The sequence below is a fragment of the Tamandua tetradactyla genome, chromosome 2 (assembly GCF_023851605.1).
Source record: "Tamandua tetradactyla isolate mTamTet1 chromosome 2, mTamTet1.pri, whole genome shotgun sequence".
Lineage (NCBI taxonomy): Eukaryota > Metazoa > Chordata > Mammalia > Pilosa > Myrmecophagidae > Tamandua > Tamandua tetradactyla.
In genome coordinates, this window is record NC_135328.1 from 198,655,750 (window position 1) to 198,797,013 (window position 141,264).

General features: G+C 51.8%; 3 protein-coding genes and 1 long non-coding RNA gene across 12 annotated transcripts in view; 3 read left to right on the forward strand and 1 right to left on the reverse strand.

Annotated features, from left to right (window-relative positions):
* The window catches only part of FGR (FGR proto-oncogene, Src family tyrosine kinase), a 19,784-nt gene extending 2,478 nt beyond the window's left edge, over window positions 1-17,306 (forward strand). For 2 of the 3 annotated variants that reach the window (XM_077150650.1, XM_077150651.1), the window contains exons 2-13: window positions 6,644-6,706; window positions 7,706-7,938; window positions 8,219-8,321; window positions 9,103-9,201; window positions 12,419-12,522; window positions 12,751-12,900; window positions 14,194-14,349; window positions 14,437-14,616; window positions 15,133-15,209; window positions 15,484-15,637; window positions 16,327-16,458; window positions 16,561-17,306. In XM_077150650.1, the coding sequence (XP_077006765.1) occupies window positions 7,719-7,938; window positions 8,219-8,321; window positions 9,103-9,201; window positions 12,419-12,522; window positions 12,751-12,900; window positions 14,194-14,349; window positions 14,437-14,616; window positions 15,133-15,209; window positions 15,484-15,637; window positions 16,327-16,458; window positions 16,561-16,769 (1,584 nt within the window). In that variant the 5' untranslated portion in view covers window positions 6,644-6,706; window positions 7,706-7,718 and the 3' untranslated portion in view covers window positions 16,770-17,306. The remainder of the gene's footprint in view (window positions 1-6,643; window positions 6,707-7,705; window positions 7,939-8,218; window positions 8,322-9,102; window positions 9,202-12,418; window positions 12,523-12,750; window positions 12,901-14,193; window positions 14,350-14,436; window positions 14,617-15,132; window positions 15,210-15,483; window positions 15,638-16,326; window positions 16,459-16,560) is intronic. The other variant, XM_077150652.1, reaches the window with a different exon arrangement.
* A 7,322-nt stretch (window positions 17,307-24,628) lies between these two features.
* AHDC1 (AT-hook DNA binding motif containing 1) lies at window positions 24,629-87,581 on the forward strand. Of its 6 annotated transcripts, XM_077150657.1 has the most exons (8): window positions 24,659-24,700; window positions 24,943-25,088; window positions 25,329-25,423; window positions 66,197-66,376; window positions 71,719-71,830; window positions 71,983-72,020; window positions 72,377-77,296; window positions 87,159-87,581. In XM_077150657.1, the coding sequence occupies exon 7, from the start codon at window positions 72,451-72,453 to the stop codon at window positions 77,251-77,253; it is 4,803 nt and encodes a 1,600-aa protein (XP_077006772.1). In that variant the 5' UTR covers window positions 24,659-24,700; window positions 24,943-25,088; window positions 25,329-25,423; window positions 66,197-66,376; window positions 71,719-71,830; window positions 71,983-72,020; window positions 72,377-72,450; the 3' UTR covers window positions 77,254-77,296; window positions 87,159-87,581. The 6 variants fall into 6 exon arrangements, with proteins under 6 accessions (XP_077006773.1, XP_077006769.1, XP_077006768.1 ...); XM_077150658.1 differs by lacking the exons at window positions 24,659-24,700; window positions 24,943-25,088 and adding an exon at window positions 24,629-24,646 and having other exon boundaries at window positions 25,326-25,423; XM_077150654.1 differs by having other exon boundaries at window positions 24,638-25,088; window positions 25,326-25,423.
* An 11,085-nt stretch (window positions 87,582-98,666) lies between these two features.
* LOC143674647 (uncharacterized) lies at window positions 98,667-102,419 on the reverse strand. Its single transcript, XR_013171143.1, has 3 exons — window positions 102,096-102,419; window positions 99,903-99,991; window positions 98,667-99,115 (listed from the first exon to the last, which is right to left on the reverse strand). It is a non-coding gene; the product is annotated as an uncharacterized LOC143674647 (long non-coding RNA).
* A 15,861-nt stretch (window positions 102,420-118,280) lies between these two features.
* The window catches only part of WASF2 (WASP family member 2), a 100,712-nt gene continuing 77,728 nt past the window's right edge, over window positions 118,281-141,264 (forward strand). For both annotated transcript variants that reach the window (XM_077150661.1, XM_077150660.1), the window contains exon 1: window positions 118,281-118,449. The gene's annotated coding sequence lies outside the window, so the exon portion shown is untranslated. The remainder of the gene's footprint in view (window positions 118,450-141,264) is intronic.

Below are 141,264 nucleotides of genomic sequence, written 5' to 3' on the forward strand. Positions count from 1 at the left end.
GCCCCACTAGGGTAGTAAAGTCAGAGTAGGGCCTTTCTGCTAGGGCCCGTGAGTGTTTGGGGTGGGGTGCCGGTGGGGGTGGGTGCTGTGAGGCCTCCAGAAAAGATAGTGTTCAATAAGAGGGATGGAGGTTCAGTGAGAGGTGGCGACCTTAATAAGAGGGATAAGGGCTCAGAAAGGGCCTGGGGTTCAGTGAGGAGTGGTGAGAGAACCCTTCCTTCATCAGGTCAGGTCTTAGTGAGGGGTGGGGCACAGAGGGGCTGGGGGTGGCCTGCAGATCTTAGAATTGCTTCCTGCCCCTCCAACCCTGGCCTGCCTCCTGCCCAGCCCAGAACCCTGAGGAGAAGCCGGAACTCTTGCAGGATGGTGGTTTCCTGCCACTGCCCCAAGTCCCAGTTCCCTTTTGGTGAAATCCCCCAGGCAGCTAAGCCAACTCAGCCCTCCCCACTGCACCCTGGGAACTTCTCTTTCTTCTCAGCCCGGCCCCACAGGCCATCCCCTCCACCCTGCCTTGGAGGGGTCTTGTTTAGGGAAAGGAAGGGAAGTAAAAGTTCATTGAGCACCTATGTGGGGCCTGGTACTTTCAGAGGCTTGGCTGCACTTCATGCTCAGAAGCAACCCCATGAGGCAAAGATTCATATTCCTATTTTACAGGCAAAGAAACTGCATCTCCGAACGGTGAAGTGCCTTGCCCGAGATCTCAAGCTAGTTGGCAGGCAGAGTAGAATTTGAGCCCAAATCTGTCTTCAGATGCATTAAAGCCCCCACATGGCTTTGGAAAATATGGACCTCGAAAAAGATGGGTGGGCCTGAGGTCCTATTTGCAGGGGTAGGGTCAGGCCCCACGCTTGGGTGGTGGGAAGCAGGCTCCCTGCTGGGTGGCCAACTGCCATATGGCAGGAATGGCATGTTCACTTGGCCAGAGGCTGGGCAGCAAGTGTGACGTTCGCCAGTCAGGGAGAACACAGGCTTTGGAGAACACAGCCATGGTGCTGGGAATAACTCTGGACCTGAGTTAATTGTCCTGGCTTTGAATCCCCTGTCTGGCTGCCTAACCTTGGGCAACTCGCTTTCCCCGACACACACAGACACACGCTAGGGGGGCGGACTGATGGATGGGCTCAGGGGGCCATTCTATCTGTGCTGCTCGTGATGCTCAGCCTTGCTTGGCCACTGCACACTGGGCAAGAGCCACATCTCATCAAACCCTCCCATCAGCTCTGCACAGAAGGTACAGATGCAGAAAGTGAGGCTCGGAGGGCTTATGTCATTCATCCAAGTTCACTGAGCTAATAAAGAGCAGAGCTGGAGCAGGGCTGTGCGGGGGGAGACACTGAAGGCAGTAGCACCATGGTCCAGGGCTGGGCTTCAGCTGTGTACACCCACAATCTGCTTTTGACCCTGAAGGGGCCCTGGGAGCAGACTCCTGTCAACCACACACTCAAGAAACATGTTCATAAATCAGACCCAAGTCTCTGCAGTGCTCAGAACTCTTCTGATCACTCTGAGCTGCTCCCTTTCTGGTGTTAGCAGGCAGCCTGGTTCAGCTTTGAGGAAAGAGACACCTGGGTTCAGATTCTAGGACTATAAAAATCAGTGATTGCCTGTGAGACCCTGGGCAGAGCACTTCCCTCTCTGGAATGCACTGAGGATTTAGGGAATTTGTGTACACAGAGCATGTAACACAGAACTTGGCACATAGCAGGTGTCATTAAGGAATAAAGGAACAGACGTTATTGCTTCTTACTAGGATTATGAAGTAGAACAGTGCTTGAGGTGGGTTTTAGAGCCAAATTAATTGGGATTGCATTTTAGTTTTCCCTCACTCACTATCTGACCTTGGACAGGTCACTTAATTTCCCCTACCTCAGTTCCCTTCTCTGAAAATAGGGGTAATAATAAATCCGCTTCCTAGGGTTATTAATTGAAACCAAACGTGGGAGTTGCTTGGCACAATGCCAGGCACTGAGTAGGTTTTTAATACATTGGCATTTTTTTTTTTGTATGCTGTATGGTAGGGGGCACATTTCCATTCTTTTTCCATGTGAGTATCCCCTTATTGCAGCACCATTTGTTGATTTTTTTTTTTGGCTTTTTTATTGTATAGTATAACATATGTACAAAGCAAATAAATAAAAAACAATAGTTTTCAAAGCACTCTTCAACAAGTGGTTACAGGTCAGATCCCAGAGTTTGTCATGGGCTGCCATATGATCCTCTTATATTTTTCCTTCTAGCTGCTCCAGAACATAGGAGGCTAGAGGGCTTAAAATTTTTTTATCACGACAATCAACTTTTTTTCCTTCTTTTTTTTGTGAAAAATAACATATATACAAAAAAGCTATAAATTTCAAAGCACAGCACCCAATTAGTTGTAGAACATATTTCAGACTTTGACATGGGTTACAACTTCACAATTTTAGGTTTTTACTTCTAGCTGCTCTAAAATACTGGAGACTAAAAGATATCATTTTAATGATTCAGCATTCATATTCATTTGTTAAATCCTATCTTCCATGCATAACTCCACCATCACCTTTGATCTTTCCATCCCTCTCTTTAGGGGTGTTTGGGCTATGGCCATTCTAAATTTTTCATATTGGAAGGGTCTGTCACTAATATGGGGTAGGAAGATGGAACTATGTGATGTTCTGGAGAGGCTGGGCTAGGTTTCAGGACTTCTCTGGACCAGGGACCCATCTGGAGGTTGTAGGTTTCTGGAAAGTTACTCTAGTGCCTGGAACCCTTGTGGAGTTTATATATTGCCCTAGGTGTTCTTTAGGATTGGCTGGAATGGTCCTGGTTGGGGGTTGGCAGGTTATGATAGGTAGCAAGGTCTACCTGAAGCTCGCATAAGAGCAACCCCCAGAGTAGCCTCTCGACATCTGTTGAATTTTTGTTTGGTTTTGTTTGTTTGTTTGGAAAGGGCATGGGCCCGGGTCTCCCGCATGTCATGTGAGAATTCTACCACTGAACTACCCTTGCACCACCCCCATTGGTATGTTTTTATTGCAAAAATTATAGGTTTACAGAAGCATCATACAGAAAATACAGAGCTCCCATATATACCCTCCCCCCATTAACACCTTGTATTAGTGTGGTACATTTGTTACAACTGGTGGAAGAATATTAATATAATTGTACTTTTAACCATAGTCTATGGTTTACATTAGGGTTCTGTGTGTGTGTTGCACAGTCGTATGGTTTTATTTTTAAGTTTTCATTCTACTAACATATATTCAACCTAAAATTTCCCCCTTTTAACTGCTTCAAATACATAATTCAGTGCTCTTTGTCACTAGCTGTTAATTATACTCACAATGTTGTGCTACCATCACCACCATCCATTACCACAACTTTTCCATCAACTTCAAACAGAAATGCTGTACAATTTAACCATTACCTCCCCACCTCCATCGTGGCCCCTGGTGACCTGTAATCTAGTTTCTGAATCTGTGCATTTGCTTATTCTAATAAATTCTAAAAATAAATTATTAGATTATTAATTTAATTAATAATTATTTTATTATCTCACTTATTAATATGAGTGAGATAAAACATTTGTCCTTTGTGTCTCACTTCTTTCACTCAGCATATTTTTACTAATAGATATTGCCACCCAGATTCCTAAGAAATCAAATTTCACCATTTCACTCCAAAGAACTGATAATGACTGTTGGGGATCGAGCAATGAGAGGAGGACGAAGCCTGGGGGCTGTTTTCATGCAGGTGGTTGCGCAAAGAGGACCTGACCTGCGCGCGCGCTCTCTCTCTCTTTTGTCTCTTTAGTTCTGTCTCCAACTCTTTCTCCCTGTCTCTGCCTTTCTCGCGACCTCTCATGTCTGTCTTTCTGCTGCTTTCTTTCTCTTTGTCTTTGTTTCTTTCTGGCAGATGTGCTGGCACCGAGTTGGCCAGCACTGGCTCAGGGGAGCTGATTCTGCTTGTCTCCTCCCAGACCCGCATTCAGTGAAGAAGTAATTTCAGTAGCTCAGAATCAGCCATGGTGGGAATAGTTGCACCACAACAATCAGCAAATGTTACAAAGCAGGGCTTTTTTTTTTTTTTTGAGAGCCAATTTACCAGCAGTCCATACTGTCTCTCTACCTCTGTCTCTTCCTTCTGGCTCTCTCAATCTCTTTCTCTTTGTCACTAGCGTTCGATTTCTGTCTGTTTCTCTCTCTGCCTCTTCTTTTTCTGTCTGCATTTCTCTCTCCTGACAGAGCCACATGAGCGTGGACACTTTGTGTGGCCCCCTCAATGCCCCAGGCCCTGCTGATGCCAGATCCTGCATCCCACACCATCACCCCACATCCCCTGACCCCCTCGGCACAGCCAGTTCCCAGAGACCCAGGCCCTGCCCAGGGCTTTGGCTTCCATCAGGCCCGGGATGCTGCAGCTCTGAGAGCTGCCCCTCTGCCCGCTGGCAGTGGGCTCTTGATTGGCTGCCAGCCCTGCGGGGGCTCTCCCTCAGCCCGCAGAGCTCCCTGCCTCCTCTTCAGAGGCTACAGTCTCTTACCCCACCTCCACCACTACCCCCACCTCCAGCTCCAGGCAGGCAAAAGTCACCTGATGGAGAGGCTGTACTTAGATATTGTTGGAACAGCATTGTAGCTATGTGTGTGGAGAGGTTGTATAAGTTTGCATCCAATGGAGAGGAACTCTGGGTGGGCCTGCGTCAGGGGGAAGGGCAATCCATACGGGTGTGCCTGTCCCCTGTGGGGACACTGCATCCATGCATCCTTACAGGAGAGGTTAGATCTGTCCCTGTCTGTGTCAGGCAGTGGGGAGAAGTGGTTGAGAGCTCAGACTTGGAGCCAGATGCCAGGATACACCATCCGTGTGACTTTGGGCAAGTTTCTAAACCTCTCTGTACCTTAGTTTCCTTTTTGATACTACGCCTCCTTACTTCATAGGGTTGTTGTGAGGATAAAATGAGGTAGTATATGTCATATATGCCCAGCGCAGTGACTGCCAGATAGTATGTGCTATAAATTCTTTATCTGCCATTCTTTTGGAGAGGCTGTGTGTGTGTGTATCGATGTGCAAAAGGGTGGGGGGCGGAGGTGTGTGCACGGCGGGGCGTGTATTGAAGATGTGTCTGTGATTCTATGCAGAGGAACTAGGAGTCAGCTGTGTATAGTGAGGTAACGTGTGTGTTTGAGAACATCTGGGGAGAGCTGTAAGGATCTGGGTACAGGCATGTGTGCAGTTTGGAGACGTGTGTGTCTCCCTGTGGGAAGACCTCCATTCTCACCCTGGAACTCTTGCGACCTTAACCACATCACTCCTCTCACCAGCCCCTGAATTCCCTTCAGCTGGGCCCTCAGTGCACCTCCCCCCTCTACCTCTTCCCCATGCCCTTATCTGCTCTCCCCTATTGCCTTCAGACATAGTGGTTTCGCCCCAAGGAGAGGGATGAATCTCGGGGTAGAGATCTCAGCAGTGGCCTGGTAAGCAGGGGCTGCTTTAGGCAGGCCTCACCTCAGAGTTAAGTATACCGCATGGGTGGTACTCCGCCCCCAACACACACACAGATACATGGGAGAACAGTTACAGGGAGGGGTAGGAGGTGAGCAGAGCTGGTGGGGCTAGGGTGGGGTCAGGGCACTGATATGACAGGCCATCGGCCAGGCAACTGGACCTAGTGGATCCAGGAAGGCTTCCTGGAAGAGGGGACTGGTGCTGGCTAAGAGGGGCAGGAACCCAGGAAGAGGAGGAGGATATCCATACGGGGAACCAGACTTGGGAGTCCAGAGAGAGACCAGAAGAGGGCCCCTGGCCCCAGGGCTTTCAGGCCCTTCCGGGGGAATGCAGGGTTCACTGGGTTGGTTCCACCCTACAACTCTCCATTCCTCTGGCCTCTTAGGAAACTGAGCCCTCTCGCCAGCCAGTTCCTCTCTGAGTGTTGCAATGGCAGTTTCAAGCAGGGGGCAGGGAACCCTTGCTCAATGACCAGCCTGCCCTGTCGCTCAAAGAACACAGCTGCCAGGAAAGGCTTGTTTTGAGAGCACACCCATGTGAGGGCAGGAGTGGAGCTCTGGGGGTAGGGGGCTCCCTGAGGCTGCCAGGGGTTGCCCAGCCTAGGCTGTGAGCTGAGGCAGGGTCCAGGAGAGGGGCTGGGTTTTAGGAGACAGTACTGGGGGAGGGGGGGTTCTGTGAACTAGCTGAGCATGGCCTGATTTGAATCCAATCAGACAGCTGCATCTAACACACAAAAACATGAGTGAGCTTGCGGGTCTGTGAGCCTAAGAGGCAGCCAGTGTGCATGTGTGTATATGTGTGTGTGCCACTGTGCATTAGAGCTTGAGCCGGTGTGAGAGCTGGTTCGTGGTGGTGAGTAGTGGTGGTGGCGAGCACACTCACATGAGGGATTGCTGTGAGTGTTGGTGTGTGGCTGTGTGCTGGTGTGAATTTGTGTTACTGTATGTCGTTGTGTGATGGTGTGTCAAGTGGATGTGAGTGTGAGGTTGGTGTGGCTGGTGTGGCGTATATGAGGGTGAATGTGTAAGGCTGCCAGGGCTGGTGGGCGGGAGAGTGAAGGCAGGAGTCCTGTGGAGGCAGGGCCCAGACCCCCTGGCTTCCTACGGAGGGCAGGGATGTCAGCAGGTCCGTTGTCTTCCATGTCCTTCTGTCTCCCCCTCAGGTTTCCGGCCCCTCCCGAGGACCATGCAGCAGCCCCTCTGACCCAGGAGTAGGGGCCTGAGGGGTGAGTCCGGGGAGTGGGGGCTGAGGGCTGTCGGGGTCAGGAAATGGGGTGGGGGTGGCCTTCCCGGGCCCCACAGCTCCTTACAGCCCCCTCCTCCCACACAGACCCCGTTGCTAGGTAACGGATGGGGGGAGCCGGAATGAGGCAGCTTGAGAGGCCGGAGGCTGGGCCCGCGACGGGAAATGGCCTTGATCCCCCTCTGCAGGGACTCTCCAGGTGCAGGCACACAGGCTTCTCACTCACTCACACGCAAGCACACACACATAAACGTAGGCATACAAATACACAGAGACACACACATATGCACAGACAGGCAATGTAACTCACGTGGATCTGCCCACATCAGTACGCACAGATACACATACAGAGACAGGCACCTACCCCCCACCCCCCACACACACAGCAGTGCACACAGACACAGAGACACCTACTCACAAGGAGGTGCACACACAGAGCTATGTGCAGACTCACACACTCACAGGCATGCACATACACAGAGCCACGCGCATGCCCAGAGGCCTGTATACGTGCATATAGACACAGACACAGACATTCACAAGACCTGTACATACACTCACACGAGGCACACACCCACAAGCACTCACCCATACTTAAAGATACACAAAAGACACAAATGCCTGAGCCCACAGAAGGAGTCACAGGAACATAGCAGATCAAAGCATAGGAGGCAGAATATATAAACTCAGCAACATCCTAATGTAGAAAACCAGCCACAGAGATGTAGTCCCAAGCAGATGGGAAGAGAAGTACTGAGGATGCACGTAGCCTCTCCCTCGTAAGCACAGCAAGGTCCTGCCCTACCTTCATTCCTCAGTAGGAGGACCCCAGGCCCGCGAGGAGATGCTGTACTCGGTGTGTGTGTGTGTGTGTGTGTGTGCACATGTGTGTGTGTGTGTACATACAGGCATAAGTGGGAACGTGTGTGAATGGTGGTGCACCCAGCAGGGCCGCCGAATGAGGCCTGCCTCTGTTCTGTAGTAGGGCACCTGGAATGGGCTGTGTGTTCTGCAAGAAGGTGGAGCCGGGGCCCAAGGAGAATGATGGCCTGGAAGAGGGCTCCCGGGGCTACGGGGCTGCAGATCGCTATGGCCCTGACCCCACCCAGGCCCGGTCTGTGTCCTCCTTTGCCCACATCCCCAACTACAACAACTTCTCGCCTCATCCCATCAGCCCTGCCTTCCTTGATGGGGGCACCAACAGGGGCATCTCAGGTGAGTCCAGAACCCTCTGCTCTTTTGAGTGCCATCTCCCAGATGGAAAGCCTTCCCAGGGTGGGAAGGATGGGCTTAGAGGTGTATGTCTTAATTCCATGGAGGGGGCCCAACTGTGAAGCCCAGATTAGAAATCCATCAGACTTTGGGAGTAGGAGTACTAAAGCAGTGGGTGTGGGAGGACCCTACGCCTGGCTGGGGAAAAGGACTCTACGGGTACAGCCCCCTTGGTGCCCCCCGTCCCATGCTCTACCCTGCTGAGTAGCCCTGACTCTGACAGGCCCAGGGGTGACCCTGTTCATCGCCTTGTATGACTATGAGGCCCGGACAGAGGATGACCTCACCTTCACCAAGGGCGAGAAGTTCCACATCCTGAACAATACGTAAGTGGCCAGGCCACCCAGCTCAGGACCTGAGGAGGAATCCTACCTGGTCCCTGTCCTCAGAAAGCTCCCAGCCTAGTGGGAAGCTGGACACACGACAATAACAATTCTGTGTAATTGCTAGTACGGGGGGTGGGGTGGCATGAGGAACTGTGGGTAGAGAGAGTCCCCAGACATGGTCTCCAGAGTGGTGGTGATCCAGGGCAGGCTTCCTGGAGAAGGTGATATCTAAACTGAGACTGGAAAGATGACTAGGCGTTGAAGGAAGAGGTGAGAACAAGAGAGAAAAAGAATGAGAATGAATGATGACTCCTAGAAGCCACCAAGTGGTTCAGTCTAGGTAGATCATAGAGTGAGGTACAGGATGGAGAGAGCAGAGGCTGGAGAGGTGGGTGGCAGCAGATCCTGCAGGGCTTTTGAAGCCATGTTGAGGAATCTGGGTTTTATTCAGAAGGAAATGTGTAGCCATGGGGGGCTTTCAGTGGAGAATGACCTAGCTGGCTGTCCACCACATCTCTAAACCCCAACCCAGCCGAGAAACCAGAGAAGGAATCCAGGAGGCTGAGATGTCCCCAGACATCTCCCTTATGCAGGGAAAAGCCCTCCTAGGGCAGCTGCAGTGGTTGTGGCAGAACAGACAAAAGTCTCTGGTGTGTGTCTGTGTGTGTGTCACCGTCCATTCAAGGTGAGGAGTTGGCAAAGGCCAATCTCCATCCAATCCTCTGCGTGACCCTGCTTGGCCCAGGGTGCCATTGACCAGCTCCCTGCTCTGTGCTTGCAGGGAAGGTGACTGGTGGGAGGCTCGGTCCCTCAGCTCTGGACACACTGGCTACATTCCCAGCAACTATGTGGCCCCTGTAGACTCCATCCAGGCTGAAGAGTGAGTAGGGGCTGGGGGGGGGGGGGGCGAAAGGCCAGCCCCACGGATAGGATCCTGGAGTCCAGACTCCAAGGCCACCTCTTGGGCAAGTCCCTGCTCTTCTCTGAGCCTCAGTCTCATCTATATATTTTATAAGGTCATTGTGAGAATAAAAGAAGAAGATGGTGATGATGATGGATTGATAGACAATACTTCTCTAACATGTGTTAAGTTCCAGGCACTGTTCAACGTGCTTTCATGTATTAATTCATTTAATGAGTTAGAAACTATTATCCCATTTTGCAACTGAGGAAACTGAGGCACAGAGAGATTAAATAGCCTGCCCCAGTTCATATGGCTTTCAAGTAGGTGGAACTAGCATTAACCCCTATAGTTTGACTGTATTTGCTAACCATCATGCATATTACCTGTCAGTGATAATAATGTACGAGCTTTAAAAGTAGTAGAGTGCTAAACAAATGCAAGGGGGGCCTCCTTAGAATGAATTTTATTAAGGGAGCAGGGAATTACCCTTCGTAGAACACCTTTCTATACATGAGATACTACTACAAGTATTTTACCTACCTTGATTCATTTAATTCTTACAATGTTATTGATTTTACTATATTTCCCCATTTTACAGACGAGGAAACTGAGGCTCATCAAAGCTTTCTTAACTTTCCTCGCATAGACATACATGGTGGTAAACAGAAAGGATCAGAGAGACTTTGCTGAGTGGGACTCACCAGGACCTGGCAACTGATTTGTTATGGGGCTATGGACAGTGGGAGGAATCAAGGATAACTCAGGCTCCTTGGGCAACTGAATGGTCTTGGCACTGTTTGCTAAGATGGAGAACACAGGAGCAGGTACAGGTTTGAAGTTCTGGGAGGAACCTCAGGTTGAGGTTCATAGGGAAGGGCACCCAGGTGGAGAGGCTGCCAGCAATAAGATATATGACCCAAAGTTCAGAGGGTAGGGCTGTCCAGGGGTTTGGGCGGGTTGTGCTTGGTATGAGGGTGCCAAACCATGCCCTGAATTAGCCCAAAGGAAGGGGCACCTTTTCCTAATTGGCTCTGAGTCTCCTTATGTGTTTGCTGTGACCCTGGTAGAGGGCACATCTGGGCTGGATGGAAATTTGGAACCTATCAGAGTGGAGATGATAATTGAAACTGTACAGTAAGGTGAAGGATGAGGGGGAAGAGTGAGAAAGTTGGCCCTAGGACCCAACTTTGGGGAAAGCTGTCTTTCCTTGAAGGAGGAAGAGTCACTGGAGGAGGAGGAGGAGAAAAACCAGGTGAGGCCCAATCAGACAAGAGCATAAGAGGGGAAGTTTCAGGAAATGAGAGGGAGTGTCAGAAGCTGCAAGCCACTGTACTTGACACTGAGGGTGATCCTAGTGAGAGAGACCTCAGAGCATATCAGTGTGGGTGGAGGCCAGACAGCTGAGCCAGGGAGGGAGTGGGAGGTGAGGAAGTAAAGACTCAAGTATGAAGTGCTTACTTTTTCAAGTGAAGAGAAGGTGAGAGATACTGCAGAATGTTGATGACCAGATAGGGCTCATAACTGTTCCCCTTGGGGAACGTAGAAATGTGGTCATGTTTGGAGGTTGGCAGAGAGAAGGTGCAGATGGGAGCTGTTGGGTAGGAGTTGGGTAGGAGCCAGAGCTTCAGCTGGGTGAGACCTTAGCCACAGAAATATGGCAGGAGACATAGAGGAGAAAAGAGCTGATAATGCTTTGGGTGGGGCGGGGCGGGGGTGGGCCTTGGGAAGGGTTCATGCTTGTGTCCACATCATGGGGGCAGTGTCACAAGGCTCTGAGAGGTTCCCAGTGCAGCATCATGGTTAATAACATAGGCCCTAGCGCAGACAGCTTGGGTTCCTATTCTGGCAACAGCTCAAGAGCCACGAGGCCTTGGGCAAGTTGCTTAACCACTAGGGATCTCAATTTCCTCATCTGTTTAATGGGGGCGGGTGGGAAATAATAGTATCTACCTCAGAGCATTGTTTCGAGAATTAAATGAATAAATATCTATTAGCACAAAGCCTGGTATTATTATATTATTAAGGAAGTAGCTAATGGGTGGGGGTGGGGGCAGGGCCCTTGGCTTTGAAAAACTGTGGGAATAGGTCCTAGCTACACAGTCCTCCAACAGTTCTGTCTTCCCCATCCTGCCTGCCCACCTGGACACCCCACTTGCCATTGCCTCCCCCTGCGCCCCAAACTGTACCTGGTGCTCCAGGTGCGGACTAACCATCTGAGTTCACTGAGACTGCCACCTCTGCTGATTTGGAAACTGTGCCCCTTTTCATTCTGTCCAGGATGATCACAGGCCAGTTTAGTGATCAAATGACATCTGAGGCTTCTGTGTGCCCGTGGTCACTTCAACTTGCCTAAAGTACTCGCACAGTTAGTTTAGGACTGCAATACAGTCCTGGAAAGAATCCCCAGGAGAAAGCAGGAGTGGTGAAGCCTGAAGTTGAAGTTGAGCCTTAGGACGACACCTAGAATTTAGAGAGCCAAGGAAAAGCAGCAGTCAGAGCTGGGAAGGAGCAGACAGTGAGGAAGGAGGAGAAGAGGAAGAAGGTGTCATTAAGGATGACAGAGGAGGAAGAGGTTGGGAGGTGGGTGTGAGGGGAGGGGTCTGAACGATTGCCTGGAGTCGTGGGAAAAGTACTAGAGTGGGCTGCAAAGGATTTTAGCTAGACCTCGTTAGCTTGCCTAGTGGACAGGCACGTATCCTCTCAGTGCCTCCGGTTCCTCATCTATAAAATGAGTGCATGGAGGGTGGCGCAATGGTGGCTCAGGGACAGAATTCTCACCTGCCATGCTGGAGACCCAGGTTCGATTCTCGGTGCCTGTCCATGCAAAAAAAAAAAAAAAAAGGTGGGGAAAAAAGAACATGTGCATGGAGAGGTGAAATGAAATGGACTAAGGGATCCATGGCAACTCAATGAGATCACTGGACTGGGTTTCTGCTCTAGCAGTTTCAATACAAGAGAAACCCAGAGTACTAGTAGAGAGGAGAAGCCTAATTTTTATCGGGCACCTACTACGCACCAGGCATTTTACAGTCCCCTTCTCTGTGACGTTCCCGACTAGGCAGCCAGGCAGGTGTGTGAGCCCCATTTTACAGGAGAGAAAACTGAGGCTTGGCTTCTGAGGGTGACTTTTTCCAGGAGGCTGAGTTGAAATTTGAATCTTGTGTACCTGATTCTTGTCGGTCCTTCCCTACAGGTGGTACTTTGGAAAGATCAGCCGGAAGGATGCAGAGAGGCAGCTGCTGTCCCCAGGCAATCCCCGGGGGGCCTTTCTCCTTCGAGAGAGTGAGACCACCAAAGGTGGGGGCAGCACCCACTCAAAGTCCCAGGGGGAGGCCTAGACAAGAAGGAAGCTGGGCTTGGGGTGGAGCCAAAACTGGGACAGGGTTTGAGGGGCGGAGCTAAGGCTGGGACTGGGTCCCCAGGAAGGGCCTTCAGACTTCAGAGGCCCCAGAATTTTGGGCCTCTCCCAGCTCATTGATTGGGGGAAGGGAGGGAAGCAGGCCCTAGGGTGCCCTTTCCCCACAGGTGCCTATTCCTTGTCCATCCGGGATTGGGACCCGACCAAAGGTGATCACGTGAAGCATTACAAGATCCGCAAGCTGGACACAGGCGGCTACTACATCACCACGCGGGCCCAGTTTGACTCCGTGCAGGAGCTGGTCCAGCACTATGTCGGTGAGGGCAGGCCCTTGGGTTGGCAGGGCCACAGATACCTGAACCAACAGATGATGTGTTGTGCAGATGGGGAGACTGAGGCCCAGAGAAAGGAAGGGCCTCCCAAAGCTGTAGTGACCGGGTCAAGACTCGAACTTCCCAGTCCAGGTCCCAGCCTAGAACCCTGCTCTGTGGGATTCACAGGAAACTGCAGCATGAGAACATCTCTAGCCCAGAAGCGCCCCCTAATGTCTGGGCAAGGAATAGGCCAGTTTTCCACCTCAAGCCTGAATCTCTTGAAACTTGTTGAGCATTTGTGCTGTGGGGATTTGGGGAAACAGCTCCCTCCCTCAAGGAACTCAGACTGGTCTGGGTGACAGACAACATAAATGGCAATAATAGGAGTAAAAATTCACACTGGGTCTTTAGTACATGTTAGGCACTGTTCTAAGCACATTAAATGTTGCATTATTGCAACTTCATCTAAGACACAGGGAAGCTAAGTAACTTATTCAAGACACACAGATTTTGAGCCAGAGACTGTCATTAATGTTGTGCTAAAGCACAGAGGTGGGGCCCTAACCCCAGGTGGAAAGAGCTACACAGGGGCAAGGAAAGAGGACCTGCAGGGCAGTGCTGCAAACCAGGTGGGACCGCATAATGCCTGGTCTCGAATGCTCCACCAAGGCACCAGGACTCGGCCCTGCAGACCATCACAGGGCTCTGAGCATGGGGTGACAGAGACTGGGCTGCACTGTGGCAAGACACTCTGGCTTCTAGGCGGAGCTTAGATACCAGGGGCAAGGCAGGATGAGGGGCCCTTTAGGAGACTGTGACCAGTGTCCAGGCAAAAGGTGATGGTGGCTAGGTAAAAGCAGGGACAGTCAAGTCGAGGAGAAGCAAAGGATTTTGAAGCTGGGTAGGAGGCAGAGTAGGTCTGACTTGATGGAGGGTTGACTGTCAGGCAGAGAGGGCTGTGGGAGGCCAGGTCCGGATTTCTGCCTTGATTGGGTAGGCCAAGCATGAGGTTCAGGCAGGGGTGAGAGTCTTTTGTCTACTTTTGCCTAGAATGCCCAACCTTATTTCCACCTGTCATGATCCCATCTTATCCTTCAAGGGCCAGCTGGGCCATCTAATGTGGGAGGGGCTCCCAACCCTGACAGAGATCCTGCCTCCCTCTTGGTGCCTCCCCCTTCCCTGGACAACAATCATCAGGTCGGCAGACTTAGGATCTGGAACACAGGATGGGGTATGATGAGGCTTGGGGGAGAGGGGCGTCCTGGCCCGCCTGTGACCAGGATCTCCTCGCCCTAGAAGTGAATGATGGGTTGTGCCACCTGCTCACGGCCGCCTGCACCACCCTGAGGCCGCAGACGCTGGGCCTGGCCAAGGACGCCTGGGAGATCAGCCGCAGCTCCATCGCGCTGGAGCGCCGGCTCGGCACGGGCTGCTTCGGGGACGTGTGGCTGGGTACGGGGGTCCCCGGCGCCTGGTGCGGGGGCCGGGGCCAGGGCTCCTCGCGCGGAGCGGGTCCCCTGACACGCCGCCGCCCGGCAGGCACGTGGAACGGCTGCACCAAGGTGGCGGTGAAGACGCTGAAGCCGGGCACCATGTCCCCGAAAGCCTTCCTGGAGGAGGCGCAGATCATGAAGATGCTGCGGCACGACAAGCTGGTGCAGCTGTACGCCGTGGTGTCGGAGGAGCCCATCTACATCGTAACCGAGTACATGTGCCACGGTGAGGGGCGGGGTCACGGGGCGGGGTCTGGGCGGGGCGGGGCTCGGGGCGAAGTCGCGCTGGGTGTCTCCGGAGCTGCGACGCGGGTGGTGAGGGGAGAGGGTCAACCCGTGGAGTCGGTGGGACCACGCGGGCGCTGGCAGCGGGGGCGGGGCCACGCTGGGTGGGGACGGGGTCGCAGCTGTGGGGGTGGTGACCATGGTGGGCGGGGCTTGGTGGGTGAAGGGAGGCTCTGTGATGACCGGGGATCTGGGCGGAGTCTGGGTGGGGCGTGGCCCGGGGCCCGGAAGCGAAGAAACAAGAAGTGAAGCCTAGTGAAGGTGTCTGTTTGAGGAGCCGCGGGTGAGGCATCCGCGCGGATGCCTGAGTGCCGGGCGGAGCTAGGTGAGAGGGCGGGAGCAGGGGGCGGGGCCACGTTAGGATGGATTCTGGCTAGGGGCAAGGCCGAGACAGGAGGCGGGGCCTGGAGCTGGGGGCGGGATCTTGCTGCTGATTTTCTGGGTTCCTCTCCCCCAGGCAGCTTGCTGGAGTTCCTCAGCGGCAAGGAGGGCCAGGATTTGAGGCTGCCCCAGTTGGTGGACATGGCAGCCCAGGTAAACCAGGAGAGCAGCCTTTATCTCTTAGATCCCCCCCTCCTATTAATCTACAAATCTCTATGTCCAGACACCCAACCTTCCTCTGGAAATGCAGGATCCCCCCGCCCCGTACCAGCTGTGGGACCAGAGACAGGGTGCTGCCCCACTCTGAACTTCAGTCTCCCATCTAGAAAATGAGTTTCAAACGGTTCCTGAAGCCTCTTGTAGCGCACACAGGCCATGGTGCCGTGAGTCCCCAACCACTTCCACTTCTCCACACCTTGGTCCCCAGGTAGCCGCGGGCATGGCCTACATGGAGCGCATGAACTACATCCACCGCGACCTGCGGGCCGCCAACATCCTGGTTGGCGAGCGGCTGGTGTGCAAGATCGCGGATTTCGGGCTGGCCCGCCTCATCGAGGATGATGAGTACAACCCCCGGCAAGGTGCCTCAACGCACCCCCCCCCCCAGAGCTCCCCAAAGCACCAAGGGGCTTATTTGAGGCCCCATATTCTCAGGAACCCTCCCCCCACTCAGGCCGTCTGAGACAGGGCAGCCCCTCCTGGTGCTGTTAGTGGCAGAGGCAATTCTGGGTTCAAATCCTAGCTAACCCCTGTGAGCTGCCTGCCTTTTCTCATCTGCGCAATGAAAGTTATCAGACAACAATAAGTCGACAGGTATTTATGTACCCACAATGTGACAGGCACTGCTGTAATGTGTGAGAGACAGTTAATTCCGTGCCTCCTTTTCCTCATCTGTAAAATGGGGGTAATAGTAGTATCTACCGCATGTATTTTTTTTTGTGAGAGTGAAATGAGTCGATGCACATAAAGCTCTTACAACAGTGCCTGGCACATGGCAAAGGCTATGCAAGTGTTGGCTGTTATTATTATAAGTATGGCGTCCTCAGACACCACGGCAGACAGCGGCACCAGCTTGTTTGCAAAGTGCCCAGCACTATGCTAGATACTGCCCAGACACTAGGTCCTTTCTGCTATTTCCAGAGACCCTGTGCTCAGGGTCCCCAATTCTAAAGACCCATTATCTTAATCCAGTTTTTCCAGGGGCCCCCTCACCACTGCCACCACCACCCCCCCCCATCCCTCACTTACTCCCCGCCTCCATCCTCTCCAGGAGCCAAGTTCCCCATCAAGTGGACAGCCCCAGAGGCTGCTCTCTTTGGCAGATTCACCATTAAGTCAGATGTGTGGTCTTTTGGGATCCTGCTCACTGAACTCATCAGCAAGGGCCGAATCCCTTATCCAGGTTTGCCAGGGGTGGGAGGGTGGGTGGGCATGGGGAAGGACTTCCTCCTGCAGCCCTTTTGGGAGGGACCAGGTGCCCTGACTGACGGAGCCCCCCCTCTAGGCATGAATAAACGGGAAGTGTTGGAGTCGGTGGAGCGCGGCTACCACATGCCATGCCTCCCAGGCTGCCCAGCATCCCTGTATGAGGCTATGGAGCAGACCTGGCGCCTGGACCCAGAGGAGAGGCCGACCTTCGAATTCCTGCAGTCCTTCCTAGAGGACTACTTTACCTCCACAGAACCCCAGTATCAGCCTGGGGATCAGACGTAGCCTACTTGGACACCAGCCACCTCTCTGGGGCGTCTACCAGCCCCAGTCAATGCCCAGGGCTCTACAGAGTCCTGGCATATCTGAGCAGACAGGACAATCTGACACCATCTAGGACAACTCACTTTTCTTTACAGATGGAACAAACAGTGGCCCAGAGCTCCTCCCTTGCCCACTTTGGCTGCAAGTACTGTTTCTCCCCTTTCCACTTAGGCCCCTACAGACCTCTAAGTCCCCACCCCCCAGCCCCAAATACTCAGATCTTGTCTGGTTATTTATGAAACTATGTATCCCTTCCTTTCCTTACCGCTTATCCCTGCTTTTCTACCTTCCTGTTGCTCTGCCCTGGTTCAAGCCCACAGAATTTGTCTCCTACTCTCAAATTCTGGTCTGGGTGGATGCTGTGTTTCTGAACTAGGGTCCAAGTCCAGGACTGAGGGAAAGGGCCACTGAGAGCTCACCCCCTTCTGAATCATATGTGTGTTTTTATTGATTTTGTAAATAAGGAAAATAACAGTATGAATCCATGAGCCACGAAAATCCTCTGAACGAGAATGTTGGTCAGCGGGAGGTGAGAGGGATGGTCTGGCTGTTGGGAGCAGGAGGGACAGGTGAGAGAGTGTCCCAGGGGCTCCCAAGCACAGGATGGGCACCCAAGGTCTGGAGCTTAGGAGATGCACTTGGGGACAAGCAGTGATCCTGAAGTCCCGCTGCTTGTCCCCAAGTGTGTCTAGAACCAACTGAGAGATGGATGTAGAAGGGCAACTGGAGATCAAAACGCGCCCTTCATTACTGATAGGCTTTTTACCTGTGCACAAAGGATTTACTAGCTCTTTACCTGATTTAGGTAGATTTACCACTCAGCACAGGTATAGCAGGACAATCGTAGATCTCCCCACCCAGAGGCAGGGGAGAGGACCTGTCAATCCCCAGGGCTCTACAGAGATACTGGGCAGCTGGCAGATCCTCCAAAAGAGGACAGAAGGAAGGCCTGAGAGTTAGTCTAACTCAGTGGATCTCACTTTGGGCTGCTTTGCCCAGAAGTATAGGGGCAGGGTTGTTTGTCACAAGGATTGGGGGCTGCTATTGTCATTTACTGGCCAGGGACCAGGGAGTGCCACTGCATCCTATCTCATTACACCCACTTTGGGAAGCTCTGGCAGCTGAGGTTCCCCCATGTGGAAACAGGAGGAGCAGGGAATGAGGATTCCCACCTCTCCCATGGGTACTGAGGAAATGTGTGTTGACTGACTGGCTGATTAAGGGAATGGATAGAGGAAGGAGTCTGGGACCTGGGAACCACTGCTGCAGTCAGCAGTTAATAAGCTTCCACACAGACATGAACAAGAATTTTCCATGTCCTGGTGGAGGTCACAGTCAGGCTGGGGAGAAATAATGGTAACTTATTGTTTGCTGAATGCTAAATGTGTTTACATCCATCTTTTCATTTAATCCAGCCCTGAGCCTGTTCTATGATTAGCCCTATTTTACAGATGAGGACATTGAGAATCAAGGGCTGGATGATATAACCAGTATGACACAGACATTTGTGGCAGAGCTGGGATTTGAACCCAGGTCTCACACCATGCTCGTGCTCCCCCACCAGACCTCCCTGCCTTTAGGCTTTGGAAGGAGATCATCCACGCACAGAGGAAGTGTCCTTTCCACTCTTCTCCTCTAGCTATTGGGAGAAAAATTTCTTGCACACATGTCACCCTGGGTGAGTGACCTAAAGGAAAGGGTGATAAGGTAGTCAATGCAGATTGAGAGTTCCCTCTCCCCAGCTCTCTACCCAGCCCTGGGCTGGAGGTTGCTGAATGGGAGCAATAAAATGAAGAAAGGCCAAGTGGCTGTTGAGAGAGGCTGTCCCAGGGGTAGGAGCCTCATTTCTAAGGACTCAAACTCTCAGGGACTAAGGATCTCCAAGGGGCACTCTCTGGCTCACCAAACTCATGAGAGCTAGATGTACATGGCAGAGACCAGTTTTTCCACTTATCATGGAGTAAGTGGATGAGAGCACAGTTCTGAGCTGAACTGGCTGGTATGAGTTCTGCCTCCATCACTCCAAAGCTGGGTGATTTTGTGCAAGTTCTTAAACTTTTCAAGCTTCAATTTCCTCATTTGTAAAATGGCACTAAAATGCTCAGTAAAATGTTAGCTCTATCATTACCATTTACCAGTTGTTTACTCTGTGCCAGGCACCTGCTTGGTGCATGTCTGCTGCTGTCAGATCCTCAAGGAACCCAATGGGGAGAACACTAGTGCATCCCCATTTTACTAATGAGGAAACTGAGGCAAAGATAAGCAAATTAGCTTTTCCAAGGTTACAGGATGTAAGTGGCAGAGCAGGGACTTGAACCAAGTTTGGTTCCAAAACCAGGGCTCTTAGCCTCTTTGCCCTTTTCCTGGGAATAGAATATTTTCTTCTGCCCTATGGGCACTTGGACTCCTATTTGGTTTAACCAAAGACCCAGCAGGCAGTGAGCCATGGTCTCTTCCTGCTCCTCAGCAGAGACTGGCCCTTTCTTGGCCTGGAATTCCTGTCTACAGGTTCCCCATCTCTCCCTCAGGTGCAGCTGGAAGAATTCCCCCTTGCGCTCTTTTTTCTGTGCATTCTTCTGTTCCCTTCAGATAGAGCACAATGTAATTGATTAGGCCTCTGCTTTCTCAATTTCAATCACATCCTCACCCTGCCTCCCTGAGATTACAGGCGGGTCACCTTGATTGTGATTTGCACCGTTCACAAAACTCTTCAGTTGCTCATTTACAAAACCATCTCTCGCCTCATTCACTCCCCCACCTGGCTGTTCTCCATGATGCGTGGATTTTACTGGCTTAACACTCAGAGGGCAATTTTATTTCCAAGTCCATGGTGGGGGAGGAGGACGCCTAATTGTCTAATGCTGGATGTTTCACATGCATCGTCTAATTTGGTCCTTGAAACGAGGCTTTGCATAAGCGTGATCAACCCTGTTTTACAGAAGAGAAAATAAAGACTCTGAGAAGCAACAGACTCAACCAAGGTCATACAGCTGGATGGCAGAGTCAGGAGTTGAGTCTAGTGGGTCACATTTGACGTATGCATCCCACTGCTCCATGGAGCAGCGTGGCAGAGCATGATACTGACCCTGTGTCAGGTCCAGGGAGGACACCATGCAGATAAGGGTCTAGAGTGGCCTCATACATGCCAAGGATTGTACTTGTAAAAGAACATTTATGAATTCCACACTTAACTGATACTGCCTGTAGGCCAGTCCTGTCCAGGAGGCAGAACAGCTAACAATTATAACTCTCAGGGGCAAGGTCAGTTTGGGGGCCAAGGGAGGCTTCTTCGAGGATGTGAAAGAAAAGTCTGCCTAATGAAGCAGTCAGTGGATGGAGGCATCTTCTGGTGCGGGAACAGCATGTGCAAAGGTATAGAGGAGCAAGGGCCATTCAGACAAGTTCAGGAAATTACGTATGTGAAGGCCAAGGGTGAAGATAAGCCTGGAAGAAGGTTGGAGGGTCAGAAGGAAGGGGGCAAGGTAAAAGGTAGGAGGGGAATAACAAAGGGGCAGACCCCCATGTTGCAGGAAAAGTCAGAAATCCAGAAGTCCAGGACCCATTTCACAAGAGTCTGTCCTGGATCTCACTGTTCCAGTAGAATGCTGGTTGGATCTTCTATCCATTCCAGTAATTCCCTCCTGTGTATAGGGTCCAAGATTTCACCCCTTCCCCTGGCCCATCCACAACCCCAAGCCTGGACCATCCTGCAGTGATGTTCACTCTCCCTCTAGTGTCCACTCTGGGTACTACACCACAAACTGCAGGAAACTCCCCAGGGATGGTACGTCCCTTCAAAACTTTCCCACCGCAGCATAGTTTCTGCCCTCAACACACTGGTGGTGGTGGTAGGGGAGTGTGGCATGAGAAGCAAACACAGGTAGAAAATGGTAGTGCAGGGTGTGTTGTGAGAGCAGGGGAGGGTCCTAACTCAGTTGGATAGGGTCCAGTGATGCTTCAGAGGAGGTGATGCTCCACTCAAGACTTAAAAAAAGAGTAGGAGTTTACTTGGTAAGGAGGGAGAGAAAGACATTCCAGACTTGATGGGGAATTAAGTGAGCAAAGCTCAGAGGCAGGATGTAGGGCTGCCCAGAGTTACAATCAGACAGGTGTGACTGGAGTATAAAATCTGATGGGGTTAAGGGTTGAAGATGAAGAAGGAGAGGTAGGCATGGGCCTTGCCTGCCATGCATGGGGGATGTGACTCCAAATCTTGGGCAATGGGAAGCCACCGAAGTGTTATGAGCAGGGGAGTACAAGGTCAAATTCTTTCAGAAGGAACTCTCTGGCGACCAAAGAAGGAGGAAGAATGAGAGGGAAAGAGGCAGGAGAGGGACATTTCTCTTAGGTACAAAGACCCATACCATATCACACTTAGGACGACACATAGCTTTGGCCAGGCCTGTGAACCAGATATGTCAATACACGCAATAACACAGACTGAGCACCCACAGACAAACATGGATGTTTTCATATACACTCATCCACATAACTCAGGTCCATGAATGGAAACTGAGAACACACAAATTTCTCCCTGGATAGCAGGAGCCATCACACACACCCTGATGGACACAGGAATTCTCACATGCGGTGTAGCTGTCAAGGGCCCTACCCTGCCCCCCTCTGTCTCCTCTGGGTCCCTCATCACCTCCGGCAGGAACAAAGCTGACCTTTGCCCTCTGGCCTCTGGCCTCTCCTCCCACACCCCCTGCCCAGAGGGAGGAGCTGTTTGAAGTCTGGGCTGCAGCTGGGGTTTCCTGTTGCCTGGAGGAATGTGGGAGGACTTGCAGGGGGAAGGGAGAAGGGCCTGCCAGGAAGGAGGGATAATGAGGGCCTGAGCCCCCACTTTCCCACAATGAAGGGGGCTTTCTGCTTTCATGGTTTCTGGACCCCAGCTCTGAGCTGCTCCCATTCAGAGGTGGGGAAGCTGGGGCCACAATGGCTTCAGTCCAAGGTGCTTCTTGTTCTTTGATCTGCAGCTCAGTGACTCGGGGCGGGCCCTCAACCTCTCTAGGCCTCAGTCTCCCTTTCTGTGAACTGGGCTGACTCACTCTCTAGCAATGCACATCTCCCCTGAGGCAGCCCCAATAAGGAGACTAGTCCCAGCATTTCCTGTAGTTGGGGACTCCCGGGTGGGGTGGGGGTGGGGTGGCAGGGGAGTGCAGCGCCTGTTGCTACCAAAAGCCCATTTCACTCTGCCCCAGCCTCTCGGTGACTGTCATTATTATCATGATGCAATAATCCCTCACTGTGCCCTTGTCAGTTTTCAAAGTGTTTTCACACCCATGTGCCCAGTTAATTTTCCCAATTGCCCTATCTGTAGACAGTAAAGGGACCACTACCTCTATTTTGCATGTGGAAACTGAGACTCAGGTGAAAACACACCCAGCAAGTAAAATTATCAGAACCAGGTCTGTCTCCCTCCAAACCCTGAGGCGTACACCTTTATAATCTAAACTCTCACCCATATTCCCTGAAGTACAGCTATGCCACCTTCTGCTCACATATCAAAAGCGGTTGGAGTGAGCTGGGCCTGAAAGGGATGATGAAGGCATTCTAGAACCTGGGTCCCCTTAAGTCTCCTTTCTCCTGGAGTTTACAATTGTCCTGCCCAACTGTGGTGACCTGGAACCCTGTTTTAAAGAACTGGGTTAAAGAACTGGGAACCCTTTTAGCCTACACTTTCAGAGCAGACACAGAGTTAGGTCACTAGGTGGCAGCAGCAGCCCACAGGAAGACTATGAGCTTGCAGATCCCTCCACCACCACCCCCCAACACAATTTAGAGAGGCTCCAAGAGAAAGACGAGCCCCCCAAACGACAGGGAAAACCTGTAATGCTTGGGTTCCAGGATATCCAACATTTTGGAGGCTAAAAGAACCCACTTTTTCTTGGGAGGGGACAACTGAAGCAGCCCGGGACAGGAAGGTTGTGCTTGGAAAATCCCATCTAACTTCATGCATCCAGTTTTGGGTCCTACTACCTCTCCCTCTGCACCTCATCACTTAAGCCTCTGATGGTTTTAACTAGTGCTTCCTGACCATATAATTCTCATGTTCAATGAATAAATCTTTGAACCCAAGGTCCGTCTTGTCTGCAAAGGGAAGCTGCTTGCATGCCAGCCCCAAGATACTAAATCAATAGTGGTACAGCTTAGAACCTTAGACCTCTTCTGCTGCAGTCCCACCCCCCTCCTTAGGAAGGACCAATAGTAAGTGCTCCCCAGACTCCCTCTTTTGTCCTCTGGGGAGACTAGGTTGTCTTAGAGGAGGGTAAGACTACAAGGCTTGGGAGAGGTGGAAGTGTGGGGAAGGTGGTACTAGGGAGCTGCAGTTAGCAAAATGTCAAGACATGTCTTTGTCACACGTTGGTCTTCACTTTGCAGGACCAAAGGAGGAGTCAGAAACAGGTGGACTCAGGACAAAGGTGCTGCCAGAGTAACTTCAGACACAGAGCAAGACAGACAAAGCCAGCAGACAGGGAGCAAAGGAATGTCAAGCACACGGACGAGGTGGGGCAAGCATAGGACCAGTCAGGGCACGGTTGGTAGACATTGAGGATAGGACAGCGACCATGCATTATTCATTTCCGTGTCCGCTGCAAGCCCTGCATACCTCAGTTAACATTTGTTGAATTGAAGTGCCAAGAGAGGACACACAGACGCAGAAGAGAAGGTCAGGCAGAGAGTAACAACTCCCTGCCTCGTGTATTTAGCCCAGGAGTCAAGCACATGGGCTTTGGAATCAGCTGGGTTCCACCTTTTCCTAATTGTCATCACTTCCTTAATGCCCTCATCTCTAAAATGGAAATGATAATAACAGTACCATTTCAGCCGGTTGTTGCAAGACTCAAGAGCCCTGCGGTGCCCAGTAAATGGCAGCCGCGGCAATTCTCCTTCCCGGGCTGTCCTGCCGCCTCCCCATGGTAACCAGGCCCTCAGCAGCAGCAGTGCACATTCCCATCGGCGGGGTAGGCCAGGCGGGGGGCCCTGAGGCAGGGGCTGGATAACAGATGTGACCTGAAGAAGACGTAGGTGAAAGTGCTGAGCCCAGCCCCCAGCCGCAGCAGGGGCTCCGAACTGTTGAATCTGAATCCTGTTTCCAGATACATTGTAAACGCTCAGTCGAATTCTGCAAGGTGGGGGCAGGGGCAGGGGCAGGGGGAAGTGTGGGGGGGTGGTTATCTGTGGATGAATCAGGTTTTTTGCGCACTCCCCGCCCTTGGGCTTTTAGAAAAACTAGGCTTTGGAGGGCCTAAAGCGGCAGCTCAGAGCTTGAAATGGGGCGGGGGCGGAGGGTGGTCACTAGGTGGAAAGGGGGAGCTGACTGGGGCTTTGAGGTTTCCTCAGCGGCCCTCCCGCCATAAGCCCTGGCGCTTTACTCAATAGGTAACCTATTCAGAAAAGGAGCTCGTCCCCAAATTCAGAGAGCCGGTCCTTCCCTCTCTCTTCTTCTCCTCCAATTTAATTTCGGTGCCTCAGAAAGCCGCAGCCCCTTTGGTTGCGCCCCCTATTCTCTATTCGAGTCCCATTCCGTCCCCAGACCCCGCCCCTTCGCCACCACCCGCAACTCCGCTCCAGCCAGAGCACCCCGGCGGAGACACGGGACGTGGAGAACATTCCCAATCTTTGGGGAGGGTCGGCGCCCCTCAGTAAGCCCGAACGCGCTCCCACTGGAGGCGCCGGGGCGCTAGGGTTCGCCGCCAGCTCCGGACCGCGCCGTCGGAGCTGCCCGCTAGGCCCCGCCCGCCCCGAGCGCCGCGCGGCCGGGGCGAGGACTACAAGTCCCGGCGTGCCGTGCGCGCGCTCCCCCCTGGGGTTCCGGATGGTGAGCGGTGAAGGTAAGGCGAGCTCGCAGAGGCAGCGGCGGCGGCAGCGGAGACGGAGAGAAGCAGGCAGGCAGGGCGAGGGCGAGAGACGGAGGGAGGGAGCGAGCGAGGCAGACCAGACAGACAGACAGGCGGGCGGGCGGGCAGAGCGAGCCACCCGCCAGGCTGCGCTCAGCCCCGCTCGCAGCCGAGAGAGCAGAAGGCAGGAGGAGGGAGGGGAGGAGGCGGAGGGAGGGAGAGAGGGAATCCAGCTACCACCACCCAAAGCCAGCGTCTGCTTTCTGTCCTCATTTCCTTTTCCCACCCAGCTCGGAGAGCAGAGAAAGGCAGAGAGAGCGAGAGATAGAGATAGTCAGAGAGAGACAGACAGACAGCCAGAGAGAGCGGGAGGGAGGAGGGCGGAGGAGGAGGAGCAGAGAAGCAGGAGGACTACGCGGGGCGCGTTCCCTCCCAGGTTTGCAATTGGGGAGGTGGGGGCGGGGGTGTCCAGGGCTGTGAGAGTGTGTGCGCGGTGGGGGGGAACGAGGGGGGGCGCAGAGAGAGCGAAGGAGTGATCGAGGTGGGGGGGGGCGCCGCGGGAGCGGGGGGCCGTGTCCAGCGGAGTTAGCGGCGGAGAATGTGAACCCAGGCGCGAGCCATGCTGTCAGCGACGGCGGGCGGCTCAGGGCTCCTCCACGACTCCTCTCCCCAGCAGCCGGGCGCCCGCGTCGCTGCCGCCGCCGGAAGACGGACGCCCCCCAAAGCCCTCCGCCTGGCTCGGACCCACGGAGCCGGCAGCCCAGCACTCCGGTGAGTGGCGCCTCTTCCCCAACCCCAGTCCCTCACTGGGGACCCGCCGGTTGGGCTCTTTTGTACAGCGCACCAGGGGGGACCCCGCGCCCCCTCCGCGCCCCTCGGTCGGGTCAGCCGGACCCGGTGGCTGCGGTGCCCGCGGTGCGATCGGTCTTTGTTTCCGCCGGGGCCCGCGGCTCGGCTGGGCTCGGCTCGAAGCCTGGCAGGCAGCGCCGGGAAGGGGGAGGGGGAGGCGGACGGGGAGGGGGGGTTGGGAGGGGGGGTTCTCGGGTTTCCTGGCCGCCCCACGGCTCCCCAGGCTCGGGGGCGAGGTGCGCGCCCAGCGCTGCCGCGCGCCCCCTCCTCCTTCCCCCTCCCTCCGCCTTTGGATTTAAAACTGCAATTTGCTCTCCAGCTTGCTGGGAATGGGGGGGGATGAAGGGGGGACCGTGGGAGCGGAGAACAAGGCTGGATTTTAGGATCGGCGTTGGAGAGACGGGAGACTGCGGAGAGAGGAGCCCCTCCCCTTCAATCCCTAAATCCCAAGGTTCCGCTGGTGCTTTGGGAGTTGAGGGGCGGGGACCTAATGACCCGGAGGGGTTGTGGGGCGGAGGAGGCTTTTGGGGGCGGCCAAAGCCGGAGGGTTTGGGCCGCGTGCCCGGTTACCTGGCGAACAAAGTCGGCTCACTTTTGCATAAATAAATAAATAATCGCCTATCAATGCGTTTCCTCTGGGGCCCTGATTGAATCGGTCCCCTCTTCCCCAGGGGGTGGGGTGCTGAGTGACAGCTGTCAGCCCCCTGGGCCCGAGCTGGGGGTAAATTGCTGAATCCCTCTGCTTTCTGGCTGAAGGCGCCTTCCCATGCTGGGTCTGGGTCCCCCGGCAGAGCCAGAGGGGCAGGGGGCTGGCTCTGAGTCTAGGAAATAACCTTGTTTCCTGTTCTACAGGAAAAGGGACAGCAACCCAGAGTTTGGGGGCTGGATATGAGGTCTGATGGGAGTTGGGGGGGTGCCCCAGCAGCCTGACCCCCCCCCAGCCTCCTGCCAGGCATAGGGGTCAGCTGAGGGAGGAAGGATGTGGGCCTTGCTGGCCGGAGGCGGGAGCTGGGGCTGTCCCTGAGGCAGGCAGCGGGCACCGAGAGGGAGGAGGGAGAGAGAAGCGGGGGCGGGAATTCTCTACCGCAGACCCTGGGGGCCAGGGCCAGATGTGGAGGGGTGGGGAGTCCCCCTCCCGCCCAGCTTGGGGGCCCTGGGGCTGGGCTGGGAGGGGCTGAGCCTAGTGCCCTCAGTTCTGCACCAGTGCCTGACTGGCAGGGCCAGCTGAATTCGAGCCCAGGCGTCACCCTGGGAGGCAGGGCAGTGCTGCACCAGCGTGGGTCCCTGAACACGAGGAGGGACCTTTGGGGGGCCTGTGCCCGTCTGGCTGGGCAGGCGTTTCCCGCCGGACCAGTTGGTGTCAGGCGGGACTTGGCCCCAGCTCCCTGGGCAGAGCTCAGGGTATGAGGACAAGCTTTGCCTCCGGGTCAGGGTGGCCACATTTTGTCCGCTGCTGCTGCCGCTGCTGGCGGGGCGGGGGCATGTGCCCAGGCCTGGGCAGAATCCTGCCAGGAGCATTTGGGGTGTTTCTATTGTTGGCTTGTTCCAGTTCTATGTGGCCCGTGCGTCTGCGGCTGGGTGAGCTGGGCTGGGAGTGAAAGATCACCAGTCCGTCCACCCCTCCCATGGCTCCTGGCTTGGAGGTGCCAGGCTGGGTTGTGGTGGTGAGCTGTTGTAGGGGGAACCCCCCAGGTGGCATATACATGCCTCTTGCCATCTCCCTCCTTTGAACAGATGTATATTTATTTTTATAGTAATGGAAAATCAAACTGGATAGTAAGTCAAATTTATTTTTTTATCCTGCTATGTCAATAGTTGGAGTAACCCCCAGGGACTGGTGAACTTCTCACCCGAGTTTCCCACCCTTCAGAGGATGCAAAGACCCAGGAGGGGATGGGCTTTGGGGGACCAGTGGGCATGAGTCCAAACCAGTGACCCTTTTCTTCCTTGTAGTCAGACATTGCCCCTCCCTGGGTACTCCCCCCACACACACACACCCCAGGGTCTAGTCTGGACTCTCGGCCACCTCCCTGGTCGGTGCCTAAGCTGTGCCCAAGCCCTCAAGGGACATTCCCTGGTGGGCTCTTTCCCCCCGCCTGGGCTCCCAGCCCACGTGCTGATATTTATTTTCTGTAATAAAATCCATTTTTAATGCTGTTACTTTTGAAATAATATAGAGAGAAACAAATGTGATGTGTTTAAGTTGCCCTCTGTGAGTTTTTAATGTGATCTATGGCTGAGGTAGTGATGGAAGGAGCTGTTGGCTTGGAGAAATTTGGTGTCATAAAGAAAAAGTGCTTGCTGTTTATTATGGTTGCTGGGCTGGGGGGTCTGGAGCCGGGTCGTGGGGGCAGAGAGCCCCCAACACCTCCAGGTGTTGTGGATGGGTGGCTTAGCCTTGCGGTTTTAGTGTGTGAGGGTCCCAGGACTATTTTTATTGCCCCCAGCCCTTGATGGAACCTTTTGGTGAAGAGGTTTGGGAGCTGGGGGGGAGCCCCACCCCCACCCCCCACGTGCTTCGATCTTGGCTGGGAGGATTCTGGAAGGCCCTGCTGAGAGCTAATTGGAGGTGTACTTGGTCTTGGATTCTAAAGGAAATTAAAGGATGGGGTCTCTACCTGATTATTGTGTCTGTGCTGGAGGCTTGAGGGGCAGACTGTCCTGGCAGAAGACTTTGGGGAGGGGGGTGTTGCTGGTCTGGGTTGGCAAGAGTCCCAGAGGGACATTGCTTACTCTCCAGTCAGCCTGGAGCACTGCCTTTGAACCGTTTCTCTCCTCTGTGCCTCTGTTCCCCCTTTGGACAGGGGCTTCCTCCAGGCAAACCTGAACTCTCCCATTCCGCACCCAATCCCCTCTGCCCCACTCCCTCAGGTCAACTTCATCTGTGTTTGTGTGTGTGTGTGCGCGTGTGCGTGTGCGCGTGCATGCGTGCAAACAGAGCTGTGTGTCTCATGCCAGCCACCCAAGACCAAGGAGATGCCATGCCTGCATAACAGATGCCCAGGCCCTTCTGGTCTGGCTGGGCGAGGTCAAGCAGACTCACTATTATGGGATGGAGCCCAGTTCTGTCTCTGGGTTCCCTGGGCCTCTTGGGACAGAGGGGAGAGCTGGAAGCCATGATGGGGTGGAGCTGAGGGATGTAAGGGCAACATTGTTGCTAATGCCAGCAGATGGGCCCCCCCAGGGAGAGAGCAGGGGGTGGGGGTGGGGAGGAGAGAGACCCAGACAGCCACATGAGAGGTGGAGAGCCGGGAAGATGGAGACAGAGGCCATCTCTGATGAGAGGGGTGAGAGAGAAACAAGCTAGGAGGAGAACCAGGGTGACAAGCCTATATATAGGTGGGGTCCCAGGGACCAGGAATGCCCAGGCCTGTACCACCCCTCACCCCTGTGACCAGAAATGAGCGGGCACTGAGGGCCTTTCACCGAAGATCAAGTGCTGGGGTAGTTTTTGGAGAAAAGACAAGCAGATGTCTCCGGGAAGAGGGAGGAGGACAGGTGGGGAGACAGAGAGGGAAAGACTCCTGCAGAAGGAGGGAGAAGAAGGAGACAGGGCCATTCCAGTGGTCATTTGACTTCTGCTCCTGCCCGGGAGGGAGTGTCTCGCCTCTGCCTACTCCGACTGGCTGGGGACAGAGCTGAATTCTTTTTGGGACCTGGGAGTGGAGCCTGAGGCAGCCACAGCGCCCCACAGGTTGCACCAGGAGGCAGCTGGGTTAGAAAAGTGGGGGACATTCGGGTTGCCGGAGACACCAGGGGCATCCTCCGGTTGGATTGCCCCCAACTTTGACCAAAGAGGAAACTCAGTCTAGAGGGGGAGCACCTTGCTTGGGGGGGGAGGGGGGTCACAGAGACACTTAGCAGGGCCAGGCCTGGGGACTACGCTCTCTGCGCTCCACCTCCCTGTAGTTAGAGAAATGGAACAGCTGCAGGGGGCCTCCTGGGTGCCGGGTAGGGGGGGCCGGGGCCTGGGGAGGGTAGCAGACTGGCACCCTTGTGGCCAGAGCCCCCCAGGGGAAGGGGAGGCACTGCTGCCGAGAGAGAGGGAGGGGGGAAAGAGAGGGAGGGAGGGGAGAGAGGAGGGGAAACAGTGAGTCAGGCTTCCAAGAGCTGAGGATGAGAGAGCCAGAGCCGGAGGGAGAGGGCAGGGAGGGCTGCTCAGAAGGGGGGGAAGAGGGTGGGGGCCCAGCCAGGGGCAAGGAGAACTGGAGAGGGAGGGAGCCAGCCCCTGGCCGTGGCCCAGGTAGTACTGTGCAGAGGGTGCAGCCACTGTGGACTTTGCTCATGGCAGGTCAGGAAGAAGCCAGGTTCTGCCCCGCAGCGCCCCTTTCTTTCCCCATTCCTTGTTTATGATCCCACTCCAGGGTGTCAGGAGGGATGACTATGTCCTCCCATCCCTTCCTCTTGCACCTCAGTTTCTCCATCCATTGTGGGATTTGGATTGTGAGCTATGCTCAGAGAGGGAGGAGGGGACAGAATGGCCCGCGAGGGGGTTGAGAGAGGGGGTTGAGAGACGGGTGGCTTCAAGCTGCTGCCTCTCTTTGGGGGGCAGGGGGGGCTGTTACTGTTGGAATCTGCCACCGGTGCGAGGCGAGGCGGGGTCCCGGTCTGTGGGGGAGGGCTCCCCATTGGACTCTCTTGAGTTGCATGTCACGACAGTGGGGTCATGGTGAGTGCTGGGATTCACTGCGTGCGTCCGGGGATGGGAGCTGGGCTGCCTGGGTCTCTCAGGATGGCCACATGCCCACAGTCAGTCTCCACTGTTGGGAGGTGGCACTGGTGGGATCCCTGCTAGGCTCTGGGGCAGCGGGAGGTGGAAAAGGCCCCTGTGGAAGCTGGCAGGAACTTCCTGTGTCACCCCTCAGGCCTGGAACTGGGACCAGAGCAGGAGGGATCCCCTGGGATTGCCTGGAAGGGAGAGGGAAGGCACCCCCCCACCCCAGGCCCAGCTGACAGGAAGCTGTGTCTCCAGCCCCTCCTTCCCTCAAGGCCTGGCCTCCCCACCCCCCCCCCCCTGGCCCCTTCCTCCTGGTTCTGGGATGAGGAAGGTGAGCCCTGAAGACCCCTCCTGCAGGGCCTGGCCTTGGGGGGAGCGGTAAAGGGAACTATGCCCCCACCCCCACCCCCGTGCACAAACTCAGCTGCAGCGAGGCCCTGCTTTCTCTCCTCTTTCTGCTCTGGGGTCCTTGGCCTTGGCGCCCAGGGGAGGGGCGGCTTCTGCAGCTGGCTGGCCCCGAACTCCCAGCTCAGCCCAGCTGCTACTGAAGCTTCCAGAAGCTGCAGTTCTGCACCCCCTTTCCCATCCCCTCAGCCAGAAGAGGGCTTTGCTGACCTGGGGGTGGGGGTGGGGGCCTTGGGGAGTGAGTGGGTATCGTACCCTTAGAAGGACGAACACAGACAGCCAGATGGGTGGTGGAACAGATGGACAGAGACACCCACTCACAGGCGGATAGAGACGGACAGATGGACTGGGACAGGGAGGGATGGACAGACAGAGGTGCTGGTAAAGAGTGGAGGAGTCAGAAAATGAAAGGGCTTGGAGAGAGACAGACTTGGAGACAGGGAAGTCTAAGGAAAGAGACCGGGTGACCGAGAGATACGGGGTAGAAACTGAGAGACAGGGAGAAAGAAAGAAAAGGGGAAACCCAGACAGAGAGAGAAAAGACTTGAGGCTGCAAACCACAAACAGGGATTTGATGAGAATCTGGAAGGTGTTTTCTCCCACTTCCCTCCCCAAACCCCCAGGCCAGCCAAGTCTCCATTCCTTCCACCCCCAGCTCAGTTTCCAGCTGCTAAAGAGGTCAGGGAGAGAGAGAGAGGGAAGTGTCCCAGAGACCCCTCCTGCCTGTTCTTCTTTTTCTGGGGGGAGGGGGAGGGAATTGCTGAGAGCTGCTCGCCCTGACCCCTGTGTGCAACAGCCATATCTCCTCTCTCAGAAGATTTCCCGTCACACTCAGCAGGTATATGGCTCCTTGGGTAGATGTTCTCTCCCTTCTCACACCCATCGACCGATGCTGTACACACACACACACACACACACATACACACACCTTACTGACATGCACATCTCCATCCTCACACACACCCTGCATCTCACAAACACAAGTGGTGAGCGCGTACCTCGGCTTCCTTACTCACACAGACGTTGGTAGTCACACCAGGGCAGAGACAGGACTCGCTCTCTCTGGGGGCAAAGAACAGGCTACCCAGGGAGCCGTGGTGTCTGGGGTAGGGGGTGGGCAGGCTGCTGTACCCCCCTCCTTCTGGCCCCGCTCTCAGGGTGGGGAGGCAGGAGGCCCTCAGCAGGTGGGAAACTTCCTGGCCTGGGCTGGACAGAGAGATGTTGGGTGGTGTGAAAGAGTTGGTGAGGGGTTGTGTGTGTGTGAGCGTGTACTGGTAGAAGGAAGCTGAGTGTCTATGGTGTGTGAGAGACTGGGCCTCGTGTGGAATGGGGTATGGGGATGACAGGGAGACCTAAACGTGTGGAGTGTGGGGATGTATGAAATGGCATGTGTGGTGGCCATTTGTTGGGTGTATACCTGTAGATGCGTGTGTATGTGACAGGTGTGCATATAAGGTGGGCGTGTGTGACTGTGCATGGGTTTTGCAGTGTGTGGGGGGTGTATGGTAGGAGCGTGTGTCATGGGATGTATATGTGTGAAGCTGTGTGTGTATGGGATGGTGGTGTATGTGTGTGAGGGTGTATGGGGCTTGTGGTTGAGTGGAGGGGGCGTGTGCCTATCTGAAGGTGTAGCTGCATGTGTGAGGCTGCGAGCTTGGTGCCTGGGTTGGAGGTGTGTTTTCCAAGGCCAGGGTGCTGCTTGAACAGGAGGCTGCTTGAACAAACACGTGGGCAGGGACTGCAGGACTCGCAGTTGGGCACTGACCCACACAGATGCACAAGGACAGACAAACCCATCCTGTCTTCCTGCTTCCTCCCCTGGCGTCAGTGGTTTTCAGAGGAGTCTCTATGAGAACTGTTTGCCTTGCAGCGCCCCTCTCCCAGCCTTGCCTCTTCAAACACAGTGAGCCCCTCCAGGCAGCTTTGCTGAGGCTCCTGCCTCGACCATCTGAAGGCAGATGGGTGGGCTGGGATCCACTGCTGTCCCCCAGGGAGCGAGGAGGCGGCTCTGCTCCTCGGGCCTGGGCTCCAGCTCAGACAGATGGACTGGCTGTCTCACCGCCCCTTCACAGGGCCAGAGGCGGGGGCAGGCACCCCACATCAGAGGCATCCCAGCGGACAGTCCCCAGGTGGGCCCTTGAGCAAAGGCCAGGGCACTGCCCTTCATCTCCCTGAAGAGGCAGCCACTCCCACCCTGCACTGCCACACTTCTCTGGCATAGGGAACCCAATTACAGCCTCCAGCACCTCCCTACATATATAACCTCCCCACGGACACCCTCATAGCTCCAGTATCTCCCTAAACATACAACTCCTCCATGCATAAACACTCAGCCCCAACACCTCCACAAACACAACCACCTTACCCATAGAGCCTCAGCACCTCCCCAGATACATACCTGTTCCACCTCCCCACCTCCCTAGATCCCACTTCCCCTCTCCACACAGCCCCACACACCCCAATCATACCCCACATGCCTCTCCATGTAGCTGCAACATTTCCCCAAACTCCAAGAACCCAGTCCCAGCTCTACTCCCTTCCCACACGTAAATGTGCCAGCCCCCAGCATGTCTCTACCAGCAGGGGCTCACTCTGGCCTTCCCCAGTACAGAGGGACTTAAGGCCTCTAAATACCTCCCCAAAGGCATACCCCCCACCTCACCCCCACACACGTGCTCAGCTCCTCCTAGACTCTCAAATCCACAGCCCTTCTTTAGCCCCAACGCCTCCCCCAGACCCTTGCAGGTGTACAGCTATTGAAGCCTCAATAACCTTTCCAGAAGCACTTGAAGTCCCAACTCTTCCCCCAGCACATCATGCAGCACCAATAGCTTTCCAAACACATCGGTTATAGGCCTCATACTTTACCCAAACCCAGTACTTTATGCCCCCCACCACATCCCCCAACACCCCAACACATGCACACACACACACACACAGAACTGGCACATCCTCAGATGTGTCGATTCCCACCACAACCCCAGCTTCTCCCGGGGTACATCTGGGACGCAGCTATGGCAGTAATACTCTCTCACATACTCAGGCACGGGGAGCCCCCAGCACCTCCCCAGACACACACACATGCTCCCTGCGGCCCAGCGTCTCCCCCAGCTCCAGCCCAGCACCTCTCCAAACACGCCAGCACTGCTCCCTCACACCTTCCCAGACACACAACTGCCTCCCCCCCCCCACACACACACGGCTTCAGCGCCCTTTCAAACACAAACACGCCCTGTAGCCACAACATTTTACCTCAAACGCACAGGCATGGGTTCAGGTCTAGTGTGTCTCCAAACAGATAATGTCTCTGGCAGTATCTGCCATCCTCTTAAGCACACACATTCTCTCTCTCTCCCGTTGGTCAGATCCCAGCACCGCCTCAGACAGGCAGTCCTCCAGAGTTCCCAAGCCCTCTCCCAACATAGTCTCCAGCACGACTTCCAAGACTTTCCTCAGCCATCTGGGGACCCCAGGGGTAGCTCCAGACTTCTCCAGACACAGACACCGCACTCATGCATGAACACATGCACCCCCCCGGGACCCCCCGCCACCCCTTCACATGCCCAGCTCCGTTCTTCTGTAGCCCCCCCCCACCACGTTCCTGTACCCCCCTCCATGGCATTCTCCATCCAGCTCTTCCCTTCAGTCCCCTCCTCCAGACACCCGCCCCATAGCCTCAGCCTTCCACACGCTCGTTCCTGTGAGCTCTCTCAGTTCTCCCCCCACCCTCCCCACCCCTCTTCCAAGAGGCTCTGTCGCCTTCCCAGGCGTCTCCACCCCCCTCACTGCCTCAGGCCTTTCATTCCTGGACAGTGAAGCTGTACATCTGGTTCAAAGTTGCCCCACCCAAGACCCTGTGCTCTGGGCATCTGGGGCTGGACCTGAGGTTCTGGGTCTCTTTGGGAGCAAGGCAGATTCCCCTCTGTACCCTGTCACCCCTGCAGTCTGCAGCCAAGAACGGTGAGCTCACAGCTCTGCCCTGGCTCTGGCATCTGTGCTGAGGGGTAGGTAGGGGGCCTTAGCCCACTCCTTGGCTCACTTGAGAGGGTCATTGGGCCTGGGGCTTCAGGGAGAAGGATGGGGAAGGTGCTGGTTTGAGATGCACACCCCCCCCCCCCCCCCAATCTGGCTGCGGGTTGGTCTCCCAGGGAGTCAGTTCCGACAGTGAAGGTTACTTTACTAGATGCATGATTTTAAACGGAATCTCCGCCATCTGTTCCACCCCCTAATTACAGATGCACAGAATCCGCCTCAGAGGGCAGCATGAGGGGAGTGATTTAGAGACTGAGCTGCTTCTGCCTGCACTAGGACTGGGGGAATTGTGGGGGGATGCGGGGAGTCACTGAGTATCACTCACAGGCCCCGAACCCCATCTCTCTCCCAGGGGTCCCTTGCACCTCTCCTTTTGCCAGGGGAAGGGTCATGGAGGGCTTCTCCTGACCCTCAAGACCTGGGCAAGTGGTCCCCACAGCATCGCCTCCATCCCAGTCCAGCACGTCCTGGGATGCAGGCTCCATTAGCACCTTAAAAAATTCAGTGGATTAATCTCCCGCCTGCCTTTTGTAACTTGGGGAGCCCCAGGTGCTGGCCTGGCCCAGCTGTCTGCCCATCCCAGAAGGGAAGCAGGGATTGATGGTGCGGGATGGGGTGGGGGTCAGGGCAGAGGTGGGGGCAGCCAGGTTCTGGCAGCAGAGGCCCCGGGCACGGATGCCAAGACCCACCAGGTAGGTTTATTCCCATGTATGTGCCCATCTGCCTTCGGACAAATGGCACATCTGACCCCGGCTTTAGCCAAGGTCTGTGGAGTTAGACCAGCACCAGGGTCCAGAGAGGATGGATCGGGGGGCCTGGGTATCCAGGGGTTCTGAAGGATACTGGGCTACATCCAAGGACGGGTCTGTCTTTACCCACAGGTGCCAGGGACCTGGGCCCCAGCCCATTTGGGGTACGTGCTAGTGGTGCGGCAGCGGTGGCAGCGGACACACTGCGGTAGACTCTAGAGCATTCACTGTGGGAGAAAGGGAGCGAGGTTGGGCTGGAGGAATTTTAAAGATTGCTGCAGGCAGGAGGGTCTCTGGAACCCCGTGGAGCGGGCAGTCATGCAGAAGTAATCCTATAGCTGCCTGCCTGGAGGAGAGGAGAAGAGAGGGGGCAGGGAGCGAGGGAGCTGCTGCCCCTTTGCCACCTCAGCCCCTGCCTCAGCCAGCCCTGGACGGAGCCAGGGACCCCAGAGGCCTTCCCCGAGGAGGCACATCTTCTCCATTCCATCGTGGCTTCTGCCCTCTGGAGGGGCAGCCCTACAGCTGTTGCTCTGCTCTGAGTCCTGGGTTTTATAAATAATGCAGTTCCAAGGTGGGGGCCAACTCATTCCCCGGTCACCTTGGGTCACCCAGTGTGCTGTCTCCAGCTGGCAGTCCTGCTGCAGAGTCCCTCTCCCTTCCATCTTTTTCTTCTCCTTCTGCTGTGTGGGCTTGGACTAGAGGCCCAGCCTCTCTGGGCCAAGCAGGAGGCAAAGGGCTGTGGAAGAACCCAGAAACCCCTGTCCTTTTGTCCCACCCCTTAACCCTCATAGGTTAATTGGTAGCTGGCTCGGCCAATCCAGGCTGGGGCGGGATGACTTGCTTTACAGGGGGCCTCGCCCATTCCAGCCCCTCCATTTTGCAGATGGGGTAACCAAGTCCAGAGAGGCCGGCCAGCCGGTGAACCCCTCCTTCCTGCCCCATTCTGCTGTCACTCAGGCTCGTCTCAGCTTCAGCTCAGCTAAGAGCAAGGCCTGGGGGGTTGGGGGGAGGATGTTTGGGAAAGTGGTTGCGGCTGAGAGGTTGCCATGGCGATGCCGCAGGATGCCGAGCTGAAGTGGGGGTCCCACAGGGTCTCTGGGGCCCCCAGCTCCACACCCCTGTGGTCTCCTCCCTCCTATCGCTTATCCCCACTCAGATGCCTGTCAGGCGGCCCCAGTGACAGGCCGGGTGGGTGACAGGTGGTGCAGGTGATGGGCTGGGTGGGTGACGAGCTGGGTGGGTGACAGGTGGCGCGGGTACGAGGCAGGCAGGTGACAAGCTGGGTGGTGACGGGCCCTGTGGATGACAGGCAGGGGGTGTGGTTGGCAGGGATGCTGTCTCCTGGCTGGTGGCCTGTTGCAGCCCCCACCCCACCCCCCACCTTCACCCTCCTGTGCATGCACACGCATCGACTCTGGGCTCAGAGCTTGGGGCTAAGATACTAATGAGCCTTATTAGTTTGGAGGGGCAGGTGCCCAGGCTCATTAATGAGAAGCCTCTAACGACTGGTGGAGACAGCTGGGGGGACTCTGAGGAATCTGGCTGGCCCTCCTGGGCTGAGGTCCTGGGGGTCCTGACCTGGCTGAGGATGAGACCGGCCTGGATGCCTTGTCCCCTTTCCTGCTAGCCACTTGGGTTTATGTTAATACTAACCACAGACATGAAGCTACCTGTGTGTCAGCGCTTACTGTGTCTCGGGCTCTGTGCCAAGCCCTCTGCATATGTTTTCTCATTTCCACTCAACAGACCTGCAAGGGAGGTACTGTTAGCCCACTTTACAGATGAGGAATGAGAGGCTGAGAGAGGGCAGGGGACTAGAGGACAAGTTGGTGCAGCTGGGATTTTGATCCACGTCTTTCTGTCCCCAGCGCCTATGTTCTTAACCACTCCACCAGGAGAACTTGGTCCTCATGCAACTCCAGACCCTCTCTCTGGGCCTCAGTTTCACTCTTCTGCAAAATGGATGCATGGTGGAAGGTAATCACCATAGACTCCTCGGCTCCCGCTTGTGGAGGTTCCAGGGCCTGCTCTGGGTGGCTCCCGCGACTCATCCTAGAGAAGGGACAGAGCTTCCTGCTGAGGGGGCTGAGCTGAAGGGGGAGACATCTGGGATACCTGAGCCACTCCCTGCATTGTGCAGTGGAGAGGCTGAGGCCCAAAGGGGAGCAGCAGCCGCTCAAGGTCACACACCCTGTACGCTCTGGTGCCCCATGGGATCCCAGGTCTCCTGGCCTGCTGAAAGGGCGGGGCTGAGTGTGGTGCCAGGGCAGGGAGGCTACCTCCTTCTGGGTCCCACCCACTAGCCTCGTTTCTTCCCTGTGGCTGTGAGCTCCCAGCTCTGGGGAGGATGCTGGGGGCCTTTGGCTCCCTCTTTAGGGCCATGCCCCCTCCCCATCAATCTGAGCTTCGAGTGTCAGTTGAGCCCCCTCCCTTTGAAACCCACTGGGGTGGAAACTCCCTGGCAACAGCTGATGGATGGGCCAGGGCTTTGACATTGGCCTGGGGCCACGGAATGGCCCTGAAGGGGCCAGGCTGGAGCTGGGGGGCTTGGAGGTGAATTTAAGGGAGAAGAATTAGGTTCATAAATCTTTGAGCATCTCACTTCTCCTTTTCCTCGACCTTAATTTCTTACCAAACCTGCTCTCCAGCTGCTCATTCAAGGTGCTGGGAGTTGAAGGGCTGCACCTGCCCATTCCCCTCTCCCTTCAACTCATCCCCCACCCACCACCACCGCCCATGGGGAAGAAAGAGTTACAGCCACTGCTTTGGAGGAGATTAAAACAGTATGTCCAGACTACTGGATTTTGCCTCTGATTCATAATGGTAGGTAGAGCAGAGGGCTTTCCTGCCTCAGTTTCCTCAATTTAGGATTTGAAATCCTCTGCTGGTGGTTCTCAACTCAGGGAGGAGAGCTAAGGCCAAGAGGGATTTAGCACCAAGAGGGATTTAGCAGATGCAGGACATACGGCCTTGTCCTCAGAAGCCCCTGGTCTGAGGAGGAGAATCCCAGCCCTACCCTTGGAAGCCCTCAGACTCGGAGGGAAGGTCTAGCACCTGGGCTGGCTGTGTGCTGAGGTTCAGGCCAGAGTGGTTGGTGCTGGGTGGCCGGCCTGGGAAGGATTTTTGAAGCAAGAGCTGAGGCTTGGGGGAGGCCAGAGGAAGGGTGGTGGTTTGCCTGGGAGGGGGGAGGCCGGGGAGCCCTCTTTGGTTGGGGGGCAGGGGTCTGGAAGGGTCTGGCTTTCCCACAGGCCGAGGCAGCAGTAGTCTGGAGTTCTGGGGCCCTCCCAGCTCCCCAGGGAACCCGTTGCTGCCTGGCCCCAGGGACCTGGGCGTCCTGGCGGGTGAGGGCGGGTCTCCAGCAGGCGCCCTGCCAAACCCCGCAGCCTGCTCACCAGGAATCTTGTTGCTGAGAGATGGAAAATCCCGGCAGGGCCTGCAACTCATCCCTCCCCTCCGGGTGGAGGAAGGGCCCAAAGATTCCTTCCTGCACCCCCCCCCCCACCTCTCATCTCAGGGCAGGGCCCTCCTCGGCAGTGGGTGGGGCTGGGGGGCCCAGGACAGGCCTCCAAGGCTCAGTCACGTGTCCTGGAGCCCGGCCCAGCTGCCGGTGGGTACCAGGGCCCTCTGGAGGCAGAATGGGCCTAGGGAGGCAGAGGAGGGGGTGCGGGGTTTGCTGAGGCCAGAAGGGAGCCCCGGTGGGGGGCCGGTGCCTGGCCTTGGCCTCTCTGGCTCCCCTAGGGCGGAGGGTGAAGAGTTGGTTCTCTCCTTGGACAGGAAGACGAATGATCCCATTATGGGAGCGTGATTTTATTCCATGTGTCACGGACTCTGAGATTAACTTGCTCACCAGTCTGTGACAGACCCCTCACACCCTCACACACACACACTGACACACATATCCTTGGTCTCACAAACACACATTGCACAGACACAGACAAGTACTCCCATACCCCAATCCACAGCATAGCATCACATCCGGAGACACAGACACACACCCGCACTTAGATACACCAAGATTTAGAGTCACAGCCTCAAAAGTGTAACAGTTCCTTGCTCACCCAGAGGCCACGTGGACCCACGGGCAGGCTGAGAGGTGCTTGTACCCACTGCTTAGACACATACAGGGTCCAGGACACACGGCCATCCAGAGACACAGGTACACTTAGACACCCGCAAAACCAGACACAGTCATGAGGACAGGCGGAGACCAACAGGCACACACACCGAGACAAAGGCTCAGGTACACACAGAGACAAAGACAGGCGCAGACACACAGCCAGCAGCGCTAACACAAGCACAGGCATGCACACCCGGACACAGACAAAGACAAATAAATGCCCGGAGGTTTTGCTGTGGACAGATGTAGAGGCGCACGCACATCTGGGCCTCCTTCTCGACCTCCTTGCCTGGGGACATGGTAATTTGGTGCCTGTGGCGCCAGGGAGGACTCTGAGGAATCTTCTACTCTTGTCTGACCCCCCCCCCCGGGCCTGGGGCCAGCCCCCACCTCTGGCATCCAGCCTGTGGCCGGGGCCGGGGCCACCACACCCTCGGCAGAGCCCCGACATCTGCTACCTTTCCTTCCCCATTGGACACACTCACAGGCACACCATCTCCCCCCCTCACATGCTCACGACACCCCGCACACGCCCACACACTCACAGTCTCTCACTCACAGCCCCTCATGCCTCCTGTGCCCCCCTCCTCTTGCTTGTCTTTCTCAATCACTCCTCCCCCCCTCGCCAGCTGCATGTACAACCTCCGTCACATGCACACACTTAAGGCACACGCCCTTCTCACCTGCACATTAACACACACCCACCGCCCTCTCTCATCCAGACCCCCCCGACTATAACACACACACATGCACACACACACACTCCCTCACAGAAGTCCTCACCTCCTCACGCGCATCCGCATGCACACACACACACACTTTCAGAGCCTCCCTCACACCATCACTTTCCTTCCTCTGTCTCTCACAAACACTCACTCTGCCAAGAGTCAGCTCTGCTGCAGAGCAGCCCCTGCCAGGATCTGCCACTGTCTCCACCGCCTCCTTGGCCTCTTGGCCTTGGTCTTTTCCCTCTACCCCAGCCCTGCATACTGCGGCCTTATATTCTTTCTTTCTTTTTTTTCTCTTTTTTGCGCATGGGCTGGGAATCGAACCCAGGTCTCCTGCATGGCAGGCAAGCATTCTACCACTGAACCTTGTATTATTTTGTTGTTTCTCTGTTTATAGACAACAGTTGTATATGGAGCATTCACTATTCATTCAGCAAATATTGATTGAACCTCAATGATGAGTACACACCGGGGCTCCTGTGGTGACCATGATAGACATGGGCCTTTCCCTCACAGAGTTCTCAGTTTTGCAACAACCCTGTTTGTTTGTTGTCTGTCTCTTCTAACTAGATCGTAAGGTAACCCTTGATCTTGGATATTGAGGGATGCGTAGGAGTTCACAAGAGGAAAAATGGGTCAGGGGCCATGCAAGCAGAAGGAACATGTGCAGAGCTTGGGAATGAATAAAAGTATGGTATGCTGGGCAAACGAGGTGATGCTCAGAGACCAGACGAGAAGCTACAAAGAGGACAGAAGACTGATGTCTCAGAGTTCAGATGCCATGCTCAAGGGTTTACATTTTGTTCATTGGTTCACAAGGAGTCATGGGAGGTCTTTAATGACAGGGCTAGGATAGGGAGAAACTGGAGGCAGGGAAGCTAGTCAAGAGGCTCCAGTGGTACAGGTAGGAGGTGATGGTGGGCTGACCTAGAGAGGTGAGCAGGAAGGAGAAGAGATTCATTTAGGGGTAGTGACCAGAGGGGTTCCAGTTCCAGAGTTGCATGGCCTCGGGAAAGTCATATAGCCTCTCTGAGCCAGATCGGTCATGTGAGAACAGACAGCGCAGGTGCCAAGCTTATAGTAAGTGCTCAACAAATACAGCCATTATTGTCAGTTCTCAGTTGGACCTAGCAAGTTAAGACAAGATTTACTGAACACCTACTGAGCCAGGGGCTGGGGCCCAGAGGCGAGGTGGTCTGCAACCTCCGAAAGCTCATATGGATAGCAGAGAAGGCTGGGGGTGGGATTGGGAGGCACAGCACCCTTCAAGGGCCCTAAATGGCTTATAGGGGAACTGGCATTAGGCTGGACCTTAAAGGGGCAGGCGGAGGCTGGGGAAGACACTTCAGGTGGAGGGAGTTGTGTGAACAACAGCCAGAGGGCAGGAAACTCGGAGGTTGGTTGAGAAGTACAGTCTGGTTGGCCTGTGGGACCCCAGAATGGGGTCTGGAGACCCATTCTGGAGACGAGCCTTTGATGGCCAGGGTCAGTATGGATGTGAGCTGCCGTCTAGAAATCTGATGTTTTGGTGGTTGTAGCATGGAACACGCTCATTAGAGATTCTGTTCCAGGCTCTACCATTAAGTCCTTAGGTGACTGTAAACAAATGCTTTGCCCTCCCTTGCCTCAGTTTCCCCATCTGTGATAGGAAGTGTTAGTCTTGTGTAGAAGGGAATTCTGGCATCATGTCATAGGGATTGGTTCAGTCAACTTTGTCAGGCATCTTTTGGCTTGGGATTTACGGGCCTCAGCTGCGCTTTCTTCTTGAACATTCTGAGCAAAAGAAAGGCACAAAGTGAGGGATCCCCAAGGCAGATCTTGAGCACTTCAAATGAGGGGCCAGGAACTTATCACAGAGGGGTTGGAGTCTTTGCCAGAATCTGACTTCAAGCTCCAGAGGGGACCCAGAAGATAGGTCCAAGGTCCCTGTTCCCTCCTGCCCTGACCTGGGGTGGAGGGTTGGGGTGTTAAATGTGGGTCATGTGCCCAGGGGGGCATGGTGCCCAAGCCCTGGCCCCAGGGGTGTTAGGACCCTCCTTGCCGACTGACCAGAGCAGGGCTTGGGTTCAGGAATATGACCCAGAGAATTCCCTTGGGGTAACTGATTGTGGGGGCAGAACCAGGGGAGTACCCATGGGTAGCCAGGTTCTGCCACTGATACTTGGGGTTGCCAGGAGTTGTGGTATCAGGTGGGTACCAGTGACCTCCCTCCAAGCTGCCCTGGATCCTGGCTGCGAGGGGCCCTTTAAGCAACTTACCTGTGAGGTGGGGCCGGTAGAGAATTAATTTCCTGTACTATTTTAATTTTGCTGTACTTAATTTGCTGTTTATTTTAATTAACGGCAGGCAATCACCTATCATAACTTACTGCCACTAGATCCCCTTTCCTTTTCAGAAGGGTGGAAGGCCAGGCCAGGAGATTATTGAGTTAGCTCTGGGGACAGACTTAGGTTCACTGACTTGCCCAAGATCACACAGTCACCAAGTGACGGAGCGAGCCTTTGAACTTGGAACCTAGAGACCCAGGGTCTCTGTTTGTACCACCACCGTGCTGTCCTGTCCCCTTCATGCTCCAAGTAGGGGTCATGAGTGCTGAATTCCCAAAGAGATGGCATCTTTGGGGAGCTTCCAGTCTAGACTGATGGGCAGGCCCAGCCCTGTGCTCACCAGCGCCACGTCCAGCGAGGCAGAAATAGCCCACAAATTGGGCTGTGGGGGAAACAGGCACAGCATCAGGGCATGCCAGGCAAGGAGGGTAGACCAGTGTGCCCTCTGGGACCATGGCCCATGTCACTACAGTGCTGACCACAAGGAGGGGGACAGGGAAGGGGGGGCTTTAGACTGTGTCCTCAGGGAGGTTAGGTTGATGTGTAAATGATAAAGCAGGGGATGTATGTAAACAATCATCCACAATTGTATAAGATGATGGGAGAAAACATGAAAAACATGATGCAGTTGAAAGCATTTGGATTTTGAATCCTGACTCTACCACACGTTAGCTGTGTGACATAGTTACTTGATTCCACTCTGTGCCTCAGTTTCCTCATCTGTCAAGTAGTAATAATAATGGCACTGATTTTGTAGGATTCTATAAGGTTCGAAAGAGATCAACTATAATATCTTTGAGCTTCGGTGTAGGGCTCAGTGAGCATCCAGAAAAGGAGGTCCAGCTGCTCCTGAGGTCCGTAGCAAAGCAATTTCTTAAAGGACCAAGAGCTTGAAGGCCGGGAAGAGTGAGGATAGGGAGAGAAATGAAAGTCCTGGCTTGGGAGTCTCTGGGCCTTGATTCCTGTCTGTGAAATGAGTATAGTAATTGTACCCCCACCCCCAGGGTGGGAGGGAGGACTATATTAGTTCATTCATTCATTCGAAAGTATTATCAAGCACCTGCTGAGATGTTTCTAGTAACTGCATATAGTAAGGAGTCAGTGTGTTTGCAGTCTTATCATGATTATCATATTCTTCAGAGAGAGGGGTCTGTTCCAGGAGGAGGAAGGGAGGAGACTATGCTTTTAGAACGGGACTGAGTGATACAATAAAATGCTCTAGAAATAATAATAGCTGATATTTATTGAGTGCTTACTATGTGCCAGGTACATTAACTCACGAGGCAGCTGTTCTTAAGATCCCCATTTTGCAGATAGGAAACAGATTCAAGGAGGTGTAGTGACAGGTTCAGTAGAGGGGGGAGATGGTGTTTAAGAGACTCAAAAGCCCTAAGCCTAAGGGGGCACAGGAAGGAGGTGGATATCTGGCCAAGCGAGGGACAGAGGAAGTAGAAAGGGGCAGAGGTGAACCAGGCCTCCAAATTCAGGAAATGGAGAACAGACCAAATCAGCATTTACTCCCCAGGTGGGTTTTCTCAGCAATAAACCAGACAGGGAAGGGAGTGAGCAGTGAAGGCTGGACGGAAGGCTTCCTGGAAGAGGCAAATCTTGAGAAAAGGGCAGCGATGAAAGCGATGAGGAGGCAGAGCAATCCCAGATAGGCAAAGGGCATCAGCAAAGGCCCTGAGGCAGGAATGAGCAACAAAGCTTGAAGGGCTGAGAAGTGGGAGCAAATGGCTGAGAGGCATGAGAACAAAGATTGGACAGCTGGTGGCTTCAGAGGCTTAGGGAGGGTGACCGTCCCACGGGAGACAGGGAGGTGGCACCCCAAGAAGCTTGGCTAATATAGAAATAACCCACCACCACCCCTCACTTGTACAGGAAGTAGAGCAGAGTGATCCACACCACAGGCTCTGGGGTTAAATCCTAGCCAGGCTGCTTCCCACCACATGATCCAGGTAGTCACTCGACATCTCATTTTCAAAATGAGGGGTCACGAGGATACCCATCTCCTAAGACAAGAAGATCTGTGAAAAGTGCTTAGCACAGTGCCTGGCAAATAGTAAGCACTTAATTCATTCATCATGCATTCATTCCTCAGATATCAAGTGCATACTTTGTGCCTGGTACTTTTCTATGGGATACAGAAAAAAAAAAAAAAGATAAAAATCCCTGCCCTCAAGGAGCTTCCATTTAGGGGGTGAGACAGCTAACACAAAAATAAGTAAAATATATGATTTGTTAGATAGTCATAAGTGCCAGGGAGAAAAATGAAGCAGGGAGAGGGCATAGGAAATGCCAGGGTTTGTGGGGTTGTTGCAATTTTAAATAAACTTATAAATGGAGGCTATTATTAGTATTTATTTGTGTGGCAGGTTTTAGTAGAAAAAGCACCTTCCAACCTGTCAGTTCACAAGGCATTTATACTTCACGAGACTCAGGAGGTATAGGTATTGCTGCCCTCATTTTATAGATGAGAACACTGAGTTTTAAAGAGGAGAATCTGACCGAAGAGTCATGACTGTGAGGATAGTGCTATGCTGGCTGCCACCCTGTGTGACTCCCTGGGTCAGAGGGGAGGGTGTGGGCAGTGGTTAAGATAGTCCAGTGTCCAGAGGTGGAGCTGATCTGGTTGCCAGAGCCAGAGCTGCAGTCAGCATCCCTTGGCCTGGCCTGGCCAGGGTGAGTTCAGGTTGCAGCTGAAACCAGGGGCAACCCTGAGGGCAGAGCGGGGGCAGCAGACACAGATTGAGCAAAGGGGCAGAATCTGTCCAGAACTGGGTGAGTATGTGGGTGGTTTTGAGACTGTGGGGAGGGGAAGGGAGGAGAGGGAGAAGTCAGACCCATTGACCAGATGAGTGGGAACAGCAAGGAGGTTGGCAGGGGCCACGGTCAGCTGTGAAGGCCCTTGGATGACTGGCTGAAGACCTAGGCCTTGATGTTGTCATTAGCTGTAAGGAGCTGTTAGAGGTTTTGGAGCAGGGACACAGTATCACAAGAATGGGATTTGGCACCAGGTAGAGGAGATTCAGTGGAGGCCACAGGAGGTAGGGAGCCCACTGGGAGGTGGTCACAGCTGAGCAGGCAAGAGACAATGAGGCTAGATTGGAAAGACAGCTTGGACTAGTGGAAGGTGTGGGGCCTGGGAGAAGGAGCTCCTGGGTTTTAGACTTGGGTCTAGACTTGGCTTGTCTCATCCCCTCTGTGTACCTCTGTTTCCCCATTGGGGTTGAACCAAAGGTCATTTTTAAAACATTTTGATTATTATTATCTTTTTTACCATTTGGTCCAAGGATCCAGGTGAGAAGATGGTGAGTCCTATGGGTCTTCTCTCCAGAGAAGTATAAAAACAAATTTTGGCTAAAATGTTGAGGTTTACTAACCTGCCTAAGTCCGTCCATGGAACCAAGCTAGACGATCAATAGTAATAAAATAGCAGCTAGCATTAAATGCATATTATGGGCCAGGCACTGGGCAAAGTGATGATATACATCATGATCTTTTTATCTTGTTAATCCTCACAACTCTATGAAGTGGGTGTTGATATTTTTCCATTTTTCAGATGGAGAGACTGAGGAGGCTTAGAGAGGTGAAGTGATATGCCCATTGTTAAGAGGTGGAATTTAAACCTGGGTTTCTCTTAACTACCAAGCTTAGCTTTGGATTCTAGGATGGAGGAAAAGGAGGGCAGATGTGGGAAGGTAGAAGGCCATGGAGAAGGCAAGGCTGGAGATAAATTGTGGGAGAGAGCTCAACCCTGAGGTAATGAGCACTAGGTGGTTGGAGGTGACGCATTAGAGATGAAAATTCTGTTTAGAGCTCCCTGGCTTGGCTTTCAGAAGGGTTGGTATCTGCTCCCACATGACCACCAGCTAAGTGACCTGCCCTAGAGCCTGCTGGGAGGGGGTGGAGCATGGCACCACTCTTATCTTCTTGTCCTGATTATGTTCTGCCCCCTTGGCAGGGAAGGGCTTACCCCTGACCCCTTGACTCAGCCTCCAGTGCTGTCTCTGGAATCCACCCTTCCTCCCCCATCCCATCTCAAGGCCACTGAGAAGGGCAAATGGGCCTTGATCTCTCTAATGGAGTTTCAAAGTGGAGACACCCTTTCCATCCCAGAGAGGAGTTCTGGAACCCATCTTGAGGTCAGAGTAGAATCCTGAACTGAAGTAGTATGGGACCTGTGTTAGGGTCTGAGCCAGATCCTCATCTACAGTACACTCTAGAACTACAGCAGATATCTAGATTAGACTAGGCCAAAGTCTTAGGCTGGAATCAAAATTTATGGTGGGTTGAACTTGTTGGTCATCTAGAGCAGAGGTTGACACACTTTTTCTGTAAAGTGTGAAGCAGTAAATATTTTAGGCTTTGTGGGCTATTTGGTCTCAGTCATGAGTACTCAACTCTGCCACTGTACCTCGAAAGCAGCCATAGACAATACATAAATGCATGAGGCTGGCTGTGTTCCAATCAAACTTGATTTATGGCAACAGGCAGCAGGCCGGATTTGGCCCACGGGCCATAGCTTGACAATCCCCGATCTAGAACCTCATCCCTCCAAAATGCCATCTAGATCTTAAATCTTACCAGACAATGATCTAAGCAAACAAGGCTGGGATCTCAGGCTGGAGTCTAGATCTATGGCAGATGATCTAGAGCCATACTATTGCTGGGATCTAGATATTGGAAATTAGTAAATAAGAACTAGATAGTGGTATAAAGCAGTCCAAGCCATGATCTCTGGTTGGGCCTAGATCACAGAAAGCTGGGGTGGGGGTGAGATCTAGACCCACATAAGGCTGTGGTCTGACTGTGGGGAACTGGGTGAGCTACAGTCATGCAGGTATTAACCTAAAACAGATAAAGTCTTGGTCCTAAGTCAGAGCACCAAATGATCTAGCATAGCACTATCCAATAGAAATGTAATGGGAGCCACATGAAAATAGTTAAAAGTTTATATAGTCACATTAAAGCAAAAAAAGTGAAATTAAGTTTAATAATATACCTTACTTAACCCATATGTCCAAAATATTATCATTTCAACATATAATATAAAACTTGTTGAGATATTTTACATTCCTCTTCTTCTTTTTCTTAATACTAAGACTTCAGAATCTGGTGTATATTTTATACTTGCAGCCCATTGCAATTCGGACTAACATGTTCCCAGTGCTCAGTAGCCATATGTGGCTAGTGGCTACCATGTTGTAGAGCACAGGTTTAGAAGCAGGATTTTCTTTGGGACCAGGATTCTAAAGAGTCATGAGCCACAGTGTTCTAGAATAGCTAGAATTGGATAGACCAGAGGTTACACCCTTAGCAGACTTGAACTGGGTGTAGACTGGTTTTGCCTAGGAGAGCATCTGGGCTTTGAGTTGGGGGTAGGGAGTTCCCTCCCTTGAAGTGCTGATTTATTGACCTCTGGTGGAGTCTGCTGGGGCTCTGGGCCTCCCAGGGAGTTCCTGCATCACTTCTGAGCACTGGCCCCAGTTCCTCTGTCCCTCATCCCAATTTTACTTCTGACTCTGGAGTCTGGCCTGGTTGGGGGTGGTGGTGGTGGTGGTGGTATGGTAGTAGCTGGACCCTTGAGGGAGCAGGAGCTCCACCCTCCAAACCAGCTGCTGCCAGTCTTCCTGTAGGGACTGGGTGGAAACAGGGGGCCCAAAGACAGAAATAAACTGCCAGGTTTCCTGGGCAGAATGAGGGGGTGGTCTGCCAACCTTTGTGATTCCTTACAGGAGTGGGATGGGGTGTGGGGTGCAGGAAGTACTGCAGGCTCTGTCCCAGGCAGTCCCCCCTGCATTTCATGGCTCCGGTGGCTGGGCTGGGTCTGGAATTTGATGAATCCATGAACCCTGGGGGCCCTGGAGTCTGGGACAGACATTTGTGAAGAGAGGGTGGTCCCCAGGACCCTAGACACAGCTTGGTGCCCTTGGCGGCAGAGCCTGTGTGCCCATTTCTAGGACCCTATCCCTAGGAGCAGGGGTGGGGTGGGGTGATTCGTGCTGCCCAGATTCAAAGTGCCATAGCTAAACTAACTAAATGCTAGACTAGGAGTTGGAAGATCTGCCATGAACTGGCCAGCAACTTCTGGCAAATCACACTTTGAGCCTCAGTTTCCTCCTCAGTAAAAAAGGGGCAGTTCATCTTGCTTGTCTCCGGGCCATAAAGTTCAGTGGTTACCTGAGGCCCTGGAACTAGAGTTCATCTGACCCTGGGTTCAACCTTGTGTAACTTTGCAGGTCATGGAACTTTCCAGATTCTCAGTTTCCTCATCAGAAAAAGGGAACAATATTACCTACTTTATGGGGACCTTATAATCAAGTGAGTTCATGCATGTTAATCATGCAGGGCAAAGAGTGTTGTTTGTTATCCCTGGGGATCGCTAGGCTCCAATGGGTTGTAAGTGAAAACATCTTTTAAATGTTAAGAGCCCTCGGAGACCTCCTTATTTTATAAGTGGAGACACTGAGGCCCAAAGAAGGGAAGGGGCTTGTCCAAGGACAGGCATACAGCAAGCAAAACTTTTATACGGTGCGTGCCCCACCTCAGGCCGGGTTATCATCCCCAATTTACAGGTAAAGAAATCGAGACCGGTGATTGGCCACCGATGCACAGTGGCCCTATCCAGTGAGGCTAGAGTCCGACGCTGGGGAGGGAGTGCGCTGGCTGCCTGCGCTCACCGGAGGAGGGGCGTGCAGGTAGCGGGCGCGCTGGAGCCACAACCCGAGCCAGGCACACTATTAATAATCCCGCCGCTTGGTCGGGGCTGAGAGCGCAGGTCCGGGCTGCCGCCCGGCGCCTCCCGAACCGGTGCCGAAGCCGGATCGAGATCGCGGCGGCCCGCCCCTGCTCGCACCACGTGACACACACCCCCCCCTCCGCGGGCAGCCGAGGGCTCGGGCTGGCGGGCCCGGGGCCAGGAAAAAGCCGAAAACACCGAGACTGGGCCGCTCCTCTCCCGCTCAAAATAGCCCCCAGCCGGGGCTGCCACGCATTCCGCCCCGGACGGGGCGCGGGAAGGGGCGGCCGGCCTGGCCCCCGCCCGCCCCGACGTGGCCCGGGTTGGATGGGGGCCGGGGTTCGGGTGGGGGGGCGAGGGCGGGCCGCGCGGCCGGCCGGCATGTGGCTCTCCTTCGGGGAGCCTTGGCAGCCCCGGCTGCGCGCTGCTCCGGGATGATGGAGAGCTTCTGGAATTTCCTGCAGCTGGAGAGCGCGGCCGGCCGGGGGAGCGAGCTGAGCGCGCGGCTTCCGAAGGGGCACCTCGCAGCCCGAACCTAGGGGGCGCCCCCGCCGCGGCCGCGTTTGGGAAAGACCTCCCCGCCCGCCCTCAGCCCGGGTGAGGAGAGAGGCACACCTCCCCTCCCCCCGCCGCTCTCTTCTTGTCTGGCGGGGGTCCAGTCCCGCTTCTCCCGGCCTGGGCCGCGGAGAGAGGCCAGGTGCAGTCAACGCCCCTCCCCCAGCCTCCTGGTTTCCCTCTCCGCCCGTCACCTCTTCCAGGAGTCAGATGCTCCCCTCCGCGGCCTCTTCTGGGAGGGGGCGGGGGGGGGGGGTGGCCTGCCAGGTAGGCCGAGAGGCGGCAGCGGGAAAGCTGGGAGGCAAATTATTGGGACCAGAGAACTGCTGAGCCTGCGAACCAGAGCTTCTCAAATGCTCGGGCTGGGAGGTCACTCCAGCAAGGGACATCTGAGGGATTTGGGGAGGGAGCCGCCGGGGGTTGGGGGTAGGCGTCCGGGAAAAATCCTGGACAACTTCCCTCGGCGGCTACAGCGCTCTCTTTGAGGGCAGGTCGGCGTCTTACAGGTCAGCAGTCCAAATAAAGGCCCCGGGAGGGAGGGACGGGCTTCCTTTTACCTGAGCGTGGAGATGCCCTTGGGTTGGGGGAGGGAAGGAGGTCTGCTCTGCCTTTTGTGGGGGAGGGGGAGAGGGTGCTTTCCCCTAACTGCCTTCTTTGCAGCACCTTTTGGCTGTCTGCAAACTGATGGACCGTTTGGCAACTCAGCAGGGACCTCCCCCACCTGTGGCGCCTGTTCAACTCCATTCCCTGCCCCCACGCAGCACATCCACCATGTTAAACAAAAGCAGTGGAGACAGGCCCCAGTTCAAATCCCTTTTCTGCCACTCATTGGCTCTGTGACCTTGAGCAAGTCCCTTTACTCTCGAGTTGTCCTGGCCTCATCTGAAAAACTACATAATAGTAGGTAGGCATGGCCTTGTGAGGTTTAAAAGTTGCACAACATTTAAAGTAATTAGCATAGTGTATGGCACATAGGTAGAGCTGGAAATAAGCAGCACCTGTGTAATCCGCTGCTTATCCAGAGGGGTTGAGGCAGCCCGGAAAGTACCCCCTTCCCTCCAAGAACCCGGTGTAATTTTGCTTTCCAAAGTTAAGTAGTGCCTCTCAGTGGGGCTGGGGAGGTGAAAGAGACATTGGTTTTGTTGAGTCTTCTTTTATTCATTAAACACATATTTACAGTGGTTACTCTCAGGTAGCTCCAGACTGGAGAACAGACTTCTAAATTTGTGCTGGGCGCTGAGAGCTAAGTGATCATAGTATGGTAATGCCGAAAGTCCCCTTAGAAGCTCATTCTGCTAGGTCAACTCCTAGTACAATTGGGGAAAACTGAGCCCAGGAGGAGAGCTGGGTCTCTATGTCCCACTGGGGGAGGGTGGAAGAAGGTAGAGAGAGGCCCAAATGTAGGTGGGGAATGGAAGAGAGCTCTGGGCTGGGTGAAGTTGGGGCAGTCCCTGGCCTGGCTCCCAGCACTTGGCCTTAGGCAGGCTGAGAGCCTGATAGGGTTCGGCTTTTCTCTTCTTCCTTCCCAACTCTATGCTGACCCTTCACTCCACCACTGCCAGAGTAAGAAGGGCTGGAACCCGGATTCAAATTCAGATTCCTGTAGACTCCCCCTTTCCACCCAGGATGCTGACCTAACCTTGTGCAACCTCCTCTTCACCCCCCCCAACCCCCTGCCAGTTCTGTTTCCTGTTGGATTGGCCTTCCTACTGGGAAAGACATTGGTGTACTGGAAGAAACTTAAGGCTTCATTTATTATTCCTGTGAAATTGGGCAAATTACCTCACCTCTGTGAGCCTCAGTTTGCTTGTCTTGCAAAAGGGAGTTAAATAAAAACTACCTAGCAAAACACCTTTGCCACCCCCTCATCGCAGAGGCTTCCAGGCAGAGATCTATTTAAATAATAAAAGGCTGGGATGCCCTGGAACAACTGGGAACTTGCATTCAAGGCCATGTATAGATAGGGAACACAGCAACCTTCTCTTCCCTTTAGTTTGGGTAAGAAGCTGTATGGGATCCTGGGGCTCCCAGGACGAGTGTCTATCAGCCTATTTTGGCAAAAGTTCAGATTTGACCAAATTTAAGTGGCCCAGATCCCAGAGCTTTCTGGTGTTCATGTCTTTGAACACAGTGCTGAGCAGGTTTCATAAACTCTCAAGACCTACAGACTTCCCCTTCCCTACTGGCCAAGTCCCACTTCCTTCTGTCTCTGGAAAGCCTTAAGCCTTCCTGGGTCGACTGGACCCTGACCCCAACTCCAAGTTTCTCTCCAACCCATAGAGGGCGCCCAGTGAGCCCATAGAAAAGAAAAAGGCCAGAGCCAGCTGTTGAGCTGTGTGACCTTGGGCAGGCTGCTTCCCCTCTCTGGGCCTTATTTTTCTTCTGCGTAGCAGAGGAGGCTGGATTAGTGGCTCCCTAAGGCACCTTCCAGCTCTGACAGGCTCAGAGCCCGTGTTGACTGATGTATCCTAGGAGATAAGAGCATACAGAGAACCGAGTCAACCGGGAGATTCCTGACAAGGCACCCCCCTTCCCCCCCAAGAAGGTTGAGTGCCTCGCTGTCCAAAGCACACCCTTCAGGGATGCTGGCGGAGACCAGTGGGTGGAGGGGCATATCACCCAAGCTGGTGGTGCTACTGGTTCCCGGGGTTCCTGTAGTTTGTAGAGAGGCTTGAGTCTAAGAACCAGAGCTTGTGTCAGGCAGGGCTGTGAGACTGCATGCTCTTAGGAGAAGGGAATGTGTGTGTCAGTGACAAGTCAGCCTCTAGGGAGAGGGGGTGCGGTGCACAAGGCAGCTAGCTTCTAGGATGGTATGTCCAGAAGAGCAGTCGCAGGGGCAGTATGTTGGGGTGTGTGCAAGACAAGGAGGCTGATGATGGGAGGGAAAAAATAGCAGTGAACTAGAGAATTGGGCTTTGGGTCAGGGCAGGCTGTTGGGAGGCTCCAGCCTTACAGGGAAGTGATAGGAGATTCAGTCTGACACACTGTAGTTTTGCCTGTGCCTAGGTCTGTCAGCTTGTTTATGGGTGTTGAGCTGAACTGCACTGTTCTGAATTGTGGTTGCCATGTTCTGTTGGGGCCACGTTCTGTTGTATTTGTGTAAAGGTGTTATCAAGGTTTTCTGACAGTGTCTGGCTGTTTCAGGTGTGTGGGGCTGTACAGGAAGATGTAAAACAATCAAGCAGCACCTGGCCCGTTAGGATGCTCTCAGATTTGTACCAGGGCCATCTATTCTGGCTGTTAGGAAGCATTAGGTCATATAGGGGGCGGGGTGCCGGGCTGTACTGGGAGGATGTTGTTAGACTGTGAGGGAGTCCTGACCATGATTTGGGTGCCTTTACCACCCCCATCATTTATACAGGGACACAAGGAGGGAGGTGTATCATAATCATTCCCTCCACAGGTAGGCAGGCGGCCAGGAGCCCGCTCACACTCGCAGTAATTTTACCACGGTGCCTAAGTCTGGAACGGGCGTGAATTGACCTTTTAACCCCTTCCCTGCCGCAGGATTACTCTGTTTCCTGTTCAATCTCCTCCACAACCAGTTCCATCCCTCCTCATGGTCGGGGGTGGTTGGGTACAGAGTGTATAAGCAACCCCCCCCCCCCGCCCCCCAATCTTCTCCCCCACCCCCATCCCCTGTTGGGTTTTGGGATGGAGGGTGCTAAGGGCCAGGCTGGCGCAGGGGCTGTTAGGAGCTGAGGGCCCAGGTGGGAGTGATAAATATTGAAGAGGAGGGATTTCGGTGTGGGCTGGAGCAGCTGCAGTGGTTCGAGTGTCACACTATCTCTCCCCAGGTTTACTGACCCATTTCCATTCACGCGGCTGCCGGTTTCCTAGCAACGGCAACAGTCCCCCCAGAACAGGCGGAGTGTGTGTCTGCCATTAGCGACTGCCGCAACTGTGTCAAGGTTACCCCGCTCCCTGCAAACCCACCCCGGCGGGTTTGTTTTCCGCCAGCGCCTGGCACACACCGTGCCAGCCAAGGAGGGGGAGGGGAGGAGAGGGGATGGGGGCCAGCCCAGGCACTTGGGTGGGTGGGTGGGTGGGTGGGGCCCAGGGAGGAGCTGCAGTTCCCCGGTCCAGTGGGAGCCAACTTGGACTGAGGCCTAAGCAGCCGGAGCACCCCCCCCTCGCCTGGTGGAATTCCTGAGCCTGAGGGGAGCAGGGGGCGGGGCTGTCCCTCAGCTCTGACCCCCGAGATTCCAGAGCCTGGGGGAAGGGGTGTGGGCCAAGGGGCCTCCGGGAAGCCTGCCTGGTCTGACCCCACCTGGCCTGCTGTGCTCCTGCCCTGGCTTCCTCCCACTTCTGCTGGAGCTCTAAGCTCTTCTCTGCTCTCAGCTCTTTGTCCTAGCCTCTGGGCCTCGTCTTCCCCATCAGACTCCCCAGGGCGGGGTTGTGTTTCCTCCATCAGACTAGGGGCTCCTGAGGTTGGGGTTGATGATACCTCCTTTCTTTCTCTTCCCTTAGCAGCAGCTCATGACTGTTTTTCCAAATGTCACGGGAGATGAGGTTAAACACTTTGGATGGCAACAAATGATTTTTCTTAACTGGGGAGTAGCTGGCCAGATAGCCCCATTCCTCCTGCTTGGTGAAAGAGATTCTGCCCATGCTCCTCCCACCTGGCAGCCTTTTTATGGGAGTGGCCATAGGAAGTTGAGTAGCCCACCTTTCCGGCCTGAAGCCAGGGTGCAAAGGGTTAAAGCAAAACACACACACACACACACACACACACACACACACACACACACACACACACACACACACACACACACACACACACACACACACACACACACACACACACACACACACGAGGATGGGGGTCTGTTGCCTTATACGCACTCATATGGTCAGCCCAGACTTGACCAGTCACATTCCTGCCTAGAAAGGCTGAGACCTGGGGTAGAGGGGCAGGGGCAGGGACCTGGAGGGGGTTGTGTTTGTCGGAATGGAAGGGGGGTGACTGAGAGGCTGGGGCAAGGGGCTTCTGGGAACATGGAAGTATTGAGCAACATAAAGCTTCAGAAAGCCAGAATCCCGCTCCCAGTCTCTTTGACCTTAGTCTCCCTGTCTTACCTCCCAGCACACACACACCCCAAAAACAAAATAAAATTAAAAAAAACCTTTCTTGTGGTTCACATGTCTGCGACACAGGTACAGTCCTGGTTCCAGTTCTAAACAAAGAAAAGAGTGTGGCAGAATCGGTTCCTGACGTGCAGGGCAACACAGGGACTTGTGGGTAGCCTCCAGTGTGACTTTGGTGCTTGCGAAAGGTTGGCTGGGTTATGAGTTCGGTCAGAAGCTCTGAGATCTAGGGTCCAGAGCAGCCTGTGCTAGACAGTAGAGAGAGACCTGGGCAGGACCCAGGAAGTCTGTTCTCTGCCCCACCCTGTGCCTGACCCCTCATAGCCTCATTCTCCCCATCTGAGGAGTTTTAGGTGAGTGGTCTCTAAAAGCCCTCCTGTCCTGCTAGTCAATGACAAGGGGTGAGGGGTGGGGGGCAACGGTCTGAGGGGTATGGGAAGTTGCCAGCTCAAGGGGGAGTTTGCAACGTGATCCCAGAGCGAAAATAGCCCAGGTCATTTTCAGCTGCTTGGGCGGAGGTATCTGATCCTGGCAGGGCAGGGCAGCTTGGGCAGGGGGCAGGGAGAAGCATTCTGTAAAGCTCTCTGGGAAACCAGACCCCAGGATGGGAGGATGGGGAACGGCTGGCAGGCCTGGTTGGGCTTCCTGGGACCCTCTGGGCCATGGCGGGGACCCAGGAATGGAAAGATGAGGAATGCAGAGGGTTAATCGGAGGTGAGTGCTGGACTCCTGCCCCCTTTGGGTCCTGGCCTGGATGAGGTGAAAGGTCAGCCCCAAGGAGTCCAGGCACAGCTGGGGAAAGGGTAACCTGATCCTTGCCCCCAGCCAGGCTCAGGGGATCACAGAGCCACCTCCCCAGCAAAGGTGCTTTGACATCCCCAGGAAGGAGTTGTTTCAACTTGTTCTCAGCGGGATTTGGGGGCTGGGGGAGGGTCCAGACCCTTGGGGTCAGGGAGCCCTGCAGGCCAGGCGCCAGGACGAGTATGGCAGTGCTTTGTCATCCTGGGGTCAGGAGAGGTGGATGTGAGCCCACTGGGAAGGTTAGAGGTAGCCTGTTCTGGCCCTGCCTTCGCTCTCTGGCCCATCTTTAATGACTGATGGCCAACATCAGGGATGAAGGAAGCTTAGAGATAGGAGGCTTACCCTTGCCAAAACACATGGTGATCAGTGAAAGAAACCATCCGATACTGGAGTGTGACAATAAGATGTGCCCAGGGTGGAGAATTACACCTTGACTATGAGATGATTTTGCCAGCTGGTTGTGTGTGTGTGGGGGGGGGGTGTTAGGGTGTAAGGTGGTGTGATGAGAGGCAGAGATAGTAATTACTTGGAAGAACATGGGCTCTGAAGTTAAGTTTGCCCTGGATTCTAATCCTGGCCTCTGCCTTAGGCAAGCTATTTCAGCTAAGCCTCAGTTTCTCTAGCTACAAAATGGGAACAGTACTTCTCCTGATATAGTGTAATTGTGAGGTGTGGTTCAGAGTTAGTATTCAGTGATAAGTGAACCTAATTATGTGCCCAGCACTATGTGGAATAACTAGCCCAAGGACACCCGCGGTGTGGGCATGGATATCTGATTCCAGAGCAGGAGCTGGTAAGCTATAGACGGTTCGAGGGAACGGGTAGCTTTGAGAATCCCCAGGGCTGCGATGGAGGCTGTGGCGGCCTCCAGGTGACTGAGAGTGGGATGGTGTGAGATGAATCGTCTTGAGGTTGTGGCAAGGGTAAGTATGTGGTTCGGGGTAATGTTCTTAGTACCGCCTTCTTCTGGGGCAGGCCACAGCCCCCCACTCCTCACGCTCGCGGATCTTGTGAGGCTGCGTGTGGGTGTAGTTGTCCCCGGAGTGCGGCTGTAGGTATGTTTGAGAAGGCGCAGGCATCCCGAGAAAGAACAAGTCGCCTTTTGTACGCGTCCAGCCCCGGGCTGGGCTGGGCCCTCTCTGGGGGATCCCCTGTTTCCGCGCCCAGCTCCCCGCCCACGGACAGCGCCCCGGCCCGGCCCGCGGCGGACCCCCACCTGAGGGGCGCGGCGAGACCGGCTGGGCGCCCCCTCCCGGGCACCGGCTCTGTGTGCCCGAAGCCCTGACTCCGCCCCTCGTGACATCACCCCAGGTGCTACCAATCCCCCGCAGCCCTGCCCGCGGACGGCCCGCCCCCTCCGAGGCGCCGCTCCCCGGTGTCCCGGACGCGCGGTGGGTGGAGTCGGCGGAAGGTGGAGGAGCAGGCGGGGTCCGCCCATGGGGCGTGAAGAGCGGTGAAGGCCTCGCCCTTCCTGCTTTGGGAGAGGCTGAACCCGCGACCCTGGGCTGGCGACCATATAGCCCAGCTCCCTTCGAAGAACCCTCACGAGACCGCCTGTCTTCTGGAGCGCTCTACCTGCTTGCCCACCTGCCCGTATCTGCCAAGTACCACCTTCTGCAGGGAAGCTTTCCCAGAACCGACCCCCCACAAATCTTTCTGATTACCTGCACTCTTAGTGGCCCTCTGTAATCACTGCAAAGCCAGTACCGTTAATAACACCAGCTGCCGTTCACCGAGCAATTTATCGTGTACCAGACACTGCTTTGTGTTTTTCATGGACTGTCTCACCTGATGGATCTCTGATTGCTTTCTACCTTGTATTATTGAGCCTTCCCCCCCCCCCCCCCCAGTGGATTGGGAGTTCCTCTGGGCAGGGCTTATAGACACGGCCTGACTCAGAATAGGTACTGCTGAGTGATTAGGATGGATGATAGATGAGGAGACAGAGGCCTGTGGATGGAAAGTACCTTGCCCAAAGTCACACTCAGTGGGTGGAACAGTCAGAGCTAGAAACCAGATCTCCTGGCTCCCTTCACCTCTTTGACTCTTGGTTCACTAAGAGTAGGGAGTTGAACAGAGAGATGTTGTAAGCCTTCCTGCTCCCCATTGGGGGATAGGGCTGGAGCTGTATCCTGCAAATATCAGAAGAACCCTCAGTCTGTCTTCCCCTCTCAGTTCACACCTTATGAAACCCCTCGCTTCTAAGAGGCCCAGGAAGAAGGGGTGTTGGGGGAGCTGGGAGAGCTTTTGCAAGCCAAAGGGGACAGTTCTGGGTTACAAGTTCTGGGCCCAGTAATTGGGAGGTACTTGTTCTGGGGACATAAGTGTTGGGAGCCACAGTATGTGGGGGTTCAGTGCAAGGAGGCAGGTATTATGCAGACCCAGCACTTCCCCCACCAACGAGTTTGGGGCCTGGTGGAATGCTGGGAGGCCCAGGGAATGGGGCCAGGCAGCCAAGGTGTCTCTGGTGGCACGGAAGCAGTTAAGAGCTGCCTCAGCCCGTTCCTTCAGACAATTAGTGACATCTCGCTTGACAACACCACACTGAGCTGATGCAGACCTCAGCCCCCCTCCTGGCCCCCCCACGGCCGCTTCAGCTGTTTATTCTTGGGCTTTAACAATTGGGATTCTGACTTGGAGGAGCGGGCGCCCCGCGCTGCCCTCTGACCCGCCGTCGCCTTGGCAACTGGAGCCCGGTAGGCCTGGGCTCTGCGTTAGGATTACAGATCCTGAATTCACAATCTTGCCGCTCCCCTGCCAGCAGAAGCTGCTGCAACAGCAGCATGTAGGATCTTCAGCTAGACTGGAGGAGACAGAGAAGGAGGTCTCCAGGGGCCAACTTGAGGCATAGGTGGGAACCCAGAGGCCCCACAGGCGCCCACCCCGCCCTCTACCCCCAGCCCCAGCTGCCTCCGTGAGATGGAGCAGAGCCTTCCTCGGCTCCCAGCATCTCCCATCCGTTCTCTGGAAACTTTCTTCCTGGTAGAACCCCGAGGGCAGGGGCGAGGCCTCCTCATCACATACCACCCACCCCACCCCTGCCCCTTCCCCCTCAGTCAGCCCCCTACCATGCCCAAAGCTCCAAGTGCCAGCAGACTGTGCCCCTGCCGTGCCCGCCGCCATGGCAACAGGCCCCCTCCCTCAGCAGCTCTGCTCCTTCCTCCCCCCCCACCCCAACAGCCAACTGCCCCAGCTGAAACCGGAGCCGATGCATCTGTGAGCCTCATGCCTAGACCCACATTCCATTTCTGTCCTCTGTCGTTCCCCCTGCCCGCCCCCCAGCTCTGGCGACGACATCTCCCCCTCCTCCTGCTTCTCCTCCTCACGCCCCCACCCTCCTCGCTTCTGCCTACTCCTGCTGTTCCCCCCACACTGTATCACTTAGTGTCTCCCCTTCTTTCCCTCTCCCATTCTCTTCGAGTGTGTCTCATCCTCTCTGATGTCTCTGGTCTCTGGGTACGTTCCCCCTCTGTCTGCCTCCAGCTCCTTGGGTCTCTGGTTCTGGGTACCTTGCCCTGTCTGTTGCAGCCTCTTCCTCCATCTCTTCCCCACTGTATCTTGTTCTTTCTCTCTGTGTGTCTCTGCCTCATCCTGCCTGTCTCTCCATCTCTTTGTCTTTTTCTTCTTCCTCTGTCCTTCTCTTTCTGAGTCCCTTTCTCACTGTTTTCCTTCCTCTAGCCCGTGTTCTCTGTCTGTCTAGCTTTCTCTTTCTCTCTCTCTTTCACTCCCTCCCTCCTCGTTTCTCTCTTCCTCAGCCTCGTTCTGCCCTGTTGCTTCATCCCATATTCTTCTTTCTTTTCCTTGGATCTGATTCTCTGCTTGGTTTCGCCTTCCCTCTCTTTCACTTCTTCTTCCCAACTCTCTGCCCCCACCTACATAGATTTCCTTCAGGGCTTGGCCCTCAAGTCTCCTTCCTCTCTCCCACTTGGTCGTTCCCCTCACAGATCCTGCTTGAGGAGTTGGGGGTGGGGGTGGCATCAGAATTACCCCAAAGGAGCCCCCTTTTGAGTAGGGGCCAGGTGCCCGGCAGCTGTACCGGGCATGTATAGTTGAACCTGAGATGGGGTGGGGTGAGGGTCTAAGGTTAAAGAGCCTACAGGGAGCCGGGCACCAGGAAGCAAGAGGGGCAGGCCTGCCTTCCCAGGGTTTCAGCAGATGGTTCCATCTATCAAGCCTGCCTGCCACCAGCCCAGGTGGGTGCGATAGTCCCAGGGGCTGAGCCAGCCCAGGAAGTCCCCTGGCTATAAGAACTCAGAGAATTGTTCTAGACCTCACTTGTTCCTTGGAATTTGTTCCCTCCCCTGCTATAATGTCTGTCTCAGACTTGTGCCAGTCCTCCACTGGCACAAGGGACACTGCCCTTATTCTATCTCTAATTTCTATAAAATGCTTTGAGATTCCTAAGCAAAGTCGAAGTTTTCAGGAACAAGGAAAGGGTAGGGTAACTATCTCCTCTGCTCACCAGCACAAGCAGGGATCCAACACAAAAGAACTGGTTTATTTTAGGACAGGGGTAGGAACGGGGTCCTGTCTCCTTAAATGTTGGGTGGAGGACAGTGCCCCGCCTCCCCCCAAAGACTGGCAGTCCCTGCTGTCCGGCCCTCCCTCCTAGTCTGGGCAGCGGCCTCTGGCCCTCCTCCCCCTCAAGGAGTGAGCTTGGAGTCATGGGGAAGCAGGCCTTGGGGTGGGGGAACCAGGCCTCCAAGGCTCAGCCCTTGCCTCTGGGTGTGGTGGGTCCTGGTCAGACACACAGTTCTAGGGCCCTGGGGTCTGGGCAGTACTCACCAAGGGGCCAGGTGGGGAGCAGGGGCGCCTGGGGGAGGCGGGTTGCACGCAAGGCATGCTGGGCCCCCTTAGCGGGGCGGGTGGGGGGAACAAAGCTGGCATCGAGGCCTCAGCTAAAATTAGCCGCTTCCCTGCGCGGGAGCGAGCATGCCTGCCAGCCGCCCAGATCGCCGCTGCCTCGGCAGGCCATCTGTCGCCACGTTTTGCTCAGTCCCCCAGGGCCCCCCAGCTCCAGCCACCCCCAGAGGCTGGAGGGACTCTGCTTTAAAGCTTGTCCCTGTCCAGGGCTCAAGGCCCTGCTGCTGTCATGCTGTGTGACCTCAGGCTAGGCCTGTCCCTCTCTGGTCTCCCGTAAAAACCTTGGGCACTCTTACACCTAGAATCCCCTAGTTCTCCCAAGCATTGGTGCTCATGCTAGTCATGGGGCTGGGATGTGAACATGTGGGCACCTCCCTCCTTCAGAACTGCTCTTCCAGTCCAGCATTTGAAGGCAGGGCTGAGTGGGATATAGGGTAAAGGTGGGGTTTTGTAGACTCCTTGACAGACAACTATCCAATTCCTTAGTGTTCACTGGGTAGTGGCAGCTCTGTATCCAGTAAACCCCCAACAGTTCCCCTCATTGAATCTCCAAGTAAGCTCAAAAAATAGTTTCAAGTGGGAAACCAGGAGGCCGAAGCCCAGTTCAGATATTAACTTGCTCTGTAGCCTTGGACAAGTCTCTTTTTCTCTCTTAGTCTATTTCCCCCTCTGTTCAATAAATAAGAAGCTTCCATTTCTTGGGATACCTGCCCACTTTCTGCCGCCTTGTCTTGTGAGGCTGGCGTATTGTTGCCACTCTGCAGATGAGGAAACTGAGGTCCAGACAGGTGAGTTTCCTTGTGAGGGAGTGGTGGAGCCAAGAGTTGGGCCGACTGTCCTCCTTCCCGTGCCCCCGCAGCATGCTGCTTGCTGGTCTCCAGTTCAGCTAAGCGGCTGCTCCGAGGGCCCCCAGCTCGGCCAGGGAGGAGCGCAGACTTGAACCCGGGCCTCTTGGCTCTTGGCCTCCCTTACTACCCTCTGGCCATCAGGCTAGGCCTGTTCCCTGGGTGAGTCATGCCCCTGGACTTTGGCCTCCTTGTCCCAGCTCTGTGGCCTGAAGTTTGGAGAGGGGGCCGATGTAAGGAAGGGGGGCTCCTGGGTAGCAGTGGGGGCCTCCACCCCAGGGTTACAGCAACCTCCTCCCCCCACCCCCACGTCGTTCTCCAAGCAGCCTTATAGCCACAGCTCCTCAGGCCTCTGGCAGCCCCCTTTCTAGAGGCCTGAGGAGCTGTGACCCAGCTGAGAACCACTCATTCTGCCCCCTTTCTAGAACCACCAGCTACGTTAAATAAGAAACAGAGGTGCAGCAGGGGGCTTGAGGAGGTGGCATTTCCACGTTGTCTGCGTGCCCAGGCAGCTTCCTTTTTAGCTCCTCTGCCCCAGCACCAGCCACTGGGTTACCCAGGAGGGAGGCTGCAGCACCTCACCTCCTGGTGTCCAGGGACCAAGGTCAGGCCCAGAGCCCTGTGCGCCTCCACCTCCTCCTGGGGCCAGTGGTGTTTGTCACTGGGGCAACGTGCAGCTCTGCCCAGCTCTGGCAGTGCTGGGTGACATTCATGCCCTGTGAGCTGTGACGCCTCTGCAGGAGAGGACAGCACCACCCAGGCAGCAGTAGCCATGGGGGAGGGGGTAGGAGGGTGGGCTGTCACCTGTCCCAAACAGTCAGGGAGGTGACGTGCCAGTACCCATCCTGCAGTCAGGAGGGAGGGCTCATGGGTCCCAGCTTCTTCCCGTGGGGTGGGACAGTGGGATCTGTCATTACTCACACTCGGGAGATGAGGCTTGTCTCATATATTGTGTGTGTGTGTGTGTGTGTGTGTGTCTTATCTGTCTGCTGTCACTGTTTTAGTGAGGTGTATGTGTACCTGTCTCCTACCGTCTGGGGGTGTCAGAGGTGCCCATCTGATGCTTTTGGGTGAGTGATGGGTCATGTGCTTGGCTCATTCTGCTGGGAGGGTTGTCACCGGCTTGTACGCCTGTCTCTGACTGTCAGGGGTGTGTGTGAGAGATGCCACCATGTGCCCATCTCATACTGTTGTGCTGAGTGACATGTGTGATCATCTCATGCTGTTGGGAGGTTGACAGTAACTTGGGAGCTTGTCTCTTACCCTGAGGTATGATACAGGCTAACAATGGTGAGGACTTCCCATGCAGACCCCTGGGCTCCAGAGGGCCGGCCCGAGAAAGTGCCAGAGGCCCTGGGCACAGGAAAAAGTGTGAATTGGGGACAGTCTCTGTCCCCCATGATCTACCTTCCAACCCAGGTGCCAGCCTTGGGGACTGTTCCCAGGAGAAAGGACCCTGTGTTTTTCAGACAGTGTGGAAAGGGGCCTGCAGGCCTGGGCCAGGTGTGTGACGTGGGAGGGGCGCTGTGTCCCCGCAGGCCTGGGGGACCCTATTCCCTGCCTCTTCTGCCCCTGAAACTGTTAAACTAATTAAGGCTGAGGAGCCGCAGGATTAATCGGGGCAGCTCAGCGCGGGCCGGGAGCTCAGGTAGTCGATTAGTGCGCCGTGGAGGATATTGGATTTCTGAACCGCAAGTCAGCACTATTCGGGCCTGTTATCTCTCCGAGGCTGGAGGGTCAGGAGGCGGGCGGCTCGGGGCGCGCTGGCCACCCCCGCCCAGGAGCCGTATCCATCCCCCTGCCCACCCGCCACTGTCCCCGGGCCCTGTCTGTGCCCGGGGTGCCCTCCCACGCCTCACCTGCCCTCCTGGCCCTGTCCTCTGCCCACATGGGCACCCACCCCTCAGCCCTGGCCCACCAGCCACTGGCCATCTCTTTTTCAGTCTATCTCAGTCAGGGTCTTCCTCTGGCACCATCTCGTCCCCTGGTTCTCTGTTCCTTTTTCCATCTCTGTCCCACTCTCCCCAGGTCTCTCCCTCCTTCCTGGCCTGGAACTTGCATTTCTGCTCCCTAAATCCTGCTCCATCCCTCCTCCTCAGTCTCTGAGTGTTCCCCTGTCTGTCCCTGTCTCTGTCCCCACTCTCTCTGTTAGCCTTTCCCATCGCTTGTCCCTGACTTGGTTTTTTTGTTTGCATGTGCCCAGTCTCTCACACTTTCTGGCTCTCTGTCTCTGTGTCTCTACCTCTTTGTATCTCTGTGTCCCCCTGTATCTTTCTCGCGCCCCCTCTCTTTGGCTTTTCCTCTCTTTCCCTCTCCCTGGCTTTTCCTCTCTCTCTTGTGTGGTCTCCGCTGGTGTCTGCAACCAGAACAAATCTCCCCCAGCCAACACCCCCTGAACAAGGAGGCCAGAGCAGCTAATGGGAAACATGTGATTCTGCCTTACGCCTGGAGCACCGTGAAGGGAGCCTTAGTCCCAGCTCAGCCCTAGCTCCCCCTCTTCGCCCTGGTTGCATCCCCCCCACTGTCCCCGACCTCTGCATTTCCCCCCCCACACACACACACACAGTGGCAAGTTCCCCGGTCTTGTACATTTTCAGAGGGTGGGGGAAGCTGACAGTATCAGGTTGGGGAGAGGCTGGGGACAGCTTTTGCTCCTTAAATCCCCTTAGCCCCTGGGGCCAGGCAGATCTCATGCAGATGCCCCCACTAGCACCATATGTAGGAGAACAGGGCCAAGATGAGCTGAGCTGGGGGGGGTTTGAATGGGGGTCATCAGTCCACCCCCATTAGAGAGTTCTGGGGCCACCCACTTTTCTGCCGTCTTGGGCCTCTGGGGAACTGCAGCAGTGGGGGCTCCCTGAGGGCTTAGGAGCTGCCGGGCTGCATTTCTGTGCCCACCCAACTACGGGGAAAGGGGGAATGGATCAGAGGAGGGAGGCTCTGGCAGGTTGGAATTCTCCTTCTCTGCCTGTGGATAAATTGTCCCTAATCCAGGCTTGGGGAGTTGTCTGGCTCCTACAGAGAGAGAGAGAGAGAGAGAGAGAGAGAGAGAGAAAGAGCAGGAGATAACGAGGGAGGGGGAGGGAAGCAGACACATGCAAACAGTGACACAGACACACACCTCTCACAAAGGGTCTCTCTCACATGCGTGCACACACATACACATGTACTGACCAGTTACACAAAGATACTGCACAAAAATGGAGGCACACAATCCCTCTCACACATGTTGACACTGACACACAGCTAAACTGGTGCAGACATACAGTGACATAAGCACTGGGACTCACAGACAAACACATGGTGGTGCACAGACATACAGGGATGAGGTCACACACATGTAGATACATGCACATGCTGACCCACAGTGAGACAGATATCCAGGGACACCGTGACCGGTTGCATTGTCATACCCACAGCTCTGAACACCCAGAGAAAGGCAGAGGGAGAAGGCAGGCAACGCTGATCCACAGTGACACCAGTGCCCACGGTTGCGGACCCCGAGATTGGAAACCTGCAGGGACAGCTGAGAGACTCAGCCATGTGCCCCCAGCCCCTGCCTACCACATCCATGGAGCCCTGAGACAGACCAGAGCCTGTGTAGCTCCTGACACAGCAAGATGCAGAGAGCAGGCAGAGTGTGTACATGCACAGGCACAGCCACACCCTGACTGCAGCCGGGCACACCTCTTCCCGCATGGCACACACATCACACCTGTGTGTTCTCACAGGTATACCGACAGGCTCAGCAGGACACGCACACCAAGCAGAATGGAGCCAGCTGCACATACCTACACACATAACTGAAGACACTGAACCCAGGTACACACTCAGCCTGGCATACACACACACACAGATGCCACAACTGAGCAAACTCACCATCCCACATATACACACTCGTAAAGTGAATGGAGATTTCCATGAGGGGGATGTCTACAGCTGGCATTTACCCTTCTCCAGCAACTGGTTACATCTCTTGTGTTCTTTAACAACCATGGCCCTCCTCACGCCCCACCCCACTTCCTGCCCATTTGTCTGCCTCCTTGAGGTCTGTACTGGAGCCCAGAGGGGGTCTGGGAACAAGACCTCATGGACTGCCTGTAGGTTCTGGTTGCCTAGGAGTTTGTGTGTGTGATAGAAAGTCTGTCTAATGTATATGCCTGTGACTGTTCAGCTGTGAGCATAGAGACACCTGTATGTGGCTGCCTGGGCCTCTAGCCTGCTGCCTGTGTTTTTGAGTATCTGCATTCACTACCCCTCGGTGAACAGCAATTCTCACACCTGCCTTGTAAATACACTCTTAGCAGTTTCAGCTTCCACAGAGCGCTCCCCCCACGCACAAGTGCTTATTCTCCCTATTTTATGGATGAGAAAACTGAGGCTCATCTATAAAATGACGGGATTGACTGACTTGTCCAAGGTCATGCAGTTGGTGAGGATTGGGCCAAGAACTGTCTGATTCCCAATGCCAGGTTCCTCCCACCATAGCCTGTTGCACATGTACGCAGGTACAGGCATGCTTGTACCTATGTGTAAAGATAGTGCTTCCCAGTAGGAGCCTGGGGTCCCAAGAGACAGGCTCACATCTCCCTGATGGGATGAGGTTGGAGCTGGATTGAACCCAACTGAGGACAGCCTCCTGGTTCTGTGTGCCTCATGTCCTGCTGCTTGGTCCAGCTCATCCTGTGTTCGTGCTTATGCCCAGGTGCTGTGTTTGCTTCCACAGATGGGAGCTTGCCTGCCTGCCTACCCATCGGCCTGGACCCCGGAGCCCACCCAGCTGAGTGCGTGTAGAGGGCCCCGGGTGCGGGGTGACACTCGGGCCACAGCAGAGAAAACCACGCTGGAGACACTGGTGGAGACTGGCCCTTCCTGCTGAGCCAGGCTGTCCACACGGCCTGCTCAGGTAATGGGATGGGGAGGAAGTAGGGGTCAGAGGGACTTGCTTCCCAGTCCCAGGAAGAATCCCCTCCCAGCTTAGGCTGAGGGTCTCTGGAGAATCAAAAGATGTTAACCCGGTATACGCCAACACCCCACTATCCTGAAAGGAGAACTGAGGCCCATGGACAGACAGTGTCCCTGAATGGAGTCCTGCCTCCTAGCCTGAGAACCCCTACCTGTGCCCTGATGACCTGAGAGAACTAGGACTAGAAGGTAGAAACTGGAGTGCCTGGTGTGTGCAGCTGCTCCCAGACCCCCTCTCTTGGAGTCTAGGGAAACCGAGGCAGGCAGACCAAGGTCAGGTTCAGGGAGGGCCTGGGAAGTCCAGGTGTGCTAGCTGCACTCATAGGACAGGGCAGGGGCCAGGACAGGCCCCACCTCCCTCTTGCAGCTCAGGTTAGCCCACCCAGGCTCAGGACCCGCAGAGGCCAGGTGGGGCTGCCCTGCTCTGCCGAGGCAACTCCCTAAATTGACACATGAAGCCTTTAGGCTCCAGGAAGCTCCCCAGAGCCCAGGGACCCCACCCAGCTTCCACAGGAGCATTCCTGGGGCCTGAGGTCTGGGGGTGGGGCCTCCTGAGGTAGTGAGGGTGGGGAGGTTCCTCTGTGGGAGGCTGCCAGGCTGTATGTACCTAACTGTAAACGTACAGGGTATCTTGTATGCAAGCATTCAGGCTTGGGTGTAGGCAAGTGTGTGCAGGGTTCTGTCCTTAGGGGCATAGAGATCTGTATACAAGAGTTATATGTGAGGTCAGGGCTAGAGGGATGTTCAAGGGCTCTGTGTGGTACGTTGGGAGGTGAGTGTGCAGGATTCAAGGTGTTTACTGGTTAGGTGCTGTGTGTGCCACACTGGGCTGGTATATGTGTATAGGGAGTATTGTATACCAGAGAATTAAGGGTAGGCCAGAATCTATGAATACATTGGGGTGGTATGTGGGTATACTGGGATGGGATGGTGTGTATACACAGGTTTCTGTGTGCACACTGGGGGTGGCGTGTGCCTGGGGCTTCATTTGTGCGTTGAGGGTGGGCTGGGTGAGCCTCCAACCAAGCAGGGCTCAGCAGTGCCCAGCCTTGTGGCCAAATCGCTGAAGTCACTTCCTTTCCAGCAGCAACTTTCCAGGAGGAGGAGTTCTTCAGACCTGGGCTGGGAGAGGGGGGCGGAACAAGGAACTCTCAGGGGAAGGAGGCGGGTGGTGTGTGTGTGTGTGTGTGTGTGTGTGTGTGTGTGTGTGTCTGGGAGGAGAGCCTGGTGGGGCTGGAGGAGGGGAGTCCTGGGGAGACAGAAGGAAAGACAAGGACAGGAGTCTGGAAGGGCCAAGGGCAGGAGGGAATGGGGGGCGGAGCAGGGCGGGAAACACAGTCCCTGAGTGACCTCAGAGGGAGGAAGGGGGGCCGCCCTGCACGGTGACCCTCTGTCCAGCCGAGCTGAAGGCCCCCGGGTACCTGGCACCCAGGACAGGGGGCTGGCAGGGGGCAGGGCTGGGGCAGACCTGCTTGCCAGGTGCCCCGCTCCGGGCAGGAAGGGGGTGGGCTAGGACTGCACAAAGGAGCTCTCTGTGTGGCTGGGGGTAGGGTGGGGTGGGGTGTACCGTGCTGGGGGGGCAGAGGGGGTGATGGCTCCAGGGGGTGGGGCAGGGCTTGCTCCCCACGGGGGCATCGATGGCACCAAGGGGACACCTAGTGGCAAGGGAGGGTAGTGCATCTGGATGATTGAGGTGGGAGGGGTGACTAGAAACTGGGAAGAGGGTAGATTAGAAGTCAAAAATTAAAGCTGGTGGTGGGGACTAGCACAGTTGGAGGAGGCTGCATGGGAAGCTGTTGGCTCTCTGGCCAGAGGCAGTTTGGGTTAGAGGAGCCCCAACAAACCTAAAGTCAGACTCCTGTTCCTCCAGGTCCTGGCTGTTTGTCCTTAAGGGTATAATTTAACCTCTCTGCCTCCAGTTAAATTCCAGCGAGACGAGTGACAGCTGCCATTATTATTTGCATCATTATTATTTTCTCTTCTGACATTGGGCTGGAGTCAAGTTGGAAGATCTTAAGGTGCCATTGGAAGGGAAGGAGACCTGGAATGGTGCTGAGCAGTACCTGAGGGAGCAGACCCCGGAAAATGAGGCCCCAAGAGGCGAGGGGAGGTGATAGGGAAGGTTTCCCAGCTGCAGTAACAGCTCCTTTGATGCAGTGTTTTCCATTTGAGAACATCCCTGGGCCTGTACTCCAGGCAGGGAGGGAAATGGCGTGGGGGGAGGAGTGTGCATGCTGGAGAGAGGGTCATGAGGCCGGAAGTGAGAGCTGGGGCTGGCAGCTCAGCTCCCCTGGGGAGGCTGTGGGTGGGGGAGGGGTGAGGCAGGCTGGGGAAGGGGTGGGGTGGTCACAGCCGCAGTGGGGAGGGTGGGGCTGGGGACTCAAGGATGTGGGCTGGTGCTTCCCGGCACTGTGCACTGCAGGTTGGGGCCCCCAGCCCCCTCCCAGCCAGCTGGTGTCCCTGTGGGCGGGCCCAGACACACTGACCCAGAAGCAGACAGACAGAAGGACCCTTTTGACTTCGTTCACAGGCCAGGGCTGGGCGGTACCCTTGGGAGGGGACCAAGAGAATGGCCGCTGGGTGTGGTGGGGAGGGGAGCCAGCTGCTTTCCTCAGATCCTGGAGTCTGTAAGAGAGAGGAGTGGACAGAATCAGGAGATCTGGTGGGAGGACATACCCAAAGGTCTTCACGGATGGGTGGAGCAGAAGCACCCAGCGTGGAGGAGGTTTTTCTCTTCTGCCAAGATCACACCCTTAGGATCCCAGTGGGAAGTCTCAGTGAGCCCCAGTCTCAGTAGGAGAGAGATGGTAGCTTCTGAGGGGCCTCTCAAAGTGGGCATTGAGAGCCATGGATCGGCCATACTGTGAGAAATCAGGCTTGGAGATTCCAGAGTCCGAGCCGCCCCTTCCCTCTTCTGTGAGGGCATTCGTGCATAATCCTTTCCGCTAAGGCAGTGGTGAAGTACTCAGAGCAGAGATTGCCCGGCCTGGGCAGGGAACAGTGCATGGCCCATAGCCAGGCAGAGGGCAAAACCCTGAGTGAGCGAGTAGGTGGGACAGCGAGGAACAGAAAAGGATGCTCCGCCTGGATGGGCAGCAGAAGGGCCCTCCTGTCGCATTTAGTAGCCTTGGCCTAAGACTCTTTCCCTCTTCTCATCTCAGTTTCCTCATCTATAAAATGGGAGAGCTATGAGTTGCTCTAGCACTGTGTCCCTGCTGGGAGAGCTGATTATAAATACAGATTCCCAGATGTCCCTTCAGATCTATGAGTCAGACTCCCCTGGCCTAGGGCCTGGGTATCTGGAATGTTGCACAGCTCCCCCAGGCCCAGGGTTTGGAAGCCAATGGGTTAGACGATATTAAGGTTGCTCCCAGCCTCAAATTAGACCACAGCTCTAGAAGGAATGCTTCCAGGGGTGGCTGAAGGAGAGTTGCAGGACCAGGGATTGGAGGGAGGCTTTGGACTTAGGGCAAATTTAGGAATCCTGCCACTTAGCAGCTTAATGACCTCGGGCAAGTTACACAACCGCCCTGAGCCTGCCTCCCCTGTAACATCAGAATGAGAAGCCATGCTGCTCCTGGGTTGCAGTGAAGATTCAGTGGGTCCTACAGGTGAAGGTGCTGTGTAGATTGCAAATTGCTGTCCCCTTCCATGTCATCCTATCCCCAAGTCAGCCCTGTAATCATCTTGTGGCGAGAGTCTGCATGTGTCTGTGGGAAGCGGGCCATGGAGGTCAGGTCAGTGCCACACACCGGGCACTGGCTGGGGTCAGCCTTTAAGACCCTCACAGTGGTCAGCATCTATTCAACTCCCTGTCCCCTGAGATCCCAGCCAAGGCATAGGTTTGCCAGGTTCCCTTGGGCATCGGACAGGCCCAGGTCTAAATCCCAGCTGTCCTAACCATCCAGGGAGTTTGTCAGTAAATATATATGGAGCCCACAAAACCCAGGCCCCGTGTTGGATCAGGGATACAGTGGCAGAAAAGGCAGACTTGATCCCTGACCCCAAAGACCCCATGCTTGGTGGTAGGGGCAAAATGGGAACGGGGATGGAGGGAATGGGGACAGATACACTATGAACAGCCAGTCACACAGGTAATTGATAAGTACCATGAAGGTGAAATGAAGAGGGCTCAAAGGGTACATTGCAGGGCCAGGACCGAGGCTGGGGGTTGCATGGGGGACGGGTCAGAGAATGTCCCTTTCCACATCCTTGTGGGACAAGGCAGGGCTAATTGCTCTGTGTTCCTCATTCATTCTTTCATTCAGTCATTCACCCGACAAATATGTTTTGAAGCACTCCTGTGGGCCAAGAACTGGTCTTGGTGTTTGGAGACACAGTGGTGAGTAAGACAGAAATCCTGGCCTTCAGAAGTACCTGAAACTGTTGAACTGTGTTCCAGTAACCTTGATTCTTGAAGGCGATTGTATAACTATATAGCTTTTACAATGTGACCATGTGATTCTGAAAACCTTGTGGCTAATGCTCCTTTTTATCCAGGGTATAGACAGATGAATTTAAAAAAAAAAGATAAATAAATAATGGGACTGGGATAAAAGTGAAAAATTGGATAGATTAAAATACTAGTGGTCAGTCAATGAGAGTGAGGGGGAAGGGGTATGGAATGTACGAGTTTTTTCTTTTTTCTTTTTCTTTCTTTTTCTGGAGTGATGCAAATGTTCTAAAAATGATCATGGTGTGAATACACAAGGGTGTGATGATATTGTGAGCCACTGATTGTATACTATGGATGGACTGTGTGTGTGTGTGAAGATTTCTCAGTAAAAATATTTTTAAAAGAAAGAAAGCCTGGCCTTCAAGGCTATCACTACCTTCCAGAGGATGGTTTCCTCATCTCAGCTTTGCAGGGGGCTTGAATGAGAGAATCCATACAAAGTGCTTAGTACAGGTCATCGCCACAAAGAAATACGCCGAAAGTTGGAGCTTGCTTTTATTGTGGTTGACTCCTCCAGTATGACCATTAAACTTCTGACCTCGTCTGCTCTTCATTGTTTCTTTGCAGCTCTTATCCCATAAAAATTACGTATTTATGATGACCTGACCAATATCTGTCTACCCAGTCCTTGTGCAAAGTAGGCACTCCATAAATAGTGTGTGAATGAATGATGTTACTTCGTTGCATTCCTGAGCCTCCATTTCTTCATCTACAAAGTGAAGGATTGGTTTGAAGAATGAAATGAAGTAATGCCTGGATAGCTTCCAGCCCATTGCCCGGCACACAGTAGATGCTCACTAAACCTGAGCTGCCATGGTCCTTTGCAGGTGCCGTCCACGCCCTGAGGCCTGGGCTCAGGCCGAAGTTGCTCCCCAGCATCCCCAGCTGACAGCCAGCGACTGGCAGAGTCCCCAGGCCCGGGGGCCCCTTCCCTCCCAGGTCAGCCGGGCGTGTGCACTGGAAGGAGCATGTGGGTGCTGTGGGAGACACCTAGAATGAGGCCGCACTAGTGGGCAGAGGGACAGGGGTTGAGTTGTGGCCCCCAGACCATTTGGGGGATTCCGATCTACTGCCTGTGTTGTTGTCCACAGAGATCAACAGTGTGACAGCCCAGGCGGCAGAGCCGAGGGTAAGTGGCCGGGGCTCTCCTGGACCCATGGGGATGGTGGCCAGGAAGAGGGAGGCCAGACCCTCCGAGGACTCCCTGCCCTAAGTTTGATCAGCAGTAGTTACTTGGTCCCTCTCAAAAGTGGGGGCCCTTTACTCCCAGGGCCTAGAAGAGGGTGGAACTGGGGCTGGTGAGGGTTCATTGAGCCCTTGGGCAGTTTGGGGAAGGCAGGGGTCAACAAGGGGGTTGAGCTTGGGGGGCAGGAACTAGAGCTAGGTCAGGGGTCTGAGGCCCAGAAGAGGAGAGGTGGGGGCTGCCGGGGGATCTGGGAGTCTGACGAGGACTTGGGGTTCAGTGAGGGACGTCCTGCCCAGCAGGTCCTGGTCCCGGCTTCTCTCACCCTCATGTCAGCCCCGGCCCCGCCCGGTGGCCCGCGGAGGACAAGGTCAGGATGCGTGTGAAGCCCCAGGGCCTGGTGGTGACTTCCAGTGCCGTGTGCAGCTCTCCTGACTACCTCCGGGAGCCCAAGTACTACCCCAGCGGCCCCCCCACCCCCCGGCCCTTGCTTCCCACCCGGCCCCCCGCTAGCCCACCTGACAAGACCTTCGCCCACACTTTCTCTGAGAACCCACGCCCACCCCCACGCCGGGACCCCAGCTCCCGGCGCCCACCAGTTCTTGCCAAGGGGGACGACTCGCTGACCCCGCGGGCCATCCGGCCCGTCTCACAGGCCCATTGCCCCACGCCCGCCGGGGACGGCAGCAGCTCCCAACGCCACTGGGACAACGGGCTGGTGAACCTGCGTCCGGTGGTGCAGCTGATTGACATCATGAAGGACCTGACGCGGCTCTCCCAGGACCTACAGCACAGCGGCGTGCACCTGGACTGCGGTGGTCTCCGGCTCAGCCGCCCGCCCGCCCCGCCGCCCGGCGACCTCCAGTACAGCTTCTTCTCCTCTCCCAGCCTGGCCAACAGCATCCGCAGCCCCGAGGAGCGGGCCACCCCCCACACCAAGTCCGAGCGGCCCAGCCACCCCCTCTATGAGCCTGAGCCTGAGCCTAGGGACAGCCCCCAGCCTGGCCAAGGCCATAGTCCCGGAGCTGCAGCTGCAGCCACTGGTCTGCCTCCGGAGCCCGAGCCGGATGGCCCTGATTACTCAGAACTCGCGGATGCCGACATCCTTAGTGAGCTGGCCTCGCTTACCTGCCCCGAGGCCCAGCTACTGGAGGCCCAGGCACTCGAGCCACCATCGCCTGAGCCAGAGCCTCAGCTCCTGGACTCCCAGCCCCGCTTCCTGGACCCACAGGCACTAGAGCCGCTCGGGGAAGCTTTGGAGCTGCCACCCCTGCAGCCTCTTGCTGACCCTCTGGGCCTGCCAGGTCTGGCTCTGCAGGCTCTAGATACCTTGCCCGACTCCCTAGAGTCACAGCTGCTTGACCCCCAGGCACTTGACCCCCTGCCCAAGTTGCTCGACGTCCCCAGTCGCCGTCTGGAGCCCCAGCAGCCCCTGGGACCCTGCCCGCTGGCTGAGCCCTTGCGCCTGGACTTGTGCTCACCCCACGGCCCCCCTGGACCAGAGGGCCACCCCAAGTATGCCTTGCGGCGCTCTGATAGGCCAAAGATCCTGTGTCGCCGGCGAAAGGCTGGACGGGGACGCAAGGCAGACGCTGGACCTGAGGGCCGCTTGCTGCCCCTGCCTATGCCTACAGGGCTGGTGGCTGCCCTGGCCGAGCCCCCGCCGCCGCCGCCTCCACCATCTCTTGCCCTGCCGGGCCCAGGCCCCCTCCCAGAGCTGGATCCCGAATCGTCCCAGCCCCCAGTGGTCTCCGCCCGCAAAAGCAAGTGCCGGGGCGTGCGGCGAATGGTGGTGAAGATGGCCAAGATCCCTGTATCGCTGGGGCGGCGTAACAAGACCACATACAAGGTATCGTCCTTGAGCAGCAGCCTGAGCGTGGAGGGCAAGGAGCTGGGGCTGCGCGTGTCCGCAGAGCCCACCCCGCTGCTGAAGATGAAGAACAACGGGCGGAACGTGGTGGTGGTCTTCCCGCCCGGGGAGATGCCCATCATCCTCAAGCGTAAGCGCGGCCGCCCTCCCAAGAACCTGCTGCTGGGGCCCGGCAAGCCCAAAGAGCCAGTGGTGGTGACGGCCGAGGCGGCCACGGTGGCGGCAGCCACCCTGGCCATGCCCGAGGTGAAGAAGCGGCGGCGGCGGAAGCAGAAGCTGGCATCTCCCCAGCCATCCTACGCGGCAGACGCTAATGACAGCAAAGCGGAGTACTCCGATGTCCTCGCCAAGCTGGCGTTCCTGAACCGCCAGAGCCAGTGCGCTGGGCGGTGCTCGCCGCCCCGCTGCTGGACGCCCAGCGAACCCGAGTCGGTGCACCAGGCACCTGACACCCAGAGCATCTCCCACTTCCTGCACCGCGTGCAGGGCTTCCGGCGGCGGGGTGGCAAAGCCGGCGGCTTCGGAGGCCGGGGCGGGGGCCACGCAGCCAAGGCAGCTCGATGCTCCTTCAGCGACTTCTTTGAGGGCATCGGCAAGAAAAAGAAAGTGGTGGCAGTGGCGGCAGCTGGGATGGGGGGCGCCGGCCTCACCGAATTGGGGCACCCACGCAAACGGGGCCGGGGGGAGGTGGACGCCGCCACTGGGAAGCCCAAACGCAAGAGACGGTCCCGGAAGAACGGAACTTTGTTCCCAGAGCAGGTGCCCAGCGGCCCAGGTTTTGGGGAGGTGGGTGCTGAGTGGGCCGGAGACAAGGCGGGTGGCTGGGCCCCTCATCATGGGCACCCAGGTGGGCAGGCTGGCCGAAACTGCGGGTTCCAGGGGACAGAGGCCCGGGCCTTTGCCTCCGCTGGGCTGGAGAGTGGGGCTTCAGGCCGCGGCAGCTACTACAGCACGGGCGCACCCTCGGGCCAGACGGAACTCAGCCAGGAGCGCCAGAACCTCTTCACGGGCTACTTTCGCTCGCTGCTCGATTCTGATGATTCCTCCGACCTCTTGGACTTTGCCCTCTCGGCCTCACGCCCCGAGTCCCGGAAGGCATCGGGCACCTACACGGGGCCCCCCACCAGCGCCCTAACTGCCCAACGTGGCCTGGCCACCTTCCCCAGCCGTGGAGCCAAGGCTAGCCCAGTGGCAGTGGGCAGCAGTGGGGCGGGGGCAGACCCCTCCTTCCAGCCTGTCCTGCCCACTCGCCAGACCTTCCCTCCAGGCCGGGCAGCGAGCTATGGACTGACCCCGGCCACTTCAGACTGCCGGGCTGCCGAGACCTTTCCGAAGCTGGCTCCCCCGCCTTCAGCCGTGGCCCGTTCACCTACTACCCACCCGCCCGCCAGCACCTACCCCCCTCAGTATGGTGGCTATGGGGCTGGACAAAGCGTCTTCGCTCCGGCTAAGCCCTTCACGGGCCAGGACTGTGCTAATAGCAAGGACTGCAGCTTCGCCTATGGCAGTGGTAACAGCCTGCCAGCCTCGCCCAGCAGCGCACACAGCGCCGGCTATGCCCCCCCGCCCGCCGGTGGCCCCTGCCTGCCACCCAGCAAGGCCTCCTTCTTCAACAGCTCTGAGGGGGCCCCCTTCTCGGGTTCAGCCCCGACACCCCTGCGCTGCGACAGCCGGGCCAGCACTGTCTCGCCCGGCGGCTACATGGTGCCCAAGGGCACCACAGCCTCCGCCACCTCCGCTGCCTCCGCCGCCTCCTCCTCCTCCTCCTCCTTCCAGCCCTCGCCCGAGAACTGTCGGCAGTTTGCGGGGGCTTCTCAGTGGCCTTTCCGGCAGGGCTACGGAGGCCTGGACTGGGCCTCGGAGGCTTTCAGTCAGCTCTACAATCCCGGTTTCGACTGCCACGTTAGCGAGCCCAACGTGATCCTGGACATCTCCAACTACACACCCCAGAAGGTGAAGCAGCAGACAGCCGTGTCCGAGACCTTCTCAGAGTCGTCCTCCGACAGCACCCAGTTCAATCAGCCCGTCGGGGGCGGCGGTTTCCGGCGTGCCAACAGCGAGGCCTCGAGCAGTGAGGGCCAGTCGAGCCTGTCCAGCCTGGAGAAACTGATGATGGACTGGAATGAGGCTTCATCTGCCCCCGGCTACAACTGGAACCAGAGTGTCCTCTTCCAGAGCAGCTCCAAGCCAGGCCGTGGACGGCGGAAGAAGGTGGACCTGTTTGAGGCCTCACACCTGGGCTTCCCGTCATCCGCCTCAGCCGCTGCTTCGGGCTACCCGTCCAAACGGAACACCGGGCCCCGGCAGCCAAGGGGTGGACGTGGTGGCGGGGCCTGCTCCGCCAAGAAGGAGCGGGGTGGGGCAGCTGCCAAAGCCAAGTTCATCCCGAAGCCACAGCCCGTCAACCCGTTGTTCCAGGACAGCCCAGATCTCGGCCTGGACTACTACAGTGGGGACAGCAGCATGTCACCACTGCCCTCACAGTCGAGGGCCTTTGGCGTGGGTGAGCGAGACCCCTGTGACTTCATGGGACCCTACTCTATGAACCCGTCCACACCTTCTGACGGCACCTTCGGCCAAGGCTTCCACTGCGACTCGCCCAGCCTGGGTGCCCCTGAGCTGGACAGCAAGCATTTCCCGCCACTGGCCCACCCACCCACGGTGTTTGATGCTGGCCTGCAGAAGGCTTACTCACCCACCTGCTCACCCACCCTGGGCTTCAAGGAGGAGCTGCGGCCGCCGCCCACAAAGCTGGCTGCCTGCGAGCCCCTCAAGCATGGGCTCCAGGGGGCCAGCCTGGGCCACGCAGCTGCAGCCCAGGCCCACCTGAGCTGCCGGGACCTGCCGCTGGGCCAGCCCCACTACGACTCCCCCAGCTGCAAGGGCACGGCGTATTGGTACCCGCCGGGCTCAGCTGCCCGCAGCCCACCCTATGAGGGCAAGGCGGGTACAGGGCTGCTGGCTGACTTCCTGGGCAGGACGGAGGCTGCGTGCCTCAGTGCCCCACACCTGGCCAGCCCACCGTCCACGCCTAAGGCCGACAAGGAGCCACTGGAGATGGCCCGGGCGCCCGGCCCACCCCGTGGCCCGGCTGCAGCCGCTGCTGGCTATGGCTGCCCACTCCTTAGTGACTTGACCCTGTCCCCCGTGCCGAGGGACTCGCTGCTGCCCCTGCAGGACACCGCTTACAGGTATCCAGGCTTTATGCCGCAGGCGCATCCTGGCCTGGGTGGGGGCCCCAAGAGCGGCTTCCTGGGGCCCATGGCGGAACCGCACCCCGAGGACACATTCACCGTCACCTCCCTGTAGTGCCAACTGAAGTGCCGACTGGACCGTGAGGTTTTGTTCCTGGGTGAGTCTGGGGATGCGGGCACACTGGGCAGAGGCTGGGGATAGAGGTAGGGGCCGGGGTGGGGTGGGGACAGCAGAGCTTGAGCAACGGCAGGAGGTGTAGAGATGAGCGGGAGGAGTAGATAGGATTTAAGGATAAGATTGGAGATCCAGGAACGGGTCTGGGTTAAGATATGGGGAGGAAGATGGGGTACCTGGGTAGGGAAACTGCAGGGGGCTTGGACATTCAAGGGGTCCTATTATTGAAATGGCCAGAGGGCCACAGACTGAATGGGACCACCTAGTTTAGTTCAGCAAGGATTTATTTCCCTTGTCTGTGCTAGGTCCTGGCCAGGGACCTCCTGGGTCCCAGGAAAACTCACTTACCACTTGACCTCTTGCGAAGGGAGGGCATTTGCATCCTCGTATGTGAGACCTGTGAAGGGAGAGGCACGTTGAACAAGATGATGCCAATCCCACCCCATCAAGGTGTGGCCCACATGTTTTCCTGACCCTGCCAGGCATCCCCATTTCCCTAGGAGTTTCATTTATACCAAGATGCGTTCTGTGCCAAGGATCAGGCTGAAGTGTGACCAGTAGGGCTTGGTCAGCCCTTGTACAGGGGGATTTACAAAATGGCAGAAGTGTCCTTTCCTGTTCTCCCAGGGTACCCCTGAAAGCTGTTTTTCAAAATACTTGGTCTGAGGCAGGCTCGGTATGGATAGGAACATGCAGGTGGGATTCCAGAAGGAGAGATGGGGTGCTGAGATCCTGCTGTCCCTGGGAGCCTGCAGGCAGTAGGTCTGTCCCCAGGCAGGATTTTATGACCATAGAAAAAGAATCCAGACCTACTGTTTTTATCAGGCACCATGATCTCATTAGTTGGGGTCACTGTTTTAGTATCCTTAGGATTCGGTATTTTAAAAAAGGAAAATAAAAGAGGGATAATGTCCCCAAAACAGTAAAAAGGGGTAGGAGACAAGGTTTGAGGAATAATTCTCTTGAACAACTTGCCCCCGAAATAGAGCCATAACTGGCCCATCAGATCCCAGATGTGTAGGTGGTAGGGTGTGGGCTGGGGGGAAGTTTCTCTTCCCTGAGAAACCCAAGGCAGTAACAGGACTTCTGATAAGCCCCAACCCTGCTCTGGGGAGGCCATTGGAAGCCAGGGTGACTCAGGGTCCTAAAGTCATCAGCAGTGGAAATTTATTAGCCCTCTCTGCCTGGCCCCCTCTCCCTGGGTGCCTGAAGGTGGCAAGGGGCAGCCTGTGGGAGTCTGGAGGTCTGGGAAATGTCCATTCCCCAATCACCCACCAACTTGCTACATGTCCTTGGCCAAACCTTGGCCCCTTAGTTGACCTCAGTTTTCTCATCTGTTCAAGGAAATTGACTTAGATAACCTCTTAGGTCCTTGCAACTCTGCATGACAGAGACAATGGACCCAACATTTTTTTTTTTTTTTTTTTTGGCGGCATATTTTCGCTCCTAATGAAGCCAGGCCAAGAGATTAAAATGGCCTTCCATTCCCCATGCGTCTCATTGCAAGCAACAGAGCTGAGATCTGAAACAGGCCAGGGAGAAGCTGCTTATGGTTTAAAATGTCAAACCCTTGATCCTTCTCACTGGAGGGGAGATATCTCATGGATAATCCAGAAATGTGAAATAATCCAAAAAAAAAAAAAAAAAGCCATTCCTCCCGAGCTCTGGGTGGGAAAATGGAACAGGCGTGGGGGCTGGGTGTTCGGGCAGGTCACAGCTCAGTGAAACACATAATGGAACCACCCAGTGAGGCCTGAACGCAGGCGGAACTGGGATGCCATCCAGCCCCACATTCTGGCCCTGCTCCCCACACAGAGTTTAGGAGTTGACAGCACTGTCCTCAAACCGATGCATTCAGTTATTCCAGAGACCTTTGTCCAGCACCCCATTGCATGCCAGGCATTGGGAGCACTGTAATGAGCAATAATAGGAGTCCTGGTCCTCGGGGAGCTTCCAGTCTAGAGGGCGAGACAGTAAACAGAATGGCACAAATAATTTGTTAATGACAGTTGTGGAAAGGACTGTGCAAGAGATGAAAAGACAAGAGGCCAAGAGAGCCTACAACCGGAGGGCCAGGCCTTAGAGCTGAGGCCTGAAGGCTGAGTGGAAGTCAGCTAGAAAGGAAGTGGGAAGGGCATTCTGGGCAGAGGGATCAGCAGCATGTAAAGCCCTGAGGAAGGAAGGAGCTCAGCTTTGAGGAACTGTGGGGAAGACAGTAATACTGAGTGATGGGGCCAGGTAGGCAGGGCCTTAGAAGAAATTTGAATAAATGGGAAACCTCAAGGAGTTTTCAGCAGGAATGACGGGGGTCCCATTGGACGGGGGCAGGTGTTGAAGGAGGGAGGCCAGCTGCAGTTGTCCGGGCAACGACGGTGGCTTGGACCAAGATGTGGGTAGTGCTGTCTCCCTAAGTTATCTGAGATGGCACCCAAGTGCCAGGGATTGATTGAAATCAATGTGAGAGTGAGGAAGAGTTAGGAATCTAGGGAAGAGGGAGAGTGGCAAGGAGGAAGAGTTAATAGAGGGAGCCACACTGTCAACAGAGGGCTTACACGGAGAGGGTGATGACGCGCTCGTTCGCCAAGAGGCAGTGAGCGCTTTTGACGCTGCTCACATCTCGAGCCCCTCCCTGCCCGTCCCAATGCCAGACACTGGGGTGACAAAGCAGACACAGCCGCTGTCCTCAGGGAGTTCAGCATCCACTTCGGGAAGCTAAAACAAGTACACAAAGAACTCGAGAACACCTGGTAGAAAGTGGCAGGTGCCCAGAGGCAGGGAGAAACAGAATGTGAATCAGGGAGGTGGGTGTTAGGGCAGAAATCACCCCCCCTCCCCCACCACTTTGGTGATTAAAAGGAACCCTAATTTGGTCCAGGCCCTTTATATAACATAGACTGCACAATAGCCTGGGGGCTGGGTCTGCCCCCACTGCCACCCATCAGAGCATGGAGGAGACAGGTGCAGCTTTGGAGCTTGCCCACTTTCAGTTAAGAGTGGAAGCCTGGTACTGCCCCCCCACCCCACAGCCTCCTAGCCTGGGTGCTCTTGCATACTGCTGCCTCACTCCCCCAGTTCCCCATCTGCAGAAGGAGGGGTCAGCTTGGATGATCCCTAAAATTCTTTCTGGGTATGACATTTTAAATAGATTTTGCAATTAGGGGGAGGGAGGGTGGCAGGAGGGAGCTCAACCTTGAAGAATAGGCAAGATTTGGACACCTAGAGACTAGGGGAAGGATTTTCCAGGTGGAGGGAACAGTGGACAAAGGCAGATTACCTCCCAATGTGAATTAAGAGGTGGAAACTCAGAGGAGCAGGGGAACAGGAGCCAACTGGTCTGGAAAGCTGTGGCTGATAGGCCAGAAAGGGGAGGGGGTAGGGGGTGGGCCTTGGACCCGTGCAGACATCTTCCCTGGCTCCCTAGATGGAAAGCAGAGCCAGACAGACTGGCTCTGCATTGTGCCCTTGTGGGCTGAAAATGGACCCTACTAGACCCTGAGGACAGGGGTGGGAGGGTGGGAAGAGCCCTCCAAGGTGTTCCAGAATTTCGAGTCCCCTTCCCTCCCCATTCCCTCTCAGGCCTGGATCTGAGGCCAGGAGAAATGTCACAGGTCGTCCAAGGTTATACCAGCTGGGGCCTGCACAGGGCAGAAAGCAGTTTCCAAGGCCACCATCCAGCCGGGGTCAGCAGGCATGCCCAGACCTGAGCCGGGCTCTGGCTGCTCAGGGCTTTGTCTGTCCATGTCTTGAAACCTCAAGAGGTCACTCAATCCTGCCCCTGGCTCTGAGCAAGAGGCCCTCATGTCAGGGGTCAGCCACTCTTGCCCTGCCTCTTCCCCACTCTGTACAAGCTTGTCCTCCCTCAGATCCTATCTCTTGCCTCTCCTGCACCATATCCAGGCCAGACCTTCTTGTTCTGAGCCCTCATTTCCTGGAAAGGTCATATCTTCGGAAACATGCCCTCTCACGTCCTGCTCTCCCAGCTCCCGGCATCCCCGTGGACCTGGGAGAACCCGAGGCAGCGGGGTGCTGAACTGGAGGGCGGTGGCTCCACAATGGGCCTCTGTGCAAAACCTGGTTCCATCCCTGCCCAGGTGTGTGGCCTGGTGAGTCACTGCACCTTTCTCTATCTCTTGTGAGAATGAAGTGAGATTACGCCTGAAGCACTTAGCCTCGTCCCTAGGACATAGTTCTGGGAACATGGTAAGCTCCTAGTTGATGGTTGGTAGGTGAATAGGCAGGTAGATAAGTACCTCCCCACAGCCTGAATCCTGGGGCCTCTGACTGTGTCTGAGTCACACACCTGACCTTTTCCTCCTTGCCTGGGACTGCCATGGCCAGCTCTCCTTCATATGCCTCCCAGCTTCCCTCCTAGTGTGTATTCTAGTGTGGCCTTGGGAGGGAAGCTTTGAAGTACCACTTGGTTCTTTGTCTTAGCAACTAGGCTGAGTCCCTCCCTAGAGGGAACCCAAGGACAAGGTGAGTCATGGGCCCCGCCCTTAGCGTAATGGGCAACAGGACCCAGACTCAAAAATGCCTTGTATCAGCTGGAAACCCTGTCCACATAGTTATCCACACCAGTCCTCACTTCTGGGGCAGATAATCTGGAAAGCATTTCCTTGTGACTTTGTAATACGTCATGATTTTTCTCCCGGCAGATTTATTGTCTTTGTCATCATAACCTTCGCTGCCATGGTGCCCTCTGTTTATGCTGGAGGGCAGGGAAAAGTAAGTTAACTCTGTGTTCAACACACACGCAGTGCTCTGGGCCAGACACTGCATTCGGGCCGGGGGGGACCATTAAATCAGAGAGCCCTGCCCTCCTGGAACTGGCATCCTATAAACAGGTGTTCATTAGAGACCTCCTTGTGAACGTCCCTCTCCAGGTGAGGGACTGAAACGTCCCCACAAGAAATATCAGTGACCACCCTCTTGAAGTATTTGAGCAGAGCAGGCAGTCAGAGCTTCCTGGAGGCAGGAGATGGGTCCTGAGCAAATTTGAGGCTCCAGAGGCTGTAGCCCTAGCTCAGCCTCCTGGGTCAGTGCAACTGTTACCTACTAGGTCACTGCCCCTACCGCCCCTACCGCCCCCCACCCTGGTCCGTTCTTCCCACCGTGGCTGCTTAGTTCCTTTTCCTTCACTATCTTTGTGTGCACGGTGTCAAAACCCCCAAATATTTATTGAATGAATTAATTAAAACACAAGTCATCCTGTGCCTCAATTGCTTTACACCTTTCGATTCTGTCCCTCTCTCACCAGCCTCCTTGCTTATAAAATAAAGGCCCAACTTCCTAGCATGGTATTCGAGATATTCAAGGCTTCAGCATGGCACCTTTATCAGCCTGACCTTCACGCACGCACTCCTCACAGGGGCAGCTCCTTACCCACCCTAGAGAATGTGTTGAATTAGGAGGGGCTCTTTCCTGAATGTACCCCGTGCCTTTGCTCTCATTGTTCACTGGCCTGGGCTGCCCTTTCCTATCCACCATCCACCTCCCACCTGTCAGTTCCTATCTTTCACTCAGATGTCGCCTCCTCCAAGAAGCATTCCAGGATCCTTCCCAGGCCAAATTAATCTCTAGCCTGTTATGCACCCATGACAGCCCTTTCTGGGAATGTCCTCCTCACCACGCCATCAACGCCTTTACCAGTTACTCATCTCAGCACTGCCCCCCTCCCCTCCCCAGTGCCTCATCATACCAGGTTCATTTCAGAGGTCAGGACTGTGTGTGTGTGTGTGTGTGTGTGTGTGTGTGTGTGTGTGTGTGTGTGTGTGTGTTGATAACGATTCAAAGAAGAGCTTGTAGAATAGAATTGTGAGAGAAAATTAGGGCAATGAAGGGGTGTGTAAATAATTCAAACTTACAGGGCTAGCTGGGCCTTTGGAATTCTCTAAGTATAGACTCTCCTAGTTTACAGAGGGAAAGGGACTCACCAGGGGACTGCCAGCCATAGTCAGTGAACTGTGGAAGGGTCTGGAATCACCCAGTTCCACTGTTCTTGCCCTTTTCTCAGCCTCCACTTCCTTCATGTGTCCAGCACATACCCAGCAGCACCCATCTTTACATGCAGCACCTCCCACCTGGGGCGGGGCACGCATTGCTTCCTCCCAGGATAGGCAACAAATGTGGGGCTCTGAGCGGTGAGAGGCACACGCAGGGTCACACAAGGTTATTAGGTGGCCATTAATGTGAACCCTTTTGAGTCCCACTGTCAAGTACTTTAGGCCCCCTCTGTGCCCAGCAGTGCAGGAGGTGGGGAGGGGGGCTCCTCTTGAAAAAAGAAAGCTTGACAGAGCTGGAGTTTCCTAGTGACATAGATTTTGAAAACGTCTCCAAACTAGGGGGAAAGCCCCACACACCCACACTCCACAGCCTCTCCATTCCCAATTGGGAGTCTGATCCCACAGTAAATTCCAAGTCCACCCTACTTGGGGTTTCTCTGCCTGTCAGTATAGTCTGACCCCCAAGGAGGCAGTTTCCCCTCCACATTTAAGGGACCTGTGGACCTGGCTTGGCCTGAAAATGTCAGAGGTGGCAGACGAGTTTTTGGGCAGCTGTGGTTTGCCTCTAGCCCCTTGTCTTTGGGGCACCACCTCAGTGCCTGAAGGTGTCTTACCTCACCTGGTGGACCGCCTTTTGCAAACATAGAAACTGAAGTCCAGAGAGGGAAGGGGCTTGCTCTGGGTTGCACAGCAAACCAGTCTTTCAAATTCAAATGCCCTCTCTTTGCCTTCTGCTCAGTGGATGTTGCTTCAGGTTGAGACTCCCTTCTGGAGAGCAGAGGCTATGTCTATTTACCGCTGTCTTCCAGTTCTCAGCTCATGGCCAGGCGGTTAGTGGATATGAATACGTGTTTGCTGGTTGCTTAAGTGAGTGCACAAATACATGCTCCTCTTTTGGGGAGAACAACTCCTTCTGTGGACAGCCTGATTTATATCTGATCTGCAACACTTTTAACCCCAGCTCAGCTATCCCTCTGTGTCCCCAGAGCCAGCCCCCACCGACAGGCAAAGACCACTTAATGCCTTGGCACCTCAGACTGTAAAACTGCTGGGGCATGAGGACTCAGTGGAATGTGGCTCTGTGGTGGTTCATTATGGAAGCACTAAAAGGTTAAGCCTTATGAACAGTGGCTGGTGTCCTGGGAGGCCAGGTGCATGCTGGCATTGGGGATCGAGAGGTACCGCACAAAGGTCTCTGCCCTGGAGGAGCAGGGTAGGGAATGACAAGTGCACCAGTAGCTATGGTAACAGGGTGTCTAAGGAGGCGTCCTGGAGGTGTGCAAGACCTGAGCTGGACTTTAACACACTGCACAGACTTAGATCAGTCATCACTCATCATTCAGTCAACACATATTCTTGACCCCTCCATGTCCTGGGCGCTGTGCTAGCAGTGAGTTGAAGAGGCACAGCCCTTCCCTGCCAAGGCTGAGTTAGATGCACCCTCTGTGTGCCCTGAACCCCTCAGGGCCTCCCTGGGGCTATTCCCCATCTCCCTGCATGCCAGTGACGTGGCATGGGGCCTGCCTTCCCTCTGCTCTGTGAGCCCCTCAACGGCAGGGACCAGATCTGTTTGTTCTCCACTTTGTCTCCAGTGCCAAGCACTGGGCTGCCTGGCCTTTTGGCATCAGTTCTGTTTTGCAGAGAGTTGAACCTAGTGAGGCCAGAGTTCTACACAGCCGCAGCAGTCCCCTTCCCCCACCTGCCAAGAACTCCTGGATTTTGATCCCTTCCCCACCCCACTCTCCTGACCATCCTCCAGATTGTGCCAGAGTCTCAGGCTGGCCAAGTCATGAAAGCTGGGGAGGGCGGTAGGAGGAGGAAGGTGAGACAGCGATGGGCGGCTTAGTAGAGGGTGAGAAAGCCTCCCTGCTGCCTGGCCGCCGGGCACCGTGCAATAGTTCTGGCAGGAGCCGCCTGCTGGGCTGAGATCACCATGGAGACCTGGCTTGGAGAGGGTCACTGGCAGTGGCTAAGGGCTGGAAGGGGCGGGGGCGGTAGGGATTTGTGCACAGGCTTCCAGCCTGCCCCAGGGCCCTTGGGGCGAGCAGTGGAGGAGGCTGGGGTTCTGGGGTTCAGCACAATGAACTTGCCAAGTGGTTTGGAGCAGCCTGTCCTAAAACTCTCCCTCTTGTCACCCAGCACATTGCATCTGTCACCCCAACAGAGGTCCCTCCTTAGCTTGGCAGGTGTTCTTCAACTGCAGGAAAATCGCCCTGCAGATGGATGCCCCTTACCCCTACAGCCAGACCTGTCACTCCAGATATTATAGACCTGCCCCCCAATGAATAGAACTGTCTCTACAGTTGTTCCTATTTGTCACCCAACTGGGGAGAGCTGACATCCATCCCAACAGAATACTCCCTGCCTCACAGCTGCTTTTCTACTGATCACCCCGATGGTAATACATCTGTCACCCTAACAGGCACCCTAACAGGCACACCTACTATTCCATCCTCTCAACTGCAGGAGACCTGACAGCTCAACAAAGGCACAGGGCTCACCCTCCCTCTCACGCCTCTGCTTGCCGCCTTGTCCAATACACCGGGCAGGGTGCTGCTCCTGCCGCTGTGGGAACCCACCTGGTTCCCTGGCCCCTGGGGGAGTCCTGGCAAGTCCAGCCTCAGGACAAAAGTCGTCCCCAAGGCTAACTACGCAGCAGACAGTAGCCAAAGCTGAACAGAATTTAAATGTGGTCCTGTTGGGAAGGGAAGCCAAGAAGGAGTACAAGGAACGGAGGCTTTCTGTCACCACCTGGTCTGCGTGGGCATGGGGGAGGCTGATGGGATCACTAGGAGCCTCGGGGGTGGCTTTTCCGCCCCCACCACCCCTTAATTCTGGTGCGCTTGGAGAAGAGGACCAAACCCCAAAAGCTGAAGGTTCGTGGCTTGGGCATCTTTGGCTACGTTCTTACTCACCCCTGCAGAGCTGCAAATCCAGAGGGTCTAGCCAAGCTTAGGGGGCTGGGTAGGGAAGTCAGATTCCCAGAACCCCACAAATGTAATTAGGGCCATCCAGGAAATGGGGATACTTTGGGCCTCGAGCATCCGGTGATTGTGAGATTGGGGTTTCTGAGCTTCAGGAAGGTTCAGCCACACATAGGTGACATTGTGCTGGACAATTTTTTTATTCCTTTGTTCAGACAGACTTCCTCATCACCTCAGCTCTCAGAGGAACAGAATGGCATTGGTGCGGGCTGTGGAGAAGGTTGGATTTAGAAGAAATTAAAGCAGCAGCTCACACCTGTGCTGTGCTAAAGCCATGTCTTCCTCATTATGTCACTCCAACGGCCTTGGGAGAGTCACTAAGCTCATTGTTCCACGAGGCAGCTAAGGCTTGCAGAGTGGGATTGGCCAAGCCTGGGGACAATAATAACAAATAGTAATTAGTATAATTTGTTATGCATCTAAGTGCCAGGCTTTACCTGCATCAGACCATTGACTTCCCAGGGCACTTCCAGAGGCTCCCAGAGGTTCAGGGACTTGCCCAAGGTCATAGCCCTTCGTTGGTGGTGCTGGCACTTGAACTCAGCTGAATCTCACTCCAGAGCCCAAGTTCTCAACAAATTCCACCGCCTGGGACATCTCACCCAGCACACCCTTATCTTCCCAGGGGTGTCGAGCTTGTGCACACACCTGTCTTACAGGTGGGAAAACTGAGTTCAGGGAGCACTAGATAGAGGCTGTCGCCCCATTGCATGGGGACGGTTTTGAAGCTTAGGAAGCAGAATCCTGGTCAGAACTGGCTGGGGACACATGGGGAGTCCCACCCTTCGCCTCTCTTTTCTCAAGCTCAGTGTTTGTACCTGCCACTGACCTCTGCCTCTTCTCTTGTGTTTCTTTGCAGCTTTCAGAAAACCAACGCCAAGACCCCTCCCAGCGTCCGCCTCGTCCTCTGGCAGGAGCGCCTGCCCCTCTGCCTCCCGTCCCACCCTGCCCCATTTGCACCCCCTGCAGCCCCATCTTCCCCCGCCCCTCCCTGCCCATCTCCTTCACGCAGAAGCCGAAGGTGAGCCCTTTCTGCACAAAACCAGCAATTGTAAATACTTTTTAAAAATGTACAAAACTTAAAAACAAAACACAGTTTTAGAAAAAGACAAAAAAAAAGAGAGCGAGAGAGCGAGAGTGTGCAAGAGGTTGCAAGCGGGGTCCCGAGGTGTCCAGAGCCCCTGCAAGTATGCACTGAGAAATTTATCTACAGGTCGTGTGACAAAAATGAACAATATCCTATTTATTGTATATACTGTTTTATTATAAATCGTGGATTGTATATTGCATTCTGTAAACCTGCTGTGGTCCCGTGGTGTGCAAATTCGCATGGTTGGGGGGAGGGAGAAGAACCTCTTGCGGGAGCTTTTTTTTTTTTTTTTCCTTATTTTTCACTCTTTTGGGTTTTCTCTTCTGTTGTTGTTGTTGTTTTCTGTTGGCAGGACACACCCAAAGATCCAAGTTTGTATTAAAAAAGAAATGAAAAAAAGAAAAAAACAAAAAAAAAACAAAAAAACAACAACTTGTGTCTTGTGAAAGGGAGTGAATGGGGGTGGGTGGGGTGGAGTGGGGGATGGAAGGGACATGGCTGGGATTTGTCACCAGCCACCAGTTCCCCAGTGGAGCTGACATACCTCTATGTGCTCCTTCGCCTGAGTTCTACCTTCTGCCTGAGATCTAAGTCACCTTTGCATCTGGGTCCCCCACCCCATTCCACCCCAAGTTCTGAGTCTCCCCTGCCTCTAGGTCCCCCAGTCTGATTTCCTTGGTCCCTGAGCTACCCATTCTACCTCTTATACCCCACCCCACCCCGATTCCACTCTAGGCCTTGGGTCTCCCCTCACTCTGAGCTCCATGTTCTTCCTAGGGCCCCCTGGCTCCTGGTCCATGTATTCTGTCCCAGGTCTAGAGCTTCTATTCTGCCTCTTGGACTTTGGTTTTGCTCTACATCCTAGGTCTCCCCTGCCTCTGGGTTCCCCATTCTCTCCCAAAGCCAGGACTCCCTTTCTCTGGACCCTTTTTTTAGGTCTCCTCTGTCTCTCTCCAAAGTTTAGAGTTTCCTGCTGCTAGGACCCTATTCTCGTCTCTCTGAAAATCCTCCATTATGAGCCAGGACTGGGTCTCTCCAGCTTCTAGACTCTTTCATTCATCCTAGGTCCCAGGTCCTCTGCCTCTGGTCCCTTCAGGTGTCCCAAGTCTCTCCAGCCTTTGGACCCCACAGTTCTATCCTGATTTGGGGACAGTCACCCCAAATTTTCTTTTTCTGCCCTCCACTTTTTTTTCCACACTAAACCCCAAATGCTGGATGTGTGTTCCCTCCCAGTGTTTGTGCCTATTTCTGGTGGGCTGGGAGGGCTGTACTGTTTCCCATCATCTGACCTTGATGAAGTCTTGGCTGGTGGCCCCCTCAAAGTACCCACCTTGGGCTTCCTGGTCTCTAGGAAGCAGTTTCTCTGGGTCGATTTTATGTTAAAGCTCTACCGAATGTGGCTTCTCCATGGCCCTCCTCACCCAAACTCAGACACCAAGGGACGTCCAGGCTGGGGAAAGCCTGAGGAACCCTTGGTCCAAGGGAAAGACAACCCCTACCTTCTGCCACCCCTGTCTGAGAGAAGAGGCAAAAGGACTCAGACAAGAGGGTCCCCTAAAACCGCAGCTTCTGTTGGATATAAAGGCTGGTTCACCCATCAAGTCTCCATGCTTCTCCAACACTCAGAGATGAGACGCCATCACTGCCCTCCCTGTCTGCTGAGGGAGGCGCCATCAACACTACACTCAAGCTTGTGACTCAGTATGGGGCTAGGAGTGGGGCAAAGAGCAGTGGGACCCGAATGGGCTGGGCAGGGGAGCTTCCCAGAGGAGGATAAGTTAAAGAGCCAAGGCAACTGTCCTGGGCAGAAACATGGGAGTTCCCAGAGGAGAAAGGAGCCTGTGTGAAGACTGGAGGTGTGAGAGGGTGGCAGGGGGTGGAAGCCACACAGTTAAGTCTATTTGGCGTCGACACTGTGTGTTTGGGGAACGGAGAGGACTTTGGCAAGGTCACTATGGGGCAGGGTGGAGGCTGGTTGGAGGGACCAGACCGGAAGGCCAGGTTGGGCAAACCCAAGAGCTTCCTTCAGGGAGAAAATCCATGTGTTCCGAGGTGGGAAGCTGTCCAGGTGGGATGGGCAGAGGTGGAGGCTATGAGAGGATTAGGGTTCTTGGAGGGGTGGGGAGGTGGCTGGGAGGGGATTATTCACCGAGAAGGGATTGGGGTTCAACAAGATGAGTCTTGAGAGAGGCAGGAAGGACAGTGAAGGGTCGTGGGTCCTGGGGCCTAGGAATGGGGAGGAAAGACCAGGAAGGAAATGGAAATTTAGGGAAGTCATTGTGGCACTGCAAGGGGATTGGGGGCTCCTGAACTTGTGCTGGAAAGAATGGGGACTCCCTGCGGAGAGGGGTTTAGGGGAGGGAACTCTGAGATGATTTCCAGGATGGGAGGGAGGTCTAGTGAGGAGGGTGGGGGTGGGGGTTCAATGAGAGGTGAAGGGAGAGGTCATTGAGAAAATGGGAGCTCTGAGAGGGAAGGGGTCTCAACCAGGGGGTCTGTGGCTTAAGGGTGTGTGGGGAGAGGTGTCTTTTGGAGACTAGGCTCGGGGACATCTGCCAGGGCCCATCCTTTGGACTAGAAGGTGCTCCGTGCACTTAGGCTCTGGGACTTCTTGGGAAAGGTCAACAGAGACCCTGCCCAGGTGAGTGGGGCAGGGCTGGGCGTCCCCTGTCCTGGTCGGTTCTTTTCACAGTTTGGGGTCCTGCCAATCGACAGTCCCTCACCCTATCCCAGAATCCATCAATGCAACGTGATTCCGGGATATTTGTGTTATTTCTCAAAACAGTCCTTGAGGTAGAGAAAGATATTGACCTCACTGCGGATGAGAAGCCGGGTTCAGAGACATGGAGTAAGTAACTTGTCCAAGATCACATGAGAAGCAGCAGAAGAGAGCTGGCCCAGGGTCTGACTCTAAACCCTTGCTCTTTCATAACAATTTAAAGGGAAAATAGTCTGCTTGTAAAAGTCATCCAAAAATCAATCCACTCTATAACAACATTTTTAAATGACAGAAATAATACCAAATAATTATATGGCACTTACTATGTACCAGGCACTGCTCTAAACACTACGTGCTTTAGCTCATTTGATCTCCACAATGATCCTTATGAGATTTTATTATAACTATTATTATTATCCCATTTTACAGAAATTGAAATGCAGACAGGTCATTTGCAAAGACCATTCAGCAAATAGTGGCACTGAAATTCAAACCAAGCTGGTTCTCCAGGCTGCTATTCACTGTAGGTAAAAGTGAAAGCTGGGTGCACTGGTGATTGATTGGTAGAATGCTTACCTGTCGTGTGGCCCAGGTTCAATTCCTGGCCCATGCACCAATTAAAAAAAAAAGTGAAAGCCCATCCACATCCTTGGTTAAACCCACGTGTCAACAAATCAGTGGTCCCCAACCTGGTTGAAGATAAGAATCACCTGGAGAGCTTCAAAAAATGCTGATGCTCAAGTCTATACCTAAAGACTGATTTTATTGGTCATGGGACCTGGGCAATTGGGATTTTTCAAAGCTCCCCAGGTGGTTATATTGTGCAGCCAAAGTTGAATACCTCTAATGTAGCTGGGGTGCTGTGTGTTTGCACCCAAGCAGCCACATGTGCACACTTACCTGTTAAGTGTTGTCCTGAGTGTGGGGACACTTGAGTGTCCCTGAGTGTATGAAACTGCTTGTGTGTACACCATGGTGTTTTTCCATTAGTGTTTTTCACTCTGAATGGTTGTGAATTATGATGGGTGTTTGGGATGTGACTGGGTTCTCCCAGGGACCACCAGGCTCCGGGCACTGACTCAAGCACTTGGGGATACAATAGTGAACAAGACAGGCGGGGTTCCTGCCTTCGAGTGTGTAGTGTGATAAAGGTGACCAATTTGAGTGACTTCCTCTGAATGGCAGGGGTTTGGAGACTGTTGGCAAAGGAGAAAATGGCTGGTTGGGAGAGTTTTTAGCAAGGTGAGAGACTTGCTGTGTAACTGTGCAGATACATTTGAGAAACGTAGACAGGATGTGTTTCTGGGATTGAACAAGTGTGGCCGATTGTGTGGTATGTGTGTAAAGTTGTGCATGATCTGAGCCTGTGAAAATGTGGGCAACAGTGTGTGTGTGGAGGTGATGGGGGAGGGCTATGGGCAAGGTAGATAGTAGTCTAGAACACACACACACACACACACACACACACACACAACCAATTGTGGGGAGGAAGCTGGGTTTCAGCCCAAGGCCCTGGTTCCAGGGCCAGGCAAACTCTGCTTTGGGTATGTGGGGGAGGTACAGCTGGGGCTAGAAACTCAAGAGTGGGAAGGAGGGAGACAGGGAGGTAGGAAGGGGACCACATCCTTGATCTCCAGTCTACCTCAGCAGTTTCCAACTGGGTGCTCGGGGTGTCCTCGTGTGTCTGAGTCTCCAGGTCCCTGCTTCTCCAGGTCTCCCTGTCTCTGATGTACAGATCTTGGCATCTATGTTTTTCACCTCTGGGGCACTGAGGCTGATCACATGACTCTGGGTCACCGCCCCTCCAGCCTCCTTGGCTCTCTCTCTGTCTCCTTCCATGTCTCCCTGTCTCTGCCTCCATGTCGGCGTCTGTCTCTATGTCCTTCCCTGTCCTTGCAGGTTGGGGGAAGGGACTCAGTGCTCAGGGAGCAGGTGTCCGCTCACTCAGGCAGCAGGGAGTGAAGCCGAGGAGGGCATCGAGCCAGCAGTCCCTGGACACACAGCCACACTCCAGGACACATACTCAGGGCACTCACAGGAACACACAGTGCCATCCGTGGAGAGGCGGGCTTCTGAGGACATTCACAGAGACATACACGGAGGTACACAATTCAACACAGAACCACACCCAGAAATGCACAAAGATGGCGATGGCCTGTAAGACACACAGGGTCATGTGCAAATACCAACACCAAGGAATCACATACACACACAGACATATGCTCAGCTACAAAGGCACATGCACAAGTACCCATCCTGATCTGGGCACAGACACATTCAAGGCACTCATCCAGAGCAAAAACCAGGGCTGAGGGCACACACGCTAGGGAACACAGACAGACACGCACCTTTAGGTGCGCACGCACAAAGAAAGCAGACTCCAGTACACACTCGAACACAGATATCCCAAGGCACTCAGTTACACCGAGGCAATCACACTCAGAGGCACCCACGTTCAGGGATACCAAGGCAAATGAGCCCAGACTGGCACATACCCTCAAGGACAATCAGAGCCAGACAGAAAGACGCACAACAGGCACACTGAGGGACACGCCCTGACACAGGGAGAACATCCTCAAGTACACACACTCCTCTCGGGAACACCTGGGGACACGCCTACAGGCGGCCGGGGAGGAGAGGCAGGGGCAGGATGGCCCCAGGGCACCTGGCGCCCACGGCGCGCCCCTGGGCGCCCCCGCGGCCCGAGTGAGCGTGCGTGCCCGCCCGCGCGCGCCGCCACCTGTGGGAGGAGAGGTGCGCACTGCGCCCGGGGCTGCCCGGCTGGCGCGGCGCGGGGGGAGCGGTTGCCATGGCGCGCGGAGCGCGGCCGCATACTAATGGCGCGGCCACGGGCGCTGCCCCCCACCGCTGCCCCCCTGCTAGCCGGGCACCCTGCTCCCATTCCTCCCTCCAGCTCCTCTGAAGTCAGTCCGGCCCGCGGTCTCGCTCCGCGCGCCCCCCTCAGAGCCTCTTTCGTGGGGCCTGGGGAGCGGCCCGGGAGGCGGGGCGGGGTTGCAGGACCCTCGCCTCCCCCCTCGCCCCAGAGGAGGCCCAAGCCGGGAAGAAGGCGGCTCTGGGTCCGGGGCGGAGAGGACCGCCCGGGGCGCGGCGGGGGCTGCCTGGCCTGGGCGCGGGCACCCAGCGGGTACGGCAGCTGGGAGCGCAGGTGCTGCCTTGGAAATGGGGGTGGCTATCCTGTGAGGGCGCGGGAGGGGAGAAAGAAAAGGGGAACTTAACCCTTTGATTACCAGAGGGCCCTTCAGGCTCTTTTTCTTTGCGGGGGGGGGGGGGCGGACTTGATAAATTGCCAATATCATCTGCCCCCCTCCAGTTCCGGCTTGACCTAGCTGGAGGAGGGGGTACAGTTACCATCATCGCAGCCGGCTCCCCTCTCCCTCAGGACCTCAGCCTCCTCACTCCAGTCCTGCCCTAGTCTGACTAGTGAGGTGGGAGGGGTAGAGAAGTGTACTGAGCACTGGGGGAAGGGGGAGTGGCACCTGAAGAGTTAACACCTCTCCACACCTTGAGCCCAGTCCCAGAGACCCCCCCTTTCAGGGTGCCCTGACCCGCACACCCTCTCAACCTGCTGCGTTAATTGGCATGGAGGGGTGTGGCAGTACCCTGGGGTGGAGGAAGCCATTAGAGGATTTGCAGGTAGAGGATGTGGGAGGGGGGCCTAATGGGGGGGGGGGTGCCAGGCGGTTGCCTAGCAACCCCACAGCTGTCTGTTGACCTAGAAGAAGCTGCGCCGTCTTGACACAGCTGGTGTTTACATGTAACCGAGGCTCTGGCTTAGCGCTTGCTTGGAGGAAGGCTGAGGCAAGGCCCTGGTGGCAGCCTGGTCCGGGCCTCCGCTGTCGTGGGCTTCGTGCCTGCCTGCCCTCTTTGCTTCAGCTCCCACCTCAAGTCCAAAAGAGAGAGAGTGGGAGGGCAGATCTTAGGGCTGGAGGCGTTGGGACTGCGGGAAGTGGACACACACACACACACACACACACACACAGTCTGAGGCTTTCAACACAGTAATGTGGGAGGCTAAGAAAAGGTGCCAGAGGGGTAAGAGAGGTGGGGGTAAGGACAGGGAGGGGAGTGTCCAGTCTGCACACAGATTCCAACCCACACTCAAACTTCCAGCATATACAGGGACAAATGGACACACACAGAGTCACAAAATCAAACTGTCAGGCACACACGCGGCACAGAGATGTCCACAGACATAATGACATCTAGACAGACAGACATACACACAGTAACCCAGTGACTGAAACACTGACACACAGATATCTCGATATAGAGGACACATAAGCCATGACTACCTGTCAGGTAAACACACACACAGCACATGGACACACAAAAGGAAAGCCCCACACATTAATACCAGCAACTGGTAAACCTGGTATAAACATAGCTAGTGTTTGTGGGCCTGTGTTGTGAGAGGCAGTGACTCAAACCCACATCCAGAGTCACCCATTTGGACACACATGAACACAGAGAAATACACAATGCCAATGCACCAAATTTTATTTGATTGCCTGCAATGCACAAGGCAGGCCAGCTGTTGCTGACACAGACAGAGACATACCCTAGAGCCCACTGTCTGAAGAGGCACAGCTCCCTAATGGACCGAGACCCTAACATATCCCACCCGCACCCACAGAAGTGCCCTAGTGCAAACACGTGCTGGCCATGCTGGCCCAGGGTGCGGACAGAGCCAAGATTCCTCCCTGCCTTGGGATCAAAGGGCCCTAGTGGTCCCAGGACCAGGGCCAGACGAACCCTATGGCCTGGGCTGCACCGCTAACCCACAGCACTAGGGAGGAGACAGCGCCAGCTCTGTCCCTGGGAGCCCCCAGACTAAAGGGGAAAATACAGCCCAAGACATAACCCACCCTTAGGAGCCCCCTTTCTAAAGAAGGAGAGAATGGCTCTGTCCTCTGGAGTCCCTGGACTGACAGAGGAGGCACAGTCCTGCCCAGGTGAGCCTCAGTCTGATGAAGCCATGTCTCCTCTTAGGTAGCTCTGGACACCACAGGTGCACAGACACATGTCCACACACTAGCATGGGGCAGCTCCTGGTGTGTTCCTGAGGGTTCCTGAAAGAGGTGAGCAGGGCGCCTCCCTTTAGAGCCCAAGAAAAGAGGAGTGTGCCCTAAGGAGGGCCTCCTTTTCTTCCCCCATACCCCGCCCCCTCACCCAGCAGTTCCTCCTCCGCCAGGGCCCAAGGGGCCGGCTGGGGCCCCACAGTCCCATCAGCCCAAGCAGTGAGCAGAAGGAGGAGAGCGGATATTTTTAGCTTCTCTGCCACTGACATTTCGCAGCAGGCGACCTGGGGTGAAGCTGAGTGAGTGCTGAAGGCTGGGAGAAGCCGACAGCGCCTTCCTGCCCCCATGCACATGCACATATAACTGTGCACGCACACAGCCACATCCCCTAACACATGAGTGGCACAATCTCAGGTACACAGTCGCACACCTAGACACAGGCACCTGTGCACACACTTGCTGTACATACCAGTTATGCCTGAAACCTCACACACCTGGACAAGTAAAATATTCATCTATTCTCACCCACTCACCAGCATTCACAATTCAAACATATACCACACTCCACACTACCAGGCAAGCGTGCACACATTCATTCATCATCATTCAAGAAATATATATTCAGCCCCTACTATGTGTTGGGCACTGTTCTGGTTACTAGGGAGACTGAGAGCAAAATAGACAAAAATCCCAGCCCTCAAGGAACTTCCATTCAAGTAGGGGGAGTTAGACAATAAGCACAAAATAAAGAAAGTTTCAAGAATCAAATACAACATAGTCACATGAGTGAACTCTCTCTAACATTCACTGGCCCACAGATACACACAGCTGCACACACAACTCAGTCAAGTCTCAGGCAACTCCGCACATGTACCTCAAAACAATCACAGACATAAGTGCACACAGCTGCACACACATGAGCAATTACACATTTCACATAAAGATACGCATGTAATTCAAACACGTGATGACGCATGTACACATGAATCCAGCTCCCCTCCACCTTAGTACACCTCTGCAATTTACCTTTCTGCTTCGAGAGAACTCAGCCTCCCCAAGAGTATGTAAGTACAGGTTTACACAACCCCACCCTACACGGACACACACAATCATCCCCTCAGGGTGAAGTTTCTCTCCACCTATCACAGACACATACACACATTCCCACAGCCTCCCTTGGTGCAGTGTCACACACATCCCCCAGCCTGTTTGCCACATGTTCATAGGTGTACACACACAACCCTAGCACCTTACAAGTTCTCGTACACACCCAAATTCCATGCCCCAAAGAGGCCACACACCCTAAGTCAGCACATATCCAGGTTCACACGCACCTCCCCAGCCCACAGGCCCCTCCCTCCTCCTCACCTGGGGTCAGTGTGTTCACTTCACCCCACACGTGCACCCAGAATCCTGCCCCAAGATTCCAACCCTGCCCCTGGGTTTGGTGGCTAGGCCCAGGCCCTAGAAAAGTCTTGGGGCACCCCAAGGGGTAAGGCCACTTCTGAGCTCAGAGTTAGAGGTGAAGGAGGGCCCTTGCTTGTTAACTCTGCACCTGCTCCCTCCCTTTCCTCTCCTCCCCTCCTTCCTCTCCTTTTGGGTCCTTTTCCTCGATATCTCCATCTCCCCATTCCACCCCCCACTCCCACCTCCCTAGCATCCCTTGGCCCAAAACAAAGCCCTTCTCTTCTCTTCTGGGTTCTGCTGCCCCAGAGAATATTGGAGCCCTGTGACAGACAGACCAACAGGCAACTACTTGAGACCAAGTTAAAAAAAAAAAAAAAAAGTCAAGAAGTTATTTTCATATCCTGAAGACCTGGGAGAGAGAAAGAGCTTAATCGGTCAAGGGAAGGATAGAACTGACCGACCCACGGACCCCCTGTGTACAACGAACAGAGCTGGGAGAAGGACCCTTGGCTCTGCTGGGTGACATTGAGTCAGCTGCTGCCCCTCTCTGGGCCTCTTCTGCCTCTGTACAACGAGGGAGTTGCTGCGGGTGATTTCTAAGCAAAGGGATTCTCAGCGACACTGCGGCAGTTGTACCAACAGGGAGAGTTGCTGAGAGCTTTGGGAGCATGGTTAGAGCAATCGAGGCCCCCTCCCAGATAGCTTTCCCCTCCCTGAGCCTCCCCCCACTTCCCAAGCCCAGGCTCTAGTCTAGGTTGAAGCACCAGAGGCCAACAGCACCCCTTGTCCCCCAACACAAATAAACGGATGTGTACCCCCAGCCTCAGGACCTCGGCTTTCCTGCTTGTGCATTTAGGAGCTCACTTTCAGGCTCTGTGCCGATGAGCCAGTCTACGTGTGCACTGTCTGTCTGTCTGTCTCTGTCTGCCAGCAGCTTCCAGGCGCCAGGAGGGGAGGCAGCAGTGGGGGAGGTGGGGGCAGGGAAGAAGGCAGCGTTGACAAGTTCCAATGTCTGGCTTTCCCTCCTGGAAACCCCGAGCTGGGGCTGCTCCCCCCTTCCCTTCCTGTCTCTCTCGCTCAAGCACGTCCCTTCTAAGAGCCCCTCTCCACAGACACCCCCAGTGGAACCAAGCCCAGATCTGCTGCCAAGAAGGCCGACATTTCTTAGACTTGCCACGTTAAAGGGGCCTGCACAGGCACGCACTCAAATCCCCCTCCACGTCCTCCTCCTATGCACAAGCAGACGACCCGAACGCACAAAGACGCAGTTGGACATAGCGGCCACCTGTGCACACAGGAGGTAGCACATGGAGCGCATCTGACCCCTGGCTCACAGACAAGTACAAACACAGCCGTGTGTACCCTCCCCCCTCCCACACTCAGCTTACCACAGCCCTAGAAGCAGGCACAGTCTCCAGCATGCAGTGTTCACAGACACACACAAACATAGTCACACGCGGGGCCTTGCCGTACAGAGAAGCAAGTGCAAACCCGTTGCATAGTTTCTCCTTGCACAGCACAACCACCACCACCATCAGCATTGTGACCAATACGCACACACCCCACCCCATAGAAATGCAACATGGGAACACAGTGTCCCACCTGTCCCCTAGCACGCACACTCAAGCATATGCAGTCACACCCAGTGTTTCCCTGCATTACCACAGCTAACCACACTCACAAAGTCCCTGGGCACAGCCACACAGTGCGCTACCCTCTAGACATTTGGACTAGCTTTCATGGTTACACAATGTCTTCTCAGCCACACGCAGCACTCCCTCATGCCCATGCCATCATTGTCCCTTGTGTGTACAGACAGCTCAAGCTCACAGTTAGATCAGTGTCCTCCGGTACACAATAACAAATTCACAGGGGCCCCTGACACACACAGACGTCCACACGCTGCCTCTTTTGTGCACACACGGGTTCCACATCACTGCCAGTCTGTGTCCATGTGCACACACTGCTAAACACAGTGCCACTCTGTACAAAGGCACATGTTCAAACACAGGTCACACACAGCTTTCCCTTGTGCTTACACAAACACACAGTGCCCCTGTCTATCCACGAGCCTGCACAAACTCACACACACACAGCATCACCTGTGCACACTGAAGCAAATTCACACTCACAAGTCACTCGCAGCATGCTCCCCCATGCACACCCTCGTGTGTGCACGCTCCCACAGACAGACCCAGCTATCCGAACAACACATAAGGACAGCCGATCTCCTGACCCCCAGCCCCAGCCTCCAGCCTCCCTCCCCTGGCAGGTGAGGGTGTGAGGAAGGACTGAGAGGCTGGGGGCTGGCTCAGCCCTTGTTCCCTCCCTCCACCGGCTGGCTCTCTCCCTCCTGTCTGGCAGAGTCAGCCAACCCAGTCCCGGCTCCGGCAGCCCTGGCTGCTCTGGGCAAACTCTCGGCGGGTTGGTCTCAGCTGATGCCGCAGCAGCAGCAGCAGCAGCAACAGCAGCAGGGGCGAGAAGGCTGCAGGCGGCTGCCAACGTGGCAGACGGCGGGCAGGGCGGCAGGAAGGAAGCTGGGCCCATTCTGCGCCCACTCACTGGGGGAGACAAAACCAAGGGGGGCTGGATGAGCAAGAGAGGCAGCTGGGCATGGGGACCTCATGCCCAGCCTGGGCTCTGGGCCCATCTTGGCCGCAGGCTCGCTGGGTGATTTTGGGCAACTTGCTCCCCTTCTCTGGTCCTTTTTTCTCCTTCAGCAAATGAGCAGTCTAGACTAGTCGCTTCTTCCAGCCCCCAAACCTTATATCCAAGTCAGTGCAGGGAACTAATAGGAAGGAGAGCTGGGTTCACGCTGTGGCCTTGGGCTAGTCCCTCTCAGAGTCTCAATCTTTCAGCCCAGCAATAAAAATTCCTCACATCTGTACAGCTGCTACCATTGACAAAACGCTTTCACTGTACAAGGGTAGCGCCATTTTACAACTAAGAAAGCAAGGTTTAGAGAGGTCGAATGATGCACTCAAGCTTACCCTGCCTTGAGTGGTAGAACTAGGATAGGAGCTCAGTGCTTCTGATTTAGTCTCTAAAACCAGTGCTGCCTCCCTCTTCTTCTAGTCATCCCAAGTTCCCACTGGTGCACACACTGCCCCTCAGAGACACACTGCCCCACCCCCGGCCCAGGGCCCCACTAGAGCCACCTGGTTCCGCCCTGGGGAGTCAGGGTGCAAAGGCCAGACAGGCCTCCCACCAGCATTCCAGCTGCCACTGGGAACACAGCTGTCAGCAGGGCAGGCAGAGCCAAAAGCCAACTTCCAAGCAGGCCCACATAATTGGTACATTGTCAGCTCAAAAACGGAGCTGCTGTGGGATCCTAGGCAAGCCGCAGACCTCTCTGGGCCTCAGTTTCTTCATCTGGCTGTAGAATCACTGGATTGGACCAGATGAATTCCAAGGGCCCTTGCAGCTTGGACTGTTGCCTGGAGAATGACAAAGAAAAACACTGTGGGGAGAGACAGCTGAACCGAGGTCCCCAGCCAGCCATGGGTGTGTCTCGGGTGGCTGGGACCAGGGAATCTGACCTCTCCCTCACCTGTAAGCTGGAGTCACATTCGGGTCCCCTCTGGGGCTCTGCATGGGAGAGGGGCTTGAGGAGTGTCAGCAGAATGGATGAATGGACAGACACATGGACAAAGGTATGAAGGGGCTTAGCACCCCCAGAGGAGTCAAGAGGACAAGAGGACAAAAGGCAGAGAGATCCCTGACAAACCTTTGTTTATTTGACAATTCCTGACTCTGCCCAGTCCTGAGCTGTGCACAAGGAATCCACCCCTGCCCTGTAGTCTGTAGGGAGGACAAATGTGGGACTGACAGTTCAGGAGACAATAAATGCCATGGGGTCAGTCCTGGGGGACTGTGGAAAAGACGCTCAGCTGGTCTGTGGGGGTGAAGGAAGGCTTCTTGGAGGAGGTGCCACAGGCATTGAGTTCCATCTTCTAGAAGGAATCAGAGTTATCTTGGTGATATGTGTATGCCCATGTGTGCGTTTGTGTGCAATTATTAACCCCATTTTACAGATGAGGAAATCAATACTCAGAGGCAGAGAGACAGAGCCAGGCCTTGCACCCAGGGCTGCCTAACTTCAAAGCCAGTGCTTTTTGTGCTAAGCCACGCTGCCTCCCAGAGGAGTGAATTGCTAATGGTGGCATTTCAGATGTAGTGACGGTGAACTGGAGACGAGGTTCTGGACAGATGGTTCCCAATCGGGCCCCAGCCTTGGGCTAGCAGAGCAGAGGGTGTCAGGACAGGCGAAGCGCCCCCCCCCCCACCCCCATTCTGCCCACACATTCTGTGCGGGAGGCAGGCTGGTCCCCTCCTCAACTCCTCTCCCCCTCCCCCTCCAGCCCTTTGGCCCTGCCTGAGCGACCTGCATGAGCTCAGCTTCCCAGCAGTCCTGCGGAGGAGTGAGCCCAGGCAGAGGCTGCCTCTGCCCTCTCACCGCTTGGCAGTGCCAAGGGAGGCGGGGCCCCGGAGGGGTGGGGGAACCTCCCAGTCTCCAGGCCTCCCTCCTGTCCCCCAACTTGGGTGCCCCTGGGGTTTGCTGCAGAGGCCCAGGCTGGCACGGGGTGGTGTGGGGCTGGGGCACGCTGGTCAGGCCCGTCCCCCTTGCCGCAGCCTTGTTGAGCTGCCATTAACAAGTGGCCGGAGGTTGCCGTGTCTCCATGGAGACCAGACAGTCAGTGCGGCTCCGGGGTGAGGGCCGTGATTAGTGAGTGTCAGCTTTGCCAGCCCTGCTCTTCCCACCGCCCGCCCGCCGCTGGGCTCGGAGACAGCAGGCCTGGTGGGGGAAGCATGGACTGGGGAGGGGGCAGCGCGGACACCCAGGCCCAGACCCGGGTGACAGGGTCTTTATCTTCCCCAGTGACTCTTCAATCCCCACTCCTCTAGTCACCCCCACTCCCCTAGATCCTGCCTTCCCTCCCCAATCCATCTTCCATGTGGCCACCAGGGTGAGATTTCTAAAGCACAAGCTGAATCCCAACACTGCCTCCCTTAATAACTTTCCATGGCTCCCTAACCCCACAAGACTAAGTGTCGGGATTCCTTGGCAAGACATTCAAGGCCTTCATTCATTCATTCATTCACTCATTCGTACAACAAATCTCTTTGAGCACCTACTATGTGCCAGGGAGCCTACCAGGGCTACGTGGTCAATAAAGCAAGTAAGATCCCTGCCTTCATGGAACTTCCAATCTAGTGAGAAATATGCGCTGGAAATAAATATAGGGTCAACAGGTACGTGATTACAATCATGAGGAGGGCGGGGAAGGAATGAAGAGGGTAGACTGGTAGAGAATAATTCTGTGGGTTGGGGGGTGCAATTCTGTGGGTTGTCAGAGGAAGAGTAGAGCATTTCAGATGTGGGGACAGCCGGTGCCAGGGCCCCAATCTCACGCCATGGAGAGGCTCTGCCTTCTCACTACCCAGCCCCTCCATCCCCTTTCCCCCGATGCCCACCCCTGGATTTCCTTTTGGTTAAAAGCACCAGGGCTTATGCAAGTGAGAAACCTCTGAGTCACTGACCTCTCTGTTCCCTTTATGCTCAGCTCTCTTCGATCCTGAGTCCCTTCAGTTGTACCACTATCTCTGTCCTCACTGCCACCTCAGACCCTCTTTTTCACTCAGGTTCTGGCACCAGCCCCTGAACTGACCTATCCATTCGTTCACTAGTGCATTCAGTCACTTGATCCTGGGTTGAGCTTCCCCGACGTGCCAGGCGCTATGCACGGCCTTGTCGAGACAGCGGTGAGCAGGATCACGCAGTCCCTGCCCAGAGTCGAGTTGGGAAGACAGACCGGGACAGAGGAGGACAAGGGAACCTCATCTGACCTGGAGGGTTTAGGAGGGCTTCCAGGAGGAAGTGCTAGCTAAACAGAGACCTGAAGGAGGACAAGAAGTTGGCCAGGCCAACGGAGGGGGAAGGTATTCCAAGCAGAGGAAAGAGCACGTGGGAGAGCTGGAGGTAAGAGAGGTCACAGCCTAATCCAGAGGCCAGGAGAGGCCACTAGGGTCTGTTAACCCACTGGGGAGCACGATCAATCTGTAACTTGACATCCGGTCTCTCCCCTTCCTGTTCAGTCCAGCTAGAACCGTCTTTCTAAAATAGGCATAATTATGTCCCCTCCCAGCTCTTAAAATCCTGCTCTGTCTCCCCAGGCATTTAAAATCCAAACTCGATAGCAAGGCACTCAAGGCCCTTAAAACAGCCTTTCCAGCCTCATTTCCTAGCAGTCCTCCCAGCCGACCCTGTATTCAGCTGCACCCAGACAGATTGCATCCTTCCAGTCTCTGGACCGTTGCCCACATTGTGCATTCCTCCTGGAATGCCCTCCCCCCGCTCTCCAGGTGAGTCTTCATCCTTCAGGCCTCAACACAGATGTCCCCTCTTCCAAGAAGCCTTTCCTGACCCCTGCTCCCCAGCAAAAAATGAGTTTCTTCTCTGCACCCATTTCACTTAAAGCACAGATAAGCTGAGGCTTATCTAACTAATGCTTCTTTCTCCGTATAGGATTTTATAGAAGCATTTCATATTCATGATCTTATTTAATCCTCCTGACTATCATGTAAGAAAATATCTTATCATCGTCCCCATTTTATCATGTGAAACTGAGGCCCAAGGAAGATTAAGTGACTGGCCCAGGTCCCAAAAGAAATAAATGATAGAGCTGGGATTTGAACCCACACAGTCCATTGTCATAGCTCATGTGTCATCCCTGCTCTGCACTGCCCCCTAGTAAGATTTCCCAGCTGTGTATCTGCCTCCCCCAGCAGGCTAGCAATACTTGGAGGGCAGGATCCAAGTTCAATTTACCCAGTGTCCCCAGGGCACAGCACATGACTTGACACGCAGGAGAGGTGTGCAGATGTGTATGGGATGAACAAATAAATTTAGCTAGAATGCTGCTGCAGGGTTGAGAGATGGACATGCAGACAGGTTTCTGAGAGTGAATTAAACCTTCCTATGCGGGTGGGTCTGGTCACCATCCTGGGATGGACACCGAGCCCAGTCCAGCACCTGGCTCCCAGCCCAACCCCCACCAGGATCTGCTGGTGTCCTTGGAATTCCCTCCCCTTGGCAAGAACCACCCCTTCAGAATCGGTCAGATGCAACTTTGAATCTCAACTCTGCCCTTCGGTCTGGCTGAGTGACCCAGAGCAGGTGATTTTGCCCGTTCTGTCTCACTTTCTTCATTGCAAAATGGTTTCAATAGTCCCTGCCCTTTGGGGATGGCAGCCATTCATTATCCCAGGTGTGTACTGTGTGCTGTGCCAGGCTTTGCCATTTATTCTTACGTAGCACCACTCTGTGACGAGGACCCTGCCCGCGGGCCCCCGTGACACAGAGGGGTCACTCTCGCCCTCCTCCATGGTACCTCCTCGGAGAGTCAACGGGACATGCCTACCTGGAGCCTGGCCCCAACCCCTTCCAGACTCCCTCTGATTAGCCAGAATTCCCTGGACCAGCTTCCAGGGCCTGGGTGGGCCTCTTGCTTAGTCCAAACCATGTTGCCAGACTAGATTCATAGGTCTGAGGGTGACCAAGGGACAACTGTTTGCTGGGGGTGGGTGAACAGAGCTTGAACAGGCATGCAGTGGGGGACGGAGGGGATCTGGGAAGAGATGGGTCTTCTGAGATACTCTTATTAGGCACCAGCATACCCTTACTCATCTTCACAAATGCCTGAATGGCAGGAATTATTAGCCCCATTTTAGAGATAAAGAAACTGAGGCTCAGATGAAAGGCGTGGACTTCAAAGCCTATTCATTTTACTGCCTCTTGAGGTGGTGGTGCTTAACATCTGTCATCCAATTTGATCCTCACCAAAACCCTACAATGGATATCATATTATTATCCCACTTTAGAGATAAGAAAACTGAGGCACAGAACAGTCAAGGGACTTTGCATAACATCACACAGCTCCTATGTGGCAGAGCTGGGAGATGAACCCTTGGTAGTCAAACTCTTAACCCTGGGCTCTGCTGCTTGTGGTCATTACCATATTTATAATTCAGTTCCTTAACCCCTTTCTCTGCCTCAGAGTAAAGTGCTGTGGGTGCAGCCTGATTGTAAGGCCAGAAGGAGACAGAAATGGGATCCAAGCTGAAGGCGGCGTCTGGGCGTGCCAAGAGGAAGAAGCCAGGGACCTGGGGCCTCCTTCTGCTCCTCCTGCAGCCCGAAGATAGCTGGGCAGGGTCCTGGGAGATACTCAGAGAGAGGCCTCTGCGGCTTGAGCTTACAACAAAGCCCTCCTTCCCAACCTGTGGCCTGAGAAGATGGCTTCTCCCTAGGGCTACAAACCACCCCCACCCCCCCTTCCCCTCCGAGGCCCAGCTGTGGGGCGGCTGCCCCAGCTCCCGCCAGCCCCGCCCCTCCTACGCCACAGCCAAGCTGCTGCTCTGTGGTCACCTGGACCCAATTTCCTCCTTCCTGCCTCCTCCCATCTCTGGGAAGCGCCCTCAGCTGCCCTGCCAATTTCCAAAGACTTCTCCCCCAGGAAGCCATTCCTATTTGCCCCCCACCCTCACTCCCGGGTCTCCTGCCCCCACTCTGGCCCCCTCCCTTCAGCCCCACACGTGGAGAATCACTTCGACCATCAGCCCATTTTCCATTTGGTTCCTGGCTGAACATTGGGTCCCCCTGGCCAGACTGCGCATTCCCTTCCCCAGGGTGATTATCACATCCTCCGTTTCCCTCTCCCCCCACAGTGCCTGGCAGGGAAGAGCCCAGAGCCAGAGCGGCCCATGCTCCAGGAACAGAGCCCTGGAGCCAGCATGGCTCTTCTTCAAGTTCTGGAGGTCACCCTACCTCTCACTTGATAACTAAAGAAACCCTGGAGACTCAGGGATGGGAAGAGACTTGCCCAAGGTCACCCAGAGGCCAGGCCAGGACTCAAACCCAGGCCTTCTGACTGGCTCAGGCTTCTGATGCTACATGTGGAACAAGTTTCTAAATCCTCCCAGGTCCTCGTTTTCAGGCAGGAGACCAAAATAGTTCCCGACAATGTCTTGCCAGAATGCTGGGGGTTAGTTCTGCCCCAAAAGGAAAAGCCACAAAGAGATTATTAGTCCAACCTCCCTCCATTCATTTCCATTTCACAGATAGGCAAACTGAGACCCAGAAAGGTCACACAGTGATGGGACTAAAGCCAAGATAGGATTCCAAGTTGAGTTATTTGGGGAAGGATTAAGCATCCTTGTTCATTCATTCACAAAGTTGTGGGGTTTTTTGTTTGTTTGTTTTTTAAGAGCCTAATTTTTAAGAGCCTAATTCCTAACTCTGTGCTGGATGCTGGGAGTATGAGGGACAAAAAGACAGTCATCGCTGGAAGGGACACAAAGGGGATTCTGGGTGCAGTGAATGTTCTGCATCTTGATCTGAGTCCTGCTTAGGTGGATTTGGTTTGTGAAAATCCTTCAAGTTCTGCATTTTGATATATGCACGCTTTTGCATATATATTTCAGTAAAAAAAAAGGCCTTTTAAAAAATCATAAGCATTGAGCTCATGGAGTTATAGGATAGTAGGGGAGACAAGACCCTAAACAACTAATTAAACAAACAATTATTTTATTACAATGTGACAAATGGGAGGATAAAGTAGAGGGTGCTATGGGAGGACCTGAGCTAGTGCGGGAGTAGTCAAGGAAGGCTTCTCAAAGGAGGTGAGGTTTAAGCTGAACTGTAAAGAATGAGTAGGAATTAACAGAGTGGGAATGATTCTTACCCCCACCTCACAGTACACACAAGATGAATCAAGGACTTAAATGTAAAAGCTCACACTATAAAGCTTCTAGAAGAAAACAGATGGGAATATCTTTATGATCTTGGGATAGGCAAAGATTTCTTAAAAAGCACTAACTATAAATCAAAATTAATAAGGGGTGGGGAAAAGCATTCAAGACAAAGTAAAAAGTACACGCGAAGGCACAGAGGAAGAGGCAAGGTGTTTTAGAACTGAGGCGAGGCCAAGGGGAGCCAAGGTGGAGGGAGAACCAAGTGAGAAGTCCAACGAGTAGGTGGGGCCAGACCATCTAGGGCTTTGTGGGTTGTATTAGGAGTTGGGACTTTATCCTGACGGTATTAGGCTGCCAGAGAAGGGTTTTAAGTAGGGGGGGTGGCAGGAGCAGTGACGGAAGTGATGGTGGGGGCTAATGTGACCTTAATCGGGGTTTGCAAAATCGATGTTATCTCTGATGTACCCAGGATTGCAAGATGTTGCCTACACAGAAAGGAGAATAAAAGGAACCCCCCACCCCCACCTCCTCCTCCCTGCTGAGCAACAAGACAAGGCCAGGCTTGGATTCTGCTTCCTTGCAAATCAAGACATAGTTTTACAACTTGAAAAGTCACTTAATCCAGGTGCCAGGGGTGAGGCGGGGCATTGCAGGTGGGGACTCGGGCTGTGAGGCCCTGTCCTGCCTGGCCCAGCCCTGGTCTTAGAGGACCTGGAATCTGCCAGCAACCGCCCACACCTGCAGTAGCTCACCTCGCCCCTGCACAGCACCTGGGCTCCCTCATCTCCTCTTTCCTCTCCACTTTCCCTGGAGGGGCACGAGAGTCCTGCAGGGAAGAAAGAGGCCACAGGTCAGGAGTTTCCTCCACCCCTCCCACACACATGTCACTATACCCTGCACTCTGGTGGGACCTAGGTGGGACCTAGGTCCCAGCAGACTCCAGCAGTCTCCTCACTCAGCCAGGCCCTCTCCCTGCCACGTTCTTAGGAAAGGGCAATGAAAGTAGTGAGTCCATTTGATTCAACTAGCATTTATTATGCATCTGCTGCATGCCACTATGCTAGAATTGAAGAGGGTGTTGTCCCTGCTGCTCAGGAACTCTTGGGATAGTAGGGAAAGTAGAGCGCGCACATAAACAGAGTTGTAAGTGATTCATACAGGACAAAGTGCAATTGATTACAGAAATTAAGACTGATTTCACTTGGGGAAGGGAAGTGTGGATATCAAGGAAAACTTCCTCTAAGAGGTGATGTTTGAGTTGGGCCATAAAGAATAGGTAAGATCAACAGTAAGGAATGTTCTTTGTGACAGAGGAAAAGTATAAGAGTAACAGTGATTATTAAGAGTGTCAGTTACCATGCCTAGCACTTAAGGTATTCATTTAATCCTCATGATGACTCTCTGAAGTAGGCATTATAATTATGCCCATTACCCAGATGTGAACATTGAGGCTTAAGGAAAGGAACTGCTTTGCTTTCAAACCCTCACAGCTGGTAAGTGGCAGAGCCAGGATTTGAACCTAGGTCTATCTGCTTCCAAGTTCTTAATTTCTACTCTATAGAGTGGTTCAGGCAAAGGCCAACTGGAAAAGAGGTCCAGGAGGTGAGGCTGCAGGGATGGGAGGGCAGGGGTTGATGAGGAGTTACTGAATGTCTAATTTATCCATAAACCTTTATCCATAGAACAGTGGGGAACCATGAAAGGTTCATTGCAGGGGATAGGGGTGGGGGTGAAGAGAGGTAGCACCGACAGTTAGCTTTCTGTTTTCAAAGGCCCACTTTGAAGGAGAACAAATTAGAGATAGAAACCTGTGCTCCCCCCCCCCCCCCAAAAAAAAACTCCAAGAGAAAGATAGGGGTCAAGGTATGGAGAGGAAGGGGTGTATTGGGGAGACACTGATCAGAATCTGGGACCTGATTTGTTCTGGCAGGTGAAATGGAAGGAGGAAGCAAAAATGATGCCCCGGGTTTTGGGCCTATGTGCTCCAGAAGGAAACCGAACAGTCGGTTTTTACAATGCTGGTCTTTAACTCCTCTCCCAGCGCCAGAGGCTTAGCTCCACACATGGACATGGACTTTGCAAAACCCACTCCTGGAAGGTGCTTTATTCTTCTCATATGTGTATTCATACACCTATTCATATGTTCATTCATCCAACATATAGAGAGTGCCTACTGCATGCCAGATGCCATGCTGGGAGCCAGAGATACATCAAGGAACAAGTAGAACCTGCTTCAGTAATGGTGTAATGGTCAGAGCTTGGGGTCTGGATTTGAATTCTGATTCTGCAACTTATGGTGACTCCTGGCTCAGCCTCCAACTTGCTATGACTTCAGGCAAGTCAATGAACTTTTCATTGTCTCATTTCCCTCTTCTGTAAGATGGGGATAATGGTACCTACCACATAAAATAAATGGGAGAATACATGTAAAGTCTCCAGTGCCAGGCCAGCGTTTGGTATTAGCTGTTATTACAGAGTTCACATTTTAATGGGGAGACAGATTCCAATGGCACAGTTACTTATTTAATTACAACAGTGACAAATGCTCTGAAAGAGCAAGGCAGTGTGGAGGGCGAGGGAGGCTTCCCAGAGCCAGTGACAGTGCTGCTGATCTAAGCTGGTGAGTTGGGGCTGGTGGGCTGGGGTATGAGGGACAGAGGGGCACTTAAGGTACAGGCAATGGAGGGCAGGCAAACCCACAAGTGGAAAGAGGTGCAGAGAGGGCTGTGTTTCTGTAGCTTCACCTCTTTGGAGCCTCAAGCCAGCACCGATAGGTAGGTCAGGCAGATTCTGCCTCCATTTTATAGAAAGGACACTAAGGACCAGAGAGGAACATCCACTTGGCTGGTCGGTGTCCAAGCCTCCTGGTCATTGCCCTGTTCACTGATCTAAGGGGTAGGAAGGAACAGGCCTGAGAAGACGCCTTTGTCCCTTTGCCTGCTGGGGCGGGAACGGTGGGAGCTGAGACCGCAGCTGGCCACAGGCAGCTGTGGTGGCCAGAGCTGCATTCCTTCCCCTGCCAGCAGAGCAAGTCCAGGCCCATGGCAGGAGCAGGGAACTTTCCTTTTGTCTAAAAAAAAAGGTGTATTTTAATCAACATTAAGCTGTGACTTGTAAAAGACATAGCTCCCAACTGTCTTCCCCAGCCCTGGGTCTCTCTAGCTCCCAACGGTAAGCCCTCAGCCAGCCAAGTTTCTGGGAAAGGCAGTGAAGCCTGAACTTGGAGTCCAAAGATTTTGTGGCGAGTCCTGGATCCACTTCCAACTTGCTGTGTGATCTCAGGTGGGTCACCAGCCCTCTCTGGGCCTGAATGCCCTCTGCAAAACAGGGAAGGGAGAGTTGGATGACATAAGGTGGGGTGAGGAACTCAGCAACCAGTTCCAGCCAGCTGCAGCAGCTTTGCTGCCCTCCAAGTTTGAGGCACCAGGGCCTTGGGGGTCCGGAAGCTGGGGACAGGCAGCCTTTCATCTCTGTTGGCCCAGGGTCGCTGCAGGTTGGCAAGCTCCACATCCTGAGATCGCGTTTCAGGCTGGAAGGGGCCTTCCTGTGACCTCAGCCGGCCAGCCTGGCCCCTGACTCCCTCCTCCCTATTCTCACCAGAGGGAAGCAGGCAGCATCCTGCCCAAGGTCACCGGCCAGCAAGTGGCTGTCCTTCGGCCTGCCCTTCCCTCCCACCCGAGCCAGCCCTGCCCGCCTCCCACGGTAAAGCCTCAGGTCTCCTGGGCCATTAGGAATCTGCCAGGCGAGGCGTGGTCTTTTTCCTCTCTTGTTTCTTGGCTTGTTTTCCTGGTTCTCCAACAGCCGCCTCCTGCAAAAGCCTCCGGGTGTGTGCACAGGAACATTTTTCTTTAAAAAAAAAAAAAAGAGAGAGAGAGAGAAAAATGCAGCCACAGTTTGGGTAAAAAAGCAACCAACTCCTTAATCCCTCCCTGTAACCTCTGGCTCCTCAGCCGGGTTGGCTCCAGCCACGGGGAAGGAAGGCCCTGCTGGGGGTGAGAGGTCTGGGCTCGCTCGCAAACCCCCACCCCCGCCCCTCCTCGCCCGCCTCTGTTCTCTTTCAGGATTTGGTCTGGCTTCTGGAGCCAGGAGGAGACAGACTGCAAGGCCCAGCAGGGCTGGGGGAGCTAGGGCGCTGAGGGGGTTGGCTGGTGACTCTGCCCTTCTGCCTACTTGGCTACCTTCTTAAGGTGGCTACAAGATCTAGATTTTCCACCCCCTAACTCATCCCCTCTCTTTCTGCTTCCATTCCTTCATTCTTCTGTCTCGCCTTTCCGAGACAAGCTCACTGCAAGTCCCCTGAGGGCCATCTCCCACCTCTGTACCCTGCCCCACGCCCAGGGCTTGGCACCCATCACGCATTTCCACATCCAAGCCTTTATCCATAGACCCCTCTGCGTGTGGTGGCACGCCACGTCCCCACGCCATTGTTCTTATTGAGCAACCTCTACTCATTTGTGGTGGTCGCAGTGCCTGGGTCAGCGCCTGACACCCAGTAGGCGTGGTAAATGTCTTTGAATGAATGGATGAATGAATGAATTAATTCAAACCATAGGTAAGTCTCTAGAAATATTCGGCATGATCTTGCAAAAGAAACATTTGACTATGACACATTCCTGTTAAAACCCTTCCATGCTTCCCCAGTACCCTCAGAATTCAATCCAAACTAGGTTTCCCACAATGTGCCATCTTTTTTTTTTTTTTTTTTTTTTGCCCCTGGGCCTTTGCATATGAACTTCCCTGCCACACCCTTCCCCATCTCTCACCAGGTTGATTCTCTCTGATCTGTCACCTGTCAGATTATCCAATGAGCAGAGCAAGACTGTGTTAAAGGGCACCAGCAGAGCAGGTACCCTAAAAACATATTTTTTTGCAAATAATTTGAAATTCAATAATTTTTACAAAACCATTGAAATAGGGTTCATGGGAAAAATTAGAACTTTATCTGGAGTTCCTTACTCTTGTTTTATACTTAGTGTCGTTTTTATGTTGAATTTATACATGGGCTGGGCTGGCGGTAGGAGACATATTCTGGCTCTGATCTTTAAGTCTCAGCCTAGGCATCCGCTCCTCCTCCAGGAAGCCTTCACTGACCCCTCCACAGGTTTAGGACTCTCCGTAGTGCTCCCAGAGCCACTCTGTATTTTGCCTTTAATATCTACATTTTAACTTTACTCATTAGTGCCTCTCCTTCCCACACCAAGTCTGCAAGCATCCCGAGAGGCCAGTTAATATCTTACCTGCCTCTGCACTCACAGTGCCCAGTAGAGGGCCTTGCCTACAACTGACCCTAGACACATTACTCTCCAGAATTTATTCATTTAGTCCCCTTTGCAGGCTCTGTGCTGCAAATCCTATTCTGCATCTTCACTTCATAACTCTGCCTGAGGAATTTCTCCCCACCCTTCAAGAATACCTCCCCTGCAATGATCCTTCCTCTGAATGCTTGCCCCAGTTCCCCAGTTGGGTTAAACTCTCTACTTCGGTAAGCTCACAGCTCCTGCCGCAATTGGTGTCTCCCACTTTTATGGTAATATTTATCTATGTGTCGTCCTACACCAGGCTGGGAGCCACTCAAGGGCAGGGGTTGGGTGCATTGATCCTTGGGTCCCCAGTACCCTGCCCAGGTGTGGCCAGAGCAGGCAGCAATATATGCTTGTTAAATGAATAGCCTGGAAGATGCCACAGAGGGGGTAAAATTCAGGCAGGATTTTGAAGGTGGAAAGAAAAAGAGTAACAGGTATTTACTGAGGGCATAGAATTGGTGTAGATAAAAACAAATAACAACACAATGAAATACCACTTCACGACCACAAGGATGACTATTATTTAAAAAAAAACAAAACAGAAAATAAGTGTTGACAAGGATATGCAGAAACTGGGCTCTAGTGCATTGTTGGCAGGAATGTAAATGGTGTAGTTTCTGTAGGAAGCAATATGACCATTCTTCAAACAGTTAAATATAGAATGACCATTTGACTTGGCAATTCCACTACTAGGTATATACCCAAAGAAAATGAAAAGAAGGTCTCAAATAGATAGTTGGATACCAGTGATCACAGCAGCATTATTCACAATAGCCAAAATGTGGAAACAACCCAAGTGTCCCTCAACCAATGAATGGAAACAAAAAATATGGGGTGCACAGGTGGTTCAGTGGTAGAACGCTCACTTTCCAGGCCAGAGACCCCAGGTTCGATTCCCGGGCCATGCACCACCCACCCCTGCCCCCCCCCAAAAAAGAAAAAAAAAGATATATACATACAATGGGATATTATCGGAAGTTCTGAGGTATACTGTAATATTGAACAATCTTGAAAACACTGAAATTAAACAGACACATGAGGACAGATATTTTATGGTGTACTTACATCTAGAAATAGCAAATCGCAGAGACAGAAAGTCCATTAGAGGTTAACAGGGGCCAGGGGTGGGAGGAAGGGAGAATGTATGTTTTGTGGCTATAGAAGGAGTATGTGCAGATAGAATAAAAAATAACAATAACCATGGCAACTGTCACTGAGTGCCCCATACCATAGTGGGTAAGAACTGATTAAGCACCACCTCTTTCTGGCTATGTCCTCTCTCTCAGCCTCAGTTTTCTCATCTATAAAATGGGGAGAGTAGTAGTGTCTACCTCATCAAGAATTAAATAGGCTAATCCATGCCAAGTGCTGAGAACATGCACCTGGGCACTCTGTCATGCCAGGCACTTTCATTCAGCATCTCATTTGTCCTAGTGGCAGCCTGAAAGACAGGGATCCTTGTCCCCTTTGACAAAGAAATGAGGTGAAGGCAGGTTGAGCAGCTTGCTGGGGTCATTCACTGGGTACATGGCAGCAATGGGATTGGAACCCATTTCTCTCCGGCCCCGCTGTGTCCCTCCCCCCCCCCCACCCCTTCTCTGACTGAGGCATTTGCCTGCGGGAGGAGGAGGAGGAGATGGTTTGATGGGAATCGGGAGGCTTCATTGAGCTGGGGCTGCTGCAGCAGAGCGGCAGGCGTTTTTCCAGAGCTTTCATTTCCGTCTGCCTCTTCTGAGCAGGTGAAAAACCCCACAGAGGGCCCTTCACTGAGTCCTCCCCGCTTTCCTCCCCCTCCTCGTGCTGCCTCATCCCCCACGCTGGGAGAGGGGAGGTGAGGCATGCAGTGTGGGGGATGCAGGGGAGGGGAATGAGGAGGTAGGGGAGCGTCACTCTGGATCCTTCCTCTCCAGCAACCCCCCCCCCCCCAATCACCACCACCACTTCCCCATCAAAGGCGCTCTAGGAGGAGAGAGCATTCCAGGTGGAAGGAATGGCAAATGCAAAGGCTATGGATTAAGGATGTGGAGGCGGGGAAAGCCTGCAAGCTTGGCTGGAACCAAGGTTTGGGGCCCCCTGGGATTGCTCAGTGGAAAAGAACTTGTGAGAATGAAGAGAGAGTGAGAGAGAGAGAGAGAGAGAGAGAGAGAGAGAGGAGAGAGAGAGAGAGAGAGAGAGAGAGAGAGAGAGAGAGAGAGAGAGAGAGAGAGAGAGAGAGAGAGAGAGAGAGGAGAGAGAGAGGAGAGAGAGAGAGAGAGAGAGAGAGAGAGAGAGAGAGAGAGAGAGAGAGAGAGGAGAGAGAGAGAGAGAGAGAGAGAGAGAGAGAGAGAGAGAGAGGAGAGAGAGGAGAGAGAGAGAGAGAGAGAGAGAGAGAGAGAGAGAGAGAGAGAGAGAGGAGAGAGAGGAGAGAGAGAGAGAGAGAGAGAGAAAGAGAGAGAGAGAGATCTAGTGGTCCCAGCAAGAGCTAAGGATGCAAAGAGAGAGAGGGTGGTGGGCGACAATCATGGGCTGCAAGCACAGTGCACTCTATCCTTTTCCCCTTAGATTGGGGTGTGGGGGCGCAGCATTGAGAGACTTTCTGTACCCATTGTTTGGTTCTTCCCCCTGGAATGCCTCAGCAGGCTGCACTCAGCCAGCTCTGAACTAGGCGCTGGCTCCTGGCTTTCTGCACATCCTCTCATAGTATTTTCTCTCCAACTCTTTGAAATCAGTATTAGTCACTCCATTTTATAGATGGAGAAACTGAGGCTGAACCAGGTTTACACAGGGTGCCAAAGGCAGAGCTGGGACCTGAAGTCGCCTGCTATCTCGCCTAGGTTGCTTTCCTCCGGAAGGGATCGCCATCCCCATAGCAACAATGAGAGGAACTCCAGCGTGGACTGCATTTCATATTTTATGCAGGCCTAATTTCTTCTGCTCTTCACACCGGACCTGTAGGCAGAGCTGTTATAATCCTTTTTTCATAGATAAGGAAACTGAGGCTCAGAGACGCAGTGTGACTTTGCCAAGATAGAGCCATAAGTGGCAAAGTTGGGATTCAGACCCAGTCTGGTACACCAAATGTCCTTTGCTTCCCCTTGCAGAAGCAGAGGGTCTGGTCTCTGCTCTTACCAGCCTCAGGAATAGGGAACAGGCATTTTTAACAGGCATTTTAACAGGTATTAAAAACAGGTTATTTTTTAAATTTAGTGCAAAAGGAACAGGGCTTGGTCTTGGGAAACTGGGGACTTGCCAGGAGCAGGGAACAATTTCACCTCTAACTCCTTGGATAGAAGAGCAGCAGCAAGTCCTTTCAAGTTTCCTGGTTGGGTTTGAATCCCAACTGTACTTATTCCTGACTGGTTGACTTTAGGCAAGTCACTTAACCTCTCTGTGCCTCTTTTACCTCATCTATAAAATGGGGGATAAGTACAACAAGACAACTTACAGGAAGGCTGTGGGGATTAAATGAATTAAAACATGTAAAGCACTCAGCACACGCCTGCTCCATAATAAATGCTCAATAAATGTTAGTGCCTGTTATTACTATTGATATGCGCTCATCCCTTGAAAACAACTTGTCTATCACCATTGCCTCAAAGGAGAAACTGAGACTCCTGTTGTCAGTCAACCTTCAAAGAAAGCCCGAGATCTTTATTTCCAGGGCAGGTAGTAATTTGATATTAACAATAATAATCATGGGTGGGCCACAGTGGCTCAGCAGAAAAGAATGCTCGCCTGCCATGCCAGAGGACCTGGGTTCGATTCCGGGTGCCTGCCCATGTGAAAAAAAACAACAACAAAAAAACAATAATAATCATTATTAGAGTTAATAGGAGCTTCACATTTATTATATCACTTAATTCTCACAGTTTTGGGAAACAGAAACAATTATTTTTTTATTTTTATTTTTTACATGGGCAGGCACCGGGAATTGAACCCGGGTCCTCGGGCTTGGCAGGCAAGCATTCTTACCTGCTGAGCCACCGTGGCCCGCCCGAAACAGAAACAATTATGATCCCCATTTTATGCATAAGTAAAACGGAGGCTCAAAGAGGCTAAGTCACCTGTCCGAGGTCACACAGCTAGGAAGTAGTGTATCCGGGATTTGAACTGAGGCTTGTCTGGCTCCACAGTCTCTTAAGACAATTAGAGTCAGATGACAACTCATCCAGTGCATAGCTGCCCCACACAGCTTTCTCCCAAATGTATCTGCTGGATCTGCTGCCTCAGGCTCACCTCCCTCCATGCCAGAAAAATTGAGCACTGTTTATGGGCCGGGATGCTTTATACACCTTTCTGCATTCAATCGTTATCCTCACCTTATGACCCGCTATCATTATCTGCATTTCTCAGAAGAGTAGCTGAGGCACAGAAAAATGTGATGATTGCTTAAGGCAACACACTCCTAGGTGGCAGAGTCGAAATTCAGCTCCATGCAGATTTGCCTCAAAGCTGATATTCTTTCAGGGACTCTAAAAGAAGTGCAGAGATCCTTGGAGAATAGCCCAATTTTCAAGGCCAGGTACCCTCATTCTTCAACAATTTGGTGTCCCACAAGGTCTTGTGAGCCCTGCCCCTCCCCACTGCCACCAAGTCCATTGGCCTAGATGCCTTTTCACGTCTAGGCCTGTAACTTCTCCCCACCTGTCTTGTTAACCCCCACTTATCCATTTCACATTAGACATCTCTTCCCAGGGAAGTCTCCTGCCCCATCTCTAGAAGTTCACTTTCATAAGCACATTGTAGTTTGCCTTCTTGCTCCTTATCACGGTTTCTAACTGTATTTTGATTTGTGTGATCATTTGTTCAAAGACTTTCTTCTTCACAAGACTCTAAGCGACATGAGGGTCCAAATCTGTTTTATTCACCATCGTGGCTGCAGCACTGGCAGGCTGCCCTGCATGTTGTTGGTGCTTAATAATTTATTGAACAAATGCATCCACGAATGAATATATAACTACGGGGCACTTGACACACACGGCTCATTGATTTCACAGTTAACTCATTTAACCTCACAAGTGCCCTGTTATCCCCACCTTTGAGAAAAAGTTGATGAAGGTCAGTACTGCTTTCTGCAGTAGAACTTGGATTCAATCTCAAGTCAGTCTGACCTCAAAGCCACTGCATACTGCATAGCACCTGCTGTCACCTAGCACCAAACGCCACAGTTAGGATTTAAATAGTCACAGGTAGTCAAACCACACATCCCAGTTGAGCCTGGAGGTCCACAGCACTGGGGCCCTGTCGACACCACACCCTTTTGGCCAGATTTGTCCTTCCAAAGTTTTAGGCTGCTCCCCTTCTCACTCCCTTCTTGGCTTTCTTCATTTTTAGAAAGGGAAAGGGACTAGGGATTACAGCCAAGACAGCCCTTCTGGGAAAAACAATCCTGTGGTGAAAAAAGGCCTGTTGTGCGAGCAGAGAGACCTGGATTTAAGTCTTGGCATGAAGGCTGCCTTGCTGAGGGCACACAATGGGGTCACTGCCCCTCTCAGAGTTTCTGTGTCATTTGGGATACTGCCGGGGCTGCTGAGCGGCCAGTAGTCTTTTACTCTTGATTCCTAGGGTCCCCAATTCTGAAGGTCACTTTTCCCCACAAATCTTGGTGACTGACAATAGCTAGGGCCCAAATCTATGGTGACCAAAGAGGTGTGGGAAATTCTGCCCTCTTTCCCCAAGACCCTTTCTGGAAGGCTAGGGGATGGGGGAGGGAAGTCTTTTTCAGGTGACACGGAGCCTGGGAGAAAAAAAGGAATGGAAGATTAAAGACAAAGAGTTGAGTCTCACTCAGGGCTGTTTCCAATTCCCTAGGGGACCCTTGGCATGTCAAAATATCCCCAGACTAGGTTTTCTCTTCTACAAAAACGAGGACAATACTTGCCCTACACAGGGTAGCTCTGGAGAACCAACGCAGATATCTTTGCTAACTTGTGAATTTGTCACTTCGTTATCCAGCTGCAGCCTTTTATAATCAATGGACATACACACCCATTTATGCATAAATCCTCAACCATCCCAGGGAGTGAGGCAGGCGTGATTGTTCCTATTTTGCAGAAGGACAAACTGAGACCATGAAGTTCAGGGACTTGTCGGTGGTCACAGAGTGAAGTGGCGACTGAATTGGGTCCAATTCACCTGACCCAATACAAAGGGCCTTTCAGAACCAGCTCCCAGTCCCAGGGGCCCTTGCCTCTCCTACGGCGAAACCTTCCATCGCGGGGTAGAGCCAGTGACTCAACCTCATCCCCACCCTACTTTCGGCCGAGTCTGGACCCGGAGGAAAGGGACAAAACTATCTGCAACTTGAGGGGGAGTACATAGAAAGTTCACGGACTTGGTCCCTTCCTTCCACCCAAAATACTGGTCCTTTAAGCTCTACCAAGAAGAATTAGAATTTCTATACACTTTGTATGAGTTTTTATACGTTCTTACATGGAATTCTCCTACCCTGTATTTAGGAGTTGATTTACTTTAATCTATACTCCCACTTCACTTGGTTTGCTCCCTGCTGTTTACTCCGTTTGCGGAAGTCGCTCGGGTGGAGCTCCCGGGACTCTACCCTTGGGTGCGTCTTTTGCGTATTTATTTAACTGACATTCCACTTAAGCCAATGGACTGCTCCGAAGCCCCAGGAGGGCGGGGCAGAGAACCAATCAGGGCTGTCGGCGGGGTGTGGCTGCGTCCTAGGGCGGGGAATCGCGTAATGGCGGACGCAGGCCGGGCGAGCGCGGCTGGGGGCGTTTCGCGCTGAGGGGGGTCCGGCTGTGTGGCAGGCTGTGAGACGGCCGGCTGAAGCAGACCCTGTGCGGAGACAGGGTGGCTGGCCGACGTTTCTGTCGCTGAGGGCGCCCGCGCGAGGCCAGGTGAGCAACAAGTCCCTTCGGGCGGGCGCCACCATTCCGCGGCACGGCACCCGGCCCATCCTCCGCTCCCGGGAGCGCAGGGTCCGGGAGGAGTGGGTGCCGAGCCTCCTGCTGCGGCCTGGAAGAAACCGGGCGAGCCATCTGCGCCGGGTGACTTCTTACTACACATTCCTCACTTCCAGGGGCCGGAAACTCGGGGTTCCCTTAGGAAACTTGGAGGGGCCCCGGGTCTGTAAGCCTGCGAAAATGCCTGAGCTGGCTCTGCCACTTTCTGTGTGACCTTGGACAAGTCACTTCCTTCTCTGAGTCTACTTTCTCCATTTGCAAGACGGAGGCTTTGTAGGCAGACAGATATACATGGATGTTGTCTGAGATATTGAGCAAGTTCTTCCCCAGGCTGAGCCTACATTTCCATTTCAGGACCAAGAAATATTTCTGGAGCTCCCAGCCTGCTAAGTTGCTGAGTGGTCGAGAGGACATTAAGGTGTGTGTGTGTGTGTGTCTGTGTGTCTGTGTGTCTGTGTGTGTGTGTGTAGGATGGATTGCAGAGTAAAAGAGTGGGCTCAAGCGGTTCCCCCAGCAATGCTCTAGATGCCACACAGAGACCATGATGGAGTGGGACCAGATAGTCTTGGCCCTCCAGAAATCGTACAGCCTTTGAAATGGGGAATTTTTATACAATTGGGTATAGAATCAGAGAAGAGGAAGAGGTTCTTGGACCCTCTTGGAGCTGCGATTTGATCTTATGGCCTAGAAGAAGTTAGGAGGAGGAGAGAGAAGAACATTTATGCTGCTCCTCTTACTATGTGTATGTATTATTTAATTTTTACAGTAACCCTTGAGAATTTACACACGAGGAAACAAAATTTCCGAGAAATTAAGTAACTTACTCAAGGTCACACAGTAAGGTGCAGAGCTTACCAGTGTTAAAGTGTTTCCTCTGAATCACTGGCCAAGGGTAGTCACTGCCCATTTAAAAGATAGTAGTGGGAAAGTTTGCTTTCTCACAGAGGGGGAGGGGTCTGGCCCTGGTGCTTGATTTGACTCCTGGCCTGGAGATTGGCTGGGTGGTGATTCCTAGATGGTTTATTAAAAGTCCGTCCCCTTTCTTCAGTTGTGAAAAGAAAAGGACCATTTCTAAGTTGTATAAGTCACTTTAAAGTGTATCAAAACTCAGAGGGCTCAGTTTGAAACCTGGCCTTGTGGCCTGTAGAAGAAAGTTCACTGGCACTTCATGTACGAACCAAATCCTTTATTCGGGTTGTGCCAGCCCAGTAACTTCCTTTCCTCCTTAAGAAGGCTACATTTTCTTGGGATGGGAGACTTTTCCTCTTTTCCTATTTGTTAGTTCGAATTTCTTTAGATTTGAGGGATGAAAGATTCAATACCCTGCCTCTGATTGAGTATAATGTTTCTTTGTTTTACCTGACTTGTAGGTGAGCAAAGATTGTGAACCTGTGGGAAGTGAGGAGGTGGGGGTAGTTGAGTACCATAAATTGCAGCGTTTAATTTTTACAAACCTCAGAGCTTTTGGTTAATCAAAATGATAGGACCCGCAGTGGGTATTGTTCTCGTATGTCAATGGTGGGGAAGAAAATTGGAAGAGGAAGTTGCTGAGAAAAAGGGCGTTTCTTAGCAGTGAAGCCAATATGTATTTCTTTGTTTGAAATTCTAAAACCAGAAAAGCAGCAACTAAAGGAAGGAAAGAACTATGAAACTTCTCTTCCCCTTCAAATATCTTGACGCGCTGCTTCTGTCAGAGGCTCTGCTTTCACAGAAAAAGTCCATTGTAATTTGTCAACTTTCAGAAATTGAACTCTAGAATGAAATGATTTTAAATCTTAAACCTTCCAAGATAATTTATAAATAAATCAGAACATTTTAATGAGTAAGTTAGTTATTGTAGATGATCCTTTTACTCAGCATAATTACCAGTTCAATCTTTGGCTGTGTTTTTACTGTGATTTAGTCAGATTTCAACCTAAGAGGAAATGATCTAGATATTATATAATGCACATGTTGCCATCACTTGGAAAACAACATAATGGTGTGTTTGGTTTTCGTCATTTATTAAAAGTCCTTTTAATGCTTCATTTTCCAGGGTTGTGTGTGTACAGTAGTTAAGGCCTTGAATTTATTGCATGTAAAGATCTAGGTTCATCCTCAGTATTTGTCATGGTCAGGTTCGTGTGTCAACTTGGCAGCTATACACATCACTTTAAACCAAGTTTAATCTTTAAATAGAAAACTCAGGCTACTCTTTGCTTTTCTCGGATACCTCTACTGTAGAGTGATGTGAACTAGTATTGTTGGAGGATGAAGGATTGTTTCTTCTCTTTAGAGGAAGCCCCATGACAGCATGAACTTGAGGGATTCTTTCCTTAATTCTGGGCCTTAATTCATCTTCCCTCTTGGAGTGACTCCATAGTCCCAGAGAATGGTTCCTTTAAACTGTGTGGGAGGTAGAAGGAGTGTAGAACTGTGTATCAGGAGTTACTGGTGGAGTTGATCTATAGTTGGACTAGGAAATTATTACTATCCAAATTGCCCCAGTTTCTTCTCTTTAACTTCATAAGCCCTGATAATATTGCAAAAGGATTAAATTTAGTTAACTAGAATCCTATTCCAATTTACCCTGGTGTGGCTGGGTAAGCTCTTGAGGACAGGAAGAGTATCTTATATTTCTTTTGTATTCCTTAATGCCCAAAGGCCAGAGCATGAAATTTGTCTTGCATCAGAATTACTTACAGAGCTTTTAAAAAATATACCTATCTGGCCTAGGACCTCTGATATCAGCAATACACAGTCCAGTTGAGAACAATTGACATAAGCACAGTGTAGGTGTTCAGTAAATATTTGTTTAATTTGCCATTGGTCTTGGCATGGGTTGGGTAGGGTGGGAGTTTACCCAGATTTTTCATAAAGTAAAATAGCTTTCTAAGATAACAGCACACATCTAACGGTTGGCAGATCTGGACCCATGGTTGGTGTAGTTCATTGCCGGATATTCTGTCAACATTACCATTCTCAGGCAGGATTGAATGTAGTCTATCAAAAGGCAACTAGAAGTTTTGTTTTCTCCTTGAGTGGTGGCCTTCCTAAGATAATTAGGTTAGCAGTTGTGAAATTGGGGATAAGTAGAAATTCAAGGATTCTTGGTGATTTGTGGGGGGGAGGGAAGTGGGCCAGTGGGCATCAGCCATGCCAAGGGAAGAAATGGAAAGTTGTGATTTGACTGGGTCTCCCCACATTTAGCACAGTGCAAGAACATAATTGGTGCTCTGTAGCTTTTTGTTTACTGAAGAAATGAATGGCTCTTTGTTTGCGAAGAGGCTGTGAAATAAGATGCTTCCTATTCATCCTTGAAAACTGGGCTAAGATGTCGTCTGTGAAGCTTTCCCTGGGAAAAGCTGAGTGACCCTTTTGTATGTTTTCTCCTTTGTTAATGCATTTATCAGTTTGTGAAAGCTGATATTAGACAATCTATAAAACTCCTCCACCTGACTGTGAGCTCTTTAAGGGCAGCACCGTATGGTTCATTTTTGCGTGACCAGTGCCCAGCACGCAGTAAAGACTTAATAAATGCTAATGATGCTTAAATTATGGCCTCTATATTCTGCTTCATTCTTGTGAACTTCTCCCCCAATTTATGGTCTTTCCCTTTCGATTCAGACAAGCAAGCATTTATTCTTCTTCTGAGAATATTAAATTATTATGAGAGAAATAATCATTATTATTTTTCTGAAAGGTAGGTCTTTCTTGGGCCTTTGCATAGGGTTTCTAAACCGTCTTGGTACTGTTGACCTTTTGGGCTACATAATTATGCATTTTCGGGGGCTGGTCTGTAAATTGTAGGACGTTTAGCAGAATCCCTAGTCTCTAGCCACTGGATGCTAGTATACCACTTCCCCAATTGTGACAGACATTGTCAAATGTCTCCTGGGGGGCAAAATTACTCCCTGTTGAAAAATCACAGTATCAAGGGTAGGAGTGATGGGCTAGTAAAGAGAAGTGGGTATAAATGCCTTCAGTTCATTCATTTTCTCCTTTTCTTCCTTCTTTTAGGCTTTACGGTCTCCTGTCTCTGCCTTTTGGATAGGAAAGAAAATGAGGGAAATTAGGAGGTGACAACTTTGAAATAGCCCCATTATTTTTATTCTGTTCAAATTTTATTTTACTAGACTTAAATGTATTAGAGTAGTACAGGTAGCTGAATTATTTATGCAGATCTATGTAAATTCAATTTCTACCACTAATTAAGATTAGATAAAGAACTACTGGAATATTACTATCTTGTAAAGTACTTACTCGGAAAAGCTCATGGCTGAAAAGTTTAACACCTAAGAGAAGCCAGTATTGTTTTTATAGTGAACTTGTTAGACTTGTCAGTATTTTTCCTTGATAATGTTTGAGCTTCTTGGCTAAGATATATCTTTTGATGTTCCTGCATATGCATAGGTACTTTATAACTCTAAAAAAACATGTTTAGCTAATAGGCATTCTTTATAAACTAAATTTTTTTTGTAATAAGTAGATTGATCAAGACAGTGGTCCTTAGGTTCCTTTGGCATTAATGAATGACTAGTCAGTGGTTAATTTTGGGGGATTTTTGCTCTCCTTTGACCAACCCTCTGCAATATAACGTTATAGTCATTCATGTCTTAGTTACCATTTAAATGAAGTTGAATGAATGTTTTTTTTTTCCCTGTTCCATTTGAAGTTGTGAATGGTACTCTGGAGAATTTCAGATGTATGGTTATGAATAGTATCTCAGAATTGTTACCATTTATGCAAATGAAACACACTTCTTAACTTAGAAACCAAACAGAATTGAATTAGAAAAGAGAAGAATAGAAACAAGAATTGTTGAGTACTTGCAGGCGAAATAATGTTTGAAAGTAGCGATATCTCAGAAAAATGTTTTTCATCATGATTTCTACAGATTAATAAAATAATAAAGATAAGCAGTTTGAGATTGATGGGAGAGGCTCTTAAACTTGCCAGTGTTATTTCTTTTCAAACTCTGTTTTTCTTTCCTGGTAAAATATGGAAAAGTCTGAGACACCCTCTCTTAGTTTTAAGATTAATTTCAGTTGAACGAAATTAGGTTTCTTGTTTTTTTAGAATATAGTAGCCTTTTGGGGAAGGAACAGTGATTAAAATATCTAGCTTAGTTCCAGTTTGAGTTAATATATGTGCATACATTCTTATACATACACGCACATATATGATCTTTTGGCTCATGGTGAAATTTAAACCTTATAATTGGCATAATAAAGTAACAAGAGTAAATCTCTTCTCGATGTTTAGAATTGAAAATTTCCCTCTACATCCCCCTCACTCCCCCATAAGTTTTTTTTTCTTTATTTTGGTGCATGGTCCAGGATTCAAACCCAGGTCTCCTGCATGAAAGGCTATATCACTGAACCACTCCTGCACCAACCCCCTCCACATAAATTTTCTTTTTTTAAGATTATTTCTTTCACTCAATTCTAGGAGTCAGGTCGTGAATATTGGAATCAAGATTTAGATTACTAAAGTTCAAAACGTTGTTACACTGGTGTTTTCATTTGTTGTGTAGCAATCTAGATATAAGATACAATACATTCTTTTCATGAAACAATGGCATTTTATAAAAAGTTATCTTTGTTCTCAAAATAAATCAGAATATGGATATTTAGTCATTATCTGTTTTCTCTAAAATCTGGCCATATTGCCCGGTGTATTTTTGTAAATACTCATGTGGTAATCAAATACTGTTTTTGCCCTAATTTTTCAGACTCCTGTTACTTAGTTTTCAGTAGTTTTAGACCTCCTCTGATTATTTCTCCATTGATTTATAGAAGAGATATGCAAATACTTAAAAAAAAAGGCAACATGGATCCTATGAGAGCATCATCAAATGTTGTGGGTTACTTTTTGTTTCCTATAAAAATTAAATGAAATAAATTATTTATTTTAATCATGTGGCAATAATTTTAAGCTTTCAGAGAATTTTCTCTACCCTCCACTTGAGCTGAATTTTAGTGAAACCATAAGCAGTATTTTGATGAAGCATTGCATTATTTGCTAGTTTTTAGCCCTTTTCTTTCCTAACACAGTTGTGAGAAGCTTTTCTGGTATCAGATAAACTATCACAAATTTTGTTAACTGCATTGGAAATGCTTTTGTGTATGTGTGTGTGAGTAATCCCATTAGTTTTTGATTCTTATAGCATGTAGTCAGTTTAAAAGCTTTCTCTCAAAACAGGCCTAGAGAAATTTTGTTTAACTGTATAGAAGGAGATCTCGAAATTCTTGAGTTATGCCCACTGATGTTCCTTTTCATTTACAATTTGGAACTGTTAGTAAATTTCTCTCTGTAGGATGCTGATAGTCTTTAAAATAGGATTCCTGATACCAGAGGTATCTGTGGAATTGTGAGAAGTGTAAGACCAGTCTTGCCTCCCTCTTTACTTTTTTAATGCAGTTTTTTTGAGATATGTTCACATGCCATCCAAAGTTTACAATCAATGGTTCACAGTATCATCAATCACGTAGTCATGCATTTCTCACCACAATCAATTTTAGAACATTTTCATTACTCCAAAAAAACCCCCAAATATTTCATGCCCTTTATCCCTCCTGTTATTGTACATTTGTTACTGTTGATGAAAGAATATTAAAATATTGCCATTGACTATAATCTGTAGTTTGCAATAGGCGCATTTTCCCCATATACCATTCTATTATTATCTCTTTATAATAATGATGTACATTTGTTCTAGTTCATGAAAGAACATTTTTGTATTTGTACTGTTATTAATCACCGTCATCGTCCACCACGTGTTTTATAGTCCCATGTTTTATTCTCTCGATTTTCTTCTAGTGACATATACAACTCTAAGCTTCCCCTTTCAACCACAATCACACACATAATTCGATGCTGTTAATTACACTCACCGTAATGTGCTACCATCACCTCTGTCCATTTCCAAACATTTAAATTCAACCTAGTTAAAAATTCTGCACACATTAAGCATCTCCTCTTCATTCTCTACCGTCATTCCATCTCCCAGTAACCTATATTCTAGATTTTAACTCTATTATTTTACTTATTATAATTAATTCATATTGGTGAGATCATACAGTATTTGTTCTTTTGTGTCTGACTTACTTCACTCAGGATAATGTCCTCAGGGTTCACCCATGTTCTCTATGCTTCATGACTTATTCCTTCTTGCTGATGAAGAGTAGTCTATCATATGTATATATCGTGGTTTATTCTGTTCATCAGTTGATGGACATTGGGTTGTGTCTATCTTTTGGCAATTGTAAATAATGCCACTATGAACATTGGTGTGAAAATATTTGTTCACATCTCAGCTTTCACCTCGTCTGAGTATATACCTAGTTGTGTGATTGTTCTGTATAGCAGTTCAATATTTAGCCTCCTGATGAACAACCCAGCTGTCTTTCACTGCAGCTGTAACATTTTACATTCCCACCAACAGTGAATAAGTGTTCCTATTTCTCCACATACTCTTCAACAATTGTAGTTTTCTATTTGTTTAATAGTGACCATTCTAGTTAGGTGTAAAATATCTCATTGTGGTTTTGATTTTCATTTCCCTGATAGCTAGTAATATTGAGCATCTTTTCATGTGCTTTTTAGCATTTGTGTTTCTTCTTTGGAAAAATATATATTTATGTTTTTTGCCCATTTTTAAATTGGGTTGTTTGTCTTTTTATCGTTGAGTTTTTGGATTTCTTTATATATTCTGGATAGTAAACCCTTAATGGATATGTGGTTTGAAATATTTTCTCTCATTGAGTAGGCTGCCTTTTTATACTCTTGACAAAGTCCTTTGATGTGCAAAAGTATTTAATTTTGAGGAGGTCCCATTTTCTATTTTTTCTTTCATTGCTTGTGCTTTGGGTGTCAAGACTAAGAAACCTCCCCCTACCAAGAGATCTGGGAGATGCTTCCCTACATTTTCTTCTAGGATTTTATGGTCTTGTCTCTTATAGTTAGGTCTTTGATCCATTTTGAGTTAATTTTTGTATAAGACGTGAGATAGGGATCCTCTTTCATTCTTTTGGATGTAGATATCCAGTTCACCCAACATGATTGTTGAAGAGACTGTTCTGTCCCGGTTGAGTGGACTTGGCTGCCTTCTCAGAAATCAGTTGGACCATAAATGCACAGGTCTGTTTTTGAATTCTCAATTTGGTTCCGTTGATCAATACGTCTATCTTTATATTAGTACCATGCGTTTTTTTTTTGTTTTTTTTTTTAGTGTAGCTTGTAATATGCTTTAAAGTCAGGAAGTGTGAGTCCTACAACTTCAGTTCTTCTTTTTCAAGTGTTTTTGGCAATTTGGGGCCCGTTGCCCTTCAAAATAAATTTGTTGATTGGCTTTTCCATTTCTTCAAAGTAGATCATTGGAATTTTGATTGGAATTTTGTCAAATCTGTAAATCGGTTTGGGTAGAATTGACATCTTAACTAAATTTAATAGAATCCATGGATATAGAATGTCTTTCTTTGATTTCTTTTGGCAATGTTTTGTAATTTTCTGAATATAGATCCTTTACACCCTTGGTTAAATTTATTCCTAAATATTTGGTTCTTTTAGATGCTTCCTCTTTTTAAAGCTCCTTCAGCATTCATTGGGCAGTTGTTTACAAAATACAGTGCTGTCATTTTTTTTTTTAATATTAATTAAAAAAAATTTAACAACAAATGAGCAAAAACATTAACATATGATCCTTCCGTTCTACGTATATAATCAGTAATTCACAATATCATCACATAGTCGCATATTCATCATTTCTTAGAACATTTACATCAATTCAGAAAAGGAAATAAAAAGACAACAGAAAAAGAAGTAAAACAAAAATGGAAAAATAAATTATACATACCATACCCCTTACCCCTCCCTTTCATTTATCACTAGCATTTCAAACTAAATTTATTTTAACATTTGTTCCCCCTATTATTTGTTTTTATTCTATATGTTCTACTCATCTGTTGATAAGGTAGATAAAAGGAGCATAACACACAAAGTTTTCACAATCACACAGTCACATTGTAAAAGCTATATCATTATACAGTCATCATCAAGAAACATGGCTACTGGAACACAGCTCTACATTTTCAGGCAGTTCCCTCCAGCCTCTCCATTACATCTTGACTAACAAGGTGATATCTACTTAATGCCTAAGAATAACCTCCAGGATAACCTCTCGACTCTGTTTGGAATCTCTTAGCCATTGACACTGTGTCTCATTTCACTCTTCCCCCTTTTTGTCGAAAAGGTTTTCTCAATCCCTTGATGATGAGTCTCAGCTCATTCTAGGGTTTTTCTCAATCCCTTGATGCTGAGTCTCAACTCATTCTAGGATTTCTGTCCCACATTGCCAGGAAGGTCCACATCCCTGGGAGTCATGTCCCACGTAGACAGGGGGAGGGTGGTGAGTTTGCTTGTTGTGTTGGCTGGAGAGAGAGGCCACATCTGAGCAACAAAAGAGGTTCTCTTGGGAGTGACTCATAGGCCTAATTTTAAGTAGGCTTGATGTATCCTTTGTGGGGTTAAGTTTCATATGAACAAACTCCAAGACTGGGGGCTCAGCCTATAGCTTTGGTTGTTCCCACTGCTTGTGAGAATATTAAGAATCCAACTTGAGAAGGTTGAATTTTCCCCCGTTCTTACCATTCCCCAAAGGGGACTTTGCAAATACTTTTTTATTCACTGATCAAATCACTCTGGGATTTATCAGGGCATCACTCTGGACAAACCAACAAAATCTCATGTCCTACTCAAGGTTCCATGTACTTATGGTGTTCAGTTAAGCTATCTACATAAGTTATATTAGGAAATGCACTAGTCAAAATATAAATTTTGTACCAAATAAACATTTTTTGCTTTAGTCTCACACATAAGTTGAAATTTTAAAATATTAATTACCATCTATTTTCAGCACCCTGCAGTAATGACATTCCTTTATTCCTCTTCATGCAAAAACATTTTTAAAAATTAATTATTTTTTTATTTTTTTAAACTTTTTTATTAATTAAAAAAAATAACAAACAAAACATTTAGAAATCATTCCATTCTACATATATACTCAGTAATTCTTAATATCATCACATAGTTGCATATTCATCATTTCTTAGTACATTTGCATCGATTTAGAAAAAGAAATAAAAAGACAACAGAAAAAGAAATAAAATGATAATAGAGAAAAAAAAAAAACTCTACGTACCATACCCCTTACCCCTCGCTTTCATTTACCACTATTTCAAACTGAATTTATTTTAACATTTGTTTCCCCTATTATTTATTTTTATTCCATATGTTCTACTCTTCTGTTGATATAGTAGCTAAAAGGAGCATCAGACATAAGGTTTTCACATTCACAGAGTCTCATTGTGAAAGCTATATCATTGTTCAATCATCATCAAGAAACATGCCTACTGGAACACAGCACTACATTTTCAGGCAATTCCCTCCAGCCTCTCCACTACATCTTGAACAACAAGGTGATATCTCCTTAATGCGTAAGAATAACCTCCAGGATAACCTCTCGACTCTGTTTGGAATCTCCCAGCCATTGACACTTTGTCTCATTTTACTCTTCCCCCTTTTCGTTGAGAAGGTTCTCTCAGTCTCTTGATGTTAAAAACATTTTTAAAATTTGTACATTTAGTCACTGTCATTATACACTCTAGGCATTCCTAGATTATACCATCTCAGTCTTTATCGTCTGCCTTTCTTTGTGATTTCATTTATGCCCCTAGTCCTCCTCCCTCTATCATTCTCACATTCAGCTTCATTCAGTGTTTTAACGTAATTGTATTACAGTTAGGTGGTATTGTGCTGTCCATTTCTGAGTTTTTATATTCAGTCCTGTTGCACAATCTGTATCCCTTCAGCTCCAGTTACCCAGTATCTTACCCTATTTGTATCTCCTCATGGTCTGTGTTACCCACGAAATATTCCAAGTTTATTCACTAGTGTCAGTTCATATCAGTGAGACCATGCAGTATTGTCCTTTTGTTTCTGGCTACTCTCACTCAGCATAATGTCCCTAAGGTCCATCCACAAACATGAACGTTCTTACCATATGATCATTCCATTCTTGGTATATAATCAGTAACTCCCAATATCATCACATAGGTGTATATTCATCATCATGGTCATTTTTTAGAATATTTGCATGAATTCAGAAAAAGAAATAAAAAGAAAAAAGAAAAAAATTCATACATACCATACCCCTTACCCCTCTGTTTCGTTGATCACTAGCATTTCAATCTACTAAATTTATTTTAACATTTGTTCCCCTATTATTTATTTATTTTTAATCCATATGTTTTACTCATCTGTCCATAAGGTAAGTAAAAGGAGCATCAGACACAAGGTTTTCACAATCACACAGTCACATTGCAAAAGCTATATCATTGTACAATCATCTTCAAGAAACGTGACTACTGGAACACAGCTCTGCATTTTCAGGCACTTCTTCCAGTCTCTCTGTTACACCTTATCTTAAAAGGTGGTATCTATTTAATGTGTAAGAATAACCTCCAGCATAACCTCTCGACTCTGTTTGAAATCTGTCAGCCATTGACACTTTATTCTGTCTCATTTCTGTCTTCCTCCTTTCAGTTGAGAAGGTTTTTCAGTCCCTTGATGCTGAGTCCCAGCTGATTCTAGGATTTCTGTCCCACGTTGCCAGGAAGGTTTACACCCCTGGAGTTATGTCCCACATAGAGATGGGGAGGGCAGTGAGTTTGCTTGTCCTGTTGCTGAGAGAGAGGCCACATCTGAGAAACAAAAGAGGTTCTCTGGGGGTTACTCTTAGGCCTAATTTTAAGTGGCCTTAGCCTATTATTTGCAGGTATAAGTTTCATATGAACAATCCCCAAGATTGAGGGCTCAGCCTATTGCTTTGGTTGTCCCTACTGCTTGTGAGAATATCAGGAAATCTCCATCTGGGGAGGTTGAATTTTCCCCCTTTCTCACAGTTCCCCCAAACGGACTTTGCAAATACTTTTTTATTCACTTCTGGAATTAAATCACTCTGGGATTTATCGGGGCATCACTCTGGACAGACCTACAAAATCTCGTGCCCTACTCAAGGCTCCATGTACTTATGGTGTTCAATTAAACTGTCCACATAAGTTATATTAGGAAATGCACTAGTCAAAATATAAATTTTGTACCAAATAAACATTTTGGAAGAGTTTTTTTGTTTGTTTGTTTGTTTTTTTTTACATGGGCAGGCACCAGGAATTGAACCTGGGTCTCTGGCATGGCAGGTGAGAACTCTGCCTGCTGAGCCACCATGGCCCACCCTTGGCCTCTTGTTTTGAAGGTAAAATTTGAATACATTGAAATGTATAGAACTAAAATGTATAAATGTGCGATTTTTGACAAATGTAAACTCCTGTGTACCAACACCCTCATCAAAAGGAGCAGGAACATTTCTATAACCCTCCAAAATTCCCTCATACCCCCTTCCAGTCAATACCCACCGTCTCATAGGCAGTCACTGTTCTGATTTCTGACCCTATACCTTGATTTACACTTCTACAGTTTTAGTGTCTGCCTTCTCTTGTTCAACAGAGTTTTTTTTTTTTTTTTTTTTTTTTTTATTAACGGAAAGAAAAAAAAAGAAATTAACACAACATTTAGAAATCATACCATTCTACATATGCACTCAGTAATTCTTAACATCATCACATAGATGCATGATCATTGTTTCTTAGTACATTTGCATCAGTTTAGAGGAACTAGCAACACAACAGAAAAAGATATAAAATGTTAATATAAAGAAAAGAAATAAAAGTAGTAGTAATAGTAAAAAGCAACAACAACAAACAAACCAACAAGCAAACAAAAACAAAAAAAAACCCTATAGCTCAGATGCAGCTTCATTCAGTATTTTAACATGATTACTTTACAATTAGGTATTATTGTGCTGTCCATCTTCGAGTTTCCGTATCTAGTCCTGTTGCACAATCTGTATCCCTTCAGCTCCAATTACCCATTGTCTTACCCTGTTTCTAACTCCTGCTGAACTCTGTTACCAATGACATATTTCAAGTTTATTCTCGAATGTCCGTTCACAACAGTGGGACCATACAGTATTTGTCCTTTAGTTTTTGGCTGGATTCAGTCAGCATAATATTCTCTAGGTCCATCCATGTTATTACATGGTTCACAAGTTTATCTTGTCTTAAAGCTGCATAATATTCCATCGTATGTATATACCACAGTTTGTTTAGCCACTCTTCTGTTGATGGAGATTTTGGCTGTTTCCATCTCTTTGCAATTGTAAATAACGCTGCTATAAACATTGGTGTGCAAATGTCCGTTTGTGTCTTTGCCCTTAAGTCCTTTGAGTAGATACCTAGCAATGGTATTGCTGGGTCATATGGCAATTCTATATTCAGCTTTTTGAGGAACCGCCAAACTGCCTTCCACAGTGGTTGCACCCTTTGACATTCCCACCAACAGTGAATAAGTGTGCCTCTTTCTCCGCATCCTCTCCAGCACTTGTCATTTTCTGTTTTGTTGATAATGGCCATTCTGGTGGGTGTGAGATGATATCTCATTGTGGTTTTGATTTGCATTTCTCTAATGGCCAGGGACATTGAGCATCTCTTCATGTGCCTCTTGGCCATCCGTATTTCTTCTTCTGGTAGGTGTCTGTTTAAGTCTTTTTCCCATTTTGTAATTGGGTTGGCTGTCTTTTTGTTGTTGAGTTGAATAATCTCTTTATAAATTCTGGATACTAGACCCTTATCTGATATGTCATTTCCAAATATTGTCTCCCATTGTGTAGGCTGTCTTTCTACTTTCTTGATGAAGTTCTCTGATGCACAAAAGTGTTTAATTTTGAGAAGCTCCCATTTATTTATTTCCTTCTTCAGTGTTCTTGCTTTAGGTTTAAGGTCCATAAAACCACCTCCAGTTGTAAGATCCATAAGATATCTCCCAACATTTTCCTCTAACTGTTTTATGGTCTTAGACCTAATGTTTAGATCTTTGATCCATTTTGAGTTAACTTTTGTATAGGGTGTGAGAGATGGGTCTTCTTTCATTCTTTTGCATATGGATATCCAGTTCTCTAGGCACCATTTATTGAAGAGACTGTTCTGTCCCAGGTGAGTTGGCTTAACTGCCTTATCAAAGATCAAATGTCCATAGATGAGAGGGTCTATATCTGAGCACTCTATTCGATTCCATTGGTCGATATATCTATCTTTATGCCAATACCATGCTGTTTTGACCACTGTGGCTTCATAATATGCCTTAAAGTCAGGCAGCGCGAGACCTCCAGCTTCGTTTTTTTTCCTCAAGATGTTTTTAGCAATTCGGGGTACCCTGCCCTTCCAGATAAATTTGCTTATTGGTTTTTCTATTTCTGAAAAATATGTTGTTGGGATTTTGATTGGTATTGCATTGAATCTGTAAATCAATTTAGGTAGGATTGACATCTTAACTATATTTAGTCTTCCAATCCATGAACACGGTACACCCTTCCATCTATTTAGGTCTTCTGTGATTTCTTTTAACAGTTTTTTGTAGTTTTCTTTATATAGGTTTTTTGTCTCTTTGGTTAAATTTATTCCTAGGTATTTTATTCTTTTAGTTGCGATTGTAAATGGGATTCGTTTCTTGATTTCTACCTCAGCTTGTTCATTACTAGTGTATAGAAAAGCTACAGATTTTTGAATGTTGATCTTGTAGCCTGCTACTTTGCTGTACTCATTTATTAGCTCTAGTAATTTTGTTGTGGATTTTTCTGGGTTTTCTACATATAGTATCATATCGTCTGCAAACAGTGATAGTTTTACTTCTTCCTTTCCAATTTTGATGCCTTGTATTTCTTTTTCTTGCCTAATTGCTCTGGCTAGAACTTCCAACACAATGTTGAATAATAGTGGTGATAGTGGACATCCTTGTCTTGTTCCTGATCTTAGGGGGAAAGTTTTCAATTTTTCCCCATTGAGGATGATATTAGCTGTGGGTTTTTCATATATTCCCTCTATCATTTTAAGGAAGTTCCCTTGTATTCCTATCTTTTGAAGTGTTTTCAGCAGGAAAGGATGTTGAATCTTGTCAAATGCCTTCTCTGCATCAATTGAGATGATCATGTGATTTTTCTGCTTTGATTTGTTGATATGGTGTATTACATTAATTGATTTTCTTATGTTGAACCATCCTTGCATACCTGGGATGAATCCTACTTGGTCATGATGTATAATTCTTTTAATGTGTTGTTGGATACGATTTGCTAGAATTTTATTGAGGATTTTTGCATCTGTATTCATTAGAGAGATTGGTCTGTAGTTTTCTTTTTTGTAATATCTTTGCCTGGTTTTGGTATGAGGGTGATGTTGGCTTCATAGAATGAATTAGGTAGTTTTCCCTCCACTTCGATTATGTTGAAGAGTTTGAGGAGAGTAGGTACTAATTCTTTCTGGAATGTTTGATAGAATTCACATGTGAAGCCGTCTGGTCCTGGACTTTTCTTTTTAGGGAGGTTTTGAATAACTAATTCAATCTCTTTACTTGTGATTGGTTTGTTGAGGTCGTCTATTTCTTCTTGAGTCAAAGTTGGTTGTTCCTGTCTTTCCAGGAACCTGTCCATTTCTTCTAAATTGTTGTATTTATTAGCGTAAAGTTGTTCATAGTATCCTGTTATTACCTCCTTTATTTCTGTGAGGTCAGTAGTTATGTCTCCTCTTTCATTTCTAATCTTATTTATTTGCATCCTCTCTCTTCTTCTTTTTGTCAATCTTGCTAAGGGCCCATCAATCTTGTTGATTTTCTCATAGAACCAACTTCTGGTCTTATTGATTTTCTCTATTGTTTTCATGTTTTCAATTTCATTTATTTCTGCTCTAATCTTTGTTATTTCTTTCCTTTTGCTTGCTTTGGGATTAGTTTGCTGTTCTTTCTCCAGTTCTTCCAAGTGGACAGTTAATTCCTGCATTTTTGCCTTTTCTTCTTTTCTGATAAAGGCATTTAGGGCAATAAATTTCCCTCTTAGCACTGCCTTTGCTGCGTCCCATAAGTTTTGATATGTTGTGTCTTCATTTTCATTTGCCTCTAGGTATTTACTAATTTCTCTTGCAATTTCTTCTTTGACCCACTTGTTGTTTAAGAGTGTGTTGTTGAGCCTCCATGTATTTATGAATTTTCTGGCACTCCGCCTATTATTGATTTCCAACTTCATTCCTTTATGATCCGAGAAAGTGTTGTGTATGATTTCAATCTTTTTAAATTTGTTAAGACTTGCTTTGTGACCCAGCATATGGTCTATCTTTGAGAATGATCCATGAGCACTTGAAAAAAAGGTGTATCCTGCTGTTGTGGGATGTAATGTCCTATAAATGTCTGTTAAGTCAAGTTCATTTATAGTAATATTCAGGTTCTCTATTTCTTTATTGATCCTCTGTGTAGATGTTCTGTCCATTGATGAGAGTGGTGAATTGAAGTCTCCAACTATTATGGTATATGTGTCTATTTCCCTTTTCAGTGTTTGCAGTGTATTCCTCACGTATTTTGGGGCATTCTGGTTCGGTGCGTAAATATTTATGATTGTTATGTCTTCTTGTTTAATTGTTCCTTTTATTAGTATATAGTGTCCTTCTTTGTCTCTTTTAACTGTTTTACATTTGAAGTCTAATTTGTTGGATATTAGTATAGCCACTCCTGCTCTTTTCTGGTTGTTGTTTGCATGAAATATCTTTTCCCAACCTTTCACTTTCAACCTATATTTATCTTTGGGTCTAAGATGTGTTTCCTGTAGACAGCATATAGAAGGATCCTGTTTTTTAATCCATTCTGCCAGTCTATGTCTTTTAATTGGGGAATTCAGTCCATTGACATTTAGAGTTATTACTGTTTGGATAATATTTTCCTCTACCATTTTGCCTTTTGTATTATATATATCATATCTGTCTTTCCTTCTTTCTACACTTTTCTCCATGTCTCTCTCTTCTGTCTTTTTGTATCTGACTCTAGTGCTTCCTTTAGTATTTCTTGCAAAGCTGGTCTCTTGGTCACAAATTCTCTTAGTGACTTTTTGTCTGAGAATGTTTTAAATTCTCCCTCATTTTTGAAGGACAATTTTGCTGGATATAGGAGTCTTGGCTGGCAGTTTTTCTCTTTTAGTAACTTAAATATATCATCCCACTGTCTTCTAGCTTCCATGGTTTCTGCTGAGAAATCTACACATAGTCTTATTGGGTTTCCCTTGTATGTGACGGATTGTTTTTCTCTCGCTGCCTTCAAGATCCTCTCTTTCTCTTTGACCTCTGACATTCTAACTAGTAAGTGTCTTGGGGAACGCCTATTTGTGTCTAATCTCTTTGGGGTGCGCTGCACTTCTTGGATCTGTAATTTTAGGTCTTTCATAAGAGTTGGGAAATTTTCAGTGATAATTTCTTCCATTAGTTTTTCTCCTCCTTTTCCCTTCTCTTCTCCTTCTGGGATACCCACTACACGTATATTTGTACGGTTCACATTGTCCTTGAGTTCCCTGATACCTTGTTCAAATTTTTCCATTCTTTTCCGGATAGTTTCTGTTTCTTTTTGGAGTTCAGATGTTTCATCCTCCAAATCACTAATTCTATCTTCTGTTTCTTTAAATCTGTCATTGTAGGTATCCATTGTTTTTCCCATCTTTTCTACTTTATCTTTCACTTCCATAAGTTCTGTGATTTGTTTTTTCAGTTTTTCTATTTCTTCTTTATGTTCAGCCCATGTCTTCTTCATGTCCTCCCTCAATTTATCGATTTCGTTTTGAAGAGGTTTTCCATTTCTGTTCGTATATTCAGCATTAGTTGTTTCAGCTCCTGTATCTCATTTGAACTATTGGTTTCTTCGTTTGACTGGGCCATATGTTCAATTTTCTGAGCGTGATCCATTATCTTCTGCTGGCGTCTGGGCATTTAGTCAGATTTCCCCGGGTGTTCGACCCCACAGGTTGAAAGATTTTTCTGCGCAGTCTCTGGGTTCTGTTCTTCCTATCCTGCCCAGTAGGTGGCGCACGTGGCACACGCCTGTCTGTGGGTTCCACCAGCGAAAGTTGCTGTGGGTCCCTCAACTCTGGAAAACTCTCGCCGTAGGGGAGGTTCGGCAACCGAAGCGTCTTGGAAGAATGCCAGCCGGCCCGGGGTTCCAAACGCGGGAAGGGTCGCCGGCTGTCGCAGCACAGGAGAGCGTCCGGCCAAATTAGCTAGTCGGCCCGGGGCACCAAGCGTGGCGGGAGGGCGCCAGCTGTCGCAGCCCGGGAGAGTGCACTGCTCCCAGCCGACGGGGGAGTCACGTGTTTGGAAGGGATCCCCCGGTCACTGTTCTCCGCAGTCTGGGGATTTCCGACCCAACTATCTCAGTTGTTCCGGGGGGCCTCGTGTGGTGGGGGCACCAGCCGCCGCGGCCTAAGGGGACCGCCTGTCCAATTCTACCAGCTGGCCTGGGAAGGTGGAAGGGAGGGACTCCGGTCGCTTGCTGTCCCTCCCAGGAAAGCCCGTGCCCCTTGGTGATCTCACCGGAGCTGGTTCTCCCAGATAGTCAGCCGTTCCAGGATGGGGTACGCTGTCCCTTTGATCTCCCTCGTGGCTCCGGGAGCTGCTCTGTATTATCTCCACTCCCCCAGTAGTTGTTCTGGAGGAGGAAAGGTGAGGGCGGCAAGGCTGTCAAGGCTGGTGGCGGAGGAGCACGGTGAAGGCGGGGGTAGAGGGCACCGTGTTGGTTGGAGAGCAGCCGGAGCAGGAGGGGGAGGAGGGGGGTAGGGAGGTCGGGCGGCTCGGCTGCTGCGGGGCGCGTGCGCCGCGCGGCGGTCCGGCGGAGAAAGAGAGGGGGTAGGGAGGTCGGGCGGCTCGGCTGCTGCGGGGCGCGTGCGCCGCGCGGCGGTCCGGCGGAGAAAGAGAGGGGGTAGGGAGGTCGGGCGGCTCGGCTGCTGCGGGGCGCGTGCGCCGCGCGGCGGTCCGGCGGAGAAAGAGAGGGGGTAGGGAGGTCGGGCGGCTCGGCTGCTGCGGGGCGCGTGCGCCGCGCGGCGGTCCGGCGGAGAAAGAGAGGGGGTAGGGAGGTCGGGCGGCTCGGCTGCTGCGGGGCGCGTGCGCCGCGCGGCGGTCCGGCGGAGAAAAAGACTCAACAGAGTTTTTAAGATACATCCATGTTGATGTGTGTAGCAGTATGAACCTAAAGCTTTTGATGCATTTCTAGAGTTCTTCCAAACAAACGACAGGTCTTAATTTCTTACATCACATCCATTTTCGTATTTGCATATAGTTTACTTCCTTATCTAATATCCTAGTTTTTTTAATTTAAAAAATCTGTTTGAGAAAGCAACAAAGTTCTTGTATTATAAGATGGAGCCATTATTCACAATGCTATTTATAAACAGATGTAAAATAATGAAATGCTTGTCCCATAGATATTGAAACTCATTTGAAATTTATTAATTAAAAATGTTAATTTCTCAAGAAATACAGTCAAATTCTCAGCAGTATCCATAACAGTCTTATAAATACACTGAGAATATTGTCTTCCAGGAAAGTAGATATAAATTCTTTCACCTTATGTCATTTATCTTGACTTGATTTTGTATTTTTTCCTATAATGTAGCCACAATATATCGAGTTGGTCCAGACTCTTTGATCAAAATAAATATATTAGATATCAAAAAAAAAATCTCTTTGAATTACCAAAATACTACATGATCATTGCAACAAATTACACAATCAGAAGTGCATGAAGAGTGAAAGTTTCTTTAGATTTTTGCTTCTGTCTTTTTTCCAGTTATGAAAATAATGGATGCTCCTTGTAAAAAAAATTGCTGAAATCAGAGAACATGAGGCAGAAAAAGAAGAATCACCCATAATCACACTACTTAATACTTTGTTTAAAATTTGTTTATGTTCCTCTTTCTCTGCATTTTACCATAGCTGAGATCATAGCTTAGAGAGTTTGGGCTTCCCTTTTCTTGTTAGGTTTATCAACCCTTGTTAATTAATTAATTCTTGTTACAGTATTTTCATGCTAGTGGGCTACTCTAAATCTGACTAGTTGATGATGGCCTTGGCTGGATTAGCCCAATCTGGCAACATTTTGGAACACTTATTGTGTACTTTTTCATCTCCCACCTCACTTTTTGCGTACCCAGTGCCCAATTTCTCTCTCATGTGGTAGAGTAGAAGACCGCATGGCAGAGGGTTAAGAGTATGCATTCTGTAAAAATAAATAAGAGGGGGAACAAATGTTAAATTTAGATTGAAATGCTAGTGATGAAGAAAGGGAGAGGTAAGGGGTATGGTATGTATGAATTTTTTTCTGTTGTCTTTTTCTAAATTGATGCAAATGTTCTAAGAAATGATCATGATGATGAATATGCAACTATGTGATGATGTTGTGAACTACTGATTATGTATGTAGAATGGAATGATCATATGTTAAGAATGTTTGTGTTTGTTGTTATATTTTTGAAAGAAATTAAAAAATTAATTTAAAAAAATTAAAAAAAAAATATTGGGAAAGTCCCTTGAGGGATGGAAGAAAAAATTTGGAACTATTAAACTTTACTTCAGGAAATCCCCTGATACTGTGTCAAACATTAGGGACACCCAAATTAATAGGCCATACTCTTTTTTTTTATTTTTTATTTTTATTTTAAGCTTCAGAATTTATTATTGTGAATGAGCTTGTTATGCCACCAGTATTTGAGCAAGTGAATCGCCCTTGTACCATAATAACAAGTCTAAGGATTCTTACATCTTCCAAAGCACATTAAGAGCTGTGATTGGAATCCTTCATTCAAACTTTTAGGAATATTCTAACATTTGTTAGGAAGAGACGTTTGAATTTTTACACATTATCTGCTTTCTTAAGTGTGTTCAAAGTTTTTTTTTTTAATTAATTAAAAAAAAATTAACTAACACAACATTTAGGAATCATTCCATTCTACATATGCAATCAGTAATTCTTAATATCATCACATAGATGTGTGATCATCATTTCTTAGTACATTTGCATCGATTTAGGAAAAGAACTAGCAGAACAACAGAAAAAGATAATAGCATGATAATATAGAGAAAAAAATAAAAATAAAAATAAAAAATATATATAAAAAAGGAAAAAAAACAACACAAACAAAAAAACTATAGATCAGATGCAGCTTCATTCAGTGTTTTAACATAATTACATTACAATTAGATAGTATTGTGCTGTCCATTTTTGAGTTTTTGTATCTAGTTCTGTTGCACAGTCTGTAACCCTTCAGCTCCAACTACCCATTGTCTTACCCTGTTTCTAACTCCTGATAGTCTCTGTTACCAATGACATATTCCAAGTTTATTCTCTAATGTCGGTTCACATCAGTGGGACCATATAGTATTTGTCCTTTAGTTTTTGGCTAGTCTCACTCAGCATAATGTTCTCTAGGTCCATCCATGTTATTACATGCTTCATAAGTTTATTCTGTCTTAAAGCTGCATAATATTCCATCGTATGTATATACCGCAGTTTGTTTAGTCACTCGTCTGTTGATGGACATTTTGGCTGTTTCCATCTCTTTGCAATTGTAAATAATGCTGCTATAAACATTGGTGTGCAAATGTCCGTTTGTGTCTTTGCCCTTAAGTCCTTTGAGTAGATACCTAGCAATGGTATTGCTGGGTCGTATGGCAATTCTATATTCAGTTTTTTGAGGAACCGAATAGGCCATACTCTTGATCTTGAGGCTTACTCTTGTGAAGCTTATGTAGATAGCGGAGAAGCTTAGACTACCTTTAGGTATGCCTAAGAGTTACTTCTGGAGGACTTCTTTTGTTGTTCAGATGTGGCCTCACTTTCTCTAAGCCCAGCTCTGCAAGTGAAATTGTTGCCCTCCTCCCTACGTGAGACATGACATCCAGGGATGAAAGTCTCCCTGGCGACGTGGGAGATGATTCCCAGGGATGAATCTGGCCCAGGCACCACGGAATCAACAATTCCATCCTGACTGAAAGGGGGAAAAGAAGTATAACTAATAAAGTATCAGTGGCAGAGAGAGTTCAGATAGAGTTGAGAGGCTACTCTGGGGGTTGCTCTTATACAAGCTTCAGGTAGACCTTGCTACCTATCATAACCTGCCAACCCCCAACAGGACCATTCCAGTCAATCCTGTAGAACACCTAGGGCAATATATAAGATTCTACAAGGGTTCCATGCACTAGAGTAACTTTACAGAATCCTACAACCTCCAGATGTGTCCCTGGACCAGATAAGTCCTGAAACCTAGAGGGCCCAGCCTCTCCAGAGCATCAGATAGTTCCATCTCCCTACCCCAAATTAGTGACAGACCCTTCTAACATGAAAAATTAGAGTAGCCATAGCCCAAACATCCCTAAAGAAAGGGATGGAAAGATCAAAACTGATGGTGGAGTTATACACAGAAGATGGGATTTAACAAATGAATATGAATGCTGAATCATTAAATTGATATCTCTTTTAGTCTCCAGTATCTTAAAGCAGCTAGAATTAAAAACCTAAAATTGTATGTCCAACTCTGAAATATGTTTTACAACTTAACTGTGGTGCTGTGCTTTGAAATTTATTGCTTTTTTTGTATACATGCTATTTTTCACAAAAAAAAAAGAAAGAAAAAAAGTCGATTATGGTGCCAAAAACATTTTTATGCCTTCAAGCCTCCTGTATCCTGGAGCAGCTGAAAGGAAAAATCTGAGAGGATTGTATGGTACCCCATGTCACACTTTGGAATCTGTCCTGTAACTACTTGTTGAAGAATGCTTTGAAAACGATTGCTTTTTTATTTCT

Bases quoted from the DNA above. Each gene is read 5' to 3' on its own strand.
- AHDC1 (XM_077150658.1), top strand. From the start codon at position 72,451: ATGCGTGTGAAGCCCCAGGGCCTGGTGGTGACTTCCAGTGCCGTGTGC.